The following is a 144,179-nucleotide window of genomic DNA, read 5'->3' as shown; positions in this document are numbered from 1 at the left end:
AATGTTGTCTTTCAGAAACTCCAACAAATCCATCTTCTCCTGGTGTGGCAAGCGTATGCCAACTTGGAAGAACCTCTTAGGGTCATCCGCTATCAAAAACTTCTCTAAATCCTCATAAAGAGCCTCCTCTCCTGTCACCGCCCCAGGTGCATCCGAAGCTGTTAATTGCTATGAGTCTTTGATGATCAAAGCCGATGACTCGGCTTCTGTCTGATGAAGCACTGCAGCCGATATGCATTGTCTGGCCACCGATTGGCTGCCAAGGATCTCTTCAATATATTCCCCCGAGGGGAATTTAACCTTAACATGCAAGGTAGAGGAGATAACACCCAAAGCGTGCAGCTATGGCCTGGCAAGGATGGCTGTATATGGGGAATACGCGTCAACCACAATGAAATCCACCTCAACCGTTTCTGAGCCAGATTGAACGGGCAGATGAATCTGTCCCTTCGGTACAACGGCCTTTCCTTCAAAGCTTATAAGTGGCGAATCGTAAGGAGTAAGATCCTCCAGCTTCAACCTTAGCCCCTTAAATAAATCAGGGTACATAATATCTGCACCGCTGCCCTGATCAATCATCACCCTCTTTACGTCGTAATTCCCTATCCTAAGAGTGACCACAAGAGCATCGTCATGGGGTTGGATGGTACCAACCTTATCCTCCTCTGAAAATCCCAAGATGGGTAAATTCACCTTCAACCTCTTCGGCCTGCAGCCTGCCTCTTCGGCCTGAGAATGTAAAACTGCCATCACCCTGGTGGGACCTGAGCCGGTCCTGCCAGGTGCAGCAAAGATAACGTTAATTGTTCCCAATGCCGCCGAGATGAATTATTCTTCTGATTATTTGAGCCGGATTGATGGCCCTGCCCGTTAGGTTGATAAAGGTGCTGCTTCAGTTTTCCTTCACCGACAAGCTGCTCCAAGTGGTTCCAAAGGGTCCGATAGTTCTCGGTAGTATGGCCCACGTCCTGATGGTACTGACAAAAGAGGTTCTGATTCCTCTTCGCGGGGTCTCCCGCCATCTTACTAGGCCACCTGAAGAAAGGCTCCTTACGAACTTTCTCCAGTAATTGGTGTACTGGTTCTCAGAACATAGTATTCACGGTTTGAGGGGCTGCCGAGCCGGACTGCCCGATGTAATCTCTTCTCGGCTTGCTGTTGTGGTATCTGTCCGACCTGAAATCCCTTCTCTCCTGCGGGATAACCTTCTCCTTACCCTTTCCTTGCTGTTGGTTTTCCTCTACCCTTTTGTATTCGTCAATGCGATCCATGAGGCGACGTACGCTGCGGACGGGCTTTTTGGTCAAGGACTTCCTCAAGTCGTGATCAGTAGGAAGGCCTACCTTAAAGGTATTGAGCGCCACCTCATCAAAATCACCATCTATCTCGTTAAACATCTCCCAGTACCGGTAGGAGTATGCTTTCAACGTCTCTCCTTACCTTATGGCCATGGATAACAGTGAGTCTAATGGTCGAGGCACTCTGCTACATGTGATAAACCGCAACGCAAATGCTCTAGTAAGCTCCCCAAACGAACCTACAGACCCCGATTTAAGGCCGTTGAACCACCTCATAGCAACAGGTCCCAAGCTAGAGGGGAAAACTTTACACATTAGGGTCTCATTATGAGAGTGCACCGCCATCCTCTGGTTAAAGTGACTCACGTGCTCCACCGGATCAGTCCGGCCATTGTAGATGGTAAAGGTGGGCTGGGTGAACCTCTTGGGGAGCCTCCCCTTCTCAATCCTTCGTGAGAATGGCGATTTGGAGAGTTGGTGCAACGCCCGACTCATAGCATCGTTCCCCAAGCCCCTGGAAGAGAGCTTCTTGTGCCTGCGAGCTGGCGGGTCGTCCTCCTCACAAGAGGACGTTGCGTTGGGGGGCGACCATGACCTCGAGCTGTAACTACTTCCCCGGACCTCCACTGAAGAAGGATTAGATGAGGACGGCGAATACTTGCGTTTGACGCGGCGCAGTTTCCTTTTCAAATGATCAATCTCCTTCTGCATGGCCTTAGCACCATCCTCGTGGGTGGTGCTGCCCCCGCCATGATTACGGCTTACCCTAGGGTATTCCGTATGAACGCTTCCCTCTCGATCACTTCGACGCTCAAAAAGATCCTCAGGTTGTGATCCTTGAGACTCTGCATGGTGTGAGCCTAGGCCTGCCATAGTATCCCAGCTCCTTCCAGACTAGATCCCCACAGACGACGCTAATTGTAAGTGCACAATTGCGCCCGGACCCAAAGACGATTATGGGCTCAGGCCCAATAAGCCTTAAACAATGAAATTTGTAGAGTGTGGGTTTGAAATCTAATTTGGAGATACTGGGAACTTGATAACAGGCTAAGGTGTGAAGATACTTGTAAATAGTAGATGATAATTGCAAAGGGACCTCCTCAGACATAAGCCGAGGACCACTTCTGTATTATTTCTCTTTCTTTCTTAAAGGTTACAATTCTTAATTTCTTTCTTGGTAGCTGGCCAATCCCCCCTTTTCTTTGGCCTCTACCCCTCTTTAAATACTTCTTCTCTTGGTACTTTATCCACGTGTTGCCCAAATCCTTCCTTGTCCAGAAGGTTCCCTTCTACTGTTCAGGGGTCACTTCCCCATTAATGCGGCCTGGGAGGTGGTTGCAGGGTCTTTAATGTGGAGGTAGCAACCTTTTCCTAAGATATTTTTCTACCACCGGCGCCTCTAGAGGGTACAGGGATCCCTCCTTTAACCAACAATCTTTCTGGAACTCTGTCTTGATCATTCTAGCGAGACTCCCAGTCCTCCTGGGTCTATCCGAGGAGAAACTCATCCTCGGATGTATCCTCAGACCCTCAGCGCATGGGCCGATTTGTAGTTTTAACAGGCCTTTTATCAAGAACAGGTTGGCCCTCCTTGTTAGAGCCCAAAGGCCCAAAAATGCCTACTCGGGTCCCTTTACTCCCCACAATTTACACTTTCTCCAACCTTTCTCCTTCTCTTTACCTTTTCATCTACCCAAACATTCTACCTTGATATTACTCTTCCTCTTTCCTTTTATCTTCCTTTATTTTGTTTCTTTTTATTATCATCCTCCTAGTATAAATTTGTCATTCACTCTTTCATTCTTTACATAATTTTCTCTCACACAAAAAAGTGGTTATTTCCTACTCTTTCTCCCTCAATTTTTTGGTGGATTTTTATTTTTATTTTTCTTGCATCTCTATTTTAGCTTGATAAAGTTTTGCATTATTTAGAACTCTATTTTGGTTGATGGGATTTAGTTTTTTTTTTTAATTTATTTTTTTATGACTTTGATTGTTAAATATTATTTGGATAAGTTAGTGTTTATTGTTAGTGTTTATTGTTTTGGATAAGTTAAATATTATCATATTGCATTATAAATAATTAAAAATAGTATATAAGAATGTATTATTATTATATTACATAGAATTATTTGGATAAGTTAGTGTTTATTGTTTTGTATTTTTTTTTCTCATATCATTTTATTTAACATTTAAATTCAGCCACATCCCCCATATATATCATTAAATTATTTATATTTCCACACCTTTTTTATTTTAAAAAATTTAAAATATAGTATTTTGCCTAAATTAAATAAATAGAGCTTTCCACATTAAGTGGAGCAATGCTTGGGAAACACTCATTCTCACACCCAATACATCAAAGAAAGAATGAAATACAAAACAAATCAAGTTAGAAACACTAAATTAAAAAAAAAAAAAACTAATAATGCATATTTTATGTCATAGAATCATCATCAAATTTTGGAAAACGATAGGTTGCCAATGGAGAGAGAGAGAGAGAGATGGTATAAAAAAAAACAATACAAAGTAATAAAGAGTAGATAAAGAAAAAAAAACCAAACGTCAATTAGTAATCGTTGATTGGAAAATAAAGAGGTTGTATGGAGAAGTAAAAAAAAAAAAAATATAGAAATTACTATGTGGAGAACATTAAAAACTTTATAGTATAGTAACATAAACCGTTAAATTCACTTAAAAAATTAAATCAACAATTAAATACAATCATAGACTAAATTTAAATTTAAAACTAATCAAACTCTAACTACAGAAACCATATTAATCATAACTAAAAAAGAGATGTTCTTTGATAGTAGTATAAATTACATAAGAAATAAAGTTAGAAAATTTAAAAATCTATTTTTTTGACATTTCATTTAACCTTATTTATAATATATATATATATATATATATATATATATATATATATATATAATTTTCATACACTATTATTTTCGAAAATCTAATGAACAATGATACCTCTCATTTATCGTCTTTATTATGCAAATCATCAGTTAGTAAATATATGATAATGGTAAGAAGCGTTACAAATGAGATTACTAAAAGAAAATATATATATATATATATAATTAATTAATTAGCCACTATCATAATTTATTTAAACCCACCACATGAATTGAATATTATATTACAGAACATCCTTTCCAAATAACGTTACTGTGCAAATGATTTCGTTAGTTGGCTGGGTTTGGAAAGTATGTGGGAAACTAACAACTCGAGTTTTAGAAACTCGAGATTTAATTGAAACTCGAGTTTTTAAAACTCGAGTTGTCGTGTTTGTTCTTCGATTACGTGGACAAAGTTTCCACCTGGAGGAATTTAGCCACGTAGAAATCGAGTTTATAAGACTCGAAATATGTATTAAAAATCGAGATTGTAAAACTCGAGTTATTGGGTTTGTCGGAATTTAGCCACGTAGAAATCGAGTTTATAAGACTCGAAATCCACACAATTTTCCCCCACTTTACCTTTCAAACGCGTAACTGAAACACTCTCAATCTCTCAACTCTCAGTACTCTCAATCTCTCAACTCTCAGTCTCTCAACTCTCAGTACTCTCAGTACTCTCAATCTCTCAACTCTCAGTCTCTCAACTCTCAGTACTCTCAATCTCTCAACTCTCAGTCTCTCAAACGCTCTCTCTCAATCTGTCACTTTGAAACGCTCTTTCTCCTCTTTCAGAACCCTCTCTCTCTCGCTTCTCGAGACTTTGCTACACCGACCGCCGCTACACCGACCGCCGGTCCGCCGTAACACCGCCGGTAAGCCTCTCTCCCTTCTCTCCATTTCATGGTATCCACCTATCCAAAACCATCGTTGCCGGCCCGGCAACCCAACTTCAACTTCTTGCGGCAAGTAACATTCTTTTTCCCCTCTCCTTTAGTTCTTGTTGGTTCCATTTGCTAGTCTTCTTCTATGCTTATGGGTTGTCATCCGTATTCTTGCTTTATTTGGACATAAAATGCAAGAATTTGTATGGGTTTGGTAGTAGGTGTCTGTTTTAAGTTAGTTCAAATGTTGATTTTTATTGCATGGAAGCTGTTTGTGAAATTGTCTCTTACAAGCTTTGAAACTAATTGGGTGTATCTATGAAGTTGGTCCAGATGGTTTCATTAATTTTAACTATCAGTTTGTGTGTAGTTAAAATTTTGAAAGCTATATTGATATGCTTTCTAGTGTGAATGAATGGTACTGACTGTTTTGAGTCATTTTTCTAGTAAAAAAGAAAAGGAAAATTTTTTCTTAATTGTTTGCTACATTCTGAGTTCATAATATATTCTTTTATCTTTAGGTTGACATACGACCATTTGCAATATGCAAAATGGGGCGTAGAAATGCATTACTTGGAATCTTCCACTTCAAGGCCTAATTTTCCCGCCTTAATCATTAATAAGGAGAAGTTGAGCATATTTGACTAAACACAAATATAAGACGATTTGAAAACACAATAAATCATTTGGTAATGGACATAATGATTATATCTATTGCACAAGGATACTGAAATGCGAAAAGGTATTTATGTATTTTTAGTTTTATGTATAAGCTGTGTCTTAACGGACTTTTAATAATATTTTTTTTTTCTCTACTTATGGACTTCATATAAGCAAAAAGATATTTTGGGATCAGGAGTCTTTTTTTTTTTTTTTGTTAAGTTACGAGGGTCTTGAACCCTCCACCTAGCACTTACAAGGGAAGGAGGTGCCAATTGAGCTAGAGCTCATTGGCGGGATCATAGTAGTTAATGTGAAATAGAATTGAACATTTAAATTTTGTATCTTGGCATGTGAGTGGGTTAATTGATACATCCTTAAATCATTCCATAATAATGCCGTAGTTTATAGAGACTCTATGGATAGCTTGCCATTTGCACAGCAAGTTAGATTGACATGATAGTTACCGTTCGCAGTTTTTTTCATTCTAATTTATTTCACTGTCTTAATGTTTCAATGTCTATGATGCCCTTGTTTCCATCTTTGGTTTTGATGACTATGACCATCCTCAATATGTAGATTATGCTTTTTTGGTTGGCATATGTACATTATGTGCTTTGACAAGGCCGTTCTTAATATTACTGAAAATAATAATGAAGATGAATTTTGGTTGCTTACTTGCTTATAGTCTTGAAATTTGTTAAACTTAAGATAATTTAATTTTTAAAGTGAAATAACCAGTATTGATTCAATTAGATGGTAAGGTGAAGATCTCTTGCATCTGGACCAATTCATTACTGTTTTGTTCTTCTCTATATTATGTTGCATCAGTTTCAAATTTTTTATTTTATAAATTAAAATCAAACTTGGAACTTAGAGATGCTTTGATATCCTAAATCACAAGTTCTATTCTCCTACTGTATAGAGATTTAATGGCATTGGTCATATGCCAAAAATAAATTCAGTAGATGCCAACCAAATACAAAATAGCAGCAATAAGATGTCTGAAAAACATAATGAAATATACAATTACTACACGGCTAAACACCCTAAACCATGTAATATTATTTTTAATTCGACTACAATTGGGTTAGATCTCGCTAATTTACATCGATCACAATGTGAACATCCCTTTATTTAAAGCTATTAACATTTTTCCACTAATAATTTATTTCTTATTAATAACCCTGTCATAACCTTGTCATAAGGGACAGTCACAATTTAGTCTTCCTACCAATCTTGATCGGATTTATATTTGAATTAATAGGTGTGAGAAATTAGGTCTAGTTTTAAGAGGCCCCGCAATTTTTTTGAAGTCATTGTTTGTAGTTTTTGGTTGAAGATTCTATATCCTTAAAAGAAATACCTTAGTGAGATAAATTTTGGGTTTTTGAGTATCTTATTTTGCGGGGAAGTGTAGTAGCAATATTCATACTTGCTATGTAGGTCATTGGTTTGGGGACGAGAACTAGTTCATTAGCTAATGAAAAAGTAAATGTAAAAAATTGGTTAGATTTGTCAGTTCAACTGCCAAATTTGTTCACATTTATGCAGTATGTGTTGGTTTAGACCGGTTTAGAATTAGATCCCGGTAAAGGCTACCATTTTTCAAACTCGATTGACATTAAATTGTTCTTTGAAACTTTAGTTTCAGCCATCAAATAATCATGGCTTAAAGATTCACTTGGACAAATCACTTTAATGTCAAGCTTTATTTGATATGAAGCAGCTTTCACTACGCACCATGTGGTCTCACTCCACATTACTACCCAAGTAGGTTGATATAAGTAGTAAGCAGATTTATTGCTTCCCTAAAAAAAAATTTCTTGTCGATCCGGAAATTTGTTTTGCCATGTCTATTAGTAGATAGATTCACTCATTAGCATCACTTTGACCTGTCCCGAGAATTTCGGTTAGTGTTTTGTTTCTCTTTCCCTTTAGTAACTAGACCGAGTGATATACACTACATGTGCACCTTATGACCATCCGTCCTCCTACCATCCCCATTTCCCTTAGTAAGTATGAGAAGCTTATTATGTAGAATTTGATGGTGGTCTCGATTTGTTTGGAAAATGGGTCATGAACTGACAATATTTACATACCGTTAAAATACTATTTTACTTGGAATGCCTTTTATTAAAAATGTTTCGGGGGATAGAAAGTGGTTTTTGGTCGGCACTAGACAAGCTTCTCTCGCTTAAGATCAAAATTTTCCACCTAATTATCATTCTTTGGACACCCTCTTCAAATAACTTATTACCATTAGAATTCAATCACTTGAAGCATCTTAGTATCTTTTTAATTATTGTAGGAGGCATCAAATAATGTTACCTTAGAGTTATTTATGAAGACTTAATTCTGTGGAATATTGTTGCACTCTTTGCGGTATGGAGCCCGGGATCGATGAGGAGCCGAGATTGTGCGCCCGGTCCGAAGATCCTTCATTGTTGACGCGACAACGAAATCATCGATCGAGAGGACATTTGGAATGGCGAGGTGAAATATCTAGTTTTAACAACTCGCTTTAATTTTTACGTTGTCTTTGACTTTTAGCAAGTTCTTTGAAAGTTGTATATCTAATTCTAACGACCGCTATAATTTTTATCCATTTTACAGACTCGGGCTCACTTACATGCCGTGGTCGCGCTAAGGAGATGGCAAAGATAACGATGCAAGATAATCGGGTGATTGATATTATCAAGTTGGTGGGGTTAGAAGGATTGTTTAGGGTCCCTTCCGGAGAGATAGATCATTGCCTAATATCGGCCCTAGTTGAGCGATGGCGGCCGGAGACTCATACGTTCCATCTTCCACATGGTGAGATGTCAATCACCCTAGAAGATGTGGAGGTCATTTTTGGACTTCCTATAGACGGTGAGGTCTTGGTTGGGCCGACTACTGTGGTGGATGGGAATTGGAGGCAACTGTGCGTGGAGTTGCTTGGTTTTGGCGTTCGGAGAATGACAACAAAACTTTGGTGGGGCAAAGAATTCTCATTAGTCGCCTTGTTGAGCGCATTGCGCAGCCACCGCCTCATGATGCAACGGAGGAGCAAGTACATCGGTATGCCCGGTGCTCTATTTTTGCGCTACTAGGGGATAAGATTTTCATGGACAAGTCGGGAGATAGGGTGCATCTGATGTTCTTGGAGTTCCTGCGGAACCTTCATGATCCGCCAAAGTATAGTTGGGGTAGTGGTTGCCTGGCATGGTTGTATAGGGAGTTGTGCCGGGCGAGTGATAAAGAGGCATCGCAGATTGGTGGGGCGTTGCAATTGGTTCAGTATTGGGCATGGGCGAGGTTGCCATTCTTGTGCCCGAGGATAGAGCCTCCACCTGGATGCGATTATGGCCCATGGCCAAAAGCTCCACTTGCATTTAAGTAAGTATTTTCCTGATACTTAGTGTGTGTTATGCAATGTACTATTCTTAGTAACTAAGTGGTAATATCTTATGTTATTCGATCGTAACTGTAGGTGGGTGCGGGTGCCAAGCCCGAAGAGTAGGCCATCCGGCACGGCGTTGATCTATTATCGTGAGCAATTAGTTAGAATGCAGCCGGACCAGGTAATAGTATACAAAATTTCTGTAGACGTTATGTTAATTTTCCTTAAGAATATGTTGAAATCATTGCTTTAACATATCTTCTATTTTAATTTTTGTTTTTCCCTTTATCTATGTATTCTCCTTCGTTTCACATTTTAAGATGCTATGATAATTGTATTTTGTTTCTACTGTAGATTATATGGCAGCCATATGAGGCGGACTTCGGCCACCTTCCCGACTTCGCGTCGCAGGAGGGATACGTGGACGGCAAGGGTGCCACCGGTGTGTTTTTGCATAGTAGAGACACACCACCCGCATCGTGTCCTTCGACGGTTTGGGTTGGCGCAAGAGCGGCCCGACCATGTTGTGTACGATGATAGATCGCATAGAATAGACTTACGTGGGAAGGTGGAAAAGAATTGGAGGGAGGAGCATGGACCGTATATCCTTACATGGGATACGAGACAACAACGAGTTTGCCATGCACCTCCTCGCATTGGTGAGATGCCTCGCAATCATGATTATTACCGCCGGTACCGTTCGGTCACTCGAAAGTATGTCGACCGCAACAGCGCTAAATTAGATATAACGGTAATGTGTTAAATTAGATTTTATTGCCTACTTTGTTTTTTCTTCGGTAGAATCAATTGATTTCTTTTTTCAAAGAAATCCGGTTTGATCCGACCGACCTCCAATTAAAAAGACTTTCTATTACATATAGTATTCTAATAACACTTTTTGTTCTTAGTTGAGTATTTGAGTAGATCAAATCTGATTGTACCGGTTATTTCTCCGTTTTAGATTGAAAGCCATTTAGCACTCGTTGGAGATGCTTCCCGTAGGCGGCCGAGCACACAACCATGTTCGACGTGTCCTAAATAATGTGGCCGGGCTTGGTGGTGGTCTTGCAGCAAATGGGCAGGCAAACAATGGGCATGAGACCGAGTCAACGGCTATTGCAACCCCAAGCACAAACCCGGCACCCCGAAGTACATCGACCCGTGGTCAAGGTGCTACCGCAAGCCCAAGCACAAGTGCGGCTAGGGGCCGTGGTCGGCCTGCTACGGCAAGCCCAAGCACAAGTGCAGGTAGGGGCCGTGGTCGGCGTGCAACAACCCCTCGGGTTGTAACTAGTCCCGAGGTACCCTGCACCCATCCCACACGCATCTCCTCCACCGAGGTTCCTCCACCCATCCCGGATGCATCTCCTCAACTCGAGGTCCCTTCACCCACCCCTCCTTCGCAGCCTAGTTTTGATCTTGGTTTTGATTTTCATATGACCCCTCCTACGCACCCTGAGACACCCTCATACCCACCCACCAGCTCCAATGCACCCACTTTGCCCATGACAATGATCCCCACTCCTAGCTATACAGAGCATCATTACCCACCTACCTCGTCCTCATCCGACCCTTTAGGGCCTCCGGTTGGGATTGACACCGATGTACCGGACGAGCATCCCCCTCGGCAGCCCCTCACCCCCACGAGGTAGACCACAACGTACTAGAAGAGCACCCACTTGTGGGACTCGGTGGACACAAAATAGGACACAAAGGCGGCTCTATGGTATGATAACATTACCAACAATGTAATGATATATCTTGTGGTTCACTTTATTCTTATCATTACACCGAATATTGATTGTATGCATCTAATGTCTTTGCAAAGCACGATGATGAGCCTAAGGATGATGCCCCACAGCCTCCTCCCCCGCGCCCAAACATTACATAAGGGTTAAAAAACGCAAAATTGGTGAATCTTGAAAAAGAAGCAATACCTGCAATGTGGTGGATGTGGATGTGGATAATGTGAGGCAATGAGTTACGGAAAAATTTAATTCCAAGCTTGGCTGCTTTTTAATTCATTTTTGCCACATGCTTTTTAGGAATTTTTTGATTTCTTTACTTGTTGAATTGTTTGTGATAGTGCTTCTAAATCACCTTTTATCTGTGATATAGGTTGTTCTTGTTGCTTCCATTGTAGGCAAGTCTCGGGAAAGGTGAGTTTTTACTTGTTACTTACATTTAACACTTTCTTTTTTTACTTGTCATTATGGGAGTAACTATGTAAGTTAGCCCAAAAGAAGAGTGATTAGGATTCGAATGTTTTAAAAGCATTCTTAAGTGGACAAGTAACCAGTAACTATTTAAGGTATTTAAATGTCCTTTATTGTCACAGAATTTGCACAAGTAACCATATCCTTCTTGATCTCTCAAAAACAAAAATTCATTCTTTATATTAATGTAACTATTAAATGATCCTGGAAATATATATAGACACATTGTGGAGCATGTTGAGATTCATGAGTTGCCGTTGGATTTTCATGCGGTGGTGAAGTATTTGAGATTCTTGAGGATGATAAGTGCCTTCCAGAAGAACAAGTCCAAGCAATTGCAAAGCAGTTGGTAATTTGATCCCATGATTATTGCATCTGACTTAATTGATTGTTTTCTTTTCCAGTCTTTGGTTTACTATTATGTTCAACTTGGGTATTTCTTATTTCAATTGAAACTTTATTTTGTGGAATTTACAGGTGAGAGCGTTGCACTACTTGCACTCAAACCGTATCATCCATCGTGATATGAAGCCACAAAACATTCTCATTGGTGCTTGGGTCCGTGGTTAAGGTTGAGCGGTCAGATAACATCACTACATGTTTAAGAGCATCTATTTATTAAATCTCGTTAACCGAATGCATAGAAGGTTGATTATGGAAAAACAATGTTTAGAAGGTTTATAATCTGTTTAAAATTTTCAAATTTTGTCTATTTTTTGAATTTAGAGAACCTTACTAGGTTTGACTGAATAAATTACCATCGTGTCTCTCGTGTTCTTTGTTTGGATTGGCTTCACTAAATCAAAATTTAACTAATTGATTGTATGTATTTTTTTTCTTCGGTCCAATACTCCAATTACATTGCTATTTTTTTTTCCCGTAGCTTTTGCACGATACCGAATTGTATTATACTAATATCTAGGTATTGTCAAAACTTAGAGGCCGCACGTGTAACTTGCCAATAAATGAAAAATATCTTCGATTTGATTACCTATGTACTAATTTGTTGGTTCTTTCCATCCATGGGGTGGGATATTGCTATGTCTATTTGTAGGCTATTATTTTTCATTGGTTTTATCTCTTTACTCTCTTGAGACTGTTATTACATATTGATTCTTTCACCAAAGATTTGGTCTGATGATTTGATATCGTGTCCTGCTTTGTATTAAATGTTTAATTCTTGTAATTTCTTGTGGTTGTTCATGGCTTATAAATTTTTCATTTATCACAGCTTTGTGATTTTGGGTTTGCACGTGCAATGTCCACGAATACCGTTGTTTTGAGATCCATAAAAGGTTTGTCCAATCTTCGCATTAAATTTCTGGTTACCTTTCTATTTTGTGAACTTTTATTGAGATGCTATGATATCCTTGAGGAATTAAGGTGTTCTAATACAACTTCTATCTATATTATTCAGGCACTCCACTGTATATGGCTCCGGAACTGGTACGGGAACAGCCTTACAACCACACGGCTGATTTATGGTCCCTTGGAGTTATTCTGTATGTTAAATCTCATTGATTGTACTTTGGAATTTTCTAATTTGATTGATTGCTTGCATTCTATTCTTTATTTTAGTTTACTTCGAGTTTTGACTCATTTAGTTGCACTTGGGCTGGAAAAGGGGTATGAAGCACCCTTATTTTGTGTTGCATTGACCAAAAGGAAACACATTTAATCACACACGGGCTTTGGGCTCAAGTAAACACCTTTTTTTTTTTGATAAGTAGGGTTCAAGTAAACACCTATAACATGGAACAAGGTGACCAAATGAGTCCCTTGTCGGCTTTCATCATATTTTCAAATTTAAACTTTATGTTGATTTATTATTTAGGGGATTTTGCATGACACCCTATTTTTTTCCTTTTGTTTTTTTCTTTAAAATATGAATTTTAGTCCAATAACTAATAAATATGTAACATATTAAATTCTGGATTGTTCAATCTTCATAAGATACTCAACATTTCTTTTCATTAAATTTATTACTTTCCGTCCAGGCATAGGCTTTGGTTGTGGATACAATTGTAGACCTTAATGCGTGGACCGCAAATAGAGACTAATGACACCACTTTCTTCTTTTGCCTGCCAAAGAGAGCCTCTTTACTCTATTTAATGATAGGAAAATTTTATTCAAAACAGAATATTTTGGCTAAGAAATTGAAGAATTGCAATCGAAGCTTTATAGTGTCTAATTTGCTCATTCTTTAGGATCCTCATTCACCGGTTCGCTTACAAGCTCTATGCCAAAAGACTCTTTTTGATTGGTCTAGGTGTTGGGGCTCCTTGAATTGTTCTTCTATCATTGAGTTTCTTTCTTCTCTTAGAATTGCACCTTAAGTTTTCTTCCTTGTTATTGTTTGTTGCTTTTTCTTGTGTTCACCATCATGAACACCTTGTATTTGCTTTCTTCTATTATTCATCTAGATTAATATTATTCTTAATACCTATTAAAAAAAAAAAAGAAAGGAAAGAATGGTCATTATAAATTTAAGTGCTGAATTGGGAATAATCTATTTTAAGTTGCATGGTGGATTGTTCCAATGCCGTAGAAGGACACCGTTGATAGTTTTTTGCTTAGACATTGATGTCGTTGCAAAGTCCACAGTAGAGTAGTTTTGTGTTCCCCAAGCCCATTGTTTACTTTTACTCTAGCATACTTTGAAGTCTTCCTTTTATAGACATCCTTAAATTTCATTCTTTGGCAGTAATTATTATTATTATTATTATTATTATCTCTGATTCATTTGGAATTTCATCTTGATTATAGATCTTATGTGAAAATCCCTATTATTGACTTATTTGAATATAGAAAATTTATATTGCTCTATAAAAGAGCATGTTGCCTTTCCCAGAAAAATAAAAAATAAGTATAACATTGACTAATCTCAAATTTAACAATTACCTGCTTCAGTATTTATAGCATTATCTCTTCCTTTTCCCTTCATGTTCTTCTTGAATTGAAACTATTTTGTCATGGACACTACAGGTACGAATTGTTTGTTGGACAGCCCCCATTTTATACAAATTCTGTTTATGCACTCATCCGGCATATTGTTAAGGTACATTTGCTCAAACATCATGTGAGTTTGTTGTTAGTTTAGATTTGTTATGCTGTATAAAGGTACAAGCTAATGTTCAATGCCGTATTCCAGGATCCAGTTAAATATCCAGACAATATGAGTCAAAATTTCAAAAGCTTTTTGAGGGGTTTGCTTAATAAGGTTGTTTTATGGTTCAAGTGAATGAACTCTTGATTAATAGTTTTTAACTCCCATTGATGTCAAAGTTCTAAGATGATTTTTCAATTCATGAAAAACAGGTACCACAAAACCGACTAACTTGGCCCACTCTTCTTGAGCACCCCTTTGTTCAAGAAACTTCAGATGAAGTGGATGCTAGGGTAATGATACATCACATTAACATTTCCTTTAAATATTAGAATCTAATATAGTAGTATAAAGCCAGTCTTATTATAATCTGGCAAAGACTATTTTGGTAACCCCTTTTTGAAAAATTTAATTTTGTTTGTTTGTTTGTAATTCAATTATGTTTTTTGTGAAAGTTCTCGATCCCATCTTGGTGGCCAGTGGCATTCATTATTTTCTGCAATTGCTTTCTCGTTGTTAAGCTTAGAATCCATATCCCTCATTCTCCTTAGATCTATATATGTCAAATGATATTTTACATGCTTGGCTTTATGTGATGGAATTGCCAATGAGCTCTGGCTTATCAATAAAAAGTTCTTGGACTTATGTTATGGAATTCTTTTTATTGAACTTGTTTGCCGTTATTTTAATTTTTCTCGAATTCAATTCATAATATGATCAAGAACAACAACAACAATAGCAACCAAGCCTTAGGTCCAAAATCTTGGTCCGGCTATGGATCGACTAGTCGTGGTTGGTTGTCACATGTATTTTCTTATGCCATAACACTTGCCCACTTTTCTTTATATTCGAGGTCCGATGTGCATTGCTAGTAGTGGATGCCTCATTGCGTATTTGTAGTGTGGACCTATTCATAATAGAGTGACTGCGTTTTACAAAGTGGTTGTCAACGTACCACCGTACTCCTTTTTTGGGACTTGGTAACGACCGTGTTCAAATATTTGTCACTAAGTAAAAGCACATGTGGAGTTCAAATTGGCAAATGCCGTGTTATGTTTATTACAAATTCATTATTAGTGATGTGTATTTGATTGGCTTATAGTGTGGTGTAAATTTTGCGGGTTGTCTCCTCTTATTGAGCAAATAGTGTTCAAAGAAATTTTGAATCGAAAAATACAAGAAGTGTGGGTAGCAATGCACTATGAAAGCAACAATGGATATGGGAAGGGGTGTACTACTACCCACACCTATTTGGTGGTTTGATGCTCACGGCGGCCTTACTTGGCTTGTCCACCGGCTATTTTACTGGTCTTGGTGTTCCACAATTGCCCTTTTTGTGGTCGATCTCGGGATTTTCCCCAAGAAGAAAAATGGGAAGAAGCGCATTCGGGTTTACATGGATGGGTGCTTTGATCTCATGCATTACGGCCACGCCAATGCATTGAGGCAAGCCAAGGCTTTGGGGGATGAGTTGGTTGTGGGTGTTGTGAGTGATGAGGAGATCGTTGCCAATAAGGGTCCACCTGTTTTATCAATGGAAGAAAGGTCCGTATATGCATGCATTTCTTTCTTTTCCATTTTAGTTTGGTTTATAACTCTAAGTTAACCAAGAATTTATGTGGATCGTTATCCAGGTTGGCCCTTGTTAGTGGGTTGAAATGGGTGGATGAAGTAATAGCCAATGCTTCTTATGAGATTACAGAGAAATTTATGAACACTCTCTTTAATGAGCATAAGATTGACTACATTATACATGGTGATGATCCTTGCCTCGCTTCCCGATGGAACCGATGCTTATGCCTTGGCAAAGAAAGCCGGCCGCTACAAGCGTATTAAACGCACCGAAGGTGTCTCTAGCACGTACATTGTAGGTACTATGAATCTCTTGATCAATCTCGAATTCTTTTTTGATGAAATTATTATTGTATTGGAGGAAAAAAAGGGTCACTTGAGTTAGGCCTGTTTGATTATAACTATACCTCTTCTATACTTTTCACATTAAACTCATTGTACTTTTTTTTTTTCCCCGAGTCTCTCGCATATATGATCTGGATGTAGGTAGAATACTCTCATATGTGAGGGTTCCGAAGTTTCTCGGGATCATAATGGTTCTTTGTGTGGAGAACCTCATACAGAAAGTCAATCTAAGGGTTCCCACGTATCACAATTTCTACCGACTTCCCGACGGATTGTGCAGTTCTCAAATGGCAAGGTATTGTTCATTTGGGTTATTCTCATGCAAAGACTGTCATGTATGGCTACCTTTTTCTCATGAAAAAAAAGAAAAAGAAAGAGAGAGAAGGAAAGTAGGATTATGTTTTGAAATGTTGCATGCTAATTAATCTATCTTCTATACCTATATATCCCCTTCACTAATTTTTCTCGCCACATATCTAATTACTTAGACTGATGTTTTTGGGGTCCGTGCTCGGGTAAAATGAGACACAACTATATAACTCTATTTTAACAATTTTGTAGAGCAATCTGAATATATTAAAAATAGGGAGTTCATTGAAGAGATTTGTACTTAATTCATCAAAAATAAATAAATGAAGAGAATTGTATGTATGCAATAAAAATGAATGACCCATGAGAATGAGTGCTTTGTATTAAATCAATGACTAATGGCTCTTTAGTGGTCAATAACACATTGTTATTTTTCTATGTGGATTCAGTATGTTGTTATCATCAGCTTGTCCTAATATGAGAACAGAGGGTTGAGAGGTTAAATTTCCCCCTCCCTTTGTCTGGATTTTTTTCCCCTGAAATATGATATGTTTTCTATTTGTTAGGGACCTGCCCCAAATGCTCGTGTTGTGTACATTGATGGGGCATTTGATCTCTTTCATGCTGGGCATGTTGAGGTAAATTTCTCATGTATACTCTTGCTAGCATCTTTTTGTTTCATTTTGATTTTAGGTGACTATATATTCCTTTTCTGTCAATTACATCAACTTAATATTTAATTGGATTTTTTTCATGGGTATAGTGTCTTGGCAATAAATTTATTTTGGTAAGTTACAAATGCACCTGATGGGAGTTATAAATTTATCTTGGTAATACCTGTGTACCTTTCTAGAATAGATGAAATTGAACATACGGCATTTGATAGATAAGACACAAGACATCTGAAATGTAATGTCTTATCTAGTTATGGATAAGACATTTGCTAGAAAAGGGAACATGTTGACTACTAAGTTGTTGATTGGTATTTATCTGAAATGTAATACTTGTGTACCTTTCTAGAGTAGATGAACCTGAACACATAATGTTGTAATTGCACGCACAACTTTAGAAACTTTGCAACATCTAAACTGGACCATAATGTTGATACGGACACACAAACACACGTAAAGACATGCTTATCGATGGTTTTTATATATGCTACATATTTAGATGTCATATCTACTTAGTGAATTGAAGTTGCTCTTGCAACCGTTAGTGCAATATGTCTGATAGTGCATGGCATTGGGGCCCATTGTTGTGCTATTTTCTACTTTGGATTTTTTATTTTTTATTTCTTAGCTATCTTTTATTTAAAGTTCATTGGCTGAATAACTAACGTTCCCCATAATTTTCCGTTCCTTTATAATTTTCACAATGATCATGCATGGTCTACACTGATGCTTTGTCACCAATACTTGTGTCATGTGTCTACTAGATTACATCTAACCATGTCCTGCAAAGTTTTCATGAAACTCATAATTTTTTGTTTTTAGTAGTATGTAAAAGTTTAATCATTGATTGGTCTTGACTACGTCCACAATGGGACATGGAGCTTCAATAACTAAATACTTGTTCTAAATAGTTCTTTGGACTAACTTAGATGGCCATTCTGGTTTATAAAATTTAAACCCTTTTAGTTTTTCTTTGTGTGACTCGACTAAAATAAGTGTTAGGAGCTCAATCTCTACTAATAACTAATAAGTTACTTTGGAACCGCTTTAACTCCAGGAACAACCCCGGCATAGTTTGGCATCCAATTCCAATGAGACTAGGTTCATGAGATGGCTCGTAAAGGATGATAGATAGAGTAATGTGGAATTTGGTGCTTGAATTGTGCTTGTATATGGGTGTGTTTTTGGCAAGAAAGATTCCTTTCATGTGGTCTAGGACTAATTTGTACCTGGCTATACTTTGAGAGTCAAGATTCGTATGCCGCCGGTATCTCTTGTGAAATGATTGTTGTAGCATGGGATATCTATTCTTTTCCTCTTGTTAAATATTTTGTATCATCTCGAGTTGTATTTTCTTGGCATGAGCAGATTACAACTTTCAATATCTCATTGGTTGTGCATGGAACAATGGCCGAGAGTAACCCCTTGCCGATCGTAAGTTGGGTTTTTATTTTTTTATTTTCCCGTTTATATTTTTACCGAGTTATGGATAGTGATGATCTTGTATTCCTTAGGGTGAAAATGATCCATACAAGGTTCCCAAGAGCATGGGAATTTTCCGGTTGCTTGCAAGCCCCAAAAATATAACCACTAGCTCGGTAGCCCAAAGGATAATGGCCAATCATGAGGCTTTCTTGGTATTCCTTGTTCTTTTGCTGCATCTCTGTATTCAAAATTTCTTTAAATTTGAGCATCCCATCCGAAATACAAACCAGCAATTTATACATGTTTTGTGTTTGCAAGTTTCATTTATAAAAAGAAATGTTGTTTATGGTTTTGTATCTTATTTTCAATGCGTAAACGCAATGCAAAGAAGGCCGAGAGTGAGAAGAAATACTATGCTCGGAAAAAGTATGTCTCGGGAGACTAGTACTAACATAGATATGAGCGGGAAGCCTAGTTTGGTACAGTTCATCGTCTACCTTTGTCCTCCCATAGAGATGCCTGTTGTTCAATACGTAGAGGAGCCCATACTTTGTTCTTGAAGGATAGGAGAAAGGAATATCATATGAGAATACATGCAGCAGAGACACGGTAGAATTATATTTCTTCAAATTTTGATGTTACTCATTGTAGGATTATAGGGATTCAAATTCTAAATTTATATGCCAATCCGATCATTACCTAGTCATATTTGTAAACATTGAACTCAACTAGTTGTTTAACAATTATTTTTTTATGGCATTTGATTTTGTGGTGGGTGTTATTTATTTTTACAAACAAGTTAAACCGGATGTTTCGCTTGTCTCACCGAGAGATTTATTAGATCATTGAGTGCCTTAAATCAAGTCAGACTCGCTTGCCTAAAAGCTAAAAGCCGTTTGCTAGGCTTTTCCTCTTTTACTTTTCCTTAGAGTGAGGACTGTTTTAGGACATGATTGAAAGCGAAATATTTTTAAGAATTTGGCTCCATCTTATGTACTCAACCTTTAATATTCTCGTTATTTATACCTCTCGCATATAAAAGGCATTGGGATGGTTTAGACTTTAGACTCATTTTGTCACATATCATCATTGTGATGGTCCGATTACCTTGTAGCATACTTGTTTAAGGCATGATTGAAGGCTAGATATATTCAAATAACTTGGCTTCATCTCGATGATTCTGATGTACTCTTTTAGTTACATCTATTCTATGTGAGGCCGGCTTCTAAGAGGCATTACACCCATTACCGTTATACCTAATATTGTCTCGCATAAAAAAGGCTTTGGTTTTTAAAATGATACTAATTTTGCCAATTATCATTACTATTTACTATGAATGGTCTATCGTACTAGACCCAAGCCAAATTTTCTAATTATATTTGCCTAGTCAAAAATACTGGACAAAATTGTGATTGGTAGAATAGAAAATCCCGATCCTTGACCGATTCGCTTTCTTCTCATCTTGTTTTCAACTATGGAGAACGCTAAATGGGCGACGAGCGATCGACGGTCAAAAAGCACCAAGAACATATCCGAAGAAGGATTTAACGTTCGGTCCATCACTTACAAGGCACAATATATTCCTTACAACCACTCTGAATTTAAGTAAAAATTATCATATGTCGGCAGAGTCACATAGCACCCCATAAATATCAAAGACTAAAAATTGAAGTGTTACACGATCAAACACCAAACTCTAAAGCTTATGGAAACTGGATCAAATGATTCAAGACTAGACGTCATTGCGTAAAGGATTAAATTTAAATTATTTAATGGAGTAAAGCTGAAAATATCCATGCCCTTACCCCACTTTCCAATCTTTACTTAACGAAATGGCAATAATTATTTTGTATCCATCTTCCCTCTCACAATGTGTCAACATAAAGACCCCATATATCCCTCCATAATGTATAGACCCCACACCGATTAGCACCGTCACACACTAGTTGTGGGACCTAGATCTGTCCATAATTTATAAAGCCTACACCCACACGCTAATTAGAGGAACTTTATCTAAATGAATTAGCTTCGTATTCGATTACCGGTGGATCACCGATCCCATAAGAAAATGCAAAACCATTCTTGCAATTAAAACACATGAATTTCTACATTGATTGCACATTATAGCACTATTTTTTTTTCTTTTCTTTTTACAAGGAGTTCTCATACAAATGCCCAAGTTGATTGTTGAAGGACATTCTCAATTTCTTATCCCCTTAACTACTACATGGCTACTAGCTCGGCAGCCTCCACTCTCCATTACAACAACAAAAATTTCAAAATGGAGATGCACCCTAGAAATACAAAATGCAATTTCTTAAATTATCATCGAAACCATGTAATGGGAGTGGAAGTGTTCTCGAGGAAACCGTGGCATCATGCGGTGTTGTTGCTGCCACCGATGTAACCCCTCACTTCCGTGCATTTCACCACACACATTTACATTTGGGTGCACTTGCCCTAATCCCGCATTGTGACTTCACCACATGTGACTTCTTGAGGTAAACAAAATATCACTTAATGGACCATTCTAAGCATTATCATGTGTTTCATGATGACTTACCTCTATAGGTAGGAGCTATTGGGATGCTTCTATGTTTTGGTTTCATTTTTCTGTTACAGCTGGTTTATGATCATATTGGTTTATTATTATTTTTTAAATGTCTAAAATTAAACAGGGTTCAGGCCTTGATCTTGTCACCAACAAGAGAATTGGCATCTCGGACGAGAGAAGGTGATATTGGCAATGGGTAATTTCATAAGTATTAAAGTACATGCATGCATTGGAGGCAAGAGTGTGGGTGATGATATCGAAAGCTAGAATTAGGCCATCGAGGTGGTGTACGGAACTCCGGGCGAGTTTGTGACATGATCAAAAGGAGAACACTGAAAACTACACACATCAAATTGTTAATTGTTGTAAGTTTATGTTTTGTGATCCCTAACCTTACTCTTTTAACTCTCCTCTCTCTCTCAGATGTGCAAAATGCCTATGAATGTTGCTGATCTAATATAAGTTTTGCTGGCCGTCTTGTGTGTTGATGCATCACGGTTGTGCGGTTTAGACCATAATTTTCACCAAGCACTTATAATTCTTGCAAACACTAATACAAGTACACCTTTTCATAACATACCAACAACGTACGGCGGGGAAAAAATGAGCAAGTAGACATCAACAACAACAACAACAACAACACTAATACAAGTAGGTTCACAAAACGTGTAGACATCAACAACAACGTTGAATGTTCGTAGGTAGAAATTTTTGGAAGTCATCATTGCTTGAATCGAGAAGTCCGAAATGTCACTTTCATCATCTAACGCGGTAATTTCATTAATAGACTTCATGGCTCGCTCTTGCGCCTTCCCCTTTAGATGCTTCCTAGCTTTTTGGACTGCATGAAAACGGTCTAGCCGCCTTTGCATTTGATTGTTCTCTTGTTCAAGGCGAGCAAGTATGTTGGCAGGTTCATCTCTAGGTAACTCGGCTGAGCGTACCTTAGGAACTCGTAACCCGTGCCATCGACAATACACCTCCAACTCACACCTCTTCTCGTATAGGGTTGACCATGGTGGTTCTGCTACGGTGAACTCCATTGCGGTGGTATCTGTACTTAGTTTTGTAGGTTTGCCGACCATGATGTGGCCAACGCTTCCAAGACTCTCGTACGTGTATATTGGCATATTAACGAAATCTCTCTTCTTTCCAACCCATTTCCCTCCATAGTGGTCTGTGTATGTTTGTAGTTGTTGATCTGCGGAACTTGTGATGATTCATTTATTGAAGTAGATTGAAACTTGTTTCTACGTGTACGAGATGATGTTGAGGCGTTGCGACTCATAGCTTACTCAACCTACAAAGTTAGTGGTGTAGGAATAAGAAAAGAATTGTGGTACATTTATAACCTCATTCCACTTGTGTATTCAATAATAAAATTTAATATATTCGGGCTTGTCATGTCAATACAGCTGGAAAACCACTACACGAATTTTTTGTTCAAATGTTCCCAATGTCACGGTGAGATTCTCTTATTAGGCGGTAGTTGCGGTGTCTTGCCATGACTATTCAGTGAACGGTATTCATGTGAAGAGTATTTAGCATGCTTGTGTTTCATCTGACATGAACTTGACAAGACAATACCGAGTTGTGTTAAATGCATCATAAACTTTTCGGGGGTCTTCGCATCCTTGAAAACGGTGCATTGCAAAATGATGCGGATACGTGTATTGACGTGAGTGTGAATGATATGACTAGATAGGGTTCAACGGTGCCGAGCTATTGAGCGGCACATGTAGCACTATGAATATCGGTATAGCAATGGTGGACGGTGACCCCCAAACTCGAGAATTCGTTTTAATAAATTTAGATTTTGAATAAGGCCTCCCAACCTAACCTTGTTGTCTCCAATTACATATGTAAGTACACAAAGATGGATCTTCCTTACCAAAATGGAACAAAGTGGACTGAATGGACCAAATTAGGCCAAATCAGACCAAATTAGACCAAATCAGACCAAATCAGACCAAATAATTAGACCAAATTATCCAAATCAGACCAAATTAGGCCAAATCAGACCAAATTAGACCAAATCAGACCAAATTAGACCAAATCAGACCAAATCAGACCAAATAATTAGACCAAATTATCCAAATCAGACCAAATCAGACCAAATAATTAGACCAAATCAATGTTCCTATCCCAGACCAAATCAGACCAAGTAAGACCAAATTAGACCAAATAAGACCAAATCAGACCAAATAAGACCAAATCAGACCAAATCAGACCAAGTAAGACCAAATTAGACCAAATAATCAGACCAAATCAGACCAAATAATCAGACCAAATAATTAGACCAAATCAATGTTCCTATCCCAGACCAAATCAGACCAAGTAAGACCAAATTAGACCAAATTAGACCAAATAAGACCAAATCAGACCAAATCAGACCAAATCAGACCAAGTAAGACCAAATTAGACCAAAATAGACCAAATCAGACCAAATTAGACCAAATGGACCGATTTTATTTTCCATTACTCGTAACCAAAGAAACTCGAGTTTTAGAGACTCGAGTTCCACTGGGCAAATTTTTTTTCCCCAACTGCTCTGTTTCAGGCAGAGAGGCAGAGGGCCATGCCCTGTTTCACAAAATTTTGCCCAGTGGAACTCGAGTTTCTAAAACTCGATTTTCACTGGGCAAATATTTTTCCCCAGCATCATGCTCTGTTTCAGGCAGAGAGGCAGAGGGCCATGCCCTGTTTCACAAAATTTTGCCCAGTGGAACTCGAGTTTCTAAAACTCGATTTTCACTGGGCAAATATTTTTCCCCGGCATCATGCTCGTTTCGGGCGAGAGGCGAGAGCCATGCCTGTTTCACAAAATTTTGCCCGAGTGGAACTCGAGTTTCTAAAACTCGATTTTCACTGGGCAAATATTTTTCCCCCGGCATCATGCTCGTTTCAGCGAGGCAGAGAGCCATGCCTGTTTCACAAAATTTTGCCCGAAGGAACTCGAGTTTTTAAAACTCGATTTTCACTGGGCAAATATTTTTCCCAAGGAACTCGAGTGTCTAAAACTCGATTTTTACTGGGCAAATTTTTTTTTTCCCAGCAGAAAATGCTCTGTTTCAGGCATTGTTTTACAATGTAAATGCACTCAAATCACAACAAAAGTCATTCTCAATATATCACCATTCTAAACATGTCCAACCACACTTAATTTGCAATTCTAACCATACTACTCAAATCACAATCTTCATAGAGGTACATTGGATAGAGAATTACAAGTACATTCAACAACAATCAAAAAGTTCACATAGAGCCAATACAACGTCGTCCATGGAAGGATGCCTGAAAAACGTAGAGTATTTACGTTAGGAGACAAGATAGTAAACATCGAATGAACAACAATTATTTAACCGATGCATAAATTTTTGCCAACCTACCTAGTGTGGAACATGGCCGCTTGTGGAAGCACCGCGGGACTGCGGACATTTTCTGCGGTTATGCCCGGAAGCATGACACAGTCCACATGTCTGCTTCGGTTGACTCTCTATCAAATCTGCGTCCTCCCTCCGCCATCCCGGTTCTTGATCCTTATTCCTCACTCCATCCATCTCATTTCTTATTCGTGACTTCACCGGTCGACCTTTGGCCCGCAACAATGCCGGATTAGGCAACCACTTTGGCCCCATGGGATCCCTCCATAATGACTGTGACTTAGGAACCACAAATCCATGCTCATAAGTGCTAAGGGCATGGTTCAAACCATAACATGGGTGAATATACGTGGTCGAATCAATATGTAAATAGTCACATACTCTAATTGCATGTGAACACGGGATCCCTATATTTTGCCATTTCCCACAACTGCATGTTTTTTCCCCTAACCGAACTTCGTAACTGTGGTTTCCCCCTCCTGCGCTAGACACGTTGAGTTGGGTAACTACTTGAAATATCAGCTCTTCATTGCTAAATGGCTTGAGATAGTGTTTCTCAGATTTACGCTTATTTCCATCCCACGTGGATAAGGCATATTCACTCCATTTCTTACCCTCTGACAACTCATAATGGTATTCTTTGCGCCGGTCGTGGAAATATTGAACAAGTTTGCTCCAAGTGAACTCAACCAACGCGGCAATAGGAAGGCCCCGTGCACCTTTCAGCACACCATTGAAACACTCTGATATATTGGTTGTCATTGCTCCAAAACGTCTCCCACCATCGTATGACTGGGTCCACATGTCCACATCCTCGCTCATTAGGTATGTGTATGGAAGATAATCTTGATTCTTTTCCTTACCATCCCTCCCCGTCACCTTCTTCTTCTTCCTAATGGCCTCAATTTCCACCTGCTTAATGGAGTCCATTATGGTAGCAAATTTAACTACCTGACTAGCATATCCCGCTTTCAACGCCGCTGACTTTAGAGTCGAGTTCTGAAAATGGGTGTTGAAGTTGCTAGCAACATGTCGAAGACAATATCTATGAAATACCTTTGCTTTTCCATCATCCCTTCTAGGCCAGTTTGCAATGGCGTTTTTGATACCGAGATGTCGGTCAGAAATTATGCAAATGCCGTCGTCAGGTATCGAGGTGGCCAATCGTTTCTACGAGGCATCGTAAAAACCACCTCCAACTGGACCCTGACTCACAATCCACAACAGCAAAGGCGAGAGGGAATACCTTGTTGTTAGCATTGGTTGCCATTGCGACCAACAACTTTCCCTGATATTTACCATACAGATGGGTCCCATCAATACTGATAACCGGCTTGCAATATTTGAATCCTGATATGCATGGACCGAAAGACCAAAACACATAATGCAACAATACGGTGTGATCTTCATCGGTGGGTGTGACACGATAGCAAAACTGGGTAGTCGGGTCCTGATCAATATACGCCATTAGAAACTTTTGCAGCCTTTGGTAAGATTCTTCCCAATCTCCAAACATAAGCGCAATCGCCTTTTGTTTCGCATCCCATACCTTGTAGTAAGAAGGCTTATGGCCATTATATTTCGCCTCTATCAGAGATCTGAGATGCTTAATTTGAGTGGTGTGATCCTCAAGTAACTTGTTATGCATTTCTGCTGCAATAAAATTACAACTCATCATTCTACCATCATTTCGCACCCCAGTCGGTAAACACGTGTGAGGACCCACATACACGGTGACCATCCATAGATTTTGGAGCTCGGGCTTCATAACTGCGTAGACATACCACTTGCACGACTCATGCACGCATTTCGCACAAAAATTTTTCCTCGTCGACCTAGTGATCTTAAAGTTTTTGTTTTCCTTGAGGGCACAAATTGTTAATACGCGCTTCACCTCCACTTTACTCGCAAAAGTCAACCCTTTGCACAAATTCATCCCCTCTCTCCAAGTAGACACAAATGGCATCTCAATATGCGAAGGATCAACCATATTTTCCCAAGTATTTGCGAGAGAATGACAACGCAGGAGGTGCGTAGGCGGGGATTGTGTTTGTAATGTTTTGGACACTAATAACATTGTCCGCATCCGGTTCACCGCCGTCCAATGTCTCATCGTCATCAATGTCCCTCTCAAAGTCCCCAAAGTCCCGAAAGTCCCCTCTCTCAATCATGTCTTCATAGTCATCTTTATCGGCAAAATCTTCACCGTTAATGGCAAGATTCTCATCAACATAGTCGTCATCATCATCATCATCATCATCGTCATCATCATTGTTAACGACAGTAGTCTCATCCACATAGTCGTCGTGGTCATCATAATCGTCATCATCATTGTTAACGGCGGTAGTCTCATCAACATAGTCGTCGTCGTCATCATCATCATCATCTCCATCGGCATGAACATCATCATCCTCTACATGTGTAGAATACTCATATTGAGCATCCGGAAGCGCAACTTGTAAGCTTCTAGTTGTTTGTTGGATATCCTCTTGCCATCCTGCACGAGGCTCCAACTGTATGTACAACTCAATATTACTTACTTCAGCTATACTCTCCAACTTGTCAAACATGATCTTCACATGTTTGTCTTTTTCTATCAGCATATACTTGTAATTAATCCGGTGCTTCATGATTTCATTTGGCATACGATAAGTAATTTGCATGTTGTACGCATCAGGATTCTTACCCAACTCTTCCATGACAAGTATCTTCAATTCATCAAGGGTTTTCAACCTACGATCAACTTCGGCATAATAGGTTTTCATACCCGGCCCCTCAAATGGCAATCCCTTGTTGGCATTGGGATTCTTAAGCGGACCACCATGGTATATGATTATAAGAATATCAGGCATTGTGAACCTGTTCAAGTCAAGTCCTATGTTAGTTAAATCACATAGTCGTAAAGTGAGGGAAAAAAGTAATGCAATCTTACCAATGAACATATTCAAGTCGTAAAGTGAGTGCCCATTAATATCTAAAGGCCAAGACGTAAACCTTCTAATCCTAGTGGATGGAGAGACGGAATTATCTATTACTCCATTGTGTGGTGACCTATAATGCCTAAAAGGGTTCTGAAAGAACTAGGTGGGTAGAGGAGCATGATTACATACCCATTCACTACATTCATTCACTACCCATTTCATACCCAAACCAATGATAAATAAAGTCAAAGAAATTTGTAAAATCATGATAAAAATAAAAACCTAGAAATGATGAATAAAATTTTGATAATTACATACTCATTCCCATTCATTACATTCATTCACTACCCATTTCATACCCAAACTAATGATAAATAAAGTCAAAGAAATTTGTAAGATCATGATCAAAATAAAATGATGAATAAAATTTTGATAACAAAAACTATACAAATAAATACTCAAAAAATTAACACTAACAAAACAAAGTTCTATAATTCACAATATTGATAAATTAACTAAGTTATGTTAACTATATACAAAATAAATGGTAAAACTCTTTAACCCACACCCATAGACAACATACCCAACTATAATGACAATCAAATTATGCAAACCCTTACCTTAGATATGAATTTGCTGAGAGGGAAGAGTAGTGAGAGTGGAGAATGTGGTTTTGTGAGAGTGAGTGGTGTGAGAGAGTTATGGGTGAGTGAGTTAGTGAGGGTGAGTGAGTGAGAGAGTTAGTGAGGCTGAGATTTTAGGTTTTCTCTGTGTGTTGAGGAGTGAGAGTGGAGAATGTGAGAGAGTTAAATGCCACGGGCTGAGTTTTAAATAAACATGCCCAGAGGAAATCGAGTCTATAAGACTCGAGTTACTACATAAAACTCGAGTCTCTAAGACTCGAGTTATATGCGTATAAACTACATCATTTATAATAAGATATATAATTAAACTCGAGATTATAAAACTCGAGTTTAGGTAGACTTAAAACTCGAGTTTATAAAACTCGAGATCTAGGTGGCATTTTTCCACCTCAGCAAGCCCAAAGCGAGCATAAAGCGAGTTTTTGAAACTCGATTTATTATGTAAATCTCGAGTTTCAAAAACTCGAGTTGCTATTTTCCTACATAGTTTCAAACTATGCCTAACTTACTATATTCATGCATCCACATGCCTAATCTGCACATTCCCCCTATATTACACAAGTTTGGACTAGAATGACAGACCAAAAATCTTTTAATTCAATGACATTGTCCAATTTCTTTAAGAAAATCAAGGCTCCAATTTCTTTGTCCAAATTATTGTAACAATTATTAAATAAATAAATATTAAAAAAAGAAAGAAAGAGGGGCTAGAGCCTAGAGGACATGACCGGTTAAAACAACACTATATTCAAGGCCCACTTGCTGCAGAAATGGGCTGCGTCATACTCTTCTCTAGGGGCCCAACTAAAACTGCACTGAGAGAATCTCTGGTAATAACTGTAGCAACTATTCATTGAAGGAATGACTAATGGGAAAATCAATTTTCTTTCTTTTTCAATAGCAAAGGAAGGTAATAAACAGAGGCATAAAAGAATGGTTCAGAAAATGTTTTCTTAATATATGGTTAATACCAGCAATCTGCTATATAATAAACCATATTAGAAATGTGCAATTCATTACATTCTATGATCAGAAACAAACAAAAAAAATAAAACTACAACGAAAATATTTTGAATGCAGGTTGTTTTCTGCACAAAACTTTTGCTTCCACGCAACATTCACGTACAGATGGTTGATTCACTGCTTGTGTTTGAGATGTAATACCTTGAACATGATCTTCAGAAGAGTGTTTTCTATGAGATTCGTGTCAAACTCACCTGCAAAATATGGAAACGGGAAATGGGAAAACAGATAAACACCCAATCTTTTTCTTGTTCACAGTCAATGGTGTGGTCTCGTTACTCTCGTAATGAGAAATACAATGAACTAATGAAGTTAGATAAAATCTATGACGTTAAAAGCTTTACTATCTTTACGAGGGTTCCTCTTCATCTTGAATTTCTTGTGGCATTTGGATCTACATAAACCAAATATATCTGCAGAAAGTTCTTGAGTGTGTGCGCACTTTATACTTGAATTTACAGGATTTTTTTTTTTTTCCTTACTGCTTATTCGATAAAGATTTTAGCTGAAATCTATGATGTTAAAAGCTTATTCAAACAGAAAATTGAGAGAATTTAATCTCTGTATATTGATGAGAGTTTAATCTCTGTATACTAATCTGTAAAACTTCTAAAATTTAAACTAGCCGTTAGAAAATGAAAACAGAAATAACTAACTGATTTACATTTTTTTTTTTGTTTGATGAGACTGATTTACAACTTTAATCTAATCACCTAATAACGCGTGGATCAAACTACTAAAAAACACGTGAATGTCTCGTGCTCCGTTACTAAACTCTCTTATAACTCTGTCGTTTAGTAGCTTGCATGACCTGTAGTTTACGCAGCAATTGAGGCAAGCTGCATCTTGAGCTCTTCCTCTTAACATATGAAATTCCTTGGTTGCATTAGTTGATTTTCATTTTTTTAGTCTTAAAATTACCTAGATCTACAAAAATTGTCATTGGAAGTGTGCAATTTTATGCATTTAAAGTTACTTTTGAGATGGGCTTATTATTTGATTTATTAGTATTTTGCTATCTTGAAATTGAGCTACTGGTCTATTTACATCTACATTGTGCTCTTCCTTTTCGATTTTAGTGTTATTAGTTGCGGACCTATGTGTTGCGCATGATATTTTTTTAGGGTGATCTCTTTAAATCTATTTTGTTGCAATTTAGATTAATTTAATAAAGAGTAATGTATTTCATAATCATATTTTCATTTATTATAGAAACAATTATAAAAGTAAAATATATATATATATATAATTTATGTTGTACAAAAAGTAAGTTAGCAAATATATTCATTTTTTAATATCATAAAAAAAGTATATAGAATTTGGAAATTATTCTTTTAGTTTTAAACAAATTTTCTCAAACCCAATTTTTTCTACCTACAATTCAAAATACTGAAAACGTATATAAAAAATTAATAAAATTTAACAAAACTACAATTCAAAATAAAACAAAAAGGGAAAAAATAAATATCACATCAAAGTCAAACTCCAAATATGTAAAATATATAAAATGTGATGCAATCAAGTAAATTATTCAATGCATAATCAAATTCAAAATTTTTAATGAGGCCTTGAAGTCATGCAATAGAAATATGTGACTGATCCCAAGCAAAAGTGTCGATTGTAGCTTTAGCATGATAATTGTAAAATAATACTTTTTATTATTTTATTAGGTAGTTTATATTATTTTATTGTGTTGTATGTAAAAATAAAAACTGAAATGTAGAGTGAGTTGATAAAATAGTGTTTAAGGATGTTGGAGTGTGAACATCTTCAATCTCTTTCAACATCAGAGGGATCTCACCAGGGTCTTACTTCTCTCACTTGTTTGGAAATCAGGAAATGCCGTAATTTTGTGTCCTTTATGGAAATCAAGAAATGCAGTAATTTTGTGCCCTTTCCCAGCAAAGGACTTTGCGCCCCAAATTTAAGAAAGATTGAAGTCTCTGATTGCGAAAACTTGAAGTCACTGCCTGAAACGATGCACACCCTCCTCCCATCTCTTATGACTTTGAGATTGGTTAGGTGTCCAGAACTTGAATCAGTTGCTAATGGCAGTTTTCCCTCCAACTTACAAATACTTGAAATCTGCTACTGTAACAAATTTTTTCCTTGTTACATGCAGTGGAGTTTACAGAGTCTTCATTCTCTCAAAGAATTCATTATTGCCTATCAAGGCAATAAAGTGGATTCCTTTCCGGATGAGGCATTGTTGCCCCCTTCTCTTATCCGATTCTCCATCTTAACTTTTCAAAATCTGAAATTACTGAACGGTAAGGGACTTCAACACCTCAGCTCGCTCCAAGAGTTGTCGATTAATAGGTGTAACAATCTCGTGAGCTTACCAGAAGAGGGTTGGCCAGCCTCACTTTCTTTTCTATATATTGACAATTGCTGTAAGCTGAAACCATGGTGTCAGAAAGATAAGAAGGATTGGTCCAACATTGAACACATCCACAACATAATGATTGACGACGTAGTGATTTCACAAGCCAGAAGCTAATAAGCGCTTTTCCCCAGGTACTTGTTCTGCATTAGTTTTAAATTTATTCTCTTTATTGCTCAATTTGTTTATTCTAATGCACCATCACAACCAGCATTGTAATTTTGTTTGTTATCAGTTATTACCAAGAATCCATATTGAAAGAAATTGCTTTTTCTATTATTTTATTTTAAATTTTAAATGGAGATTGCTGCCCTTTATCAAAATCAAGCTTGCATTTAGTTCAGGAAGCATAAATTAAAATCTCAGATAAATTTTTTTAAATAACTCATATTGTGTATTTTTCAAAAGATTATTTTTCTATTCATCAAAGCTTGGTAACTCGTAGCCATAAAATAGTGTCATCAATATTTTAAAATCTTTTGTACCAAATTATTTATGAGAAGCTTGAAAAAAAATGATAATACAATTAATGAAAACGGACAAATAAAAATGACTTCATTTTGGAAAAATTCAATTTCCCATAAAGAACATATATATATATATATATAAATAAATAAAAAAAGGCCTACAAACACACAGCTAACTCAAACTAGCAATCAACCCTGTTTTACACATAGAGAGGAAAAAAAGAAGAATTTTTCTTCAATTTATTTTATTGAAGTTTTAACCAATGGCTATTGTAGCTATTGGATTTTTACATGATAATGTTTTGTGGTAGAAATATTAAAATTGGGTTTTATGATAATTTATTTAGGCTACATCCTTTACGTTTATAAAGATATCACATGGCTTAACTCTGCATACCACATTTTTAGTTTTAGTTTTGGTTGGTTTATTTATTTATTTTAAAATAAAATAAAATTATAGGAAAACTTCAAAACATCCAGAAAGAGGTTTAGAAAAAAAAATTGTGGTTTAAATCAAATTGTTGAAGTTAAAATATTTTTGGTTTATTTAGTAAGAGATGTTAAATGCTTTTCTACCTGAGGCCTTGGAGAGAGATGAAAAAAAGAAGCACTAGATCATGCTAATTAACAAAAAAAAATTAGTGACCTACACGATTTTCACATGGCGGTAAATGCTCATTTCCTTGCCTTTCTTTTGCAGGGTCACTATCTGTTGTCAATGACAAGTGCCTCACACACTTTGCCGTCAATTTTATGCCACTGCTAGTTGCTGATCCTTTAGCATCGTGTATGAACTCTTATATGTCTTTGAGTCATATACAGTTCATCCTTGTTTTAACCCCACCAAAAAAAAAAACTTACTCTCATTCTTTCTGGAGTTGCTTTGGCTTCATTATACATTCACTGCATTTCTACTTTGGACTTTTGAAGTACAAGACAAAGACCTTTAAAGAATGATTAACCCAAGGTGGGACAGTTTTACCAGCATATGTATTTGATGATTAAAAAAATTGTTTTATAAATTTTAGACTAATATAAGTAAATATTGGGATTTGACTTGGGCAATATGGTGTGCTATTTAACCTCAGGTGGACACTGAGGCAGTTGAAAGCTATGCTGCTTCAATAACTTCCTACATTTTAGTTGAAACACACTGCTTGTGTGTGGAGAGGGACTTGCTCAGGCTATGTCTTTGAGATTTCAAAACTTGTGGTGAATTGGAATATGTAAAGTCCTCTCCAGAGGACAGGATGCTGCTTTTGGTTATTTCTTCTCTTCCTAACTTGAGAGAGCTTAAAAGGTTCAGCACTTGACTACTCTTGCTGTCCTCCCCAGTTGGAGCTGTCAAACTCCCTCTCTTACTGCCATAAATTTTATTGCCCTATGGTGAGGCATTGCAGCCAGATTGCTCAGGTGCCTGTTCAATTACAAATCAAGGCCAAATTCAAGGCACTCTCATGTCATTACCAGCAATTACTAATACACATTTTAAAGCCAAAGATGCTCTGTGACTGTGGTTGTTAGGTTTGTTCAATTGAGTTGTTTTTCTTGGTATAAACTTCAGACCTATAATGATAAATGATTTTTAAAACTTTGTCAACTCTTCCGCAGGTTTGCAGATGCAAATGCACAAAATATTGATGCATCTGACAATATTATATGGGACAATTCCCATCTCATTTAAACGATGAATGGAAAAATTATAAACCTGTTTGAGATCTGAGGGGGTTGCTACCATCCAAATGAACCTCCTGCAATCAAAACTTCCAAACAGCTATTTATGTCCAATGAGTTGATGTCTTCTGCCAACATGTTCTGTTTATTCAAGTTTGGACTGCCATATGAAGAGCATTGAAGGTAATGGTGCCTCTTAGCTCCAATTTCATCTCATGAGTTTGTGACACCTTGACAACCAGATCATTTTCCACGTGAGTTTTCTCGGACGCATTTGAAATATTCCTAAAATTTATAACTTGATTTGTTTGTACTTTTGCAATGCTATTCAGTATTCTTCTTGCTTCCAGCAATTTTGTGTTCTTGTCTATATTTGTTGCAACGCAAATTATATACTCATTAAATTAATTTTTTGTCTTTGTACTTGTAAGTCCTTCATTGACAAAATTATACCAAAGAATGAAGGGAAAACAGTGGCACAAGATACATCCCTTGCATACATGCAGATGATAAAGTCATTATATGAACTAAAATTCCAATTTGAACCAAGCCACCATTTTACAGTTAGGTACTTCATTCTACTCGACCAGTTTCAGTTTGATTTTATTTATATCTATTTTTGAATTTATCTTTTGATAAATATATCTCAAAATATGTTTGAAGGATTAGCTGAAGAATGCCATCAATAAGATGGGATTTGCCTATTTCCCTTTATTGAGCATTGTTAAGTATTGTCCTTTCTTGAAGGAATGGTGCCATAAGAAGATGTGAAAACAAGGGTAAATTTTTCATTTTTACAGCAAGTGAATCAATAATGAAGGGATCATATGAGCTGAAAGTGTAAACTGAGTCCCCATCCGCTGTTTTCTTCATTCACATCTCAACATTTTAATATTACAGTTAGGTATATCCTTTTCTACAGAAACCAGCTAGTTGTCAAATTGATTTAGTACCTTTTTTACTGGATAATCAAATTTTGATTGGTGTTAATTCTGACAAAGCAAAAGGCTTTCCTGCTTGCTTCCTTCTCAGGACCTCTTGCTCTAATACCATATTAAATTACATATTTTCCCAAAATCTGAAGTTATTGGAATATGGTAAATTTAATCATTTAACCACATAATCCTAACAAATTCCTCATTGTGTTCTTCTGCAGGGGAATTTCTTTTTGTCAATAACATTTTCCTCACAATCAGGGGGAGGTCTGCAATTCTTCAGGTTTGTTCAGTTGACAAGTGCTTCTATTAGATTCCCATTGCACTGTGCTCAATTCCTCATTGTGTTCTTTTGTGGGGGAATTTCTTCTTGTCAATAACATTTGCCTCACAATCTGAGTCAAATTTGTGTGACTAGTTGCTTAAGATTTCTAAAATTCTCAAGTAGTTGCAATTCACCATTAAAATTAAAATTGAAAAAAATAATGAAAACCTATTCTTGAGGTATCTGTATTGAAGAGTCCTTTGCTCACCAATGTATTTGTTGACTAACAGATATTTTTTGAGGTTTGAGTAAACTATGCTTTGTAGCGTATAATCTCTTGTAGACATTGTGGCAGTTTGAAGCAACTTTGTTTGGGTACCTTCTTACCATAGACATGTTTTTCATGGCAGACAACTACTTGATCTAACAACTCTGGTCTGTGTTACATAATCTTTCCTTTCCTTTTCTTTTAATGTTGTTGTTTGTTTCTTTTCTTTTTCTTTTTTTAAATTTTTTTTAGGAGAATAGGAATGGCTTACAAGGGAGAAAATTGAACAAGGAATAAGAACTCAAAAATGTTTCAAAAAATAGAAAAAAAAAATGTTTTCTAAAAGACAATCTCCCCCCCCCCCCCCTAAAAAATCTGTTTCCTTATGAAATAACAAGAATATGTACTAATACTTGTGTATTAGTACATATTTTTCTACTGCCTATGTTTTTAGATATTTAATCATGCCTTTTATTTTTTTTCTCAACTCCTTTCTTGGCCTGCGTTTTTTCTGGATACACTGGAATTTTCCAGATGCTGAATATTTGGCTTTTGTCTTTAGTACTCAAGTAACCTAAATCATATTTCTATAAGAAATTTCAAGTGAGCTTTCATCTTCCATATTCATTGGGAAATATAAGGAATGATGTAAATATGTAATTGCGGTGGACAGCTAGATACTAATTAAATAAATACAATCATTGGTTACTTATTTCTTTAGATAGTATGCTAGTGAAGGATAAAACCTTGTTCATTATTTATTATCTTTTCCAATTTTTGTTTTGTTAGAAGAATCTCCTTTTATTGACCTTTCCCAAGAAGAGCATTGAACTGGTGCATTTATATAGGAAGTGCAATGGTTTTGCAGATGAGATTTGAAACTTATAATTTTAAAGCTGTCCTTTGCAACAATGATTGTGGCAGATGGAGTCTAGGTAAGCGTTTCCCAGGATTGCTGATATCTATCACGTATGGATTGACAGCCTTCACAAAATGAAGTTAATGTGCAACAATTTAATTTGGCACCCAGAGAACTTCAAACAATTTATGGTGTGTTCCACTTTTTTAGGCAATGTTTTGGCTTTCTCAGCTCACTACCAGCAGTTTCAGCTAAATTAAAACTAAATTAGAACAAAGAATAATGTTTATCTGAGAATGCTGGTAGTGAGCTGACAAAGCCACTACCAGCATTATTTTCAAGGATGCTACATCATTCTAGATGTTTTCCAGTTGACATGTATTTCTTTGCATGTTCTTCAAGGGGTTCTTCCAACAATAATATCTTGTAAATAGCTCCGTGAGATTCAAGCTTGTGATTTTCAAAATTATCACCTTGCTTTTAGATTCGGAGGTGGCTGCAGCGAACCAACTAAATCTTCCTTTGCAACCAAGACTTCTGGTAAGTATTCTAAAGAGCTGTACTTCCCCCTTTTTATTTTTCTTTTTTTCCCAAGAATTCTAGCAGAATTTTCCTAAGCTCTATTGTTGCTGGAATTAGGAGGTAGGCTCTGAGAGCATGTATTGTTTGCTTTTGTTTGAGATTGGACTTCCCAAGAGCAATGGAAAAAGTGACTACAGTTGGTCCTCAGTTTCAGCTTTGAAATTTGATTAAAGGAAAGCATTTCCTTTAGGCAAATTGAGTATGAACCATAATATTGAATTTTACAACTTGATTATTTTATAATTCTGTTCCTTTTTGCACATGGTTATTGAACTAATTTATACTTTATAGGACTCGTCATTTGCTCAGTGAGAGAATTGAGGTTGGGAAATTTGGGAGAAAGAGTACCTTTGAATAAATATTAACAGTGGCAGCATTTCAAAGCTCACCAGGTACTCCATCCTCGTTACCACTAAACTTGTTTGATATGAAAATCTTATAACCAACAAGACTAACCCTGCATTTATGCATTTCCATGTTTCAAATCATTTGAATCCTTGTTTTTCCCCTTCAAAAATATTTAAAAATTATAAGCATCATATCAAGTTTTTGGTAGTCTGTCACTAAAACTTTTCCTTACCATCACCATCCTTCTATTTCTTTAACTTTTACTTTGTTTATGCACACATGAAAAAGGCCAATGTTCTGGCTTTTTCAGCTCACCACCAGCAAATGCCCTCTTTGGCTTTGGATGGGTTTGGTGTCTTATTCACAGACCACTAGAAGTTTTTTGTTCAAGCAATCCAGTAATATAACATTGCAAGAGATTGTAGAAACAAATCTATCTGACTTCAGGTTAGTCCTATGTGCCATCCTCTAATTTTCTTAGAGATGCATACAAGTGCAATTTTGTTGTCGAATTTTCAAGGCCAGAGCAGTAGTTCCAATGAGAACTATGCGGGCTTGCAAGTCATGGAATGCATAAAATCCATACAAATGGATCATGCAACTAAATGGGGTTAGCTCATTTGCTTCAAACCATTGCTCTGGTTTGTCATTGTCTAACAAATAGAGAAGCATTTATGAGCAATTCCTTCATTCCTAAAAGAATTTCTTCTTCTGTTTTACTAGCCAATATTTTGGTGCTTGATAATGCCAAGTTATATCCCATTGAATACTTATCAAAACAATTATATCCCACTAAACATAATTCTTTTTTTTATTTATTTTCAACATTTGACTGTAAAAATCCACCATCCAGAATGGATTTATCACAAGCAGAAAATGATGCATTTCAGAAAATGAAACGGTGGATTTTATTTTACTTATTTAATTAAAGTGGGGTCAGGGAATAAAATTCAGTATATTTCATGTGCCTCAGTTTAAATCCAATTTACATAATCAGATGCAACAAACACACCTGCAAGTGGATATGGGCTTAATAAGATACACTCTTCAAGATTTTGGAATTGGTGGTGAACTTGAAGATGTGAAGTCCTGAGGACAGGTTTCTACTTTTGGTTTTCATCTTTCTAACTCCAGACAGCTCAAAGGATCACAAATCACTACTCTAGCTGTGGTTGCTATTGTCACCAGTAGGAGCTACTGAACTCTCTGTTTTACATCAAGAATATTATATAGTTCTATGTTGAGACAATGTTGCCTAAAAGAGAGGAAAAACTGGTTGCTGTGCCATTCTTGAGGCACTCATGTCAATACCAGTATTATGTGATCTCCAACTGGAAGAAGGTGCTATGTGATTGCAGGTTCGTTCAATTGATTGATTTAGTTATTTTCACCAAGTTAAAAGTAGATTAGTAAATGAGCTTTATAGATGTTCAATCAATTTATGTTTCTTAATATAAGCTTTGGACTTCTATCGACAATCAAGTGATTATTGTTAAAATCTTTGCAAACTCTTCCACAGATTTTGAGACGCGATATGTGCAACATGTTTAAGGCTTCTACAAATGGTATACTGGCAATTGGGTCACATAATTCTATTTAGTGCCTGGTTGAAGATCTGTGATGGTTGCTACAAGCCACGTTTACTACCCGCAGTAAAAAAGTCCAAAGAGCGAAATTTGCATCAAATGAGTTGCAATGATGAATGTCCTGTTAACATGTTCTGTTTACTTCATTTCAAGTTTAAACCTCCCTTTGCTCAGTTATACTATGAAAGAGCATGGCGCCCCAAAACTCCAATTTTCAGCACCTATATTTGGTTGAAAAAAAATTTCTGTAGGCAATTTGTATGATATCATTTGTGATTGTGACACGTCTAGAACTTTTTCATTTTCCGTGAGTTTCTAGGATGTCTTCCAAATATATTTTCCTGAATTTGTCTTCCTTTGTTACTTCTTCAATGCTATCAAGTATTCACCTTATTTTTAGCAATTTTGTTTTCTCTTAAGAATTCTATATATTGTGCCCATCTTTGATAATTTTGGCATCTGTCTTGTTTGTTAGTTTCGTGGGCTTTGTATGGTGTTCGATCCAGCCTAGGAGCATAGTTGTCAAAATCGCGATCCGGATCGTAAAATCGCACGATTTTACGATCCCACCTCACCAAAAAGTTTAAAATCGTAGCAGGATCGCAAAAATGTTAGGATCGTAGGTAGGATCGTGTAGGATCATATAGGATCGTAGGATCGTATGGGATCCTACCGATCCTACCATTTGGCTTGAATTTTTTTTTTTTTTTTTTTAAGTGGGATTCATTTGAGTAAACCTATTCCCACAAGCCCAAAGGGTTTTAGAAGCCCAATAATAAATTGAAGTCCTAAATTTACCCCTATGTCAACATAAAATCTCAAAAAAAACCTATAGTATAAGTTTAACGTTTTCAAAAACAAAACCTAAACTATTTAGAAACACAAAACTCCAGCACGTACCTCTGTCCCGCGCCTCCTCAGCCCTTTGTCAAAAACCCAGCACCTCTCAGCCCTGTTAATGGTGATCCATCACTGCCTTTAAGCTTTCTTAACTTAACTTTAATGTTTAAAAAATAAATAAAAAAACCCAGTCAAAAACCCAGCACCTCAATCCTACGCCTCCTCACTCCTCTGTCAAAAACCCAACACCTCTCAATCCTCTCAATGATGTTGGCATGAGCCATCGCTGCCTTTAAGCTTTTTGGTAATTTGTTTTGGTAGTTAGTACTTAGTAGTTTATCATTTATGTGTACTTTGATAGTTTGATTCCATATTGTTGTGTTGTGTATATGATTTTGACAAAGCTTTTAGGGTTTTTATTTTTCTATTTTGTTAACTAAATTAAGTCAAATTTAAAAAATTATGAAATAGGATCTTCATTATTTAATTAGCTAGTTAACCTTAGATTGAAAATTCTCTTTTGGATTACATATTGTAAAATTGTTGTTAGCTAGGTTTTATATGCTAACTAGCCTAACTTATTTTGGATTTGGAACTTAGAATTTGGAAAACATTTTCCATATGTGTAGATAATATTTTGGGTACTTAGTTGCTAATTAAACACGTACTGAACTTTTTAGATACATTATGTCAAAAGTTAAATATATTTTGCTTCGTTAGAATGACATAAGAACGATGTAGTGCGTGCAAATTACATTTTATGATGCAAAATTTTTTTTTTAAATGGATGAATTCATATTTTAAGTGATTATATAACATACAAAGTCACTATCAATAGGTTTTTTGCTTAAAATTTGAAAATAAGTAGGATCTTACGATCCACGATCCAATCCTACGATCTCCGATCCTACCTACCTTCCACGATCCTACGTAGGATCCCGATTTTGACAACCTTGCCTAGGAGGGCTAATTTTTCCTTAGAAATTGATACAAGTTCAAGATTTGAAAATACTAAGCGATTTAAAGGCATCACTTTATGGAAGTGCCAAATTTGCTTAGTCAATTGAATTTCAATACAAAATGTTTTGGAGATCGTAGTGAGATCAAAACAATTTCAACTTCAATTTTCCACAAATTGATATGACAAAGGAGCATGAATTCTTCAATTTTGGTTTCAAGTGAGAGACATTTAGGTATTTCTTCTCAAATAAAATAATGTAAGACATCTATATCTGGCAAACAAGTTCGAATTAAAAACTTTGACTAAAACAGTTGTTCTTGATAGACCAAATATGTATTGACTCTTTGTGATGAATTAACTAATTAATTAGCCAAGTTAATTAATTAATCTGATTAACATGCAATAAGCGTGGTAGCACAAACAGATCACCAACTAAATTAATATGCAGCGGAAAATAAAATTGACACAGTGATTTGTTTATGAATGGGAAAAACCTATAGGGCAAAAACCCCACCGAGTGATTTTAAGGTCACCACTCCCGAGAATCCACTATTATCATAACAAGCGGTTACAAGTAAAGGAATCCCAGTACCTTATACCAACCTACAGTCGAATCCTTATCCCAATATCCAATTGGACTTGTTCTGTAGTGACAATCTCTCCTTTTAATGCATGGTTCCCAGTACGTGACTAACCAATTGATTCACAGATCCAAGTACGTGACTAACCACCAACTTAAGAAGGATGTTGGCTGCAAAGTTCTTCAATTCATCAACACGATGAAGATCATGAAGCTCCTTGATTACAAAACCCTACGGTGTACAAACGCAACAGCTTTTTGAAGAAAAAGATAAACTAGGTCTCCGATCACAATATGCTTGTGAAAAACTTTTGCATCAAGTTGTACTCACTTGCACCAGCTATGACGGCCCTTGAAGCAATTCTTATATATGTTTAGGGTTGTGAGAAAAGAAAGCCTAAACATGTATACACAGATTTGAGTGAAATCAAAACTGAAAATCTGATTTTCATAAATATCAATAGATAGGGTATCTATTAAGCAACTGTCGAGCATTGGGTTAGGCTGCCTTTTAAACCTCGATAAATGCCATCTGTTGAGCTAGCTGTTGAGCTTTATAATCCAGCACTTCTTCACTTGATTCTTGAACAGATTTGGCTGGGTTTAACACTTGGACTTGAAACCTTGTTCCTTGAAGCATTAAACACATCCTAGATCTATCCAATTACAAGTAAAATGCATTTTGTCAAAAGATTAGCTAATTCTATATTAACATATGTTCCTAACATGATTCACATATATCCTAACAGTTCCTATGACCCTTTCCTAGATCTATGATAAACCAGGTCCATCCAGAATGATCCATATTTTTGTTTACATAAAAAGAAACTTTAACATACTTTCTATCCTCTTTTTCATATTTCTTTTAATACCAATAGTTTTATTTTTATAAGTCATAGATTATAAGTGGAAATACATAATTCCAATAACTTATCATCTAATAATTGATTGTAATAGTCTTTTAGTCTAATAATTTCACAAAAGAAGAAAAAGAAAATGCGTATATATGCAACATTAAATAAAGTAAAATGGCTTATAAACTAAGTATGCTTTTGGATTAATTTTTTGTTGAAAGTAAGCAAAATTGTAGTTATACTAAAAAAAAAAACCCTGTACATAAGCAAATATTGTAAAAAAAGTTGAAAGAAAAGACTAATCGAAACTCATATAATATATATAGTTTTAGGTATAAAATATAACTTGTTCGATAAAGTGAAAAAAGAGTAAATAAAAAAAAAACTTACGAGAAAACTACCTAATGTTAGTAGTGGATTCAATACTAAAAACATTAATATTTGAGAATTGCTCATCAAGTTGATGAGTAATGTCATAATTATTTTCATTTACAATATGGAAAATTTGATACAACTATAATATACTGATGAAGCACAAGCTCGTCAATCACAGTGAGTGCGTCCAGATGAAGTCGAACCTTAACTTCCGCTGTGGTGGAACCGATGAAGTTTCTCCTCTAATATGGTCACCGGTGTGGTGTCTACCACAACGCCTCTAATCCCAAAGTTATGATAAGGAAAGAAATAAACAATATAGTAAAAATAGCAAGTAGTTTTTCTCAGTGTGTCTACCTCTTTTTGGAGCTTGTGAGGAGCTTATATTTGTTTTTCACAATCCCTAGCCGTTGTGGTAATTATTGGGGCTTTAATGCCTCTTGCTCTGTAATGTGGACTTCAATAGGTGTTCAAAGGTCTGTACAGCTTTTTGGTAACCGTTTGGGATATTATTGCCTATATTAAAAGGTTTGGGTATCTTTGTCACTGATGTGGGCACCTGAGGCAAGCTCGTCTCAGGGACTGGCCTCGTCTACAACGCTGATTTCGTCTGTGGGAGTCAAATTCGTTAGTCCCATCATATACAAATATATGGTGAAAATAAGTCCAAAAAAATTAAGTTTAAAATCAAGTACGGGTTTGCACTAGAGGAGTTAGGTCAAAATCAAATACAGAAACTTATCAAACTAAACCAGTTGCTATTTCCATATCCTATTTTTTCAATTGGGTTTGGACAGAGTAACAAGTTCAGGTAGGGACAGCAAAAATTTACTGGCCCAAAATGGCAACGGAACAATGGCATATGCCGTGAAAGTAATCTCATACTATCTCCTCAATTTTGATTTCTTAGTGTTTGCTAACTAAAAGTAACACAAAAATTGTAAAACCGCACTTGGAAATTTTTTGAACGCCAAAAGCCCATTCACATGAATCGTATATGGCATTTTTTTTACCAACATTTTCAATCCCATACCCGAGCTTATTTTGGTTTAACTCGGGGAAAAAAAATATTTCGGTAGATAAGCAACCCCAATAGAAAATTTGGGTCTAGCATACCTAGAGCCTAGAAACTCCAAGAGTCGAACCTCCACTTAAAAAACAACTAATATCTCCGTGTCAAGCTCATTTTAGTTCTTCTTTTTAAAATTTTTTTTTTTTTAAAAAAAGCTCATTTTAATAAATTTCCCATATCCTCAACTTATTCTCTTTTTTATTCATTTTTTATCCTTTAACTTATTCAAAAACTTTAATTATTCATAAACTGATTATATATCAAGCCCAATTGAAGTTGCAATTTACCAAACAGGGATCTTAATCACATTTTTTTTCAAGACCTTTCTATTTGATAGACTTAAAACACCCAATTTGAGATAATAGTAACTGAACAAATCCCAAATTTCTTACCTAAACTGAATCTTATATTCAGTTCTATAATTAATCAGAATCTTATCATTATTCACCATATTGAAGGTTCATACACGTCAATTCAGGGCCTCAAGTTCACATTATTAACATATTATCTTTTTTTTAAGATAAGTAAATATGTATCTTTCGATTACAACATGAGGAAAATTAATGACAACAACAACAATTATAACTTGAGTTTAGTCTTGCATATAGACTCAACTGTCTGAGGAGTAATAAAAACAGATATATTACAATTGTTATAAACAGTGGCATGGAACTTGAAGATGTTTAACACCATCACTTTCCCAGGCAACACCGCTGTTGAAGTCAAATTCAAGCTCCCACCAGCAAAATCAGATAATAAATGGGGATTGATTAGCAATTTACCAGCCTTAAGCTCCACAGAAGTTGTAATGTTAAGCTTGTGACGTGCAGGCACATATCTTTGCTCAATTGTAGCTTCACCCACAACTTCCCCATGATAAGTAACATAAGATGTGGTGTTTTTGTACTTGAAGCTTCCATAGTTTGGGTTCTCAATTGCAATAACAGTGCCTAATGACAGTGTGACATTAGGTGTTAAGGCTGAGAAGTCAATGTTTTTTATGCCTTCAGGGTAGAGGGAAATTTTGGGGTCTTTAGGCTTGAAGATAGTAAAGAACAAGGTCATGATAACAATGACAATAATAACAAAGAAAATTGCCGTTACAGCACAGCATAGTTTGTGACTTCTACCGGAAGGTTTGCCATTAGCCATGTTCTCAGGTTAACGATAGGCTTTAAGAGATTCTTCCCAAGAGGAATTCTATAAATTAAGATACTACTAACATATTATTTTATGAAAAGTGAATAGCAAATATAATGTGAAAAATCCCAAAATAGTACAAACACAACCCGAGCCTCAAAGTTCTTTCAATTCACACCATTACAGTGAAATTCAACGGAACTATGATCAAAACAAGAAAGAAAGAAAAGGGTTGATAAACATGCATGTGGGGTGGTTCGATTTGTCATAAAGTATTCAAAATCAAGGTCGTTCACTTTCGGTGGAGCCGATATTTATTAGCAATAATTCTGACCAAACAGTGGCCCCGGTGACTTACTTCGGTTTATGAGCCACACAACATCGATCACTAGCTCAGAAAAGGTCGTTGACGCCAAGTCCACACTCGTTTGAATTTTGGTTTGAACAATCCAGGAAAAAGGGGGCGAGTCTCTGTTTTTGTTTTTCAAAAGGGCTGGTGTGAATGAGACAACTTTTAGATAAAAGTGTTGCCAGTGGATGAAAGTGTGGTGACTTGTGGGGTCTATCCCTTGTGAGGGAGAAGAAACATGTATCGGTAACAGGGTGAATTTTTTCGGTGGTGTGGGCTGGTTTCAGTGCAAACTACAAAGAAAAAGAGAGAGACAGATATTTAGAGAGGAGATAATTCAAATCCATGTGATTTAATAAAGAACAAGTTCAACTGCTTCTATGGACCAAAATAATTTATAATTTCCCATTGCAGGTGATAATTGCAAGGTATAATTTACAACCTAATTGAAAACAAACTTATGTTAAAGATTCATGGAGTTAATATTGTTGCCAATACTTGCCATAGATAATACATTCCAATTGAATAATTAATATATAACATATATAAACACTACTTAACCAAAAAAAATTGAAGTCTATGAGTTTGAACTCAACTATACTATATTAACCACTCACTTTTTTTATTTATTTATTTAATGTGAGTTTACTGGCAGACATATATCCAACATTAATAAACAAAATAAAATTGTGTCAAAATCCAAGATTGCAAATTGTTATTTATTAAAGGCCTAATTCTCTCTCTCTAAAATCCAAGCACTAATTAGATGATTATGCTGAGAAAGCATGTAAATCTTCATATTGAAATTTATAGGGAAGAGGGAGATATATGTGAAAGAAGAGATCAAGAGAACGATGCAAAAGAAATTATCATGATATCTCATCTATGGAACAATTTTTTTGTTATTTTCTTCTTATTCGTATATAGAAACAATATTACATAAAAATATTATAAACAATATGATTTATGTTTTACTATCCTAAGAAGGATCCTATATTTGATGTCTTGGATGGTAAATATTCATTCAATAATTTTGTTTCCTTTAAAAAAGAAAAAAGAAAAAGAGTGTTGTTTTTCACTCTGTGATGAGACAAGTCACGTATTAACCAAAAAAAGAAGAAGAAGAAGGAAATGAATGCAATTAAGTTAACTTTTATCAAAAAGAAAAAAGTTAACTTTATCAGATCTCATATTCAACCGAATGGCATCCCTAAAAGCACCAGGTCCTGATGCCATCCCTATTCTATCAACACTTTTGGGGGATTATAAACAGAGAGGTAACTTCCACAATACTAGCTTGGTTGAATTCAGGTAAATTTCCTTACCTAATAAAACATACTTTTGTCACCTTAATTCCAAAAATGAAGAATCATGTTTCGGTCTCTCAATATCGCCCTATTAGTCTATGTAATGTATTGTACAAGATCTTTTCAAAAGTCCTTGCAAACTAATTAAAAAAATTCATGCCAGATCTTATAACTGAGCATCAATCTGCTTTTGCAAAGAATAGGCTAATTTAAAATAATGTTTTAGTTGCTTTTGAGACCTTGCATTGTATGAAAAATCACAATTCAAGATAAACAGGTTTTATGGCACTAAAACTAGACATGAGCAACGTGTACGATAGGGTGGAATGGAATTATCTTCAGAAACTAATGGAAGAAATGGGATTCTGCTCAAGGTGGATCGGTTTGATTATGGAGAGTGTTCGTACAGTCTCATACCCAATTCTGGTGAATAGTGATCCAAAGGAGTTAATAAACCCAACAAGAGGCATAAGACAAGGCGACCCACTCTCTCTATTCCTTTTCCTATTATGTACGAAAGGATTTCATGGCTTAATCAAAAGAGCTGCAAGGGCAAAGGAGATCAACGGCTTCTCAATATGCAAAAGAGGCCCCAAACTAACCCACTTATTTTTTGCAAATAACAGCTTGCTTTTTTGTAAGGCAAATTCTCAAGAATGTGGAAACGTGCTCAAAATATTGGCGGAATATGAAGAGGTGTCGGGGCAAAAAATAAATAAAGATAAAACTTCTCTTTTCTTTAGCAAGTCCACAAAAGATGATGTTAAAGAGGAGATTAAAAATGTGTTGGGGGTGAATGAAATAAAGTCTTATGAGAGGTATTTGGGGCTGCCATAATTGGTGGGAGGGATAAAAAAGCAAGCTTTAATTATATTAAGGAGAGAGTGTGGAGAAAATTACAAGGGTGGAAGGGGAAGCTCCTTTCGCAAGCCGGTAGAGAAGTCCTAATCAAAGCAATTGCTCAAGTCATTCCAACTTATGCCATGGGTTGTTTCAAATTACCCTTGAGCCTTTGCCATGAAATTGAAGCAATGGCAAAAAATTTCTTTTGTGAGCAACGAGGTGATAAATGAAAAATACATTGGACTAAATGGTCGGAGTTGACGAAACCAAAAATAGAAGGAGGATTGGGTTTTCGAGATCTTGCTCTTTTCAATGACTCTCTCCTTGCCAAGCAAGCATGACGGCTCTTACACAATGAAGGTACTCTTTTTTACAGAATTTTTAAGGTGAGATTTTTTTCTCCATTGTTCATTCATGGAAGCAAAAGAATCGGCAACCGGTTCCTATGCTTGGAAAAACATTTTGAAGGGGAGAAAGGTGTTACAATTGGAAGCTAGATTCAGGGTGGGTAATGGAAAGAGCATCAAAATCTGGCAGCATCATTGGCTGCCCATAAAGCATCCTCCATTGATTTCATTCCCAATCATTGAATCTATGGAAGACGCCACTGTGGACTGCCTCATTGGCAACAATTCGGGTAAATGGGATGCTGAAATGCTTAAGGGTGTGCTCATACCAGCTGAAGCGGAACTTACTCAACGGATACCATTGCCTCGTTGCCAAACAAAAGATGTTTTGTATTGGCCATTCACTGCTGATGGACAATACAATTGCAAGTCCGGATACAAGTTTCTAAAGGATTTGGAGGAAAACTCAAAGGATGGCACTTACTCGGAGATGGACAAGAAATTTTGGAAGAGCATTTGGTCCCTGGAAGTTCCAAACAAATATAAAACTCTGCTGTGGCGTGCGTGTAGGAACTCACTTCCAACTAAGCAAAACCTGGTACGGAGAACAATCCTACAAAATTCCAGTTGTGACCGTTGCTCCTTACAAGCAGAGGATACCTTGCATGCTTTGTGGAGTTGCACGAGTTTGAATGAGGTGTGGGAAGGTGATAGATGGAATTTCCGTTCAAGGATTCATTTTGCCGACTTCAAAGAGTTGTGCAGCTGGATTCTTGATAACAGGAAGCCATCAGACTTGTTTGCTATTTAGGTGTAGAGCATATGGAACTAACTCAATAAACTCAGGCTGAATCACTCTTGCTACCTTACCAAAGAGCTGCAAAAGATGACAGAGGAGAGCTAGAATGAGATTCGTAGAAGCAACCTCAGGCTTAACCGTTTCAACTCAAGCTCAACGCATCAGACTTTGTGGACTGCTCTTGCACTTGACAGCTACAAGATCAATTACGATGGAGCGCTTTCAATTGCAGACAACAAATCTGGGATTGGCATTGTTGTACGGGACTGTCATGGAGAGCTTATTGCTTCACTTATTCAACAGCTGAACCAGGCTTACCAGCCCATGGAAGTTGAGGCAATGGTAGCTAGTAAGGCTGTGGAGTTTGGCAGTGAGTTGGGTCTTCATAGAGCCATAATTAAGGGTGACTCGAAAGTGGTTGTAAAGGCCCTAACATGCAAGCAATTCGGGTTGGCTCCTTTCGCCCATTTGATAAATAATGTGTCGTTATTTTCCAGTTTATATTCACAATTGTCATACTCTCATATAAAGAGAGATGGTAATAAAGTTGCTCACAGTTTAGCTACGCTAGCTTTGACAACACAAAGTTGTATGGTGTGGATGGAGGATGTTCCATCTTGCACTCTACCTTTTGTTCAGGCTGATTTGGCCGCTCTATAGTCAATTTCAATAAAAGTCTTCCTTCTCAAAAAAAGATCTCTTATTCAACCATCATAAATTTTACCAGTTGAGTTAATTAGAATCCACGATTGATTTTGACATTTAACTGTATATGTATGAACCATTCAGTCCCCCAGCCATTCAAATCAAAGCATCAGTTTTGGTAAGATGGGCTATTTCTTCCTCCTCTTCATTTTGACCTTCTTTTCCACTTTTAAAGGACATTCAAACCTCTATTATTCACCAAATAAAAGAACTTGATTTGGACTAGTTGACTAGCTTTAGAAATAAAGACCGTTCTCTAGAAAATTCATCAAAAGCTTATATGCGTGTCCCACGAGTGGCACACATTCAAAGAAGTGAAAAATGGCAGAGACCCCCTGAATTGTAATACTGTAATGGAGAAAGTGAACGTTGAGATTGGGTTTAAATTCTTGACTATACATGCGTGATATGTTATATATATGTCGTTTTACTTATGTCTTTGATGATAAATGTAAAGCTACAGGTTGTTTAACAGAAGTTATTAGTTTGTTGCAATTCAGTTTTTACTTTATACTTCTTCTTCTTTTTTTAATGAAAAAAGGGTCTCCGTTGTAGATTCATCATGAACCCCACATCACGTGATTGCAATGGATAATACCACATATACCACACAAGCTTTGTTGAAACTATCGCTCTAACTGCTCTTCTCTGGGACTCCTACCATCAAACCATGTCCGGTGTTCTTCACAAGTTTCTGTAACCAGATTAACTGTATAATATTGTCCAGTCTCCATTGAGATTTCTTGGCCTAATCAGTGTATCCTCCTGGGCTTGTTCAAATGAGAATCATTAATGATGTGGTTTATGACTTGCTTTGCTGCATAAAGACAAGGGCAAGTGAGTTCTAGAATAACCTCTCCTTTCATTAGTCTGCTGCTCTTCTTTGAATGCTATTTTTTAAGCTATCCTGTGCAATCGGTTATGCTTTTGAAAACATTTTGTAATAAATTATCTCATGCACATATTTAATACTTATTATATTATTTTGGGAATCAACTTCAATTATATAATATGTCATTAGAAATATTTTGCAAGAAATTATGTTATACTTATGACTTATGTTTAGTAATTATAAATATATGTTATAATATTTTGAGAATTAATTTCAATTATATGACATCTCATTAGAAAGAGATAAAATTCAAATTAGTAAAATTAATATAGTTATGAATATGAGCTCATTATGCAAGTAAATTGAAAAATATTTAATCATTTTCACTAAATTAAACATTCAATTTTTGTGTGTTACAATTAGCTCAACATGTAGTCTCTTAAAATTAATGTTTTAGTTTGATGATAAAGAGCAATTATTATGGTAAACATCGTAAATTGAAATTCTATGGTCACTATATTCTCAACGCATGTTATTAAACTTGATTTGTAGAATGTTATATTCCAAACAAATTGTTTTTTATATAATTCTTTTAAAAATAACTATGAAAATTTAATGTAAGTTCAAGTTACATCTTTTTTACACCACAGGTTTCTAAAAGATCTAACCATTAGAAAAATAACTCTAAATATTTATTGTTTTCCACCTCATCTACAAAATAAATAGCATTTTTTTTCTCTCCTTGTTAATTGCTTTCCATCTACAATTTTATTGCAATTTTACAAATTAACAAGGAAACCACTTCTCTTTCTCTAGTATCCTTGTTAAAAAAATAAAAAATAAAAAAGCAAAAACTTGTTGCGCACACTTCTACTCACGAGAAAGCAAATAAAATTGCACTACTTAAAAATAAATAAACACTACGGCGACTGCAACACTAATTGTTCATAGGCATTCAACAGCAACAGAGAACTTCCCCAGGGCCACATCCCCTATCCCACATTATATCAATTGGGTTCAGCTTTAAAATTATCAATTACAGTCCAAGAAAAAATTTATGTGTGGATGGTTAGATCTATAATTAGAACTTCCCCATGCCAAACGTCACCGATGCTCTGTAACATATCTTGGATAAAAATGACTCCATAAAGTGGTACAATAAAATGTCTGTGGTTCACGTTTTGGAGAGTGAAGGAATTAGTGATCTCACTTTTATAAATCTCATCAAGTTCCTAACATTCATGTTCTTGATGATTTTCAAGTTTTTCCATTATTTTGTCATCTCATTATCTCTTTTGTCAATCCCTCCATCTCCCTCCTTATAACATCTCCAACTTTATTTTCAGTTTCATCTTCAGCTCTTGCTGCAAAGTATAATCCCAGCCTCTCTGGAATTGTTGAATTTAATTTTACTTCGAACTTCACTTCTTGTCAAATTTTCATTGCATCTGTAATTAGTGGTTTCCTTTAGATGATCTTGTCCTTCCATTCAAATGAATTATAGCTTCAAAGATACTGAATCTTACGGGACAATTCCAAGATGCCATTTGCTTTTGAAATCAGTTTTTTTTTTTCTTTATTTTATTCGCAATTTTTCATCCTCTAGAAAACTTAAACCAAAAAAAAATTAGAACAAAAATAATACTAGAAGTGAACACAGCAGAGTCATTCTCCGCTAGTAGAATGAAAATGGTGAACTGGTGGTTTACTCAGCACATACAAAGTCCTCTTTTTTCTTTTTTTATGTTGCACAACATGATATTATTGTCAATGTTCACTTTCTTCTAGTCCTATCTCAAAACATGAGCTGCAATGCAAGGCATATTATAAAGAGAGAGAAAAAATTGCAGAGAGAGAGACACTGCTGAAAGAAAGTTATATCGTTCTTAGACTTAATCTGTTATACGGCATGCCGTTGAGAGATTGGTTTTGACCGTTTAAGTTCTTGGCTGTACTGCGTGATATGTTACATGTCGTTTTACTCAAGTTTTTAATGATAAAAGCAAAGCTACAGGTCGTTGAGCAGTTAGTTTCCCAATGCTCATTTCATCTCTATCTGAAACTTTTATGCATTTATATTCCTGTTCTTTGTTTTTCCATTTAAGTTCATTGCTCTGCCCAAAAAACACTACATTATTGATTAATTGAATGTCTCTTAATTTCCACTTTCAATCAAATTGTTTTATGTTCCTATCCCATTTCTAGTCAAATGTTTCTGGACATGAGATTATATTTACTTTATCCCATTTCCACCAAAATTCCAAACACGTTAAAAATTACAATAATCCATTTACAAAGCCTGCTTGTCCATAATGCTTGATTGTGATTGGTTTTAAAAAGGAAAATTTATAAGATCCAAAACAAACAAAAAAAAATTGCTAGGCAAACGTTTACAGGAGGTAAAATGCAGTAGGACATTCTTAAATTCTTCTTTTTTTCCCCATTTAATTTTGTACATAAACTTTGATAGTATAGCAAATGGACTCCTTACGTTAAAAATTCAACAATTTGCTAATGGAAACTAATGTGGTAGCCCATAATTTTAAAAAACTCATGCCAAATTTTTTATATTGAGCTAAAATAGCAATATAGCTCGATAATATTATTTAAAAACAAGTAAAAAAAGCATTCGGCCTTAGATCAAAGCCCAAAATTTTAGTAAAAAATTCAATTTAAACCATATGTGGGTATTACGATATATACGAGACACACACACACATGCATATATCATAGGATTCATAAGCAATTTTGATATGTTTTGCGATACAAAATTTTTTTTGTATCATAGTATTGCCTACGTACGATGCTGAAAACTACCAAAGATATAGACATAAACCATCCAAGTCAAGTTACTTTAATTCTCTGTTCTCTTTCTTTTAGTCTCTCTCTTACTTCAGCATTGTCTCTCTGCATTATTTTATTTTCTTCATTCTATTTCACATCAACTTGAAGATTTTTAAATAAGCATTTGAAATTTTCTCTCCTAAACATATATTAAAATTTAATATTGACCCAAAAAAAAAGGAGCATCCTTGTAGATCGTGTGATTAGACTAGTCATGTATGAACAAGGAAAAAGGAAAAGAGAGCACTTATGTTAAGGTGGTTGATTTTGACATTTGACTGTACAAAGCATCAGTTTAGTAAGATGGGCTATTTATTCACCAATTGTACTAGTTGGCTAGGTTGGAAAAAAAAACTATGTCGTGTAGAAAATTCATCTAAAGTTAATATGCGTGTCCCACAAAGTGGCATACATATTCAAAGAAAAATGTCAGGAGATCCCCTGAATTGTAATACTGTGATGGAGAAAGTGAAAATTGAGATTAGGTATAAATTCTTGACTATAAATGCGTGATATGTTATATGTCGTTTTACGTGTGTCTTTTAATGATAAAAGCAAAGCTACAGGTCGTTTAACTGAAGTTTGTTAAATAGACGTTAAGGCTTTTAGTTTGTTGCTGTTCAGTTTTTACTTTGGCGCCAACCTCTGTTTCCTATTATATAATTAGTTCTGTAAGCTTGTAGTTAAGCAGAATCATTTTGCTCAATATGAAAGTTTCCTAGTTTGAGCACTTTGACTTCTTTGTTTTTTCAAGTTATTGACTTTTAGAAGGGAAGCAAAGCATAAATGATAAACCATAGGAATATGCTAAAGCTACTAAATTTAGTGGCATGTGTGTAACACGTGTGTGGCTGGGTATGTTCAATCCACTCTTGATATCTTTGTTAAATATATAAAGTTCCAATCTTGATAAAGGTCAAAGTCTGTTGTTGTCCATATTCAATGTATCTAGTTTCTAGTCCTAATTGGTGTACAAGCAATACAAGAAATTGGGTTTATTGTAGTTCAAGTATTTTTAGTATAGGATTTATTTAGCATAACAACTAACAAGGACTTTTCGCTATGGACTTTTCTGCTTTGTCTCTCTACATTATTTTATTTTCTTCTTCATATATTCACATATTATGAAAACCTTTTCTAATAATCTATATATATATATATATATATATATATATATATATATATATTAATAGGTAAAACTTAAAAAAAATCAAATTAAATTCTATAATTGAAGTCCAATTTTTCATCATGTGTCTTAAATTATTTATTTTTAGAGAGTTTTATTTTTTAATTTTTTTAAAAAATCCAAACAATAGATTAGTGGAAAACTTACAGCTTAGAAAATAAGGTAATATCTTACTTTTCAATAAATCGAAAAAGGAAAAAGAATATTGGTAATGACTATATATGTTAAATAATTATTCTAATAAAAAGAAAAATTCAAATTCAATATAGTGTATATTCTATACTTTATAAGAATACCTTTCTATTAGCTGAAAAGATAAATATTTTTTTCCTAAAAGCAGAGTCTATCTATGAACACACAAAAAATAAAAAAAGACCATCAGCAACAACAATAATTACACAATATTCCTAAATTTGTCTACCTCCTCATATGTATAGGCATTAAAAAAATTCGGGCAAATTACAGACACTGCCTCTGTGGCATACCCTTAACATAGAGCTTCTCTATGTTTTATTTTGCAACTCTTACCTTCATTGTGGTTTGCTTTATAAGGAATTTACCACCCTTATAATTTGTTTTATGAAGTATTTTCGCTATCTTTAACAAAATTTGATGAAGTTGCAATTGCCAACAACATCCATCAGGAAAACAACACCCATCGCGAACGAAGTAAAGAATAAAATTGTTCTACCATAAAGTTTACGCCTTGAGAAATGCACTAATCCAATGCAAACAATTTAGACCCCAAATTTTACGGCTAATGTCAATTTTTATACTAATTAAAATTAAACCCAGTTGTTTACATAATTTGTCAATTAACATTAGCATGCATGGATAAACATAAAATATTCTTGTAGTGTGCTTTCATCATATAACCATTGCTAGTTACTCGTAATATGCTATTACTTTGTACATAGCCTAAGGCCAAATTGTTGTAATGTACAGTAAATTAACTTTGATGGCAGTGATATTTATTATATCATATTTGAGAAGTATTTTTCTCATTTTAGGACTGATGAATTTAAATATCTAATTTTGGCACATATTGTGTGATTTGATTTATATTATACAAATCACACACGCATCCACGCATACTTTTTAAAGCCAGCAGTCTTGTTCAATTGGAAGCATCCTCCTCCTAACTTATTGAAGACTTTTGACACAAAGCAATTCTATAAATACCCATTTGGTTAACGAGTATTTCATTCCCACTTTTGTCTGAAATCAGGAAAAGAAGCAAAGTACACAGCATTCAAGGAGAAGGAATAACATTATTAAAAATGGCTGCTGAAGCTCCCACAATTCCTCTTCTTACTCCTTACAAACTGGGCAGGTTCAATCTATCCCATAGGTATACAATACACCTTTCAAAATTATTATTATTATTATTATTATTATTATTTTTTTAGTATGATCTGAATTGTCAAAATGTGTGATGGGTTCTGGTTTTTCTTTAATCTTCTTGGGTTGAAATCATGTTATGGGTATTTTTTTTTGTTTGACTTTCAGTTGCCAAAAAAAAAAAAGGAAGAAGAAAGAAAAAGTTTTTTGTGACAAATCACAGTTGGGACAATGAATTTATCTGCCATAATGTATCATTGTTATCGTTATACTAGGAAGCACCAACACAGATATAAGTACGACATGGTGATACAACAATTTCTAAAAAATTAGAACAGTCAAGAATATGTATTTTAATTAATTATTAAATATATTATTATTCTTATTACTTTTTATGTGTTGTTAAACATTTATTTTTCATATTTTTTATATTTTTTTATAACAAAATCCAAAAACCAAAATATACCCCAGCCGTGTCCTGTCATATTTGTGAAAAAACAAAAAAGGCTGGGATATGCATGTAGTCGTGTTCCAGAGATGTCTGCATGATCCAATACGTGTTGGCCACTGACACAGCAACTCAAATGAAGTGCCTATGCTTCCTAGGCGTTATATACATAGGTTGTTTTGTTTACAAAGGTTTTAATAAATCCTAGTTGATTATCATATTGTAAACACTCTTGCGCTATTTGATCATTTTCTTATCGGTTCCCATCTGTGTTTGTTTCATGTTTAACCAAGAAATAAAACATTTTTCTAATAATTCTCTATATTAATCTGCTAAAACTCTGAGACTTAATTAATTTTGCAAATGTTAAGATTTATGAATTTAGTTAGAACTGTATTTGCTGTCTTGCTGAGCTACTCATTTCACGAGTTGTCAGTGATGATTTTTTCCTTGATCTCAAAAGGGACAATCACGCTGTCATTTGGTTTGTCCAAAATTTGTAAATCATCTCTATTGTGTAAATTGGTTTTAGATTTGCAGATTAGGGTATCTGATAGCCATGGCAATCAGGAGTCTGTGTGTTTTCAGAACCTCTAAGTAATGTATTTGTAGCTTCATCATGAGAGTGCTTACATTTATTTACAGTTTCTGTGATTATATAATATATAAATCTGTAGTTATAAAATCATTTCTCAACAAATTAGGGTCAAACTGTTTTTGGGCTGGGGAGGGGGGATGAGATCCTTCCATTTATCGGTGTTATGTTAATACCTATGACTACACATTCTGTATGATGAAAAGCAATCCAGTTTTGTTCCCTCCTCTATATCCGACCACAGTACCAAAGTCATTCTTGAAATGCTCCATGTTATCATTTGATGATCTTGGATCTACATGTGATTAAAAGAATTAATCACCTTATTCTGTACATAAAAATTAATCAAAGTAATTGGTCCAACTTTTTACTTTTTCATCATTCATCTGTGATATCCCTTCCATTTACATGGTTGATTTTGTTTCTTACTTATCTTTTCTGGAATTTTCTTGAAGAAAAACATGGCCATGCTAGTATTACACAAGCCACGGGCAGCAAATAGAAAATATACAGTACTCATTGGATTGTACTCAAGGGTGTTTATACTAGACAACTGAGAAGTCCAAACTTCCTTTTGGATTTGGATCTGCCAAAAAAAAAAAACTATAATTCTCCAGATAATTTTCACCTTCATTTATGATAGTGATACTTCTCTTACAAAAGAAATGACTTTAATAGCAGAGGTCAACTGCTGCATTCAGTTTCAGTTTGGTCAGCTTGTACAGGGTTGGACCTGGAGTGGAAGTGACCTGACCAATTTAACTTGCTGTAGAATAAGATTGGGCTAGGCTTGGATACTATAAAAGTTGAATGTCATGAAGCATCCTATAGGTCCTTCAACTATGACAATATCTCCATTCATAACTAATTTGTTATGCACTTGAAAATACTTAGTTTCAAATTCAGTGCCTACGGTTTTTTTATTTTTATTTATTTATTTTTTTTTTATTCTTGTGCCTTTCTTTTTAACCTGTCTATGTCATAAACTTACATTTTTCCAACACCTACAAAGCTGCAGCAAAGAGCACTTAGTTTAGGCTTTTTTTTTTTCTTTTTTTTTTTTAAAGAAGATGGACACTTAATTTAGAACTGTTTTCAAACATAAAACTAAATAATTCTAATGAGAGCATTTTCAAAAGTAACAAGTATATATATTTTTTTTGGAGTATGGACTTGAGGTTTCCCTCCCCCGCTCCAATACTGCATTTTGTGAAATATATCCTCAATACACTACAATATGGTTGTAATTTACTGATGAACAAACTCTTAAGGAAAAGAATTTGGGGATCATATCAAACATTCTCTGTCTCTGTCTCTGTCTCTGTTAGTCTTTCTCAATTAAGTATTTATTTTTTTACTCACAAGGACAAGCATTATAATATATGTAGAGTTTCTCTGATTTGGTGTTTTTCTTTAACTTCTCAAACCTTAATTATTGTTTTATATTTTAGTAATCCATAGGAGAAGTTGTGAAGCTGTCCTTAATTGGAATCATTTGTTACTTACCTTTTGTATTTCTTAGTATCTATTATAACATATAGAAAGGGGCTTAATCATATTATTCTTCCCGACTTTGCTACAGCTTATAAATTTTTGATTCTTATAGGGTACTACTTTCTTAAGTTGGAAAGATTACTTACTTGATTTACTTAATTTATCATTTAATTTGTATTTTCAGAGTTGTTATGGCACCATTGACGAGAGTGAGATCTTATGGCAATGTTTCTCAGCCACATGCTATCTTATATTATTCTCAGAGAGCCTCCAAAGGTGGTCTACTAATAGCTGAAGCCACTGGAGTTTCTGACACTGCTCAAGGGTAATATTACAAATAATAGTTTGCCAATTTCTTACCATGTTTCACAGTGAATGAAAATTTCCATTTTGAGGGTTCCCTTTCTTGCCTCGAAAATTTTATGACTTGTTAGGTTTCTTTGCTATTGTAAAGGTATCCAAACACACCCGGTATATGGACAAAAGAGCAAGTTGAAGCATGGAAACCCATCATAGATGCTGTTCATGCCAAAGGTGGAATTTTCTTTTGTCAAATTTGGCATGTGGGGAGGGTTTCAAATCAAGGTATATCTTTGACTAAGACCACCTTTATATCTTCTCTTCTAATATTACAAAAACTTTATGCTAAATAAGTCATAATTTGCAAATGAGTAGTTTTGGGTTCTCTATTACATATTGTGGTACCAAACTATTGATTGTTGTTGATCCTGAAGGAAGTATTGCATGTAAAACTATTTAGTAGAGAATCAAAATTAGATGGAAGTTTTGATTAACTTCTAAAATAACATGCGTGGGTGTTCTAGAATGCTATTCCCTGCATAATGAGTGACACATTTAAAGAAAAAGAAACTTACTTTTTGAGGAAGAGAATCACATTTGAAAAGTGATGATCATCGTTGGACTAATGGAGTAAGAGAAATTTATGTAATAATATAATTATTTAGAAAAAAACATTGATCTATCATTGTGGTGTTGTTATTTTTTGCATTATCCTCTGTACTATATGCGGATTTGTTATCACAAGGGGCTTTTATGATGATCATTGCCTCAGCGGAGGGGGCATCTTCTATTATAAGTCTGATATGTTAAATGTCATTTTGTTGTCTGCAGGTTTTCAGCCAAATGGTCAAGCTCCAATTTCTTCCACTAACAAGCCTTTAACCCCTCAAGCTAATGGAACTGACAATCCAGAGTTCACTCTTCCAAGGCGACTAAGGACAGAGGAAATTCCTCAAATTGTCAATGATTTTAGACTTGCTGCAAGGAATGCTATTGAAGCTGGTAAGTTTTTTGATGTTTTAATGATTTTGTGAGAGTTCAACAGAGTGAAGAAATTTAATTTGAGACAGAAAAATTTAAGATCCATGGGGCTTATGGTTACCTTTGTTATTATACAGTCCCTTAATTAAAAATGTCATCATTTGTCTTATACACAGGTTTTGATGGAGTTGAGATCCATGGGGCTCATGGTTACCTAATTGACCAATTTATGAAGGATCAAGTGAATGATCGAACAGATCAATATGGTGGGTCCCTCAAAAATCGTTGTCGGTTTGGTTTGGAAATAGTTGAAGCTATTGCTAATGAGATAGGAGCAGACAGGGTTGGAATAAGGCTATCTCCTTTTGCAGACTATATGGAATCTGGAGACTCAAATCCAGAAGCTTTGGGCCTTTACATGGCTGAATCCTTAAACAAATATGGGATTCTTTATTGCCATATGGTTGAGCCAAGAATGAAGACAGCTGTAGAAAAGAGTGAAAGTCCCCATAGTCTTCTACCAATGAGAAAGGCTTTCAAGGGTCACTTTTTTGTTGCTGGGGGTTATGATAGGGAAGATGGGAACAAAGCTATTGCTGAAAACCGTGCGGATCTTGTTGTTTATGGTCGTCTGTTTTTAGCCAATCCTGATTTGCCTAAGAGATTTAAGCTCAATGCTCCTCTCAACAAGTACAACAGAGACACATTCTACATCTCTAATCCTACTCTTGGATACATTGATTATCCATTCCTTGAAGACACTGCTTAGGTTTCCAAAGGATAAAAGGGAAACTGAACTGTTTAAAAGCATTGCTCTTTGTAATTTCAAAGTGGTTATTGTCTTCTAGTGATTATATTGTTGGTGCTGATCTACATCTGTGCCTGACTAATCATAATTTTGAAGCAAAATTTGGCTTTTACAAGCAATGATTCTTTACTTAAATTGTCAACCATGCGTATACGTTTTTACCTTCAGCTTTAGGCACAAAGGACTCAGTCTCTATATTTAAGGAATGTAGCCTAATCTTCTCACTTTCATTCATAATATAATGACTAAATTTCAAGTTTGCAGTCAACCTGCTGTTTATCTTTCTGAGTTCAAGACTGGTTGCAAACAAAATATATGACATTAAGCACAAAGGCAAACAGAGTTTTATCTGTTCACTTCCATTCGGTTCCTTAAAACTCTAGTTAACACAGAAACATATTTCAATGGCCAAAGATTCATGTCTAACAGAAAACATCACGATATTACAAATGCACCACATTGGAGGCCTGAATAATGTTTCTGTGCAATTAGTGGACAACAGGAAAATTGGAAATTCTCAGCTAAATAACCAAAGCATAACCTTCTCTTGTAAAATGGCATTATACAGGGGTTGTTTGACGAAAAATAACCTATTCAAATAATGACTTGACAATATGTATTAGAAATTCCTTTTTCCACTCAATTTATTGGCAACCATGCAGAATTTAAGAAAAGTTATTTGTGATTGACAAATGGTATCATAAGGTGAGCCCCAATGTTTAAATTTGAAAAGCAAAGAACATCAAGAGGATTATCTCTAGATTGAAGAGAATCTATTGCTGACATGATAACATGGTTTTAGTAGTCCGTAATGGGTTCTCCTTATTCTCTTTACTAGATGAAAAAATGAATATACTGTGCCAAGATCAATCAAAGCTACCGCCAGTGTTGGTAACATCTACAGGAAGTTAGGAACCAATACATCAAAATCACTAACACACCATTCTGCAGTCACTCCTGCGCGGCTAACATATATCTCTGTACCAACATCGATTGAGGACCATACATGCCTTGCTGGTTAAGTTCCTGGATCTTGTGCAATGGTAATATGGTTCCCATTAGTGCCCTATAATTATATTGTCCCTCTTGAAGCAAAGGGACAAACTTAGCTGAACTAATCAAGTTAGACTAAACTAAGAAAGTTCACTATTATGAATTAGGGATGAAATTGCTCTAATGGGTTCAGGTCCTTCAGGATGCTAGGAGTGGGTCTAGATAAATGAAAAAACCAATGCAAAACTATGATATATTTCGATTGCATCCAATCTAAAGATTGAAAGCTGCATAGAGTTAGGGCAAGAATTTTTGGACAAAGATGTTGCACCTCAAAGATAGCATATAGAAACTAACCATTTCTGGTAAGGAATTACAATTAGTTGAATTGTCTATGCATAGAAGTTGATGATTAAAATTTCAAAATGCTCCTAGATGCATAGCACAGAAGCATACATTTACCATGACACATGAACTAGGCATGTAGCCAAATTTTGAGTCCACATTTGCAAAACATTCCTTTGTGTGTGTATGTGTGATTTCAACTAGGATTCTATAACCACTTTGAAAGCTCGGATTTGTGTTAAAAACACAAGAGCTGTTTAGATCCCAAATTAAAAATTATGGCTTGATTGATTTTACTCTAACTTAAACTAAGTGTGGAATAGAGTAAATGCGAGCGAACAAACAATACAGCTACTCTAAGCCATATTCATTAAAATACAACTATAAAATGAAAGCTAAAAGAGTAGGGAAAAGAGTAGGGAAGAGAGATACAAACACAAGATAACACGCCAACGTGTTATCAAAGAGAAAACCTAAAAATTCGGTGAAAAACCTCTTCACCGCCCTCCAAGCGGTAATTGATCCGCTAGAGAATAAAGCTGGAGTACACGAATAACAAAAGACCCTCCAAGCCTAATCTACCCAATTTACTTGAGCCCTCCAAGCTCCTGCTACCAATGGACTTCACGGAGTCACGTCTTCTCTAGCTTTTCGAATTCCGCAATACGTCCGATTGCATCCGTCAAGCCTCACTGGTTTCTTTTGGCAAATCTCCAAAGTTTCCCAAGCTCCAAAACACTCCCTACACTTTGAAAGGGTGTGAATTGTGTTTGGGTTTAAATTTCCTCTCAAGGTATGACAATAGAAGAGGGAAGGAGAAGAGGCTACAATGATTTCTTACTAAGGATGGGTAGCTCTCTCTCTAAAAGATGGGTGTGTGTCTTGTTGAAAACCTATCTAGGATTTTTCTCTCTAAATGGCCTCCAAAAATAAAAATAAAATTTTTTTTTGTGACAAATCCCAGTTGGGATAATGAATTTATCTCTCATTGTGTATCACTGTCATCTTTAAATACAAAGATTTCAAGAAATCCTAGTTTATAATAATACATATCGTTATCATAATGTAACACATCACTCTTGGCTCTTGCCCTATTTTTGCATTTCTTGTCAGTTCACATCTGTGCTTGTTTTGTGTTTGACCAAGAAATGTGCTATTCTGCTGATTTTGCTAATGTTAAGATTGGATGTACGTATTAGCTGACTTGCTGAACTACTCATATTTCCCTTGATCTCAAAAGGGACAATCACGCTATCATTTGGTTATCCAAAATTTTGTAATTCATCCATATCGAGTAAATTAGTGTAAAATTTGCAAGTTAAGGTATCTGATAGTCAAAATCGTAGCTGACTAGCTTAATATTTAAAAAGTTAGTTGCGCATTCGTCTTCAATTTAACATCTTTATATTAAAGAGACAAAGAACATTGTTAAACAGAAATAATTAACTTATCAATAACAATTAATCTTATTGACTTTAGATTTTTTATATTCTTGTTATTTATTTATTTATACTTATTTTAGCTTTTTTTGTTTTTGGCGCTGCACTGCTCCACAATCCACACTGTAATTAAATTATGGATAAGGATTTCTACACAATAAGGATTTCTTCACACTTGCGTACAGGAATTGCTACAAACAAGGTTAGGTGGCAACAATTCATGGTGACACTTGTCCTAATATAATGTGAAACGCACATGATCAGTTTTAGTTTGTATTGTCCGTTAAGCATCTTCAATAGATTAGCTAAATCTATTTTTTGGAGAGCAAATCCCAAAAATCAGCTCCAACAGATTCTCCAAATGCAAAACTTTTCCAAATATTTTTTGAAGTTGCTATAGTGGTTCTCTTAATCTAGCGAACACTGTAGCAACTCCAAATAAATTTTTCTACTTAAAAAAATTATACAACTCATTAAAAAACAATTCTTTCTCTCTCCTCTCACAATGGCTACAAACACAACAATCCTTGCTCTTAAACATTTCTAAGCTCAAGCATAATTAAAATACAAACTCAAAAATACAATTTTAAAATTAATCAAATCATAACAATAAAAGCAAAAAACGAAGAAGACAGAAGCTATCTGACCCATCTGAGCTATGTTGGGGAGGAAGACGTGCAGCGCGAAGTGGAAGGTGTGACTTGACACAGTGAACACTAGTTAAGAAAAAGGAGAGAGAGAGAGAGAGAGAGAGAGAGAGAGAGAGAGAGCTGGAAAGAGTGATCCAGAATCAAGTATTAAAAGAAAAAGAAATAGGAGTGGGCATACGTGTGTGGTAGAGAAAAAACAAGAGAAAAAGAAGAAAAAAATGGATGAAATTAAGGAAGGAAAAAATAATATAAAGAATGATAGTTAAGAAATGCTATCACCGTATTTTCACAATAAATCTTAAATACTTTGTAATAGATTGTTATCAGCTAATATTGGCGAGTAAAAAAATAATTTCAGTATTGGGTTCAAATTAGAATTAATAATAACTTTTCACATAAAATTTTGTTGTGATTCTTGTGAAAGTATTATAAAGAATATTGTGAATAAACATAGAAAAAATGAAAGAAGATTAAAAAAAAAATGATTGAAGGAATAATATTTACATGTGGAGAAAAAAATTTAAAAAAAAAATCTCTAAAAGTCAAACACGCATATCCGTTATCTCTCCCTCACCCTCTCTTAAACCATCACTCTCTCTCTCTTCTCTCTTCTCTCTTCTCTCTTCTCTCTTCCTCATTTTTTTTTTTTCCTCTCATCAGAGACCACAGTCACCTAAACCCATAAAAAAAAAAAAATCTTGCTGTCAATCCCTCCTAAAACCGAAGATCCAACATGCAACAAGGAATCCTCCGAAAATTTAGATCAGATCTGTGCACAGTGAGGATTTTGGCTCCAAGAAAAGTGGACACATAAGTTAGACTCTTCGCAGAGACCCTTCTTCAGTCTAAGTGTCTGTCTCTGTCTCCTCTAATGGATTGGGCTACCGACGAACGAGATCGGCATGGAATTCTGGCCTGGAAGATCCGTTTTGAGGAAGACAAATAATCCAAATCTGATCGGTAAACTTGTCCGGTTGGACAACAGTTCATGAGGTTCGAAGAGCAAAACTGTTTTTCCTGTTTTTGAAACCATGTTACTCAATTGTCATCACTTACAACATGCTGGCTCACAATGTATGCTGGACTCTGGTGACCGGTAATCAAATGTTTATTTATTTATTTTTTATTTACTCTGGAAGAATTTTTATTTATATTTTTTATATCTTGGTTTTAATTTTGAATGCTTGTCTAGTTTTATTTTATTTAATCTTTTGAATGCTTGTCTAAAAATTATTATCCACTATTGCACTTCAATTGATATAATATATGCTTAACAATATATGAAATATAAATACTTATTGGTATTTGGTATATAAAAAATATAAATAAAATAGTTAATAAGCTCCCCGATGTGTGGTAACCTAAGTTTTTTAATGAATACTATTTCATCCTTGTACCTAAAGCTCTCATAAATCTCTTTTAGAATTATTACCTGAAAGTCTTTGTAATTTTTCCATTAACAGGTTAGTTAGCGAGTTTCCAGTACGGCTTCCACCGGTTCTGCAGGCCGAGCTTCTTCATCATCATCATTCACCTCGATTCAAATATGATGTTTTTTTAAGTTTTTATAGCAAGGACACCCGTAATAATTTTACAGATCACCTATATTCTGAGTTGATAGGCAATTTCATTAAGGCTATAGGGATGAAGAAGGAATTGTGCGTGGAACATTCATCGCTCCAAAGCTCACGAAAGCCATAAAAGAATCCAAGTTCGCAATTGTCGTTCTTTTAAAAAACTATGCTTACTCAAAATGGTGCTTGAATGAACTTGCCCAGATTGTTGCATGCATAGAAGAGACGGGTCTAAAAGTTATACCCATCTTTTATCATGTGGATCCCTCTAATGTAAGGCAGCAAGATGGAACTTTTGCTTTAGCCTTTGCTAAACGTGAAGAGGACTCCAGATTTAAGAGTGAGAAGATACAAACGTGGAAAGAGAGTTTGAAACGCGTGAGCCATATTGTTGGGTTTGCTGTAGAAGATTGCACGTAAGTCTGCATTTTCTGCTCTGAATAGATGTGTGTTTGGTTTTTTACTTTTTGTCTCAGTTTAGTTTTTTTTTTTTTTCTTTTGTAAATATAAAATTGAATTTTAGCTTTTATTTTTAGAAATAACTTAGTTTTCAGGGTTTTGTCACGCATTGAAAATAAAAGAAGTTATCAAAAATTATATCTTTTGATAAATTTCAAGCAAATAAGGTACGTACCTTAGACAGTTACTTTCTTCAAGTTATCTATAATTATCACACTACAGTAATACTTGGCTGATTCAACATGAAATTATTATTGTTAATTTTTTAATGTTTCAAATCAAATTGAGTATCGGACACTTTTTTGTTGTTGATGATTTTATAGTTACAACTAGGGGATTCAATGTCACCCAATTAACAATGGCAAAGGTAAGGGGGTTGGGGGGCCATGACCCCTGGCTTTTCAAAGTATCTTTGGTAGATCTATTGAGCTAATCTTTACACAAAAAAAAAAAAAAAAATCATATACTTTTTTATGTTTTGACAAAAACACATTTTACACTTTGTAACTTTGAAGAATTATGATTTTAATCCATATAAGTTCAAAAATTGTAATTTTATTCCATTAAAACCATGTCTTTAAGTTATAGGCTTTTCTTGACTATTTTACACACTATATTTATTGCACAAGACTACAAACAAATAAACCCCAAGTGGGCCATTTTCTTGGCATAATCATCCTAGGAGTATTTTTCCTTAAAACATTTTCGTAGTAATTGATATTATTATATAGTGTTGGAGCATTTTAATATTAATTAATTAAAATGAATAAATATTACAACATAAATGTGAAGATGTGGGAGTTAATATAGAAGATGAAAAGTTAATGAAAATGTTTAATCCTACGTTGAAAAAAAGAGAGACTATTTTATTTTTTTTAATTGTGGTAATTGATAGACTAATATGAATTGACTCAAATATTAGGCTAGATACATGCACAAGGGGGAGGTGAAGGGAGGAGGTGTCAAATAGGGCCGGTCCTAGACATTTTGGGGCCTAAGGCGGGAACTAAAAATTGGGCCTTTTTTATACCTATATATTAATTAAATTAATGTTTATTTATTATTTTTATATTATAATATATATATATATATATATATATTTTTTTTTTGAGAATCAATATTTTACATTTAAAATTTATTTTTCTTACCTTTTGAGATGCAAATTGACTAATTAAATTTTTGTATTCAAATTTTTGTATTATAATATATGTCATTATTATTTTCATTTTCTTCTATTTGAACATCATCATGGTGAACTTGTTCATTTGTGACATTTTCATGATTATTTTCATTTTCTTCTAAATTATTTTGAAGTCCATTATCAAGATTTGTTGTATTGCAAAATTGAACATCATTATTATCTTGCAATTGTATCATTTCATTATCTTCTAACTATTTTTGGTGAATTTCTTGCTCATTTGTGATATTTTCATCTAAATTTTGTGTTATATTTTGTTTATTACTAATAACAAATTTATCCATTATCCTTTTTGAGACTCAATTAATTTTTCATCTTTTTTTAAGTTTTTCATATCCAGATGTATATTTTCTAGTAGACATTTCTAATCAAACAATATATTTATAAAAACTGAAATAAAAAAATAACTTTTAAGTGTAGAGCAAATAAGAAATGAAACCTGATTTATATAGAAAGTATTGCTGTAGTTTTACCGAACAATAACAAGTTTTTAGTAATCTCTGCATAAATAAAGATTTATTTAATATATTACCACTAACTAATATATATATATATATAATCTCAACCTGATTTATATAAACACAAGATTAAATTTTTTTTTTTAAAGCACAAACATAACAAAAATTTAAGCACAACTATAATATTAAACTTATTAATTTATAATATTCACCAACAAAAAAAACACAAAACAAATCCTATCTATAACCCAAAAAAAAAGAAAAAAAGAGACTGAATCAGAGTCATTACAAATAGTCAAATACGGCAGAATCATTAGATAAAAAGGGCTGAATCATTATAAAAAAACAAAAACTTGAAGGCCCAAACCGGACCCCAAATCGAAATATTTATACTTAATAATTTATACCTGAAGGCTGAAGATCAGAAGATGAAGTGAACGGGAACGGCTGTACTGATGAGGGAGGCGGAGAGCAGAGCAGCTTCAGAGAGGCGCCGAGGCGGACTGTACTGATGAGGGAGGCGCCGTCGCACCGAGGCGGAGGCGGTCCAGTCTTGCTACCTTGCTTCATTCAGTTGCTTGAGCTGTTGCCTGTTGAGCTTGAGCAGATGAGAAGTGATTTAAGTGAAGTAGTGAACAGTGGAGTGAAGAATCAGAGAGAATGAGAGAGGTAAAATTTGTAGGGTTTGAATTGTTTTATTTGTTTTGGATTTGTGATTGTTTGATGGTTAATCTCTTATATTGAATTTGTAGTGAACAATGCTTTTGGTGAACTTTTTTAAATGCATATTTAAGATGTCATTAGATATTAATTAGAATGAAAAATCAATTGAATTCAACCAAACTTTGGCCAGTAAAGAAAAAAAAAAAATGGTGCCTGTGCATTTGCAGAGGTTACCAATTAGTTAGTCATAACAAGTAAACAGCATATGAATAAGTAAACTAGAAAGATATCAAATGTCAACAAACATTAATCTATCCAAAAGGCTAAAAACTCGATTTCAGATAAGAATACAAATGGCAATATATAAGACAAGAAAATGTTTATTTTTGTTCAAAGTCAAACTCCCAACTTATGGGAAAATGCAGCATTTTTACACTGTTGGTAATTTTTGTGGGTTCGGGCTTGCCTCCTCGCTATCAAGCATCCTAAGTTATCCCACCATTCTCTTTGCTTCCTTTTATTGTTCTTCATGTTTATTCCTTTTGGCTGCTTACTAAATATAGCAAGAAACCTTGAGTTATTTTCATCTCTTATGCCTATCACTGCCTCGTCAAAATTATTTTCCTTTGTTACAGATCTGAATCAACAGATATCCAGCGTATCAGTGGAGACATAAAGCATGAATTGTATGGTAAATTCTCTACTTTTACTAAGGAACTTGTTGGATTAGTTGGAATGGAATCGTGTGCAGAGGAAATGATGGAGTTATTAGGCCTTTGTTGTAGTTCATCTTCTATAGTTTTTAGTGCAACTCCACTACGAAGTTTCTAAGATGCTACATCAATTAATCTTGAAATGAGATTTGATTTTATCACAACATTAATGTTTTGAAAATCATTGTCTATGACCATTTTGTAATCTATTTAAATTATTAATCGCATGATGAAATCCAATCCACTTATTTCTCTGAGAACTTTGTGAAGTTTCCCTAAGAACTTGAAAGGATCATAATTCACAATTATCATACGACACAATCACCATTTATAAAAAGACCAACTTTTATTGTATGGATATGGTATATGATATGAACAATATTTAGTAAATTTAACAAAGTATCACTTATCATAAAGAATGTTTAAGGCACCAACATATGAACAATATATTCCCTGTTTTTTTACGGCTTGCTTCCCTTATAAGTCTATAATTGATTTTATCAAAAAAAAAGTCTATACTTAATCAAACAACGAAGTGAATGTGCTTAGTATTGCTTTCCTTTTTACATAAAGGTGGAACATAAAAAATGGGTTAGAATATTTTGAATAAAAATCTTCTGTCCTACTTATTTTTATTACTTCAGAGTTTAGTCTTCTAATCCCCTTCGCATTCTTCTTTCATCTCAAATGGTTTGCTTTGATTCTCTGCTCTGTTTCCTTATCAGCACAAGGATACTGATCAAGAGTTATAGAAGAGTTAGAGAGATAAATTGCTTTGTCATCTTTAATTTCTTTTCTTATGGCAGCACCATTGGATGGGCCTTTATGGAAGCAAAGCTTGGAGAAGTATTTGGGGTGTTGCATGACACAATGTGGGAAGCAAAGTCCTCGCGTTCAAATCCTTTTTTAAAAACTTTGAATTCAGTCTAGATCTTTTAGCACCTGTGGTTGAAGAGATAAAAGAAAAACTTGATTGCCCAGAACAGGAAACGCAGAGCTTGATTTACAAAATGAAGGATGTCAAAGCAGCTCATTGACATTTGCTCAGATATCGGAGATTTGAACAACTTTTACCTCATTTACACCAACAAACTAAGAGAGTTGGATGAGGCCATTGTGAGGTTCTGTAAGGTTCATATGAATGCACAGAACAGAGGGGATATTTTGCAGATTCTGGATCAGTGGAAACCTACTCAACAGGAAAAGAAGTCGCCCATCATGAAGATAGGTAGGTTGTTGTGCTCAGTTCCTAGACACCCCGATTTTACTGTTGGGTTGGATGTGCCTTTGAAAGTGTTGAAAACTCAGCTGTTGAAGGAGAAGAAGCAGCAACTTCTATCGACTGCTCCTGGCGGATGCGGGAAGACTGCATCAGTGACAATGCTCCGTCATGACAAGGAAATTATAGGTATTTGGTTTTTTGTTTTTGTTTGTTTTTTTTGTTGTGTGTCAATTTAATTTATAACTGGAAAGTGTTTCCATATTCTTAAGTTGAAAAGAAAGACTAGTCTGTTAAAGATTTATAACTGACCCCAAACTTTTAGAACTAAGGTTTGATTGTTGTTATTGTCACATTTTCTTCAATTTATTTGTAGTGTTAGTAGGTGGATCCTTTACAGTAAAAGTAATCCATTCAGTATTACCACAAACAAAATACATAGAGAAGTCATTCATTGCTGAATCTTAAATTGAAATATTGCTTGAGCAACATATATACATGACTGTAATTGGAATGAACGGAATTACATTCACACATGAAGATTCAAATTTCTGCAAGTTAAATTAAACTACGAAATAAATATGTCTCATTATTTTGTTTTAGCCCTTTCAACAATAGTAACAGTATTATTGGCACATTTTGTCCTTCGGAACTACTGCCTTAGAAGAGTAGTAACTAGTAACAAAGAATATGTAAACTAAAAAAATACTCATTACTTAAGAATTGTTGTTGTTTCTCGAAAAACTGTTTATTATTATTTTTTTCTCCTTTGTAATCTTTGCTGCGATTGGGATTATGTATTCACTTCATTCGACTTTACCTATTATCTATGTTCTCTGTTTACAGTTTTATAACAAATGAAATGTGCCTCAGTGGCAACTTTCTAACTAGATTGCTTTTGGATAGGCAAATTTAAGGACAAATTTTTTTTTTTGTCCCCGTTTCTAAAATTCTCAACCTGATGGTCATTGTGCAAAGACTATTTCATCATATATGTGGTCAGGAGCCTGAGTTCCAAAGTGATGAAGATGCAATCTACCAGCTGCAGGAACTGTTGACAAAAATTGGATCCAGTCCTATATTATTGATCTTGGATGATGTTTGGTCTGGATCAGAATTCCGTCTTGAAGAGTTTAAGTTTGATATGCCAAAATACAATATTCTGGTGACCTCAAGAACTATATTTCCCGAATTTAGCTTTACATATAACTTAAAATCGTTAAATGATGAAGATGCAATGACTCTGCTTCGTCACTCAGCATCTCTGCAAGATGGGAATTCTAGAATTCCAGTTGAAATTATTGAAAAGGTGCTTTATCAATCTGTGATATATATATATATATATATATATATGGACGAAATTTGATTAATTTGATTTATACTTTTTGCCATTGGGTGAGGTATGCATTAATGTATATGCATATGGATGAAGAAATACATTCTAGTTTTGTTCTTGATATACCATTTGAACCTGCCAAAATCATGCTTTTCATAATTATACTTACATTCAAGCTTGCTTGTTTTGTTTTGAACCAATTGGCCCCGAAATCCTACAAAGCTTTGTTTTCATATTTCAAAGTATTCACGTGGTTTGAATAGATATAACATTGGCTTATATTACCCATGGCCTCCTAACTATAACTGATTTAATTCAGTTCCTTATATTGCAGATAGTGAGAAGCTATGGGAGGTTCCCACTGGCCCTCAAAGTGAGTGGAAAATCACTCAAAGAGAAGCCTGTGGAGGTTTGGCGCAGTAGAGCTAGGAAATGGTCTAATGGTCATTCTATTCTCATGTCAAGTCCTGATCTGCTTCAATGTCTTCAAAAAAGCCTAGAATTTTTGGATGATGAGGTCATTTTGGAAGAGTGTTTTATGGATCTAGCTTCATTTCCTGAAGGCCATGGGTTACTTTTCCTGCCCTAATTGATATGTGGGTTGAATTACATGAGCTAGATGAACATGGCAATGATGCCATTGACAATTTACATGAACTCACCTCCTGGAATCGGGCTACTCTAGTGAGGACAAGGTGTGGTGACTTTATTTTATGGTCTGATATTCTTGTAGTGTGGTTTCTTCAGGTTTGGCTTTGGTCAACTTATTATAGTAATATGTTGTAGCTCTCTACACAGCTCAAGGCCCTAAGGTAGAAATTACTGTAATGTTATAAGTCATAATCAACTTCTGATGTCAATAATATTTTGTTATAATTATAAGCTTACTTGAGATTGAAAATTTTTGAATCTTTTCTAACTTCTAACTTATGCCCATTCACCAGGAAAGAATCGAAAGATGCAAGTGAGAACAACAATTATTATACTTGTTATAATGAAGACTTTGTCACACAACATGATCCTCTTAGAGAGCTAGCTATTCATGAGAGCAGCCGGGGGCTAATCAGACAAAGGAAACGATTGATTATGGACATAAATAAAAACACTCTACCGTAGTGGTGTACGAAACAGGATCAGCACCTCTTCAATGCCCGCCTATTATCTATCTCAACTGGTTGGTTCATTTTGCTTCTATCGCACACGCATAAATGCACACACATGCATGAATGCATACAGGTGTGAGCACTCACATGTGCGCATGTGCAAAGATTTATATATGTAATATACCAAATATTGAGTGCCCTCTCACATCATATAAAATTCTTTTTGCAGATGAATTATTCTTGTCAAGTTGGTGCAACATTCAAGCACCCAAAGTTGAGGTTCTAATTCTGAACTTTCAGACACAGAATTACAGCTTACCTGATTGCATGTTTAAAATGGATAAACTCAAGGTGTTGATGATAACTAATTATGGTTACTTTCCTGCCGAATTAAGAATTTTTCAACTACTCAAGTCTCTACCCAATTTAAAAACAATCAGATTGGAGAAGGTTTCTATCCCTTCCCTTTGCAAGGCCCCTATATTGTTGAAGAGTTTGAAGAAAATATCCTTATTTATGTGTAATATTGGTCAAGCTTTTTAGAATTTTACTATCCAAGTTTCAGATGCATTGCCACATCTAATCTTTATATTACTAAAAACTGAAGTGTAGTATTTATTGTTGTTACACTCCAGTTGAGTCATGTCATCATCCATGTCATCTTTTTATTTTTTAATTTATTACCTTTTTAAAAAGAATGCAGAATATATGATGACTTTACATATTCTCATGACTTTACACATTCTAAATAGTCTTAATTCTTTTGCTTTGCTACATATTCTCGTGACTTTACAATATATCATGACTTTACATATTCTCATGACTTTTTTTGCATTAAATTATGCTCCTATTACTCAAACCTTCTTTTTTAAAAAAAAAAAAAAACCCAACTATCCATTGAATGTTTTCCTATTTTTCAACTTCCTCAATTTATTTTTTTGATAGAATATGTAGAATCCTTTCCATAATGACTGAGTGCAACCCACTCATCTTCCCCTTTTACTCCATTAATCCCAACCGGCTAACTATTTTAATTCTCAATTAAACATCCTCCTTGGTCTCTCTCTCCATCAAACAAAGGGATAACATCACCCCCCTTTTCCACCACCTTATTAAATCCATTTTAACCTCAATTCAGCACTACTACAATTCTTTGATCTCAACTCCTATTCTCTCTTTATTGATTGATTTTCTTTATATATTGCAGTTGCCTCCTCTCAACTTCTGCAGAAGCTGCGGAAACACCATTGAACTCGGTAATGCTACGGTCTTTTGGCTCTTCTTCAATCAACCAGGTAACCAATTTGTCTCTCCTAATTTTTGTCTCATGCTCTCTCCATCTAATTTAATCTATTGAGAAAACTAGAGAACTAGACAATGCAAAAACAAGAGACATTGAAAAAAAGATCAATCTTTAGACCTGATTTTTTGTCAATTATTTTTCTCCTTTTTGTCAATAAAAACATTTTAGTTGTCACCCATTCGCTTTTTTATCCCATGTGGAATGTCGATAATTTTTTTTTGGTTATTTTTGCATGACATATACTTGATGAAATTTCTCTTTAAATGTGTGGTAGTAGGTAATCAATGTGGAGAATACTTTTGAACACTATTTCTAAACTTGGGCACCTTATTCTCCTTTGAGCTTCAAATGTTTTTGTGGCATGTAATGGTTGGGAGAAGTTTCTTAAGTCTATGTCCATAAATGCCATCTACATATTGCATGAATTACAGCTCCTTACGGTGAGGGTTTGATTTTAATATTTTTTTTTCTCTATTTTATTTTATTTTATTGGTCACATTTGCATATGCCCACTTTTTTTTGTAGGATTTGGCTTACCTCTCATTTTGTTTTAAATACACAATAACAAGTAATTGCAAGAATAAGATTGAAGGGGAAAAAGATCTGCTTTGTTAGTAGTAGAAATAAGATGTTCGATGTGGGTATGTGGGTTTGCAACGTTCGATAGTTGTAAAACTATATTTTACACTTTTGTATAATTTTATAGTTGACTTGAAAAGCTAAAAAACTATAAAAGTTTCTAATTATAAAAATAAAAAAATGACCAAACTATAAATTTTTATTTTTTATTTTTATGAATTGCAAGAATTTATTGAAAAAAAAAAAACACACACACAACAAGGGGACAATTGCCAACATCAAAAGAACCAAAAAATTTGATTTGAAGCAACCAATGTTCCTTTTAAACTAATATATAAATGTTTTATTGTTGGAAACAATCAAGCTCAATCAGTTATTGAAGCTTGCGAATTCTTGTTGGTACTTATTATTATTTCAATTATCCTTATATCTAACCCCTTAGATAAATTTTGAGGGTTCAAGACTTCAAGTGATATCCTACCAGTAATGACATCCTTTGTGGTATCTTATTATTTACTTAAATATTTCATATATGCAATGCTTATTTTATTTAACATTTTTGAATTAATATTTTGTTTTTCATTTTCCCATTTTAGTGTCTGTGCAAGTTTCAAAATTGCGTAACTTCTATTATAACATTTAGCACCAACTAAAGCGCTACACCACATAAGCTTCTCAATAAGGTTTTGAAATCCGGACAGTTCAGTGAACCATAAAAGGGAGAGGTTCAAGGCTTTTGAGGTTAAACCGAGGTCGAACCGTAATGACGTTATAATTAATCTAATAATTATTTAAAATATAAATAAACATATTAAATTAGTAAAAAATTGAAAAATTGGCTATAATAGTTCAAAAAAATATAGAGATTTATCTTTCAAATGTTTTATATATATATATATATATATTATTTTTATATATATTATAACTTTCATAAAGAAAATAAGAAATATTAAATTCTAACCAAACATAAATAATTTTTGTTAAGGTATAATATTATACTCTTTTTATAGGAGCTTGTCTAAATTATTTTAAATCATTTCCACACCCATTTGATAACCCAATAATTTGCCATGCCCAACAGCCCAAGCCCATTTGACTAGAATAATTTATGAAAACTTTTAAAATAACAAAAAAAAAAAAAAAAAGTTAGAAGAGTTGCCGGCCAAACCATTAAAATATTTGATTAAATAAAGAACAAAACAAAATAGCATTTTCAAAAGAGAGTGGTTGACAACTTGACAGCAAGTATCTAGTGGGTGACAGCAAAGCAAGTTGTCCATCACGCAGAGAAGAGTCACTAGACCAGAAGACTCTAGAGTGCAAAGGCAAAAGCAAAACGTAGAGAGAGAAAAAAATGCAGAAAGAGCAATCAGAAAAAGTGCAAAGAGAAAAATGCAGAAACAGTCAGCGAAAACCATGATAAAGAGATCGAGCTAGTGAGAGTGAGAAGAAGAATAAAAAGATATGGTGGTGTGATCTAAAGGTCTGAGGTTGCAGAATGAAGATTCAACAATGGCTAAGCTTGTAAGTACCCAAAAAAGAAGAAAAAAAAAAGCTTTGAACTGAACTCACGAGAACCGTCCATAGTTTTCAAACTCGGGAGGTTCAACCGCGGTTTGCACGGTTCACTAACTTTTGTATATATGCCGGTTTTTGGAGTTAAAAAACCGTTTTGATGGATAGTTTTTGGTTAACTCGGTCGGATTGTACGGTCCGGTCCAGGTTTCAAAACCATGCTTCTCAATAGTATTGATTTCTATGATTAAGTCATTGGTATTTGTAATGCAAGCCTAAGTGGAGAATAAACTTTGAGATTCCATACCTATATACAACACATGGAGCAAGAGGTTGAATTTATCTATACAAAGTTTTGAATAATAATGTATAAAATAGTTTTGCATAACCACTCTACAATCATTGTAGTTTGTATATGCCAATGTCAGGAAAATTAAAGAGAAAACTCACATGGTTGACAGTGATTAAGGCATGTTTGGTAACGTTGTTCTAGTAATGTTGTTTATATTTTTTAGAAACTGAAAACTAAAAACTATTATTTAAGTGCATGTACCAAACAGACTACTATTCCTTAATTAATTCCTCTTGGTTGAACATGTACACTCTCTAGAAAAAAAATATCTTGATCTCAATGTTGAGGGCAATCTACTAGAATTCTCTATCATATGTTACCTTTTAAAGATCTTATCAGCTGTATAGATGGTACTTTTGTTTTATGAGACAAGATCAACAAAATGGTGGTTTTATATGATTATATTTAGATGACTTTACAATGCCATGATGGATGGGTTGGTCATATTTTACCATATAATGCAAGTAATCATGTAATTCATTTATGAATTTAAAGGGCAATATATTGTGGGATTTTTTCATATGTTGTAATTTAAAACACAATTTCAAATAACACATATTGACTTTCTAAATATATACATTCTATATTATATTAATTCAATAATATTCCAATAAAAAGTAATTATATCAAATTTTCCTACGCGTTGCGCGGGTCTGCAACTAGTGGAGATAAACATCGACTGTTGCACTGATCTGGTTGAATTGCTTGCAGTGTTGTGTGATGTTATCTGCCTTAAAAAACTCAGCATCACCAATTATCATCAATTGTCTGCACATCCTAATGGAATTGTAAAGCTAGTGAATTTAGTAGTGCTCAGGCTTGGGTCCTGTACTGATTTATTAGAGTTGCTAGAGTCAATAAGAAGCCTCCATAAGTTGTGCATTCTTGACATATTTGATTGCCTAAGCATTAGACACTTGCCAAAAGACATTGGTGAATTATGTAATTTGAAGAGCTCCACATGAAACGGTGCATGAGCTTGTGTAAAGAGGGCCAAGTTTTGGGAGCCTATCAAGGAAGTTCTTACCAATATAGAGGTCAAGGTGGCTAAAGAAGAGACCAACTTGACTTGGCTTCTCAAACCATAATTTCTGAGAATTGTTTCTTTTTGGAAAATTTTGTAGGCTTTGTCAACTTATTATCATTATCTTCTACTCTTTGTTTCTTTTTTCTTACATATCGGTCAAATTGAGCACATGAAAAAATATGTATCAATAGAAAATATGATTGTTTTAAATCCTAGAATTATGTAGATTTTTGTGTTTCCTTAATTTTATGATTTTATTTTTTGGGAAGAAAATATTGGTTTCATATCTAAAGTTTGTTTGAAATCAGACTAACATGATAGAAAATCAACAGAAAATAATTTTTTTTTTAATAATTTAAGAACCATACAAAAACTAATAGTTTATAAGAACAAAAATTAAAATATCTTGCAAACTTTAATAATGAGGCAAACGCTGTTACTTTGTGCTGGTCTTTGTTTTAAATTTTTTATTCTTTGACCACCCATTGGTTCTTTCTTGGTCAAGAACAAGCTCTTTTCTATACTATTTTCTGCCTAATCTGAATTTCAACAGTCATTCGTCTAAATTCATATCATATGAAAATAGATGATACATCTAGTGGCGGCTTTAGGAATTTTTTCCAAGGTGTTCTTCAAGAAGCATAAATTACACAATTTAATAAAAATAAATATTTATATATATTGACGACAACAACAACAATAATAAAAAAATACGCAAAAAATACATAAAGTTTTACAACATAAAGCTTGTGGAGTTTTTTTTTTTTTGAGAAACACACACACACATATAGGGAAAGGGGATGAGATAAGAGAATACACTCACACGCCAACACCAAAACTACATGCGGTAGTTAGTATCGCGGTGCAAGTGATAAATCCTTTCTCAATATCACACCTTACTGATGTGGGATAACTCAACAACACTGAGTATCTTTTTTTTTAGAAATACACACACACACACATATATAAAGGAAGAGGATGAGATAAGGGAATACACTCACATGCTTGTGGAGTTCAGTTGTGTTTATTGTTAGTGTTGCTGAACAGGGATGGACGGCGATAGCTGGGGAGAGAAAGTGAGTTTCTTATTTCCTTTTAGCCTTTAGGTTTGATTTAGTTTTAGTTTAAATTGTTTAATGACTTGTGAACCTGCGAGGCACTGAGGCAGCGAGGATTTTTTTTTAATATTTATTGAATTAAAAACGTAATCGTGTTGGTGTTGGAGTAGTGATAGTCTAAGTCTGAAATGAGATTGATCTTGTACTGGGCTTTTCTATTGGCATTTGGTTTGGACCATGTTAGTGGTTTTATTATAATTTTTTTTCCTAGATTTTCATTTAGTTTTTTTTTTTTTTTTTGTGGTTTTTTCCATGGTTTTAAAAATCAGTACGGTAAAAGAACCGGAAAAGGAACTGGTTACTGGTTTTTTGGTTGGACTGAGATTCGACCGATGGTCGAATCTGTGATGTCATAAATAATATAATTAATAAAATTTTAAATTATATAAATAAAAATATAATAAGTTTATTACTAATAATATGATAGAAAAATATAAAAACATAATATTTAGTGACACTTTTCCTGTAAATTTAATCAAATTTCCTTAGAATGGACAATCACCTGTTTAATTATAATCATAAAAATAAAAATTTTATTATATATATAATGAATTAATTGATGTTATATAAAAATTATGTAACTTTTTAAGATAATTCACTTAATTAACTAAAACTACTATTTTTTTAATCAAAATTATCAAAAAATGAAAAAAAAAAAGTAGTTGTACAATAAAAAAAGCTAAATTTACGTAACTTTGACCATTAGTTGTATAATATATATTATAATGTTTTTGAGGAAAAGTAGTCGTACAATGACAGTGTGTCAGGTAAAACAAAAATGAAAAGTAAAGCCGTAGTATAGGCTTAAAAGAATATAAAAGCATGTGATTCTTTTTGCTTAAAAGACCCTAATATATTGTTAAGTTGTTTAAATTATGGACCAAAATTTATATTTATTGGCATAAAAAAAATTCAGGGTGTTCTCAAATTTTTTTTTTAAAGATAGATAAATATAAAATTTTAAATTATTATGTATAAAAAATTTTTTCTTTCTCAGGGTGGTTCATATTAAGAAAAATATTTATAATTTTTTTTGGCTATACATATTAATTTACCGCCTTAAGAAGCTTTATATAAAAAAAAATCTTTTATGTCTCAAAGATTTATCTTTTTTTTTTTTTTTTTTTAAGTAGAACAACTGATGACATGACAAATCTAACAATATTTTCATAATTTTTGAGGTCATAAATTATACCGTATATATTATAAAAATATTTTTTTAATTAAAAATAAAATTAGTGGTGATCTCATATAAAAATAATATACTAAAATCTAAACACAATCTATATTCTCAAAAAATTTGTTTTAAAAAATTATGAAATTAATTGTGGACGTAAAGTGGTGCCGATGATTGGAGCAGAATACTTGATTAAATAAGAGGTAGTATACCATGCATCCAATATATGTTATATTTTCTCTTTTTTTTTTTTTTTTTTTTTGGATAGGGCCAAAGGTTCACATTGGTAACCAAATTTTCTTGAGGGTTCAATGTATGTGGTGCGGACCCATCCCCATCCACAGCCACGTATTTCCAAACGTCAGCACAGACATCATTATGAATACCATTTTAAAGCAAACATCATTGTCCAATTGGAACCATCCTGCTAGCTTATTGTGAGACGTTGTCTTTTTTTTTTTTTTTTGGGACACAAATCTATAAATACCCATTTCATTCCCACTTTTGTCTGAAATCAGGAACAGAAGCAAAGTATTAGCATTCAACAGGAAAGAATATAATAGAATCATTGAAAATGGCTGCTGAAGCTCCCACCATTCCTCTTCTTACTCCTTACAAACTGGGCAAGTTCAACCTTTCCCATAGGTGTAAGTGCACAATTACACCTGGACCCAAAGACAACTACGGGTTCAGGCCCAATGAGCCTTAGACAATAAAATTTGTAGAGCGTGGGCTTGTAACCTAGATTAGAAGTGCTGAAAACTTAATAACGGGCTAAGAGTTACAAACACATGAAAATAACAAAAGATAACTGAAAAAAAAGGCCTCCTCGGACGTAAGCCGAGAACCACTTCTGTATTATTGATATTTTTTCCTTAGAAGTTACAACTCTTAGTTTCTTTTCTTTTTTTGCTCCCCCCCCCCCCCTTCTCTGGCCTCCACCCCCCTTAAATACTTCATTCCTTGATACTTTTTGGACAATGACTAGAAGTTTCAGCCCTACCGTTCAGGGGTCACTTCTCCATTAATGCGGCCAGGGAGGTAGGTGCAGAGCCTTTAATGCGGAGGTGGCAGCCTTTGCACTTGATATTTTCTTTAACACTGGTGCATCTAGAAGGTTCAGGGTGTCCCCTTTTAACCATTAGTCTTTCGAGAGTTGCCTTGACCTTCATAATGAAGTCTTGAGTTTTCTTGACTCTGTCCGAGGAGAAGCTCGCTCTCGGCTGTACCCTCGGATCCTCGGCGTATGGGCCAATTTGAAGAGTTTTATTCTAGAGTAGGTTGACCCTCCATGCTACAGTCCAAAGGCCCATATGCCCATTCAGGTCCTTTTACTCCCCACAATAGCCCCTCAAAACTCTATTTTTAATCATCCGAGGAGAAAAATAGGGTTTTGATCCAACGAAAACTCTCCCCACACATTCTGTAAATAACTACACGTGTGAAGATCGTTTGCGTTCTAGAGGATGCCACTTGGCGGTTTTATTTTCAAAAACGCGCACATTTATTACCGTAAGTTATACCTTGTCCCCCACGTTCAATGGTGAGATGAGCATCTAACGGTTCTTGTTACTCCATGAAAATTTGGGCGGGACAAATACAATTTCGAGGTCGCTTCCCGCACGTCGTGATGCTTCGGGAACCTGCGCCTTCATTTATTTCTCCAGAGGCTAATCCCATCAAAACATCAACAATCACCTTTTGTCTGCAGAAATCCGTGGAAATTTGCACAACTTGAAATTTGTAAGTTCTCATTTCTTTTCTCTGAACCCTTTCTCCTTGGACCCTGTCCTCGGCTCCCCTTATAACAGTTCTCCCTCTTAGAACATAGTTTTTCGTTCCTTTTCGATGGGAAAGTTTAAATGTCTAGTTGATACCACCGCTGGGATGGAAGGCTTTAGAGCCAAGTATCGTATTCCCAGCGACGTAGGTTTAGAATATTGCCCGGCGGAAGCCGTGGCCGGTTCTAGGAAGGCTGGAGAGGTTATCATCCCAATGGTAGCCTTCGTAGAAGGTGGGATGACCCTCCCAATGAAGCCTGTAACCAGGGAGTACCTCCGCAACCACCGGTTGTGTCCCGATCAGTGCGCCCCAAACGTTTTTAGAGTTTTGGGTAGCGTCGACGCTCTAAACGAGCAAATGGGTCTGAACCTCACCTAGCATGATGTCGTCTTCATGTACGAATGCCACAAACTCACTGGAGTAGGTTACTACATCAAATCCCGCTCCAGCGTAGTTAGGTTGATCTCATGTTTGCCCAAGTCCAATAAAGGCATGAAGGATGACTACCTCATCGTCTCTGGCAATTGGCACGACGGCCCCCACTGCCCAGTTGAGTGGGGAGTTCCAGGTGCGACACCTTAGGATTTAACTTCCCATCCCATAACTCCCTAAATCATCTAGGAATGTTCATTTGCATTTACTCAAGCGTACACCTTTACTTTATTATATGTTCTGCGCCTCTGACCATGTTTGTTTATTTGGATATTTTTTTTTGCAGATAAGCAAAACGTGCGCCCGCGCTTAAGCCACTGCAACGTTGCAGACTTGAATAGAGTGCTACGCTCCGAGGTGTTCGTTAGCAGAGACCTACAACTTAAAGCGGCCCACTTGATTTCGGGGTACGATCCCGTCTCCTCGGACTTCCAGGAGATCGAGAACGCCATAATCGCGGGTGACCGAAGGCGTAGGAGAATTAACGTAGCTAGACCCCACTTTTTGGCCGACCACGACATTCCTGACGCCCCATATACAGTGTTGTGCACACAGCCCATAGCGGTAGTTCCCCTCGCTGTGCACTCTCAGGCTATTGATGTCCCAGAGGAGCGAGTGTCTTCTTCGAACACGTTGGACGAGGAGATAGAACAATTCCAATTCAAGGACTCCCCACGACCTCGCGGAAACCCGTTCGTTGTTCTTTCCGACGAGGAAGAAGAAGCAGCCGAAGCCTCTGGGATAGAAGGTCTAGTGATAGCACGTCCAGACGACAGCTTCATTGAAGAAAAGATGGACGAGCTAAAGGACCTTATGACCGCAAGAGGCGCACGAGTGGCGAAGAAGGGGACACGGGGGTCCCAGGTTCCCCCGGCTTTACCACTACCTCCTCCTCCTCCAACCGACCCTAAGCCTCTAGCCGAAGATCCAAAGAAGAAAAGGAAAGCGGAGGCCGAGGGGGCTGGAGGAGAAAAACAAAAGAAAATGAAACAGCCCGCGCCGGCCCAGCAGCAGAAGTTGGACAAGGGCAAAGGGCGCGCCCGCTCGGTTGAAAGCGGGGAGATCAGAGATGTGGCCGAGGTGCGCCGAGCACCAGCTACCTGGTCTCCTGACTTGAGACTGGACGGCGCACCCATTACCTGCCACTCCAGCATTAGGGCAGTTCAACAAGGCCACGCCCACCACTTAGCCGAGGTGCTGGAGCGTCCTCTTCTGCTGCCCAAGGACATGGAAACCTTGGAGAAAATAAGCCAGCCGCAGCTGTTCCTCTCGTTAAAAAGGGGTTTAGCTCTGGTAAGTTCCACCTTGCCCTCGTACCTTATATTTAATTGTAAATACTTTAGCATATTTATCCTCTTAACATTTTTGCAGTCCATCCAAGAAGTTTTCGCGGCTGAGAAGTTCGTGGAGGATTCTTGAAAGCGCGCTGGGATGGAGCAAGAACTAAGGCAAGAGGCAGAAAAATCCTTAAGCCAGGCCCTAGCTGAGAATGGGAAGCTCACATCAAGGTTGGCCGATCTAAAAAGAGAGAGAGATGGTGACAAGGCCAGCCTAAAGACGATGGAGACCCAAGTGGAGGGACAGCGTAAGCTCCTTCGTCAAAAGGATGACGAGCTCACCCAAGTCCAACAGGCACGCTCTGAGGATAAGCCGGGGTGGAGTATCTATTTATGATACCCATGTCACCACAATATTGCCTAAAGGCCTTGTTGTCAAATTGAACGCCATTGTCTGAGATAAGTGTGTGTGGTATACCAAATCTAGTGACAATATTTTTCCAGACAAACTTCTTGGAATCAACATCTCTGATATTTGCTAAGGGCTCGGCCTCGACCCATTTAGTGAAATAGTCTGTTCCCACAAGAAGCCATCTTTTGTTTCTTGCAGCTCTCGAAAATGGCCCCACTATGTCCAATCCCCACTGGGCAAAAGGCCAAGGACTGGAGAGAGGGTTAAGAACCCCACCAAGTTGATGAATATTAGGGGCGAACCTCTGGCATTGATCACATTTTCTGGCATAATCCTGAGCCTCTCTCTGCATATTGGGCCACCAATAACCCTGAGTCAGAGCTCTATGGGCTAAGGACCTTCCCCCAGTGTGGCTTCCACAAATCCCCTCATGCAGTTCCTCCAGTAATGCTTCCGTTGATTCAGGGTGCACACACAACAAGTATGGTCCTAAGAAGGATCGTTTGTACAGCTTCTGGTTCTCGGACAACCAAAAATGTGGCGCCTTTCAACGTATCTTTTCTGCTTCAGATTTGTCCTCAAGAAGGATATCATTCTTAAGAAAAGACATAACTGGGTCGATCCAACTAGGTCCAGGCCTTATCAGATGAATGTGAACTGTGCTGACAACGGTAAGAGTTGGCTCCAACAAATCCTCCACGAGGATAACCTTGGGCAAGTCCTGAGCCGAGGACATCGCCAACGTAGCCAAAGAATCTGCATGGGTGTTTGCACTCCTAGAAATATGAGCTAAGATGAAGGAGTCAAATTCAACTTGCTGACGCTTGACCTGGGCCAAATATTCCTGCATTCTGGGGTCTCTAGCCTCCACGGTCCCCATAACTTGGCCGACCACTAACTGAGAGTCCGAGAACACATGGATTTCCTTTCCACCCATCCTACGTACCATCTGCATACCTACCAAGACTGCTTCATATTCAGCCTCATTGTTAGTAGCCGAGAATGCCAATCTCAAATATTTTTCGAAGACAATTCCCTCAGGGGACATTAGAACAAGTCCAACACTAGACCCTCTCTGATTAGCAGCCCCATCCACATGCACTTTCCAAGTCGAAGGCACTGCGGCCGTGATCACTCCAACTGATTTTCCATCCATGTGTGCTTCTTTTAGAGTTTCTTCTAGCAATGGTTCAGTAAACTCTGCCACCAAGTCAGCGAGGACCTGACCCTTCACCGAGGTGCGAGGCTTGTATTTAACGTCAAAAGCCCCTAAAATGGTTCCCCACTTTGCCACCCTACCAGAGTAATCGGCGCTGCGTAACACCGCCTTGAGAGGCAATTGGGTCAGAACCACCACGGTGTGAGACTGAAAATAATGAGGAAGCTTGCGCGTGGCGTGAACTATGGCCAGAAGTGCTTTCTCCAAGAGCAGATAGCGCACCTCGGCCTCATTCAAAGACTTACTAACATAGTAGACCGGTCTTTGCACCCCGCTTTCGTTCCTTATAAGGACCAAGCTGACCGCGTGGACGGCCACTGCCAGATAAGCAAACAAGACCTCATCCGCCTCGGGGCGAGACAAGATGGGTGGCCGAGAAAGATATTGCTTGAGCTGCTGGAAAGCTAACACGCAGTCCTCGGTCCATTGAAAGCCTTTCCATTTATTCAACAATTGGAAGAAAGGACGGCATCGGTCAGCTGACCGAGAGATAAACCTATTCAATGCAGCAATCATTCCGGTCAATTTCTAGATCTCTTTTGGGTTCCGAGGCGGCTGCAAATCCTGAATAGCCTTGACCTGCGCTAGGTTCACCTCTATGCCTCTGTGAGTAATCATGTACCCCAAAAACTTTCTGGACCCCAAGCCAAAAGAGCACTTTGAGGCGTTAAGGCGCAACTTGTACTTTCTTAGCACCTGGAAGGTGTCGGCTAGATCTTTAACGTGTGAAGGTATTGTTTTGCTCTTCACCACCATATCATCTACGTACACCTCAATAGTCTTCCCTAGTTGCTGTTCAAACATTCTGGTTATCATTCTTTGGTAGGTAGCCTCAGCATTCTTCAACCCGAATGGCATGACCTTATAGTGGTAGTTACCTGTTGGAGTAATGAAAGCAGTCTTCTCTTGATCCTCCAATGCTAATGGAATCTGATGGTAACCCTGGAAAGCATCCAAAAAACTCATTCAAGGATGTCCGACAGTGGCATCCACCAGTTGGTCAATACGCGGCATTGGGAACGAGTCCTTGGGGCAGGTTTTGTTCAAATCTGTGAATTCCACACATACTCTCCACGTTCCATTCTTCTTTTTAACAACCGTATGCGCCAACCATTCGGAGTAGAAAACTTCTTTAATAGCCCCAGCCCTCTTAAGTTTGAGCACCTCTTCCTTTACAGCCTCGGAATGTTCTTTGGAAGAATGCCGAGGTGGCTGCCTTCTCGGAACAATGGCAGTGTTGACATTCAAACGATGGCAAATGAAGCTCGGATCTACACCTGGGGCCTCATACGGATCTCACGCAAAAACATCAATATTGTCCTTCAGAAATTCCAACAACTCCATCTTCTCCTGGTGTGGCAAACGTATGTCGATTTGGAAGAACCTCTCTGGATTATCGGCTATCAAAAATTTCTCTAACTCCTCACAATGAGCCTCCTCTCCTGTCATCATTCCAGATGCATCAGGAGCTGTTAACTGCTATAAGTCTTTGGTGATTGAAGCCGAAGACTCGGCTTCCGTCTGGTGCAGCACTGCAGCCGATATGCATTGCCTGGCCACCGATTGGCTGCCGAGGATTTCTTCAACACATTCCCCCGAGGGGAACTTAACCTTAACATGCAAGGTAGAGGAGACAGCTCCAAGAGCGTGCAGCCATGGCCTGGCGAGGATGGCTGTATATGGAGAGTACGCGTCAACCACAATGAAATCCACCTCAACCGTTTCTGAGCCGGATTGAACGGGCAAACAGATCTGTCCCTTCGGCATAACGGCTCTCCCTTCGAAACTTATAAGTGGCGAGTCATAAGGAGTAAGATCTTCCAGCTTCAATCTTAACCCCTTAAATAGATTAGGGTACGAAATATATACGCCGCTACCTTGATCTATCATCACCCTCCTCACATCATAATTTCCTATCCTCAGCGTAACTACAAGAGCATCGTCATGGGGTTGGATAGTCCCTACCTTATCCTCATCGGAAAATCCCAAAACGGGCAAATTTACCATCACCCTGGTGGGAGCCGAGCCGGTCCTGCCAGGTGCAGCAAAAATAACATTAATTGTTCCTAACGCCGGCCGAGATGAATTATTCCTCTGATTGTTTGAGCCAGATTGACTGCCCTGCCCGCTAGGTTGGCACAAGTGCTGCTTCAGTTTTCCTTCACTGACAAGCTGCTCTAGGTGGTTCCAAAGTGTCCGACAATTCTTGGTAGTGTGGCCCACATCCTGATGGTATTGGCAGAAGAGGTTCTGATTCCTCTTCACAGGATCTCCCGCCATCTTACCAGGCCATTTGAAGAAGGGTTCCTTACGAACTTTCTCCAGCAACTGATGTACTGGTTCTCGGAACACAGTGTTCACGGCCTGAGGTGCTGCCGGGCCGAACTGCCCAACGTAATCTCTCCTCGGCTTGTTATTGTGGTACCTGTCCGACCTGAAATCCCTTCTCTCCTGAGGGATAACCTTCTCCTTACCCTTTCCTTGCTGTTGGTCCTCCTCCACTCTCTTGTACTCGTCAATACGGTCCATGAGGCGACGTACGCTACGGACGGGCTTTTTAGTCAAAGACTTTCTCAGGTCGTGATCAGTAGGAAGACCTACCTTAAAGGTATTGAGCGCCACCTCATCAAAGTCGCCATCTATTTCATTAAACATCTCCCAGTAACGGTCGGAGTATGCTTTCAACATCTCCCCTTCCCTCATGGTCATGGATAACAGCGAATCCAATGGCCGAGGTACTCTGCTACACGTAATGAACCGCGAAGCGAATGCTCTAGTAAGCTCCCCAAACGAACCTATAGACCCCGATTTAAGGCCGTTGAACCACCTCATAGCAACAGGTCCCAAGCTAGAGGGGAAAACTTTACACATCAGGGTCTCGTTGTGAGAGTGCACCGCCATCCTTTGGTTGAAATGACTCACGTGCTCCACCGGATCAGTCCGGCCATTGTAGATGGTAAAGGTGAGTTGAGTAAACCTCCTGGGGAGCCTCCCCTTCTCAATCCTCCGTGAAAACGGAGATTTGGAGAGTTGGTGCAACGCCCGACTCATAGCATCGTTCCCTAAGCCCCTGGAAGGAACCTTCTTGCGTCTGCGAGCTGGCTGGTCATCCTCCTCTCCAGAGGACACTGCACTGGGGGGTGAGCATGATCTTGAGCTGTAGCTACCTCCCCGTACCTCCTCTAAGGAAGGATTAGATGAGGATGGTGAAGACCTGTGTCTGGCGCGGCGTAACTTTCTCTTCAAACGATTAATCTCCTTCTGCATGGCTTTAGCTCCATCCTCATGGGTGGTGCTACCCCCACCATGAGTATGGCTAGCCCCGGGGTATTCTGTATGGACGCTTCCCTCACGATCCCTTCGACGCTCAAGACGCTCGAAAAGATCCTCCGGCTGTGATCCCTGTGACTCTGCATGGTGAGAATCCAAGCCTGCCATAGTATCCCAACTCCTTCTAGACTAGATTCGCCACAGACGGCGCCAATTGTAAGTGCACAATTGCACCTGGACCCAAAGACAACTACGGGCTCAAGCCCAATGAGCCTTAGACAATAAAATTTGTAGAGCGTGGGCTTGTAACCTAGATTAGAAGTGCTGAAAACTTAATACGGGCTAAGAGTTACAAACACATGAAAATAACAAAAGATAACTGAAAAAAAGGCCTCCTCGGACGTAAGCCGAGGACCACTTCTGTATTATTGATATTTCTTCCTTAGAAGTTACAACTCTTAGTTTCTTTTCTTTTTTTGCTCCCCCCCCCCTTCTTTGGCCTCCACCCCCTTTAAATACTTCCTTCTCTGGTACTTTTTGGACAGTGACTAGAAGTTTCAGCCCTACCGTTCAGGGGTCACTTCCCCATTAATGCGGCCAGGGAGGTAGGTGCAGAGCCTTTAATGCGGAGGTGGCAGCCTTTGCACTTGATATTTTCTTTAACACTGGTGCATCTAGAAGGTTCAGGGTGTCCCCTTTTAACCATTAGTCTTTCGAGAGTTGCCTTGACCTTCATAATGAAGTCTTGAGTTTTCTTGACTCTGTCCGAGGAAAAGCTCGCTCTCGGCTGTACCCTCGGATCCTCGGCGTATGGGCCAATTTGTAGAGTTTAATTCTGGAGTAGGTCGGCCCTCTATGCTACAGTCCAAAGGCCTATATGCCCATTCAGGTCCTTTTACTCCCCACAATAGGTATACCAATACACCTTGCAAAGTTATTTTATTTTATTTTTTTATGTTTTTGTTGTTTAGTATGATCTGAATTGTTAATATGTGTGATGGGTTTTGATTTTTTTTTTTTTTTGCCTTTTTTTAATGAAATCACGTTATTTGTTTTTTTTTTTTGGTTTGACTTTGGTTTTGCCTAAAAAAAAATAAAAGGTATTTGTGATTGTGACATATCCCAGTTGGGATAATGAATTGTTTTGTTTAAAAAAGTTTCAACTTTCAAGAAATCATAGATAATTATTTAGTGCGCTAAGCACTGGTTTCCACAAAATAACTAATTTTACCGTCTCACAAACTACTTTATTTATCATACCATATTATTTTATAATACACTCAACATCTCAACTTTTATATTCCTATACAACACATTAAAATAATATATCTACGTAATACTAACGAGTGCTCTTAGGGTATTGGTTAACAATCCATTTTAGGACACTACTTTTATAGGAAATGAAAAAAGCTGTTAAAACATTAATTATTTTTTTTCTTTTCCCATAAAAACTTTCTTTAAATAGATTATTAACCAATGCCCTAAGAATATTCGTTAACATTTCTCTAAAATATATAACCCAAAACAATAAAAAAATAGTATTTTAATTTTGTGGTGAGTTAGGGAGAGAGAGAAAGAGAAGATGTTTTTGAGGTGAATGAATAAAAAATATTACTTTAATTTTGCAAGTGAGCTACAATACCATTGTAAATTTAGGATAGTATTGTAGTATAATTGCAAAAAAATTTTATAATTGCAAGAACGGGTAATGGGATATTATTGTGCTTTGATGCTAAAATATAGCATATTATAGCATATGCAAGATCGGGTATTGATGCTCCAAAATTTTGGCATTTGGCACACCAAACTCCAAAAAACCTCTCACAACAAATGTTCTAAATGCTGAAAAATTTAGCATTGATGTGCAGTACAATTTCATATTTGGAACTGTATGGGCACAAAAAACATATTTTGGTATTTTTTTTATTCCAATATCTCTCTCCCATGTCACATCCTAAGTCCTCTCTTCCTTTCTTTCTCTATACCTCTCTCTTTGTCACATGGGGCCACAATAAAATATATTTGTTTTGTTAATTTTTTAATATAGATAAGGTTTGTTTTAAATTATTTTAATGTGATGTATCTTAAAATAAAAGATGTGGTTTAGAGTGTTTTGTAAAATGGTATGTTAAAATAGATAAAATAACTTTTTAATGTGTCAAATGCTAAATTTTTTTGAAGAGTTGATGCTAGTAGTCTAGTACTAACACTCTTGCCCTTTCGCTTAAAAAAAAAAAAAACTCTTGACCTTTTGAGCATTTTCTTGTCAGTTCACATCTGTGTTTGTTTTGTGTTTAACCAAGAAATGACACATTTTTTCAAGAATTCTCTATATTAATCTACTAAAAGTTTGAGACTTTGCTAATTTTTGATAATGATAAGATTGATGAATTTTGTTGGAACTGCATTAACTGTCTTGCTGAGCTCTACTCATTTGGTTTACCTGGATTTTGTATATCATCTCTATCGTGTAAATTGGTTTTAGATTTGCAGATTAAGGTATCTGATCACCTTGGCTGTCAGGATTCTTTGTGTTGTCATAACCTCTAAGTAATGTATTTGTAGCTTCATCGTGAGCGTGCTGAAATTTATTTACAGTTTCTTTAATTATGTAAGATATCAATCTATAGTTATGAAATCATTTCTCAACAATTTTGGTCTGACTTTTTCGGGCTGGGGAGGGGAGATGAGACCCTTCAATTTATCAGTGTTATGTTGATACCTATGACTGCACATTCTGTATGATGAAAAGCAATCCAGTTTGGCTCCCTCATCTATATCCTGCCATAGTACCCAAGTCATTTTTCAAATGCAGTATGTTATCATTTGATGATCTTGAACCTACATGTGATTAACAGAACTAATTCACCCTACTCTGTGCATAAAAATTCATCAAATTAATTGTTCCAAGTTTTTACATGCTTCATTTTGTTTCTTACTTACCTTTTCTGGTATTTTCTGTTAGTAAAACGTGGCCATGCATGTATTGCACAAGCCACTGGCCCCTCACCAGCAAATTTACAGTACTCATGGGATTGTACTCAAGGGTGTTTAAACTAGACAACTAGGAAGTACAAACTTCCTTTTGGATCTGCCAAAATATGATTTTCTACCTTAGAAAAGCAGTGACTGATTCTATTGAAATAAGAAATATCAGAGGTCAACTGCTGCATTCGGTTTGGTCTGCTAGTACAGGGGTTGGACCTGAAGTGGAAGCCATTTGACCAATTTAACTTATTGTACACTAAGTCTAGGCTAGGTTTGGATACTATAAGAGTTGAAATGTCATAAGCAGTCACTTTTGAAGTCCATTCTGCACAAATATATACTTGCCTTCTTTCGAAAATGCTCTCATTATAATTGTTAAGTTTTATGTTTGAAAACAGTCCTAAACTAAGTGCCACTTTTTTTTTTTTTTTGCAACCAAAAAAGAAAAAAAAAAAAAAACTTACTGCGCTGCAGCTTTGTAGGTGTTGGAAAAAGGTAAGCTTATGATATAACCATAGGTTGAAAAGAGAGTTACACGAATTAAAAACAAACGTAGGACAAACTCTAAAGGAAAAAAAGAAATTGTAGATCAAGTCAAACATTCTGTCTGTGTCTCTGTCACTCTTTCTCAGTTAGGTTTTTATTTGTTTACCTACAAGGAAAAGCATTATATTATATGCAGAGTTTTTCTGATTTTGTGTTCTTTTTCAGCTTCTCAAACCTTATTTAAAGGTTTATATATTAGCAATCCACAGGTGAAGTTGTGAAGCTGTCCTTATCTCTACCATAATCATTCAAAAATGAATTGTTTGATTTGGTTTCATTTGTAACTTTCTTTTTTTATTTTATTTTTTGGTATCTAGTATAACATATAGAAAAGGGCTTAATCATATTATTCTTTCTGACTTTGCTACAGGAAATATATATTTGATTCTTATAGGGTACTACTTTCTTCAATTAGAAAGATTTCTCACTTGATTTACTCAATTTATCATTTAATTTGTATTTTCAGAGTTGTTTTGGCACCGTTGGCCAGACAGAGATCTTATGGCAATGTTCCTCAGCCACATGCTATCTTATATTATTCTCAAAGAACCACCAAAGGTGGTCTACTGATAGCTGAAGCCACTGGAGTTTCTGACACTGCTAATGGGTAATCAATTTCTTACCATGTTTCACACTGAAAGACAATCTCCATTTTGAGGGTTCCCTTTCTTGCCTTAAAATTTTTATGACTTCTTAGGTTTCTTTGCTATTGTGAAGGCATCCAGACAAACCTGGTATATGGACAAAAGAGCAAGTTGAAGCCTGGAAACCCATCGTAGATGCTGTTCATGCCAAAGGAGGAGTTTTCTTTTGTCAAATTTGGCATGTGGGGAGGGTTTCAAATCAAGGTTTGTCTTTGACTAAGACCACCTTTATATCTTCTCTTCTAATATTACTTGTTGACAATTAAACTTTTGTAATGGATGGAGAGAGTTGAATGTTTTGTAATATGCTAAACTACAAAGACTATATGGTAAATGATTCATGAATTGAGTAGATTTGGGTTTTCTATACCACATTGTGCTACTTAACTATTGATTGTTGTTGATCCTGAAGGAAGTATTGCATGTGAACCTATTTGGTAGAGAATCAAATTGGATGGAGGTTTTGATTAACTGCTGAAATAACCATGCGTTGGTGCTATAGAATCTAGAAAGCACCAACAAGGCTACAGGGGTGCCGCACCCGCGTCTAATGCAACCTGACGCGGGGTGCGGTGGGCAACGTCATTGCCCGCGCATCGGTGCTGCGTCGGAATTTTTTTTTGGTTTCTGAATATGCCTCGATTCACGCCAACTAATTCGCGCTGATTCGGATTGGATCATATTGGCCGGCTGAAACCGACTGATTCAAGCCGAAATTGGCTTTGAATCATGCCGAAATTCAAGTAAAAACTATTAAAAAAAAAAAGAGTGCAAAACGCACCGTTTGAACTTGAACATCTTCTTTTTTTTTCTTTTTTTTTTTTATAAAAAAAAGCCTAAAATCTCTCATTCTCTTCTCACCAATGTTATCGATACCGTACCGTACCGGCCAGTAGATACCGTACCTACCAGTGCACCGATACAAGTACACCCCTCATTTCGTACCGAAAAAAATACCGGCCGTACCGGTTGAAACACGAAGTGTTTTTTTTTTTTTTGTGTGTGTAATTGTGGCAGTTTTTTAAGGGCAGGATGGTAATTTTCAAATCCTAGTTCTAACCCTATACACTACCCAAGCCGTAGCCCTCATTCTTTCTTCTCCCTCACTCTCACATTCTCACTCTCTCTATTCTACAACAAAAATCCCAGCTCTCTCATCAGTACTCTCACACCATTACTTCATTCACGCATTGAGGTATATAAGTTTTCTACCTATGTTTTAATCAAAATATAAGTTTGCTGCCCGAGTGTTTGAAATTTCTCTTTCCATGTTGCAATTAGAATCTATGTTGGTGGAGTCACTTAATGCATAATATTGAATATTGGTGGAGTCACTTGATATATGCTCCAGAATTATTTAAAATATATATGTTGGTGGAGTCACATAATATTAAATATTGGTGGAGTCACTTGATATTGGTGTGTGTGTGTGTGTGTGTGTGTATTAAATATATAAAAAAGTGGTAAATCCGAAATGATACACCGGTATTGACCGGTACTCGAAATATATCGTACCGGTGGCTAAACCGAAATAGCCTTCGGTACGGTATTGACTTCCTTGCATTCTCGCTGCCTCCTTGCCTCTCTGCTTTTTGCCTTCCTCCCTGTATTATAATTTTCAAACATCTTGAAATGTTTTAGTTTCAAACTTGTGGGTTGTATTTAATTTATGTACATCATGTTTCAGTTATTATCTACTATTACTCTTAAATTTGGTATATGTTTATATAATATGAAAAAGTATGCTTAGCAATATATAGAAAATATAAATAAAAATATTTTTAATAATTTTTTAATCATTGCACTTGCACCCTACTTTTTCAAAATTTTTCGAGTCTCACGCCCGCACCCAAATCTAGAAATGCTCCCGTGCTTCATAGTGTAGAATGCTATTCCCTACATAATGAGTATCACATTTGAAAAAGAAACATACTTTTTGAGGAAGAGCATTAATTGGATTGACTCTCATTTTGGAGAAAGTTAAATTAACAAAAGTGTTGATCATTGTTGGATTGAGGGAGTAAAGGAAATTTAGGCAACAATCTAATTATTTAGTAAAACTATTGATCTATCATTGTAGTGATGTTATTTTTTGCATTATCTTCTCTACTATTGTACAATTGTGATTTACAACTATGTTTTTGTTGGCTTTTATTCCGTATTGAATTTGATTGTATTTTCTTCAATCATTTCCCTATATTTATATGGGATTTAATGTAAGAGTTGAGTGCGAGAGTTTGGTGAAGAAATGCTCAAGACGGTGAAGTTCATGACTGACTCGCTAGTGGACAACCCGCAAAAGGCTACGTGAGAAGCACATGTTGGAAGCTGAAAGGTCTTATGCCAGGCTGCATTTCGCAGGTCACTTCCCGACTCAGGCCAAGTCGCGAGTGACCTGCGAAACTCTCGACCTGAAGCTTTTTGAAAAGTGTTTTTCTCATTACTTTAACAACACTATATAAGCCCTCACTACCAACGAAATTGTAAGGAGTCTTTTCAAGAAAACTTTAAGAGAGAAACCCTAACAATACACTTGAGTGTTAAAGATTGTAAACCCACAATCATGTACACACATTCTCTTAGTTTTCCTCTACTCCTACTTCTCCAATTACAAATCCTTAAGAGGTTCTTAGCTTAAACATTTACCTTACCCACTCAGAGAGTTGAGAGAAGTTTTGGTGCCTACAGGAAGCATTGGAAGGAGCCATTGATTGGTGGATGCAACTTTAAGTTTATTGCGAGATCTAGATAACTAGTGAAGGCATAGCTCGATGAAGCTCATTGGTAGCTGGAACTTGGAGGGTTCAAGTACATTGAGTAGATTAGGCTTGGAAAGTTTCTTTTTGATATTTGTGTACTCCAACTTTATTCACTAATGGATCATTTCGACTTGGAGAGTAGCGGAGAGGTTTTCACCGAGTACTTTAGTTTCCTCTTCGATAACACGTTTCGGTGTTATCTTGTTTTTGCATTTCTCTTCCCTTATTCTTTAAGCTTTACATTTATCGTTCATTGTATATGCTTGTGTCTTAGAGAGTTGTTCCGGTTAATTGCATCTTGATTACTCTTATTCCGCACTTAGTTTAGTAGGTTAAAAGCAATTAAGCCGTAGTTTAAAATTGGGGTCTAAACAAGCTATAGTGTTTTCACACTATTTGAGCTTTCAAATATAAATGGTTTTTTTTTTTTAATTATAGGGGGGCTTTTATGATGATCATTGCCTCAGTGGAAGGGGCATCTTCTATTATAAGTCTGATATGTTAATGTCATTTTGTTTTTAGGATGCGAATAAGGTGACACCCACTGCTTTTAACAAAATCGAATCACTGTGTTTAGTTGGACAAAAAGCTAATGTTGTTGCCATTTCAGCTAAAGAGGCTGTTTTACACCATTTTAGTAGAAAAGGCCAGAGTGCTGGTTACATGCCACTTTTCAAAAGAATGGTTCTTTCAATTGGTTGGTCTTTCAAAATCTTCATAGTTTGTTTTAGATATACAGACACCACTTGCTCTGAATCAGTTGTCAAAATCATTATTGAGTCCTATATCTATGGTAGTCACAGACAGCCAACCACCACTTTTTGGAGTGTTAGACAGCCCTAAGATCATGAGCTTTCCTTTTTATTCTTCTTTTTAATGGAATAAGATCTTGAAATTTCCTTTTTTGGAGTGGAATATATATGGCCCATCCTTACCGTACAATCATGTGAAACACAAAATGGAGCTATTATGCCTTTATGATTCAAAAGAAGTATTGATTTTGTCTCTTTTTTTTTTTTTGTGGTTTTCAAATCAATGAAGGTCTTGTCAATTACTTCTTTAGATAATTTTTTTAAAATAAAAATTAAATCTTTGTGAAGAAACATCGTTTTCAAAGTAATTTAACGGATCATAATTGGATATTTATTTTTCTCTATATTCTTGTCTACAGGTTTTCAGCCAAATGGTCAAGCTCCAATTTCTTCCACTGATAGGCCTTTGACCCCTCAAATTCAAGCTAATGGAATTGATGTTGCAGACTTCACTCCTCCAAGGCGGCTAAGCATAGAGGAAATTCCTCAAATTGTAAATGATTTTAGACTTGCTGCAAGGAATGCTATTGAAGCTGGTAAGTTCTTTTCATGTGTTTATATAAGATAAATGATATTTGATTAGTCAAACGTACAAGGGAGTGAAGAAATGTACTTTGTACTTGATGAAAGAAAACTAAAAGAACAATGGTGCTCATGGTTAACTTTGTTATTACATAGTACCTTCATTAAAATGTCATTATTTGTCTTATACACAGGCTTTGATGGAGTAGAGATCCATGGGGCTCATGGTTTCCTAATTGACCAGTTTATGAAGGATCAAGTGAATGATCGAACAGATCAATATGGTGGATCCCTTGAAAATCGTTGTCGGTTTGCTCTGGAAATAGTTGAAGCTGTTTCTAATGAGATAGGAGCAGACAGGGTTGGAATAAGGCTATCTCCTTTTGCAGACTATATGGAATCTGGAGACTCTAATCCAGAAGCTTTGGGCCTTTACATGGCTGAATCCTTAAACAAATATGAGATTCTTTATTGCCACATTGCCACATGGTTGAGCCAAGAATGAAGACAGTTGGAGAAAAGAGTGAAAGTCCCCATAGTCTTGTGCCAATGAGAAAGGCTTTTAAGGGTAGCTTTTTGGTTGCTGGGAAGGTTGCAGGGAAGATGGGAACAAAGCTATTGCTGAAAACCGTGCAGATCTTGTTGTTTATGGTCGTTTGTTTTTAGCCAATCCCGATTTGCCTAAGAGATTTAAGCTCAATGCTCCTCTCAACAAGTACAACAGAGACACATTCTACATCTCTGACCCTGTCCTTGGATACACTAATTATCCATCCCTTGAAGACATTGCTTAGGTTTTCAAGGAGAAGAGTGAAAATAAATTTTCCAAAAACATTGCCCTATGTAATTCCTTTCTTGCTTTTAGTGTTTTCATTGTACAGTACAAGTGCAACAAAAAGATTTGATAGATCTAAATAATTTTGAAGTGGTTATTCTCTTCTAGTGATAATATTGTTGGGGCTAATCTGCTTCTGTGCCAGACCAATCATGATTTTGAAGCATAATTTGGCCATTACAAGCAATGATTCTTTACTTAAATTGACAAATATGTGTATAGGATTTTGCTTTCAGCTTTATCTACAATGGACTCAGTCTCCTTTACTTTTTGGCATACATAAGGTTTGCATTGAACCATTATAAGTGGCTACTCAATTACTAGTGATATTATCCATATTTAGGGCATTTAGGCTTATTTTCTCACTTCCATTCATAATAAAGTGACTAAATTTCAAGCTAGCTATCAACTGTATCCTTCTAAGCTAAAGACCGGTTGTGTACAAAATATGTGACATTTAGCACAAAAACAAGTGTAGTTTACAAATGGAATTATACGCACACACATGATTAGCAAATAGCATTTCCTCAATTTCTTGGTATTATGATTCTAGTGTCCCACATGGATTAAGTATAAGCTTAACCATGTGTTTATAAGCTCTTGAGCACCCTCCCCTTGCAAGTAGGTTTTCAAGGGTGAGTTCTACCCATGAATTTGCAACATTTGGTATCAAAGCCAACCACCACATCGAGTAATCGGACGCAATCAATACTATAACTAAGGGAAACCTAGAGGCTAGATACCACCACATCGAGTAATCGGACGCAATCAATACTATAACTAAGGGAAACCTAGAGGCTAGATTAAAATAACTAAGGGCTACCACTGGGTCAGTGTTGTTTCCCATTAGTGCCCTATAACTATATTATCCATCTTGAAGCAGAGGAATTATAATTAGTTGAATTTTCTGTGCATAGAAGTACATGATAAAAATTTTGAACCCTCCTAGATGCATAGCACACAAAATCCATTTACTATGAACATGAACTTAGCATTTAGCCAAATTTTATGTCCACATTCGTGTATCATTCCTTTGTGTGTGTATGTGTAAGTGTGAATTCAACCAGGATTCCATAACAAATTTGATAATGGCTAAGTCAATAAAAATAACAAAATTACCTGATAGAAGTATAACCGACTAGCTAGAGAGAGCACCCACATCAAGCACCCAAGTCCTAGAGTCTCCAACCCATCCATCTCCTTGCTTTTCAGGATATCCATGCACAGTCCGTTCAGGATGTGGCAGAATTTGCACCAGTTCTTGTGCCTGTGGATTGCTATATGGATCACAGATATCATATGGTTTCTCCAGATAATTGGCATTTCCTAGGCTGCAGTAGAGATGATGAGTAGAATACGGAAACTGAGATGTCTCATTTCTGTATATTTGGCCTATAACTTGATATGACTTGTGTGTTGATATGTAGTGTGTTTGTTTCTTAACTGGTTTCCAAAGATCTTGGATATAGAATCTTTGGTTTCTTTTCTTTTGTCATATTGGAGGTTTGAGTTAGTTTGCAAAGCAAAGCTATGGCATCATTGGTTGGAGGGGCTGCTCTGGCGGCAGTGTTTGGAGAGGTATTTAATGTGTTGCATGACACAGTTAAGTGTGTTGGAAGCGATGCCCTTATGTACAAGCCAATTCTTAAAAGCCTCCAATTCAATCTAAATCTTTTAGCACCAGTGGTTGAAGAAATAAGACAATTAAACAAAAAGCTTGATCACCCAGAAGGGGAAACAAAGAGCTTGAAAGAAGATATGAGGAAGGCGCGGGAGCTCATGGGCAATTTGGGCCCCCAAGAGTGGGACTACCCTTTACAAGCCTACTACGGGAGACAACTTACAGAGTTGAACGAGGCCATTGTGATGTTCTTCCAGGTTCATATGCAAGAACAGAAGGGATATTTTGCAGATTTTGGAGCAGTTGAAATCCCTTTCGCTGTCACCCATCTTGAAGATTGGTTAGTTGTCGTGCTCAGTTACTGGACCCTCGGATTTTACTGTTGGTATGGATGAACCTTTGAAGGTCTTAAAGACTAAGCTGCTTGAGGAGAAGAAGCAGCGGCTTCTACTGACTGCTCCTGGAGGATGCGGAAAGACCATATTGGTGAAAATGCTTGGTCATGACCAGGAAATTAAAGGTATTTGATCTCTCTCTCTCTTATTCTTATTCTTTTTTTGTGTTTTTATGTTTGTGTGTATGATTTATAGTGCTAGTGTGTGGATCTTAGTAAACTGTTAGGAACTACCTAAAACAAATACATATACAAGTTTTTAAAAAATGTTAAAACAAGAATTACAATGCTGTGTTATGTATTTATACATCAAGAACAGGGTTACAAAACTTATTAACTGACTGTATTAGCCATTATACTGTATTAACCGAAGGGTGATGTTTATTTCACAACACTTGAAGTCACAATTTCAGTGCAATAAGTGTGTACATTCGTGTGAAATAAGCAGTGTATTCTAGTATTTACCCTTAACGAAAATAACCGACTCCACTACTGAAATCTAAGAACCAATGTGTCCTGCTCTGCTGGTGGTATTATGAGATGCACATGTATAAACATTACACAGAATACATAGAACGACTTGCAGTAAAATACTTGATAGTCTTAAGCTACAATCATTTATATCACAACCAGCAAAATCAAATTTCTTAAAATCAAATGGTTCATCAGTTGAAATCTTGACAAATTTTATTGTTGAACCTTAAATTGAACTATTGCTTGAAATTTGAATATCATATGCATGACTATAATGGGAATAAATGGGATTGCAATGCATTCACACATGAAGATTTGAATTTCTGTAAGTGAAATTAAAATACAGTTTGAAACAAATTTATGTCTTACTAGGATTTGGTAAGATATGATAGGCCTTTACTAATTATGTTCATTATTTTTTTAGCCCTTTTAAGAGTCTAGCACTGCTTTTGGCCCATTTTATCCTTCGGATTTATTGCCTTAGAAGAGTAGTAACAAAGAAAATGTAAGATATATAATTTCTTAATAATTGTTGTTGTTTCTCAAAACTGTTTTTTTTTTTGCTCACCTCTTAATCTTTGCTGTGATTGAAATTGTGTGTAATTCAATTCATCAGACCGCCATTATTATCTATGTTTTCAGTTTAAAATGTTATGAGAAATGAAATATGCTTTCTAACTAGATTGTTTTTGGGTAGGCAAATTTAGGGGCAATATTTTTTTTGTCCCCTTTTCTAAAACTTTCAACCTAATGGACATTGCGCGAAGACTATATGTCTATATCAATGTATAAGTGGTCAAGTGCCCCAGTTCCAAAGTGATGAAGATGCAATCAACCAGCTACGAGAAAACCCAAATTGGATCAAATCCTATATTATTGATCTTGGATGATGTCTGGTCTGGATCAGAATTCTGTCTTGAGAAGCTTAAGTTTGATATGCCAAATTACAATATTCTGGTGACCTCAAGAACTACACTTCCGGGATATAGCTTTACATATAACTTAAAACCATTAAATGATGAAGATGCAACGACTCTGCTACGTCACTCAGCATCACTGCAAGATGGGAGTTCTCACATTTCAGTTGAAGTTATCAAAAAAGTGCTTTGTAAATGTGATACATACGGATGCAATGTGCTCAATTTTATTTACACTTTTTGCCATTGGGTAAAGTAAGTACTTATGTTATGCATATGAATGAAGAAATACATTCTAGTTTTGGTGTGGATTAGTACATATATAATATCATATGTATTGGCCAAAATCATGCTTTCAAACTAATACTTAGAATTGAACTTGCTTGCCAAAGGCCTTGTTACTGAATTGGCACCTCCCCATATACAAAGTGCTATACAAAGTGCTTAGAGGTCTAGAGGAGAAAGGGTTTGAGCTGCAGAGTTAGCAACAAGTTATAATTATACTCAACGAGATTATATTTTTTTCTACTCAATTTAATAATAATAATAATAATAATAATAATAATAATAATAATAATAAATTGTCCAACCCGACCCATATGGGTTGAGTTGGGTTGGGTTAGATTTATGTGATGGGTTGGTTGGGTTGAATTTTTTTTGACCTACCATGGTAGGTTGGGTCAAAAAATTCCCTCAACCCGACCCAACCCGACCTATGCACACCCCATTGCTAATATGAATACTCATCAAAGATTTTTTCTAATCCCTTAACTTGGTATTATTATGAACCAAACTTGACATTAAGTATATCAAAGAACAATTTGCACATCTTTAAATTGGATCAAGTATAAATTATAGATGCTCATTACAAGTTTCTTCCTTTTCTTTCAAGGGTAGATAACAATAAAATTGCATATTGCAACTATATACATTATAACTTAGATTGTTCAAACACATACATTCATCCATCACAAAACTGATCAAAATTGAACTCAAAACTCTTCAACATCAATATCAACAGAAGTCCCGTGTTTCTTATAACAAATTTCTTCCATTAACTCTATGTCAACCTCATCATGCTTATCAATTAACTCTTCAAAATTGCTTCATAAATCTATGGTATTGTCTCTTCATCGCCTACAATGTTTTTCAATGAGCTCTATCCTGCAACCAAACCATTTGAATAGAATTAAATTGTAATTACTCAAGACAAAAAATAAAACATGAGTAAATACAAAAAATAAAAATAAAAATAAAAAACTTTTTGGATGAGAACAAATAAGATTATTGAAAGAAAGCTATTATCCATTTATCCTAATGTAGATAGTATACTCTATAATAACAATTCATAATCCTCAATATTGCACATAATCCCATGGGCTAAAAATGTATCTTAATTTGTATCAAGATACTCTGGTGACATCCTAACATAACCTTGAGGGATTGAGGTTCCAACTACAATTTGGTGGACAACCCAAAAAATACTTGGACCAAAGGCCAAGAGTTGCAAATATGATATTTCAAAATTTCCAGTAGCTTAGCTTGAATTCCACAAGCTATAAGGCTTAGATTTGAAGCACTAAACAATAAATATAATGAAAGCTGAAAAAGAGAAGAAGATATAGATCTGAAATTTTATTTCCATGTGAAACAACATAACTCTTAGTTACACCACATTTGAATAAATTCCTTAAGCACTTTGTCTTGAGTTAATTGGTATTTAACTTGAAAAAACTAAAAATGAGTTTAAACCACCATAACATTCAAGCGAGGAAAAAATACCAACAAGAATTAAAAGAGGAAAAAAGACTATTGAGGCAATGCTCAATAAATCACATAAGGCAATGACAAAAGAATTACAAATGGTGGACCCAAAGATATTGATGCTTGAAGGTTGCATCTAGTTATTCACCATAAGATAGATGTGTAGTTCAGATTGTTTATCATCTCATTAGACAAATTTAAAAGGCCATAAGAGATACCAAATAGGTCTTTTTGTATTCTGCCATTTGGCTATTCACCATAAAACAAATATGTAGTTCAGATCGTGTAACAACTCAACTAATAAACAAAGAAAAAGCTTTATTTCTCTACCGATGAAACTGCAACATACTAACCACTTTTAATCTAATCTAAAAGAACAATGAAATAAAATAAAATAAACCTTTTACTGTATTATTAGTGCAGCAATCTTCACTGAAGCATTTTATCAAACATGTATAATTCAATTTTTTAAAAAATAACAAATCACATCTCTATAAACCGAAAAAATAAATTTTAAAAAATAGAGAGAGAAGACCTTCTTGCAACGTCAGTTGTTGGAAGCGTGAGAAAACTTCCAGCGTCGGAAGTTAGAATTTGGAAACAATGAGAAGAAGAGACGGTTTTGGGCATTTTTCGATGAGACAAAGGTCAGTCTCGTAGGAACTGGTAATGTTTAGTGGTGTATCTCTATCTCCGGCAGCGATGCTAAGCAGTGACTATCAAGCTTTGGAGTTACGAGAGAGAGAACATGGAGGTGCAAGGGGTTGGTGTGTGCTATTGTGCTAGAGACAAATAGAGAAAGAAGGAGAAGATAATCTTTTGATTTTACAAAAGTGTAAAGCGTGTTAAAGGGGTGGGAGTTTGAAAATTTCAAGGGTATTTCTGTACTTTTTATTTAAGTGAGCTAAGGGGCTGTTTGGTTTTTTTTTTATTACTCATCACTCATCACTCAATTTTCGTCACTCATCATTTATCACTCATCACTCAATTTTCGTCACTCATCACTCATCATTTATCACTCATCACTTAAAATATCCAACTCCCCAAAACTAGCATGTTTGACACATTATTTCCAACTTCTTTTAACTCAAAACTTGGTACTTACTGTGGGACCCATACCTGAGCACCATGTCAGGCATTCCTGTTAGCCTACCTGTCTCACACCATTTCATCCTTTCATATCACTCACTTTTCATTTCCTTTTCCCTTCAGCCCTGTTACTTTCCTAAAACCAGAGACTTCAAAACCCCATTCATGGACTCTCCAATCTTCACCAATCCCAACCCCACCTCCTCTTCAGTACTCCTTTTCCTTAGCTCGAAATTACTCGGTGAAGAATAAATTCGGGGAAGACGCTGCACCGGCCGAGGTCGATGCGACGGTCTTAAAAGCCTAAGCTCGAGCGCGGCCCCTCGCCATGGACGAAAAAAGACCCCACCTTTCCTATCCTTTCTCTCCGGCAGCGCCAATCTCCACCTTTTAAAAAACCAAACAACACCGATCTCCACCTTAACGGGTGTGAGAGTCCTTTTTTTTTTGAAACGGTATCCAAGCCCGAGCTTTAAACAAGGACCCTAGACCCTCTAGTTGTAGTTTGAAGGGACTGGGCTTTGTCTACTGCGGCTAAATAGGCCGTTTACTGACCAAGAGATGCACATGGCAAGAATCCTGCAATACACATACACTAGCAAACGAGAATATATGTATCGATCAACAAGAAAGACAGCAAATGCAGATAAACGTAATGAAGAAAACACAAAATAATTGCTCGGGGTTCTCAAATTAGTAGGAAATATTCCATTAGTTTTCTTAGTTGTTGATTACAATGAGCTCACTAAGACTTAATACAAGGTTCAAATAAGCTCAAAAATTACAGGCTTAGATGGCCCGTTAGGCCTCTAAGACTTGCAAGATTTGAATCATTTTGAATCCAAGCATGTGCTATAGTGGCTGTTTTCTGGGATATCGAGAGATATTTACCTGTTTTTCTTTGAGTTTCACAGAGCTTTTTCTTGATGATTCTATACGATTTCTCTCCTTTCTAATGCCCCTTTGACGTTGGCTGCTTCTTCCTATTATAGTGTCACATTAGGGTTCCGGGGTACCATTGATTCTTCCCCCTTGGCTCCTTTGGTACTAGAACCAACTGTTTGTCTCAGCCCTTCTGTCAACTGATCCCTTCCATATTTTCCTTAGTTCTCTTCTTTTGGTGTTTTTTCCTTCAAAAGTGTTTTGCTGAACTTCTGTTTTGAGGTGCCTTTGGGGGAGCCGAACCTTTAACTTTGCTCTTTTTCCAATCCTTTCTTTCTCTGTCTTCTCTTTTCGGGCTTATCTCCTTTTAGTCACCCCTTCCCTTTTGTCATTTTTTCCAGTAAGTAGAGTTTTCTTCTGCCAATTTGAAGGTTTCCCCAGCCCTTTCCTTTTGTGGATCTCTTTTTCTGGGTTCCTCGAGGCACCGGCTTCTTACTCCTAAGTCGTTGCTCTCCAAGTCTTCAGGCTTTGTGCTGCACTACTGGGTGCTTCAAGAAGGGCCCATCTGTTTCTCATTCTTGGTGCCTTTTGATCCCTCTTTGAGCTGTCCTAATCTCCCTTTAGTCGTGTCGCACACCCAGAGACCCCAGGCAGCTCCCGACGTCCTAGCCCAGCTGGCTTTTTTTGTCTTTCTTTGGTTTTTTTTTTGATTAGGCTGACTTCTTTTTCCCTTTGTTTTATGGGCTCTAAGCCTTGCCTTTTCACGAATCCAGGGCCCTAGACTCATCATCCTTCTTTCATTTTTAAGCCCGATTTTCTTTTCTGCTCCCCATAGGTTGGCCTGATGTGCCATTTGTTTGAGCCTTTTATCATGATTTTTTAAACCTCAACAACAGGTCCAATCAACACCGATCTCCACCTCACCGAGTCCAAACAGTGCCGATCTCCACCTCACTAGGTCCAATTAGCACCGATCTCCACCTCACTGGGTCCAATCAGTGCCGATCTCCACCCCTCTTCTCTGCCCCTTTCCTCTCTTTCATTTCTTACTTCTGGGTTTTGTTTGTGTTTGGAGAAGAAATTTTTAGATGGAAACAGAGTGATAAGTGATGAAAACTGAAAATCCAAACAGTCCCTAAGTATCCTGACCTGCCATTTTTATACAGTTGTCAAGTTTTAATTGGACCATGAAACACCAACTAGATGCTACTTGGTATTCCAGAAACAATATATACTTTCTCAATAATAATAGTAGAATCATTAAAATTGGCTGCTGAAGTTTCCACCATTCCTCTTCTTACTCCTTACAAGCTGGGCAAGTTCAGGAGCCGTTTGGTAACGTTGTTCTAGTAATGTTATTTGTATTTTTTAGAAATACGTGTGGGTGAAAAAATGTATAAAAATGCGTGTAATATTGTTTAAAAATTGAAAACATGTGTTTAAACACATGTACCAAACAGCCCTTGAATCTTTGCCTGCCATAGGTGAATACAATACACCTTGCAAAATTCTTTTTTGTATATATATTTTTTCTTGTATGATCTGAATTGTCAATGTATGTGATGTCTTTTTTTTTTTGTTTTTTTGTTTGCCTTTGATTTCGCAAAAAAATTAAATAAAGGGTGTATGTGACAAAGGTCTCAAGAAACCCTATAGTTTATAATAATGTTTTCATAATGTAACACACCTGCCTTATTTTTGCATTTCTTGTCTGTTCACATCAATGTTTGTTTCGTGTTTGACTAAGAAATGACAATGTTTTTCAAGAATTCTCTATGTTATTCTGCTGAAGATCTAAGACCTTGCTAATTACGCTAATGTTAAGATTGATGAACAAAACAACACGTATTAGCTGACTTGCTGAACTAATCATTTCATGGGTTGTCAGTGATGAGTTTTTCCCTCGATCTCAAAAGGCACAATGAAGCTGTAATTTACTTTATCCGAAATTTGTAATTCATCGGTATTGAGTAAGTTGTTGTTAGATTTGTAGATTAAGGTAATTGATAGTCAAATTATTACGGACTCGCTGAATATTTAATAAAGTTAGTTAAGCATTTGTCTTTAGTTTAATACTTTTATATTAAAGAGACAGAACATTGTTAGACAAAAATAATTAACTTAACAAAAAGAATTAATCTTTAATTAATATTAGTGAAAATTGACTTTGAATTTTTTTTTTCTATAGTATTCTTTTTTACCTAGCAAGTAGCAATAACCATATTTAATATGAGCAGCAATATTACCACCGCGCACTTTGGGTGCGGTGGTCACTCTACAAGTATAAATGCCTGTGAGATGTGGGGGGTAAGGGCCGAGGTTCAAGTCTCCAAGAGAGAACTTCATATACATATATATTTAGATTAAGTTAGAGTAGAAATTCTATCTTGTATAAAAAATAAAAAAAAAAACAACAATATTTAGTATTCTCTTAACAAAAAAATGATACCAATTTATTATTATTTTTTTGGAGGGTGATACCAATTTATTTTATATATATATAACCTAAAAGTATCAATTCAAGAAAGTGGGATATATATAAAATAATTAATTTAATTTAATTTAATTATATAAAATAATGATCTTAATTTTCACTGCTCATTCATTTTCTCTGACCAATCCCACCACTGCCATATCTTTAGATTCAATTCTTTATTTTTCTTTCTAGTTTCTTCTATCTCACGTGATTTGGGATGGGGTTGGATTCGGCGTCTACATTTTGCGTTGCGTTTTCAGCTTTTTTTTTTTTTTTTTTTGCCACAGTTGTTGACCAAGTCTTCCGTGAACAGTGCACCCGTGCACTATTTACGGACCCACAAATTTTACTTTTCAGCAACTTTTTCATTAAAAATAGGTCCCGCAGTACTATTCACATATTTTAAAATTATTTTACTACAGTGTTTTCAGTTTTCAATTTTTAACAATAAGTTCTATCCAAACACACCATGATCTTCTACTTCCCCTATTTTCATCTTTCTATTTTAATTCCCATCTGTCACTAAACCTCATCACAACCGTATATTCAAACCGCCATCACAACTATACTCTCCTACTCAGAGAGTCAAAATACTCTCATCTTATTGCTAAACTCTGATGCTCTCATCTTCTCTCTCTCTCTCTCTCTCTCTAAGCTTTGTTCAAGACAGGTATAGGGGCAAAATGATAAGGCAATTTATAATTTTTCAAATTATTTACGATATTTTCAAAATGGTCCTCAAGTGGCTCTGCCACTGTTACTCGTCCCAACACCAAGCAAGATCTTTTAGCATTATTTTCTGCAATCCTCTTTGTAAAATAATTTTATGTTTTCCACTAGTTTTGTAGGAGCATCTTCTTCTTCATCATCATCATCATCCTTAACACTTGGATTGAAACATGATGTTTTTTTTAAGTTTTTATGGCAAGGAAAACCCGTCGTCTTTTACGGATCATCTATTTGCTGCGTTGGAAGGCAATTACATTGAGGTCTTTAGGGATGAAGAAGGACTCAGGTGAGGAACATTCATCGCTTTAGGGCTCACGAAAGCAATAAAAGAATCCAAGATCGCAATTGACGTTCTCTTAAAAAACTATGCCTCCTCAACATGGTGCTTGAGTGAACTTGCCCAGATTATTGCATGCATAAAAGAGACGGGTATAAAAGTTATACCCGTGTTTTATCACGTGGATCCCTCTAATGTAAGCGGCAGAATGGAAATTTTGCAATAGCCTTTGCTAAACATAAAAAGGACTCCAAAGTTAAAAGAGTGAGAAGATACAAACGTGGAAAAATGCTTTGAAATGCGTGGGCGGTATTGCTGGGTATGTTTTACAAGACAGCATGTAAGCCTTCCTTTTCTGCTTTGAATAGCTGTTTGTTTGGATTTTTTATTTTTGTCTCAGTTAGTTTTTTTTTTTCTTTTCTTTTGCAAATATAAAATTGAATCCTAGCTTTTATTTTTTTATTTTTTTTGAAATAACTCAGTTTTCAGGGTTTTATCACAAATTTAGAATAAAAGAAGTTACAAAAAATTATATCTTTTGATAAATTCTAAGCAAATATGGTACCAACCTTGGATAGTCACTTTCTTCCAATTATCTGTAATTATCAGACTAATACAGCTAATAGACTTTTTTTTACATGTTTTTAGGATTCCTAATCAATATAGATCATGCTATCTATAAGTGTTAGATTAATTAAATATCAGTATTATATTTTTATGTTTATACGTGTAATTTATATTACTCTTAAATCTGTGAAATTTAATTCATGAAAATATATGAAATCTTTATCATTAAATTAACAATGCTTTTAGTGAAATTTTTTAAATACTAATTTAAGATGTCATTAAATATTAATTAGAATGAAAAATCAAATGAATTCAACCAAACTTTGGCCAGTAAATAAAGAGATGGTGCCTCTGCATTTGCACAGGTTACCAATTAGTTAGTCATAACTCATAACAAGCAAACAACATATGAATAAGTAAACTAGAAAGATATCAAATGTCAACAAACAATAATCTATCCAAAAGGCTAAAAACTCAATTTCAGATAAGAATACAAATGGCTATAAGACAAGAAAAGGTTATTTTTGCTCAAGTTAAACTCCCAACTTATGGGAAAATGCAGCATTTTTACATTGGGGGTAATTTTAGTGGGTTCGGGCCTGCCTCCTCACCATCAAACACCCTAAGTTTCCCACCATTCTATTTGCTTCCTTTTATTGTTCTTCATGTTTATTCCTTTTGGCTGCTGACTAAATATATATAGTAAGAAACCTTGAGTTATTTTTATCTCTTACGCCTGTCACTGGCTGCCTCTTCAAAATTATCTTCCTTTGTTACAGATCTGAATCAACAGTTATCCAGAGTATCTGTGGAGAAGTATGTCATGAATTATGTGGTAAATTCTCTACTTTTACCAAGGAACTTGTTGGACTAGTTGGAATGGAATTGTGTGTGGAGGAAATGACAGAATTATTAGGCATTTGTTGTAGTACATCTTCTATAGTTTTTAGTGTACCTCCACCATAAAGCTCTTAAAATACTATCAATTAATTTAGAAATGAGATTTGATTTTATCACGACATCAATGTTTTGAAAATCAATGATTATGACCATTTTTTAATCTATTTAAATTATTAATCACATGATAAAATCCAATCTACTTATTGCGAAATGAATGGATAGAATTTTAAGAATTTCATGAAGTTTCCCTAAAATCTTTAGAAGATCATAATTCACAATTAGCATATGACACAATGACCATGTATAAGACCGACCTTTTAGCATATAGTATATTATACTAACTATATTTAGTATATTTCATAAAGCATCACTTATCCTAAAGAACTTTTTAAGGCACCAACATATGAACAATATATTCCCTATGTTTTACAACTTGCTTCCCTTTTAAGTCTATACTTGATTGTTCCTCAAAAAAAAAAAAAAAAGATCTATACTTGATTTAAAAAATAAAATAAGTCTATACTTAATAAAACAAGGAAGTCAATATGCTTAGTATTTCTTTCATTCTTACATAAAGTGGAACATAGAAAGTAGGATAGAATATTTTGAATAAAAATCTTCTGTCCTACTTATATTTATTAGTTAAGAGTATAGTCTTCTATTCTTCTTTGCATTTTTCTTTTTTCTCAGATGGTTGCTTTGATTCTCTGCTCCGTTTCCTTATCAGCACAAGTGTACTGATTAAGAGATATAGAAGAGTTAGAGATCTAAATTACTTTGTCATCTTTGATTTCTTTTCTAATGGCAGCACCATTTGTAGGAGGGGCCTCTCTGGAAGCGACGCTTGAAGAAGTATTGGAGGTGTTGCATGACAGTGTTAATAATGTGGGAGGCAAAGTCCTCATGGTCAAATCCTTTTCTAAAAAACTTGATTGCCCAGAACAGGGAACACTGAGCTTGAAGATGGGTAGGTTGTCGTGCTCAGTTCCTAGACCCCCAGATTTTACTGTTGGGCTGGATGTGCCTTTGAAAGTGTTGAAAACTCAGCTGTTGAAGGAGAAGAAGCATCAGCTTCTACTGATTGCTCCTGGCGGATGCGGGAAGACTGCATTGGTGAAAAGGCTTGGTCATGACCAAGAAATTAAAGGTATTTGATTTTTTTGTTGTGTGTGTCTAATTTAATTTATAACTGGCAAGTGTTTCCATATTTTTAAGTTGAAATGAAAGACTAGTCTGCTAAAGATTTAAAACTGACCCCAAACTTTTAGAACTACTGCTTGGTTGTTGTTATTGTTACATTTTCTTCAATTTATTTAGTGTTAGTAGGTGGATCCTTACAGTAAAAGTAAACTGTTAGGTACTACCGCAAACAAAATACATAGAGAAGCAATTCATTGCTGAATATTAAATTGAACTATTGCTTGAGCACCATATACATGACTGTAATTGGAATGAACGGAATTGCATTCACACATGAAGATTCAAATTTCTGCAAGTTAAATTAAACTACAGTTTGAAATAAATGTCTCATTATTTTGTTTTAGCCCTTTCAACAATAGGAGCAGTATCTTTGGCACATTTCGTCCTTCGGAACTACTGCCTTAGAAGAGTAGTAACTAGTATCAAAGAATATGTAAACTAAAAAAAATACTGACTACATAAGAATTGTTGTTGTTTCTCAAAAAACTTTTTATTAATTTATTTATTTTTGCTCCTTTTTAATCTTTGCTGTGATTGGGATTATGTATTCACTTCATTTGACTTTACCATTATTATCTATGTTTTCTGTTTACAGTTTTATAGCAAATGAAATGTGCCTTGGTGGCAACTTTCTAACTAGATTGCTTTTGGATAGGCAAATTTAAGGACAATATATTTTTTTGTCCCCGTTTCTAAAAGTCTAAACCGATGGTCATTGCGCAAAGACTATTTCATAGTATATGTGATCGGGAGCCTGAGTTCCAAAGTGATGAAGATGCAATTAACCAGCTGCAGGTACTGTTGACACAAATGGGATCCAGTCCTATATTATTGATCTTGGATGATGTCTGCTCTGGATCAGGATTCCATCTTGAGAAGTTTAAGTTTGACATCCCAAAGTACAATATTCTGGTGACCTCAATAACTACATTACCAAAATTTAGCTTTAAATATAACTTAAAACCATTAAATGATGAAGATGCAATGACTCTGCTTCGTCACTCAGCATCTCTGCAAGATGGGAGTTCTCACATTCCAGATGAAGTTATCAAAAAGGTGCTTTATCAATCTGTGATATATATATATAAATGAAATGTTCTTAATTTTATTTATAGTTTTCACCATTTGGTATGGTATGCATTAATGTATATGCATATGAATGAAGAAATACATTCTAGTTTCGATCTTGAATAGTACATATGTAATACCGTATGTACCTGCCAAAATCATGCTTTCATACTTATACTTACATTTGAGCTTGCTTGTTTTGTTTTGAACCATAGAACTGATTTTATTCAGTTTCTTATATTGCAGATAGTGAGAGGCTGTGGGGGGCTCCCACTAGCCCTCGAAGTGAATGGCAAATCACTCTATGGGAAGCCTGTGGAGGCTTGGCGCAGTAGAGCTAGGAAATGGTCAAATGGTCATTCTATTTTCAGTTCTAGTTCTGATCTGCTTCATTGTCTTCAGAAAAGCCTAGAATTTTCGGATGATAATGACATTTTGAAAGAGTGTTTTATGGATCTAGGTTCATTTGCTGAAAGCCAAAGGATTGATGTTCCTTCCCTAATTGATATACGGGAAGTATTACATGAACTAGATGAAGATGGCAATGATGCCATTGCCTATTTATTTGAACTTGCCACCCGGAATCTGGCTACTCTAGTGATGACAAGGTACGGTGACTTTATTTTATTGTCTGATATTCTTGTAGTGTGCTTTCTTGGGGTTTAGCTTTGGCCAGCTTATTCTTGTAATATGTTATAGCTCCCTACACGGCTCATGGTCCTAAGGTACAAGTTATTGTAATGTTATAAGACATAATCAACTTCTGATGTCAATAATATTTTATTATAATTATAAGCTTACTTGAGATTGAAAATTTTGAGCCTTTTTCTAGCTTCTAATTTATGCCCATTCACCAGGAAAGAATCAAAAGATGCAAGTGAGAACAACAATATGTGTGTATATATATATATATATATAAGATTCCAAATATTGAGTGCCCTCTCACATCGTATAGAATTCTTTTTGCAGATGAATTATTCTTGTCAAGTTGGTGCAACATTCAAGCCCCCAAAGTTGAGGTTCTAATTCTGAACTTTCAGACACGGAATTACAGCTTACCTGATTTCATGTTTAAAATGGATAAACTCAAGGTTTTGATGATAAATAATTATGGTTACTTTCCTGCCGAATTAAGAAATTTTCAACTACTCAAGTCTCTACCCAATTTAAAGACAATTAAATTGGAGAAGGTTTCTATCCCTTCCCTTTGCAAGGCCCCTGTATTGTTGAAGAGTTTGAAGAAAATATCCTTATTTATGTGTAAAATTGGTCAAGCTTTTCAGAATTTTACTATCCAAGTCTCAGATGCATTGCCAAATCTAATGGAGATAAACATCGACTATTGCAATGATTTAGTTGAATTGCCTGCAGTGTTGTGTGATGTTATTTGCCTTAAAAAACTCAGCATCACCAATTGTCATCAACTGTCTGCACTTCCTAATGGAATTGGAAAGCTAGTGAATTTAGAAGTGCTCAAAGCTTGGGTCCTGTACCGATTTATCAAAGTTGCCAGAGTCAATAAGAAGCTTCCATAAGTTGTGCATTCTTGACATATCCGATTGCCTAGGCATTAGACACTTGCCAAAAGATATTGGTGAGTAATGTAATTTAAAAGAGCTCCACATGAAAGGGTGCTTGAGCTTGCGTAAAGGGTTGCTACCATCAACTACAAATCTTGAGCAATTGAAGCTTGTGATATGTGATGAAGAGAGGGCCAAGTTCCGGGAGCCTATCAAGGAAGTTCTCACCAATCTAGAGCTCAAGGTGGCTGAAAAAGATATCAACTTGACTTGGCTTCTCAAACCACGGTTTCTGAGAATTGTTTCTTTTTCGAAAATTTTGTAGGCTTTGTCAATTTATTATTATTATCTTCCGCTCTTTGTTTCTTTTTCCTTACATTTCGGTCATATTGGACACATGAAAAAATATATATCAATAGAAAATATGATTGTTGTAAATCCTAGAATTATGTAGATTTTTGTGTTGCCTTAATTTTATGGTTTTTTTTTGGGACGAAAATATTGGTTTCATATAATCAACGGAAAGTAAAAATGTTTTACTTTAGGTACCATAACAAAAATTAAAAGTTTGTATATTATAAGAAAAAAAATTAAAATTCCATGCAAACTTTAATAATGAGACAAACGTTGTTGCTTTGTGGTGGCCTTTGTTTTAAATTTTATATTCTTTGACCCATTGGATTTTTCTTGGTCAAGAACAAGAAGCTCTTTTCTATATTATTTCCTGTCTAATCTCAATTTTGACAACCATTCGTACGTCTAAATTCATAATCATATGTTTCTTGGTGCTGATATCAAGAAAAATTGGTGCCCCATCCATGTCATTGGATTCCATTGTACATACATACATAATGAGTTTTTTTTTTTTAAATATTTTTTTTTGTCGTTCTCATAAGTCATAATGCTAAATTAATGAGTTGCCTTCTTGAGCAAAATTAAAAGAGTGTTTATGGACTTAATAAATAAAAAATCAGTTGCCATTAACAAGGGTAAAAATAAAATGTTGGGTTCTCAATTTTTCAATGGGTCAACTAGTTATGGAGACAAACGCTGTTACTTTGTGGTGGCCTTTGTTTTAAATTTTATATTCTTTGACCCATTGGATTTTTCTTGGTCAAGAACAAGAAGCTCTTTTCTATATTATTTCCTGTCTAATCTCAATTTTGACAACCATTCGTACGTCTAAATTCATAATCATATGTTTCTTGGTGCTGATATCAAGAAAAATTGGTGCCCCATCCATGTCATTGGATTCCATTGTACATACATACATAATGAGTTTTTTTTTTTTTAATATTTTTTTTTGTCGTTCTCATAAGTCATAATGCTAAATTAATGAGTTGCCTTCTTGAGCAAAATTAAAAGAGTGTTTATGGACTTAATAAATAAAAAATCAGTTGCCATTAACAAGGGTAAAAATAAAATGTTGGGTTCTCAATTTTTCAATTGGTTTCATCACTTACATATGGGTCAACTAGTTATGGAAAAGAAAAAAATATTTATGTACCATAAGATGACACCCTCAAGCATGTGAAATCAAATATGAATTTCAGTGTGTCCGTAGAAATTTTCAAATTAAAAAGGCAAGTGTGGTCTTCTAAAACCACAATTACTCTATCCAATATGGGGAATCCCATGGAAAAAATGTCAAAATAATAATAATAATAATAAATAAATAAATAAACAAGTGAGAATTATATTGAAGACCATACACGCCTTGCTAGTTCTGTTCCTGGATCCTGTGCAATGGTAATATGGTGTAGAATATGGCTTGAATTAGGAGTTCGACTCCTTGTCGGATTTGGATAAGGAAGGAATTTTATTCCTTTTGGGTTACTGTTGTTTGAAGTTATCAAGCTTTATTAAAAGTCTTGGTACAATAGTTCATCAAACAAAGGGTACACTTGACTATGTACACACTGATGTATGGGAGCCTGTTAAGGTTGCTTCTTTTGGAGGTAGGAATCATGATGTTAATTTTGGTGGTGACTTGGTGATCAAGCCTTTGCACAAGTTCAAGTGTTTCCTGGACTTGTTTGGTATTTGCAATTTGAATTAGCCCATAGGGGCTTTGGTGGTGGCGACGAAGAAGTTTCGTTTGTGGTGATATGCACTTTATTTTGGACTCTTATTTGGATTTGGCACCATCTTTGGGTGCATTTGGCATCCATTGGCGCATTTGGAAGTAATTTTGGATGATTTGCACTTTTTTCTGGTTAGGCTCTAATTTGATTGAGTGCTTTGCATTTTGTGGTTTGGGAGATGTCTTGTCAACGTGGAGACTTGTTAAAGATTTGTATTTGGTGGTCTACACATGTTGTTTGTGAGGCTTGATGGAATTCAAGCCAATGTGAAGATTTGTAGAATATGGCTTGAATTAGGAGTTCGATTCCTTGTTGGATTTGGATAAGGAAGGAATTTTATTCCTTTTGGGTTACTTTTGTTTGAAGTTATCAAGATTTATTAAAAGTCTTGTGCACCACTTGATTTTGAGTTCTATTTGGAATAGGAGTGATTCTCATTTTTGTGTGTGGAAAAGAAGTCTAGTTCTTCTTAGTTTTGGAATATACTGGCCGACTCAAGTCTCTTATATAAGCATATGTTGCTACGGAAAATTAGAGAGAAAAAAAGAGTAGTGTGGGTGTGAGAAGAAAATACAGTGGGAATAGAGTGTGTAGGTGTGAGAAAAAGAGGCTCTCCTTGGTTTAGTTATTTGATATTTGTGGGTTGCAATTTGGAATAGTGAGAGAGGTTTGTTGCTGCTTGGTTCTGCAAATTTGCTCTCTCTTGGTACATTGCAACCTTTAGATTTGCTTAGTGGCTCTCTCTTTGGTTTGTGCATAATTCACATTTGGTATTTGGTATTTGTATTTGATATTTGTGAACTTTTGGTTCTTTGTTTTGTATTTGTGAGAGAGAGTTATTTGGGTGTATTTGGGATTTGGGTTTGTGAGAGTGCCTCTACACCAATTTATACTATCTCAAATTTGTTATAGTGAAATTTGTTCGTCGTCACCCGTAGATATAGGCTATTGCTGAACCACGTAAATCTTGGTGTTTTGTGTCTATTTTCTTTTGGAGTAATTTTCTTTGTTCCTATTGTTAGTTTGAAGATCTTTTACAAGCCTAAAATATTTTCACAATCAATCTTAGTAATTTGAGCTTCTGCTATTTTACAACATATGGTTCCCATTAGTGCCCTATAATTATATTTTCCATCTTGAAGCAGAGGGACAAACTCAGCTGCACTAATCAAGTTAGATTAAACTAAGAAAGTTCACAATTGTGAATCAGGGAAGAAATTGCTCTAATGGGTTCAGGTCCTTCAGGATGCTATGAAAAATCCAATGCAAGCCTATGATATTTTTCTACCAATTCTTCTTTTTTTCATCAAAGCTCATCCTAATCTCCGTCAAGATTACTGCCTTAGCCCTGTCCTATCATCTCTTTAATGGAGTTCGTCATTTATTGATGGATTTTTCGGGGAGTCCCTCCTCAAAGATAACATATAGAAACATACCATTAGTGATAAGGAATTTCAATTAGTTGAATTGTGAATGCATAGAAGTAGATGACAAAAATTTAAATGCTCCTAAATGCATTTACTATGAACATGAAGCATGTAGCCAAATTTTATTAGTGCACATTTGCATAACATTCCTTTTTGAGTGTGTGTGATTTCAACCAGGATTCTATAACAAATATAATAAAACAACATAATTACCTGGTAGAAGTATAACCGACTAGAGAGAGCGCCCACATCGATAAGCCAAGTCCTAGATATCCATGCACATTCCATTCAGGATGTGGCAGATATGGAGGCTGCTGAGCAGCTCATTATTATTGAGAACAAAAATCAACGGAAAGTATAATGTTTTTAATAATTTATGGACCATAACAAAAATTAATAGTTTATAAAAACGAAAAAGTAAAATTTCATGCAAACTTTAATAACGAGAACAACGCTGTTACTTTGTGCTGGTCTTTGTTTTTAATTTTTTTTTTTTATTCTTTGATCCGTTGGTTTTTTGTTGGTCAAGAACAAGAAGCTCTTTTCTATATTATTACCTTTTACCTGTCTTATCTGAATTTCAACAACCTTACGTCTATAAGGCTCTCTCTCTCTCTCTCTCTCTCTCTCTCTCTCTCTCTCTCTATATATATATATATATATATATATATATATGTATGTATGTATATATATGTCTCCCTGATTTAAGATGACACTTGTCAATACGAGCCAGCCCCTACCATCCATCATGAAGTCTCTTTGTCTTGATCTTGGTAATTAATTACCAATCTAAAGCCCCGTCTGTTTGAAGTGAAAATAGGGAAGATGAAAAACTAAGGGAGGAAAATAGGTATTTTTCACTGTTCGTTTGGAAAGAAAAGAAAATGAGGATGGAAAACCAGGAGGAAAATTTTTCTCTCAGGCCCACAAAAATTTTCCTCCCAAATTGGGAGGAAAATGGCGGGGAGAGAACATTAGGATGGGGGCTTTTACTAAAAAGCCTCCAACCTACCTGACGTGTTTTTTTTTTTTTTTTCAACATTACTGAGAACTTTTTTTTTTTTTTTTCTTTTCTTTTTTTTTTCAACGTTACTGTCTGAAAGTTTTTTTTTTTTCAACATCTAAACGTTTTTTTTTTCAACATTTGAACTTTTTTTTTCAACATCTTACATATTATGTAATAAGGGTATAATAGTCAATTTATATAAATTACATTTTCCATCCTCCCACTTTTCCACCCCTCCAACCGAACATACAAGAGAGAAAACTAAATACTTTCCATCCTCTCACAATTTTCCATCCTCCCACTTTTCCACTCCTTCAACCGAACAGACCCTAAGCTCACATGCCCATGGAGAGGTTGTGGATTATCTTTGTAAAGGACAGAGAGTGAAGAAAGAGCTTCGTTACCATTCCACTTTCAAAGAAATCTTTTTGTTTTTCATCGTGTATTCTTAAATCTTTCAACCAGAGACTAATCATTGTTCACGACGGGTGGGCCCTAATAGGGTAAATCGCTAGCCCAGAGAGTTTTTTTAAAGTGCAAGTACCCGGACTCGAATTGGGGAGCACACCCAGTTAAACTTGAGACAAGCACTTTGAGACCAAGTGCCCAACCATTTGGCCAACCCACCTGGGTTGATAAGGCTCTATATTCATAATCATATGTTTCTTGGTGCTTATATCAACAAAAATTGGTGCTCCATCCACATCATTGGAGTCCATTGTACATATATATATATATATATATATATATATATATATATATATATATATATATATATATATATATATATAATGAGATTTATTTTTCGTTTTCATAAATAATAATACTTAACTAAATATTTTTTTTAGTTGCCTTTCTTGAGCAAAATAAAAAAATCCGGCTAGGGACACAATGTTACATATATTCACCACAACCCCATCGTGACACAAATGAAAGAGAGTGTGGATCCCATAAATAAAATGTGGAAAATGGGTAGTAAATCTGTGTCCACGTACTACATAATAAAACCTAAAAAGAGTTATCTTATCATAATAGTTGTGAAAAAAAATTGTGGTCTTAATTAAGACCACAATTTTTTTTGTCACTTTTATATAAGTCGACCAATTTTTCTTGAGAGATGCTACGACCACAACATTTTTATAATATTTTCACAATAAATCACAAGTGGTTAGTTCTTATTAGTTCAAATTTGAACCTAATACAAAGATTACAGGCCCGTTTAGTTTAAAATTTATCCTTACTCAATTTTCATCACTCATCACTTAAAATACCTCAATTTTCCAAACCCACTGTTTGTCACCTTAACTCATACCAGTTTTCCACTTTCAAAACCATGGGACCCACACACACTGACATAACCCAATGTTGCTACTGTTACTACCCGCGTCTTTAACCAAAAAAAAAAATCTTCCTCCCTTACTTCTCCCATCCTCTCACCTTTCATTTCTCTGACTCTGCCTCTTTTCTACCAAATTTTTTTGTCTATCTCTCTTTCTCTGTCTCTCCCCTCTTCAATCTATATTTGATTTTTTTTCTCTTCTTTGTTTCTTTCTTAGCTATTTTTGGTTGGTTTGAATCGGTGGTTATTGGGTTTAAAATGGTGGGTTGTTTCAGTGGTTGCTAGGTTCGGATTGGTGATGGTGGGTTGATCGGGTTTTTGGGGTTGGGTTACGGCGGAGATCGGTTGGTGTTTCGGTGGTGTGGATCGGGTTATGGGTCATGGCGTGGCTTGAATTGGTTGGGGTTAAGTTACGGTGGAGATTGGGTTTGAGATTGGGTTCAAATTAACTGTCAAGAGATTGGTTTAGTTTCTACGGCAAATACAGGCAACATCAACATCATAGCCTAATTTTTTAGTGAGAGAGTTGTCTTATGCCTTGGCACATATGAAGACTTTGCCGTCTCCACGCGGCAAGGATGCGCATTCTCACTAGTCAACCCAGGTTCGATCCATAGTCATAGATTTTTTTTAATTAATTTTTTCTCTCCTTATTACCAAAACTACGCCGTTTTGGGTTTGCTTTATAACTCCAACCCTATTTTTCAGCACTTGTCTCTCACTTCAACAACAACCGTTCTCACCTTTCCTTCTCCAGTCATTCTCTTCCTCCCCATCCCTCTCCAGTCATTTGTTCTGAAACTCTCTTTGTAGATTTTCCACAAACAAGCTTGTTAGTAAGTTTCCAATGGCTTCCACTAGCTCTGAAAGACCCTCTTCATCATGTTCAATATCTAGACTGCATTACGATGTTTTTATCAGTTTTCGGGGTGAAGACACCCGCTATGACTTTACAAACCATTTATATACGGCATTGTTAGGGGCAGGCATTTTTGCATTTAGAGACGGTGAAAATCTCCAACGAGGAGAAACCATTGATTCAGAGCTCACAAAGGCAATAGAAGGGTTCCAGTATGCAATCGTTGTTTTATCAGAAAATTATGTTAGTTCCAAGTAGTGTTTGGATGAACTTGTCAAAATTGTTGAATGCATAACTTACAGGGGACAAATAGTGTTGCCGGTCTTTTACCATGTAGATCCCTCTGATGTACGCAACCACACTGGGCCATTTGCAATTAATATTGCTCATGGACCCAGCGTCAACGATGAGAGGATACAGAAGTGGAGGGATGCCTTGAGACTAGTGGGCCATTTAGCCGGATGGCATCTAAACCAAAGGTAACATCTTACTTTGCTTTAACGTGTGAGAAAGTAACATATATGTTGGATTCTTAATTAAAATTTTTTTTCTTCAGATTTTTAACATCGTAAAATTTTGTTTAGATACTATATATTGTGAAAGTAACATAGTGTGTACTCTTTCCTTCACCTCCCCAATCAAGACCATAATTTGTCTCTCACAATATATATATATATATATATATATATTTTTTTTTTTTTTTTTCTAGTTTGTATATATAAACTGCTATCATTCCTCAAATTTTGGGACCTTCTCATAATACACATCTTTAGAGCTGACCCTGACTTGTAGGCTCACATGCTTTGGTGAGAGACTGACTTGTAGACACTATAGCTTAGAGATTTCGTTGGCTGCTATCAATTTTATTTTATTTTTTAAAAAGAACCCTTATAAATTTAGCTAACAATCAATGTGTTGATACTTGGTATTACATTAATAACATAATAATAAATGAATAGAAATTACTAAAACTACGATTTTCAATTTTAATTCTAAAAAATCTATACATTGAGATTTTAATTAATGTGTTTGGTATTACATTAACAAAATAATAAACACATTTTCTAGTTTTGCATTTAAAAGTTGGTGCATGAGATTTATATGGTAAAAATTGTAGTAATTAATCTAGCATCATTTTGAGGATTTTTTTTTTGTCTTCTCTGCAGTTCTGAATCAAACGTCATCCAGGAAATTGTTAATTAACGAGTAAATCTTTTCATGGAGACAACTTCCTAAATATTTCCAGAGATCTTGTTGGAATGGAATCCAGTGGGAAGGAAATGATGGATTTAGTAAATAAAAGGTTGAAAGATGTTCTCTTTATTGGGATTTGGGGGGTTGGTGGGGTGGGAAAGACAACTTTGGCGGAAATTATTTATTGCAAAATTTCTCAAGGTTTTTATGACAAAAGCTTTATTTATTTTAAGCATGATACAGAAACTGGAAATCTAGTTTCTTATCAAAATGAAGTTCTTAAGCACATTTTCAAAAGAGAATTCGATATAACATGTATTTATAAGGGAAAGCAGATTATAAAGAAAATGCTCTGTGGTAGAAAGGTTCTTATTGCTCTTGATAATGTGTCTGAAAAAGGCCAACTAGATGCAATTGTGGGGAGCCATGATTGGTTTGGTCAAGGGAGTATAATCATTATAACAAGTGAAGACAAACAGTTGTTGGTTACACATGATGTGGATGATATATATGAGGTAAAGCCACTAGATAATTCTAAAGCGTTGGAGCTCTTTAGTTGGAATGCCTTTAAGCAAGCCCATCCTGAAAATGATTTTGTGGATTTGTCAAATGATTTTGTGAAGCATGCTCAAGGCCTTTCTTTAGCTCTTGAATGTTTTGGTTCCTTCTTGCATAACAAAGAAATAGATGTATGGAAAAGTTACTTGTGTGAACTAGAGGAAAATTCTGAAGGAGAAATTTTGACTAAACTTGAAATTATTTATAAGAGAATATTGGACAGGAATGTGAAAGAATTATTTTTGGACATTGCATTTTTCTTCAAGGGAATGGACAAAAATCGAGTTGCAAATATTCTAAATGATCCTAGTTATCTTGCAAACCTAGCATTTCTACCGAACAATTCTCTCATTACTATTTTTCAAGGAAAATTATAGATGCATGATTTGCTACAAGCAATGGGTAGGGCAATGGTTCGTCATGAAGCACTACACAAGCCTGGAAGACGAAGTAGGTTGTGGAAGTATGAGGATATCTTTCTATTTTGAGGAATAATACTGTAAGTGCATTAATATATATACACATAAGCTTAGGGAAGCATACATTTCTATAATTTTCCAAATTTCCTACACTAATTTCGTTTTTGATGGTAACTAGGGAACAAAATATGTTAAAGGCCTGATGCTAAACTCCCCTCCATGTAAAGAAGACTTGAATGCCAATGCCTTCTCAAAGATGAAAAAACTAGAGTTGATTAAGATCTGCAGTGCAGTCCGTTTTTGGGGCCTTAATGATCTTTCTAATCAATTACGAATGATGGAATGGCATGATTATCCATTGAAATCCATGCCAATAAGTTTTCAACCATACAATCTTGTTGAACTTACTATGCCTAATAACCAGATTGAGCAACTACCAGAAGGATTTAATGTAAGATTGTTACTAATGCGATTTTATTATTATTATTATTATTATTATTAAAACTACTACTGTAAATTAGACTAAGTTATTATATTCTCAATTATTCGTATTTATTTTTTGTTTTATCACAGAATTTGAACCTGCTAAGAGTTATGGACCTTAGTTACTCTCAAAACTTAATCAAGACTCTTGATTTCAGTGGATTTCAAAATCTTAGGAGTTTGACTTTTCAAGGTTGTACAAGACTGTATAATGTTCATCTATCAGTTGGAGCTCTCAAAAATCTTACTTTGTTAAAATTTAAAAGATTGTGAAAGTCTTAAGAACCTTCCACACGAGATCAAATTAGAATCCCTTGAAGTCCTCATTCTATCAGGCTGTTCAAGACTCAAGACGCTTCCAGATATTTGAGAAAATATGACACACTTGTCAAAGCTTTATTTGGACAGGACTGCCATAAAAGAACTACCATCATCAATCAAACATCTAGCTGGCCTGACCATATTGAATCTTAAAGATTGCAAGTATCTCTCGAGTTTTCCTAATGCCATTTGTGCTTTGACATCTCTTGAAATCCTTACTCTGTCTGGATGTAGGGTTCAACCACCAAAATCATGCCATTTACCCGGGCTCTCCCTTGCTTTATGGACATACAGATTTTTCCATGCTCAACGTCCTGAACCAGAGCCCGCCAACCTGCTGTTACCCGAGTTATTCACAGGATTAAGGTCTTTAAAATCTCTTGATCTAAGTGATTGCAATCTATCAGATGGAGCACTCCCTGATCTTAGTTGCTTATCCTCACTGCAGTCTCTGAATCTGAGCAAAAACAATTTCACACGATTGCCTGATGCCATTTCACAACTTTCTATGCTTAAACTTCTTTGCTTGGATAATTGTGGCAAGCTTCAATCGTTGTCATGTCTTTCATCAAGTACGAAGTATGTAATGGCACGAGGATGTGCTTCATTGGAAAATTATTCAAATAACTCTGTTGTCTGGACTTCGGGTGAAGCAGGATTGACTTTTATTAATTGCCTTTGCTTTCTTGAGGATGAAGAAGGCAAAATCACCGAGGGTTTTTTGCTGGACAGTTTGCTCGAGAATGGAGGCAAAATAACTGAGAATTCTTTGCCAGATATACACTTCCAGCCATTGTGGCAAAGTTACATGGAGGTTTTTCTCTCACAAACATGCATGCATTCAAAGCATCTTCTTACTTCTTTTTTTTTTTTTTTTTTTGAATTTGAACATCTTTTTACTTTTGCATTAATATTTTACAGGATCATATCCGTGAAAGTGAAGAATTTTATAGCGTGTTAAATCAAATTCAAATTCCAACGTGGTTCGACTATCAGAATCGTGGGTCCTATGTTTCAATCCCGCTACATCAGTATGATTCTAATTGGACAGGAATTGCCCTATGTGTTGATATTAAAGTCCAAAAAAATTTGAGCGAGGTTTCTCCTGGTGATCCTACAGATTTTCATGAGTTTTATTTGGAAATGCACGGTGGTCTTGAAGATTTTCCACGAAACTATAAGTTCCCTAGACACAAAATTCATGTTGGCTCATTTGGAATTTGGCTATATATTTCGCATGCGAAGTTAGGAGTACTATTACATGGATGTGATGATATTAGGCCATTCATTAAAACCAACAGCCCAGATATTGAGATTAAAGGGTGTGGTGCACGTATACTCCATGAGCGAGATTTGGTACAATTTGTACAAATCTTAAGCCAACAAATTTTTGGGAATGGGAGATTTTTGGCGGGCTCATGAGGCTCCCCTCTCACAACAAGAATGAGCTGCCCCGGCCTCTCTCTGATGACCTCAGTAGAAATCGTGAAGTTTTCGTGAAATATCATATGGGCAAGCCCAAAACCGTGATGACGAGGTGGAATCCGGTTCAATCCAATGCTATTGTAGGTGCCTGCAATTCATCTCTAAACACCATATTTTTGTCACTTTTTTCTGTCACGGTATACAACTTTTTGGTGTCTATTTTTTTTAAAGGGTCTAAAATGTTTTCACACAATAATCACAATTAAATTTTTTTTTTTAATCTTTAAACGATAGGATCAAATAAGGAAAATAATGTTTCAAAGTTTTTCCTTTTTGTTATTAAAAGGAAAAACTATATGTACCTGGGGAAAGGAGGATTTGAACTCTAGAGATATTTGAAAGTGCAATATGTAATTTTAGATAAGAAGAATGACCTAATCTTATTTTTTTCTGATAAAAATAAATAAATAAATAAATCTGTAGCTGATTTAAGACTTAGTTTGTTAGCATCTCCTTTTGAACTTCTGTTTGCAGGAGCTTTCCCCAAACTTTTATTAATTAAGCGTATTTCTAAACCATGAATGTGCAATCATTTCCTCACTTTTGTATTTAAAACGATGGCTAGTGAGTGGAACCAAGAAGTAAAAAGATTCTCTCTTTACTTTTTTGATGAAAAATTTGGAACTTTATTAAGAAAAAGATAAATTCATTACATCATGATAACCTATGATGAATTCGTAACTTTTTTGTTTTATTCTCTTATTTTCGTCTATTTGTTGGGAATCCCAAATTTGATGACCTATGATGTTAGATACTTAAGTGTGTTGGATGTTAGATACTCAATCAGCTATGGTTCTTGACATTACATCATGGCTATCGGAATCATGTTTATTTATTTCTTTCTTTTTCTATTATGGTGTGTACTTACTTCTCTGCTAACAAAAAAAGTGTGTAATTACTTCTGTTCTTTTTAGACTTTGCTTTTTTTTCCCCAAGTACCTTATTTTAATGTACACACATGGCTCTCCAGATGCAACAAAAATTTTCAAAGGGATTGACAATCAATAAGGCAGAAAAAATCTCTCCCCAAAAAAAAAAAAAAAAAAAAAAAAACAAAGAAAGAAAAATAACAAAAATAAACCTAGGAATCAGTAGATGACACAAGAATCACGTATAAGAGAACTAATTTTTATCATAAAGTATATGATATGAAAAAATTTGGTGTTTTTTTATAGTAAATCTCCATATATCCCTCCTCAAAAAAAAAAAAAAAAAATCCATATATCATATAGTATATTTAAGACACCGACATATGAACAATATATTTAGTAGCTTTAGCACGGTCCTATGGTTTATACTTTGCTTCCCTTCTAAGTCAATATTTAAAAAGATTCTCCCCCAAAAAAAAAAAACTAATTTTTAGCATACAGTATATGATATGAGAACATTTTGTGTTTTTTATTTATTTTTTTATAGTAAGTCACCATTTATCATATAGAATATTTGAGGCACCAACATATGAACAATATATTTAGTAGCTTTAACATGGTCCTATGTTTATTTCCTGCTTCTCTTCTAAGTCAATATTTACTCCCAAAAAAGAAGAAGAAAAAGAAGAAAGAAAGTCATTATTTAAAAAAAAAATGAAGTCAATGTGCTCAAACTTGGAAACTTCCAGGTTCGTGGCATGAAATTATATGCGCAATTGCAGATAGAAGTGTAAATCTATCACTTCAGAGTTTAGTCTTTTATTCTAAAAAAAAAAAAAAAAAAAACTTTAGCATCTTCTTAAGGTATATACTTTATACCTTCCTTCTAAGTCTACTCAAAAACACAAAGAAGTCAATGCGTTCAAACTGGGAAACTTCCAGGTTCGTGGCATGAAACTTTTATTCCAAAAAAAAAAAAAAAAAAAACTTTAGCATCTTCTTAAGGTTTATACTTTATTCCTTCTAAGTCTCTACTCAAAAACACAAAGAAGTAAATGTGTTCAAACTGGGAAACTTCCAGGTTCGTGGCATGAAACTTGTATTCCAAAAAAAAAGAAAAAAAGAAAAAGAACAACTTTAGCATCTTCTTACGTGATATTTGGTATAAGATAATGTTTTAAGATTTTCATGTTTGGTTGTAAATCACACTAAATAATCAGATGCCAAGGGAATTTGGATTCCTCCCTTAAACCCCCTCTAAGTAGGAATGTGAATTCCTTTTAAAACAAGTGGAAATCCAGATTCTCAAATTTTAAGAAAATCGTTTTTTTTTTATAAATTGACAATTTTAATCATTTTTCATATCATATAAGCAATTAAGATAAAATATAAAGCAAATTATTAAGGATTAAACTCTTTTAAAAATTATTATTAAGAATAAAAGCATTTGAGAATTTAAATAGTTATTTTTGTATTGTACTTGTTATTTTGAAATGTTAGACTATAATTTTAACGAATTTATCATAATTAATAGTTTATGTTTGATTTTTCATTATTTATTTAGTGGAAGATTTTTTTTTTTTTTTAAAAAGACTTGGTAGTTAACATTAAAATCTAAGAATAGAATAGAAAAAATAAATAATTCATTTAAAATTCCTAAGAATAAACAAAAAATTATCATCTCACATCCCTTAAGAATTTTAAGAGATTCCCAATAAAACCAAACTAAAAATAGCTACATTCCTAAGAATCTGAATGCAAAGAGTAATGTGGATTCTTCCATACCAACACTACAAAAAAGATAGCTATTTGCGACAAAACTTTTTCGACGATTACAAAAAGCCATTGTAAAAACTAGCTTTTTCGACGGCAAGTCTCTTCCATCGACAATGACTCGTCAAATATCAACACATTTGTGATGGCAAAATGAGTCTGTCGTAGATGCCTATTATTTTTGTCGAAAATGTGATTTTTTTTGGAGGGAAATGTTCCCGCCTTACTTTTTACGACGGTATAAAAATGTTTGTCGCTAGTAAGGTATTATTTATGATGACTAAACAAAAAACCGTCGGAACTATTAACACTTGTGATGGCTTTGGTACATCGAAAATACAAAATATATATTTTTTATGGTGTTAGTATTTGTGACAAACAATCTTCCATCATAAATATAAAAGAGAGTATTATTTACGACGACAGAATAAACACCGTCAGCACTATTAACACTTGTGACGGCCTTTGTGCATCGAAAATACAAAAAATATATTTTTTATGGTGTTATTATTTGTGACAAACATGATTCCATCGTAAATATAAAAAAAAAATGTATTAGTGACAGACATGAAGCCATTGAAAATGCTAAATTATTTTGGAGGGAAAATTCCCCCCTTACTTTTCACATTTGTGACGCACATTTATTCATCGCAATTTTTTTTTTAATTGAGATTGTATTTATGACGCAATTTTTTTTTTTTAATTGAGATTGTATTTATGACAAACATGCTAACTGTCATAAATAGTTAATTTGCTTTGAAAGAAAGAAGGTATACTTTATAATTTGGCAGCAAATTTATTTTTCTTTACCGCGACCCCCTCCCTCCTACACCCACCCCTCTCAAAATTTTGAATTTGGCAGCAAAAAATTTAAAATTCAAATCATCACCAAAAAAAAAATTATACTTTAAAATTTTATAATTGACCCTTATAAATTTGTCGAAAAAAAAATTCAAAAAATAAAATAAAGTTGGTACAACAATGGGAACAAACCCATCTTCTCAACAAAAAAAAAAAAAAAAAAAAAAGGTAAAGTTAAAAAGCCCAAAAATATAGGAAATTCCTTTTAGGTAAACATATCCCTAATTACCAAAAAAAAAAAAAAAAAGCCCAAACCTTTCTTCCTCAACAAATCCCTAATTCTCAGTACAAAAACCAAAAACTAGAAAAATAAAAAACACAACGTTGTCTTACAATTACTCCCTTGTGTCGTTAGTATCTTTGCTTATCTCTACATCATCGTTCTCCATACTTGCTGAAATCCAATTACGTTGTTGAGCCACTGGTATATATCACTTACTCTCTCTCACTCTCTTTGTTTGCACTTTAGTTTTTTGTACAGTTTTAAGTTATACTGCACTGCACGAATTAAATGAATCCACTGAGTAAATATACAGTGATGGTTGGGTGTTGAGTCAAAAAGCTAACAAATGAATGGCTGAAATTTTTTTTATTAAAAAAAATATTTGAATGAATGATTGGTGCTTGTGTATTGATTTGGTGGATATATAATAATATAATATTAGTTAGTGTACCGTTTGAACCATTCTTTGTCTGTGAAACTGCAGGGAGACTTGATGAATATATAGTACTATTGACCACTTTTCAATAAGTATTTGTTGAAGTTTTAATAATAGTATTTGTGTTGTGGATATATAATAATATATGTGCACCATTAAAAGTAAATTTAGCCTTCTTTTTTTTTTTTTTGCGCTAAACTTTAGCAATTTGTTAAGAAAATTTTGCAGCTTCTCTCTATGCTTAAAGCACAAAGTATAGAAAAAGATTAAGGGGGTGTTTGGTAGAATAGTTTGAAAAATGTTGTTTGTAGTTTTTTTAAAAAAATGTGGATGAAAAAGTGTGTAAAAATATGCGTGATGTTGTTTAAAATGTAAAAATGTGAGTTTGAAATGGGTACCAAACAGGCCCTAAAGTACTGAACATAGAAAAATATGCAGTAATAATGCTGAAGTAGGGGACTTGATGAAAAAGAAAAACTCTTTTGCACTTGGGCTTTGAGTTCTGACATGCCACCATGAAAAAGAAAAAAAAAAAAAAAAAGAAATAATTCTTGTTTTTCCCGTAAGGCCATGTGCCTACTGTAATTGGACTTATCACCTTAAAAGATCATAATGGTGGCAGGTGATAAGGGAAAAAAAATGGTATCTATAGAAGCTTTAGGTGATTTGATTTAGATAATATATATTGTCATGTGTCTAGTTTTTGTCCTTATCTCAAAAGTGATGGCAGGTGGCAAAAAGTAAAGTGTGTGTGTGGGTATATATATATATATGTTTTGAATATGTGGATTTTTTGTGTGAGTTAATAATGAAGAAATTATTTGTTTCTTTTAGCAGTCTCTCTTTTGATCGGGTACTGTTATTAGTGCATGTTATTTATATATAATTATTCAATTAAATTAGTGGACCTTTAAAATTTAATTAAGTTTTTCATGTTAGTTGGTTTACAATATATTTAGATGTAGTGTTGTTAATTTAGTGCTTTTGTTTCTAACTTTTATAATAAGTTTATCTATCACAATTTAGCCAGGAATAATTGTTAATATTTATGTCATTTTTGAAGGGTGTAGATAAAATGCCGGTTGATAAATCTTGGATCAGTCTTTCTAGTAGGTCATGTGAGGAATATATAAATGGAGTAATATAATTTGTTGATTATGCATTTCAACGTGTCAAAGATGAAGATATGAAGATAAAATGTCCTTGTAATGATTGTAACAATAGATATAGAAGAACACGAGTTGAGGTTACAAGAGACCTCTTATGGAAAGGGATGAGGCGTGATTATACTAGATGGCATCTCCATGGAGAGGGAAATAGTGATGAGGATGAGGAAGGTAGTGATGAGGATGAGGATAATAGTAGTGATGATGAACAAAGTATTGATGATATCCATAATATGATACGGGATGCTTATTCTCATATGAGAGATGTTGAGGAAACAAGTGGGAGTGAATCGCAAGATCCAAATGAAGAAGCAAAGGAGTTTTATAGATTGGTTAAAGAGGCAGACCAACCACTTTATTTGGGATGTAAAAAGTATTCCAATTTGTCCTTTATTGTCAAATTAATGCACATAAAGTGCAAGAATTCATGGAGCAACAACTCATTCACAATTTTGCTGGAGCTATTGAATGATGCATTTCCAATGTGTAAAAAATTGCCCATATCCCACTATGGGGCAAAGAAGATTGTTAGTGATCTTGGTCTAAACTATGAAAAGATCGATGCATGCAAAAATGATTGTATGCTATATTACAAGGAGCATTCGGAAGCAGATAAGTGCTCAATTTGTCAAATCTCAAGATGGAAGTTAAATAGCAGAGGTGGTAAAAGGGATGCTAAAAAAGTCCCATGGAAGGTATTGCGATATTTTCCTCTTAAGCCGAGGCTACAAAGATTATTTATGTCATCAAAAACAGCGCCAGACATGAGATGGCACCATGAGAATCGTTCTAATGATGGTGTACTAAGGCATCCCGCAGACGCTGAGGCTTGGAAATCATTTGATCGAACACACGAGTCCTTTTCCTTAGATCCTCGCAATGTAAGGCTTGGGTTAGCTACCGATGGCTTTAATCCTTTTGAAAACATGAGTGTTAGCTATAGTTGTTGGCCTGTTGTCGTATTCCCTTACAACATTCCCCCTTGGATGTGTATGAAAGAGCCTTACCTATTCATGTCTCTACTTATTCCGGGCCAAAAGGGTCCTGGCAATGATATCGATGTATTTTTAAGGCCATTAATTGATGAGTTAAAAGAATTATGGGAAAAGGGTGCTGAAACCTATGATGCTTCACCATGTTAAAGTTTATACTTTATGCCTTCTAAGTCTATACTCAAAAACACAAAGAAGTCAATGTGTTCAAACTGGGAAACTTCCAGGTTCGTGGCATGAAATTACATGCACAATTGCAGATAAAAGTATAAATCTGTTACTTGGTTTAGTCTTTTATCTATAACCCTATGATTGTTTTACAGGGAAGAAGCATACATTCTTCTTTCATCTCTAATGGCTTTACTTTGATCCTCTGCTCCGTTTCCTTATCAGCGCAAGGTATCTGATCAGGAGAAACAGAAGAGATAGAGATCTAAATTGGTAACCAATAGTTTTTTTATTTTTAAGTATTTGGCCTATTCCTTGATAAGTTGATATGTAGTGTGTTTGTTTCTTAACTAGTTTCCAAAGATCTTTCATACAGAATCTTTGGTTTCTTTTCTTTTGTCATATTGGAGGTTTGAGTTAGTTTGCAAAGCAAAGCTATTATGAGAAACTGAATTTGTGATTAAAATGAAGAATCTATCATTTGATTGAAGTAATCTGTACATATATATACTCAAAGACCCAAAACAGAGCCTGTAACTAACTTAGCAAACTTCTGCACGTGTGAACACACGCTAACAAACACACGTGAGCCACTAACCTACCTTTAGTTATATACAAAAACCACAAGTAGTTTACAGACCAGTTCTAACTATGCTACATCTCTATTCTGTCGTTTAGATGTATCTGTGCATTTCTTGATTTTCTTCGACTGTGAACTACTAGATTCAGCTACTAAACAATCTTTTTTTGTGTGTGTGTGTTTGTGTTTCTCAAAAAGAAAAAAAAAATACTAAGCAATCATTCAACTCTTCAATCTTCATATTTGTTGCTCTGGTACTTGCTTTGGTACCATCAGAGTGTCTTGCTTGTTCTGATACATGCTGGTGCTGCCCTGGTGCACTATCTGCTGCACTATGTTGCAGCTTGAGCTGCACTAGTGTGGCAGTTGATGCACCTATTGCAGAACTGGTTTCAACATCATGCCTTTGACAGCTATGGCATCATTGGTAGGAGGGGCTGCTCTGGGGGGAGTGTTTGGAGAGGTATTTAATGTGTTGCATGACACAGTTAAGAGTATTGGAAGCAATGCCCTTAAGTTCGAGCCAAATCTTAAAAAACTCAAATTCAATCTAGATCTTATAGATCCAGTGGTTAAAGAGATAACACGATTAAACGAAATACTTGATCACCGAGAAGAGGAAACAAATAGCTTGATCGAATATATGAGGAAGGCCACGGAGCTCATTGGCAAGTTGGACAACCAAGAGTTGGACTACCCTTCACAAGCCTCTTTCGGGATAGAACTTGCAGAGTTGAATGAGTCCATTGTGACATTCTTTCAGCTTCATATCCCAGCTCTGAACAGAAGGGATATATTGCAGATTTTGGAGAAGCAGAATTTTCTTTGCAAGCGAATGGAGTCGCTAGCGATTAAAAGTGGGGCAACGTGTGTGGTTCCTCCACCCCCGGAATTTACTGTCGGGATGGATCTGCCTTTGATGGTGTTGAAGACGCAGCTGCTGAATGAGAAGAGGCAGCAGATTCTACTGACTGCCCCTGGAGGATGCGGAAAGACCACACTGGTGAAAATGCTTGGTCATGACCAGAAAATTAAAGGTATTTGATTTCTCTCTTCTTTTTTGTGTATGTAATATTTTAATGCATAATTGGAATGTGTTTGCGTATTCTTAAAGTTATTTATTGTGCTAGTATGTGGATCTTAGTAAACTGTTAGGTACTACCTAAAACAAAATACGTATAGAAGTTTGTTAAAATACTATATAAACAAGAGTGCTACACATTTTTTTTATTTTTTTTAAATCAGATGAGAAAGAAGTACAATGCTGTGTTATGTTTTTATACATCAAGAACAGGACTACGAAACTTATTAACAGAAAAAATATCCTAACTGATTCTATTAGCCATTGTATTGTATTAACCAAAATAATTGACTCCACTAGTGAATCTGAGACTCAATTTGTCTTGGTCTGCTGGTGGTTTAATGAGCATATGACACACTCATGCATTACGACTAGCAGTAAAATACTCAATAATCTTAAGGTACAATCGTTTATATCACAACTAGCAAACTCAAGCCTTCTTCGAATCAACTAATTTATTAGTTGAATTCTTAACAAAGTTTATTGTTGAATCTGAAATTGAACTATTGCTTGAAATTTATAAGCATTAGTTGCGGGTCCAACGCGTTGCACGTGATAACATTTTTAAGATGGTCTCATTATTTTTTTATTTTCAATTTTTACTAATTTAATAAATTGTAATGTAATTCATAATCATATTTTCCTTTATTATAGGAAGTAATATATATACACACACACACACATAATTTCTGTTGTATCAAAATCAAAGCAATACATTTTCCCTCAAGAATTCAAAGATAATTTAGTGAAGTATTAATTTTTTAATAAATTTTTTTTAATATTTTGTATATCATTAAAAAGTATTTATAATTTGGAAAATATTCTTTTAGTTTAAACAAACTTTTTCAAACCCAATTTTTTCTACCATACAATCAAAAACACCAAGAAACGTAAAAAATTAATAAAACTTAACAAAACTATAATTCAAAAATAAAAAACTAAGAAAAAAAGAAAGGGAAAAATGATTGTAACTCTTTCCTTTTAAAAAAACCAAGGGTACAATTCCAAAGGGGAAAAAAGTAGATAAGGTTTTTTTGAAAAAGAAGAAGTATTGTGTTAATTTTGTCATAATCTAATGTTACATCTAATCTAATAACATGTGAAAAATGAATAGATAAATAAATAATTTGAAGCACAAAATTGAATTTGTTTTCTTAAAAATCTCAAAGAATACACTAATAAGATAAGATAAATGAAGAACATTATAAAATATTCATAAATGCTTAAAGCAATTGCTCAAGCATCTAAGAACATCATATAAAAAAGCATAACAATCCATTACTAATTTTTTAAATAAAATATTTACAAACAGAGAAAATAAACTACACAAAGATTATTGTTTTCAAATACACTAATTGTTCTTAATTAGCTCGTCCAAACTATTTTGTTTTTTTTCAAATAAATTAAAACCTGAAAACAACACAAAATTGGACATATTATAATATGATTTTCCTCAAATAAGATCAACAACAAGCACCATTCATTAAAAGTATTTAGTGTTGTAAAGAAAATGATAAAAAAAATACTTGTATCAAGGAACACATGAATTAGTTAATAATATTCATCAATCTAAGGTAAAGATGCAAGAAAATAAAAAATTTCAACAATTTTTTTTTTTTAAAGTTGAGAGAGGAATATATATAGACAACATTTTTGTTTTGATTTTCTACTTATTTATTACTTAGTTATAACATCAAAATTAAAGTATATGAATATGTAAAGTTTAAACCGCCTAAAATGAATTTGTAAAGCAAATATTATTTTATATTTAATATTGTAAAAAAAAATTAGAGGTAAAAATATGTATGAAAAAGACTAATGGTGTGGTCAATGATGTAGCGGATAAGGTGACTTAATAGGAATGTAGCAACAATAAATATTACACTTCAGCTTTTATATACGAGTAATTGGAATAAATGGGATTGCAATGCATTCACACATGAAGATTTGAATTTCTGCAAGTGAAATTAAACTACGATTCATAAAAATTAAAAATAAAAATAAAGGTGAAATTAAACTACAGTTTGAAACAAATTAATGTCTCATTAGGTGAGATATGATACGCCTTTGCTAATTATGATCATTATTTTGTGTTAAGTGTTAAGCCTCTTGACAGTCATGAAGCACTGTTCTTGGAACATTTCATCCTCTGCATTTATTGCCTTAGAAGCGTAGTAACAAAGAAAATGTAACATACACACACCTCGTAATCTTTGCTGCGATTAAAATTGTGTAATAATTCACTCCATCTGCCCGCCATTATTATCCATGTTTTCAGTTTACAATGTTATAAGAAATGAAATGCGCCTCAATGGCAACTTTCTAACTGAATTGTTTTTGGGTAGGAAAATTTAAGGACAATATTTATTTTGTCCCCGTTTCTAAAAATTTCGACCTGAAGGCCATTGCGCAAAGACTATATCAATATATAAGTCATCAGGTGCCCGAGTTCCAAAGTGATGAAGATGCAATCAACCAGCTACGGGAAGGACTGACCAAAATTGGATCAAATCCTATATTATTGATCTTGGATGATGTTTGGTCTGGATCAGAATTCCGTCTTAAGAAATTTATGTTTGACATTCCAAATTACAACATTCTGGTGACCTCAAGAACTGCACTTCCAGGATTTAGCTATACATATTACTTAAATCCGTTAAATGATGACTATGCAACGATGCTGCTTCATCACTCAGCATCTCTGCAACATGAGAGTCCTAACATTCCAGTTGAAGCCATCAACAAGGTGCTTTGTCAATCTTTCATAAATATTCGGATGAAAAGTGCTTAATTTTATTTATACTTTTCACCATTGGTTAAGGTATGTATATGCATATGAATGAAGAAATATACTATCTGGTTTTGGTCTTTGATGAGTACATGATACCGTATGTACCCTATTCCCAACCAAAAATAAAAAATAAAACATGTCTTTGCCAAAATCATGCTTTCATACTTATACATACATTTGAGCTTGCTTGTTTTGTTTTGAACCAATTGTTCCCAAAACTTGAGTGCAAAAGGAGAAAAATAAGAAGGTCCTACTAGCCTTGTTTCATATTTCCAAACAATTCATGTGGTTTGAGTTACAATAGCATTGGCCAATATTGCCCCTGTAGCCTCTAAACTATGACTGATTTTATTTGGTTCCTTAAATTGCAGATAGTGAGAGGCTGTGGCGGGTTCCCACTGGCGCTCGAAGTGATTGGTAGATTACTCAATGAGAACCCCGTTGAGGCCTGGTGCAGTATAGCTGAGAATTGGTCTAATAGTCATTATATTTTCAATTCTAATTCTGATTTGCTTGATTGTCTTCGAAAAAGCCTAGAAATTTCAGATCATGATGTCATCTTCAAAGAATGTTTCATGGATCTAGGTTCATTTCCTCAAGGCCAATGGATCCCTGTGGCTGCCCTTATTGATATGTGGGTAGAATTACATAAACTAGATGAAGTTGGCAACGATGCCATTTACAAGTTACATAAAATCTCCACCCGGAATCTGGCTAATCTTGTGAGGAAAAGGTATACTGACTCTTTATTTCTATGGTCTGATATTCTTGTAGCCTCTTTCTTCATGTAACCATTGCTAGTTGCTAGATATAATTAGTAATAACTCTGTACACAGCCTTAGGCACAAATTATTGTAATGTCCTATAAGTTATAGCTTAACTTCTTATGACAATAACATTTTATCATAGATTATTAGAGATATACTTTTTACATTTGAAAAGAAATTTTTAATTTTTTATGAACCATTTAAAGAAATAATTTGAACCTTTTCCAACTTATAATTTTTGCCCAATCACCAGGAAAGATGCAGGTAAGATCAACAAATATTACAATGAAGACTATGTCACACAACATGATCTTCTTAGAGAGCTAGCTATATTTGAAAGCTGCCAGGGGCCAGAAAGACAAAGGCAAAGATTGATTATGGACATAAGTGGAAACACTCTACCAAGTTGGTGCACAGAACAGGATCAGCAACCCATCGATGCCCGCTTGTTATCAATCTCAACTGGTTTGTTCATGTTTCCCTCTATCACACATGCATAAACACGCAAGCACACATACATGTTGAGTGCCCTCTCACATCGTATATAATACTTTTTGCAGATGAATCGTTCTCATCACCTCGATGCAACATTCAAGCACCCAAAGTTGAGGTTCTAGTTCTGAACTTCCAAACAAAGAATTACAGTTACAGCTTACCTGAGTTTGTGGATACAATGGATAATCTCAAGGTTTTGATCATCACTAATTATGGTTTCTTTCCTACTGAATTAAGAAATTTTCAACAACTCAATTCTCTACCCGATTTAAAGACAATCAGATTGGAGAAGGTTTCAATCCCTTCCCTTTTCAAGGCCCCTGTATTGTTGAAGAGTTTGAAGAAAATATCCTTGTTCATGTGTAATATTGGTCAGGCTTTTGGGAATTGTGCTATCAAAGTTTCAGATGCATTGCCAAATCTAATGGAGATAAACATTGACTATTGTAATGATCTTGTGGAATTGCCTGCGGTGTTGTGTGATGTTATCCTCTTGAAAACACTCATTATCACCAATTGTCATCAACTGTCTACACTTCCCAATGAGGTTGGAAAGCTAGTGAATTTAGAAGTGCTCAGGCTTAGGTCCTGTACTGATTTATCTGAGTTGCCAGAATCTATCACAGGCCTTAAAAACTTAAGACTTCTCGACATATCTGATTGCCTAAGCATTAGACACTTGCCAAAAGAGATTGGTGAGTTATGTAAATTAGAGGAGATCCACATGAAAGGGTGCTTGAGCTTGCGTAATGAGTTGCCACCATCAACTACAAATCTTGAGCAATTGAAGCTTGTGATATGTGATGAAGAGAGGGCTAAGTTTTGGGAGCCCATCAAGGAAGTTCTTACCAATCTAGAGGTCAAGGTTGCTGAAAAAGATATCAACTTGACTTGGCTTCTCAAACCATGATTTCTGAGAACTGTTTCTTTTTGGAAACTTTTGTAGGCTTTGTCAACTTATTATCATTATCTTCTACTCTTTGTTTCTTTTTCTTTACATTTCGGTCAGATTGAACGCATGAAAAAATATGTATCAGTAGAAAATATGATTGATTTAAATCCTAGAATTATGTAGATTTTTGTGTTTCCTTAATTTTATGATTTTATTTTTTGGGAACAAAATATTGGTTTCATATCTAAAGTTTGTTTGAAATCAGACAAACATGATAGAAAATCAACAGAAAGTAAAATTGTTTTTAATAATTTAAGGACCATACAAAAACTAAAAGTTTATAAGAACCAAAATTCAAATTCCATGCAAACTTTAATAATGAGACAAACGCCGTTACTTTGTGCTGGTCTTAAATTTTTTATTCTTTGACCGCCCGTTGGTTTTTTCTTGGTAAAGAACAAGAAGCTCTTTTCTATACTATTTTCTGCCTAATCTGAATTTGGACAGCCATTCGTCTAAGTTCATATCATTCAAAAACAGATGATCTATCCACATCATTGGAGTCCACTGTATATACATAATAATGAGGGTTTTTTTTTTTTTTTGTCGTTCTCATAAGTTATAATGAGTTGCCTTTCGTGATACAAATGGAAGAGAGTGTTAATGGACTTCCTCAATAAAAATAAAAATAAAAATCAGTTGAGTAAAAATAAAATGCTTGGTTCTCAATTTGTCAATTGGTTCATCACTTGCAAATGGGTGAACTAGTTAAGAAAAAGAAAATATATTTATGTACCATAAGATGACACTCTCAAGCATGTGAAATCAAATATAGATTTCACATAGAAATTTGAGTATTCCATAGAAATTTTCAAATTGAAAAGGCAAGTGTGGTCTTCTAAAACCACAATTACCCGATCCAATGCAGGGAATCCAATGAAAAAAAATGCCAAAACTAAAATAATAATAAATTAATTAACAAGTGAGAACTACATTTTTTTTTTTGTTGTTGATAGGAGTGAGAACTACATTTAGTAAGCCTAACATTGCCAAAGTGCTCAAAACAAAGAGACATAGAACACAAACTTGACTCAAAAAAATAGAGGACCGCCAATAAAATAGATAAAATAAACTAAAGTATTAAGCTTAAAGGTAGTAAGTTAAAAAATAATGATTCCAACCCATCCACCAACAATCACTAATTATAAATTTATAAGTTATCATTATGATATTAATTAATGGTGTCTGTGTGTATTAGTCATTTAAAAATGTCTTGGAAATATTCTCTCTTTATTCGATTGGTATTTTATAGATTTAGGGATTTTTTTATAAAAATATTTAATAGATCTAAGATTCATCGATCAGATTTGATAAATAATGATTTTTAAAGTGATGTTTTGGTTGATTGAGCTAATTTTTGTTGTTGTATAGGCTAGATGTTTTGTTGTTATTTGAACTAATTATGTTGTTTTTGTCGTTATTACTGTTGTTTTCTTATTATTTAAAGGGGAAAAAAATTATATTACAAGGGCAAAAATTAAATTTCTTTGGCCAAATTCTAAAAATCTCATAAGACATATGTCCCAAAAATTGCTTTTTTTTAAGTAGAACAATTAATGATATGACAAATTTAATAATATTTTCATAATTTTTGAGGTCATAAATTATGAGCAATATATTATAAAAATATTTTTTCTTTAAATAATAAATAAAATTAGTAGTAATCTCATATAAAAATAATATACTAAAATCTAAACAAAATCTATATTCTCAAAAAATTTATTTTAAAAAATTATGAAATTGGGCAATGGTCCACATTGGTGGCCAAATTTTTTTCGAGGCCCTCAATGTATGGTGTAGACCCATCCATAGCCACGTATTTCCAAACGTCACAGCAGACGTAAGGCACTGTGAAAAAAGTTCTGAATACCATTTTTAAGGCCAACATCATTGTCCAATCGGAACCATCCTGCTAGCTTAGTGGAGACTTGATTTTTTGGACACAAATCTTTAACGCTTTTTTCATTTCTATAAATACCCATTTGTGTAACAAGCATTTCATCCCCACTTTTGTCTGAAATCAGGAACAGAAGTAAAGTAACTAGATTTCAACAAGAAAGAATAGAATAGAATAGAATCGTTGAAAATGGCTGCAGAAGCTCCCACCATTCCTCTTCTTACTCCTTACAAACTGGGCAAGTTCAACCTTTCCCATAGGTATGCCAATACACCTTGCAAAGTACTTTCTTTTTTTGTTTTTGTTGTTTAATATGATCTGAATTGTTAATGTGTGTGATGGGTTTTGATTTTTTATTGTCTTTTTTTTTTTTTTTTTATATGAAATCATGTTTTGGGATTTTTTTTGTTTTGACTTTGGTTTTGCCTAAAAAAAGGTTTTTGAGAGTCTGTGACATATCCCAGTTGGGATAATGAATTGTTTTGCTTACAAAGGCTTCAACTTTCAAGAAATCGTAGTTGATTGTTTATATATGTCGTTTTCATTATGTAACACTCTTGCCCTTTTGAGCATTTTCTTGTCAGTTCACATCTCAACATTTATCTGCTAAAAGTGTGAGACTTTGCGAATTTTGCTAATGTTAAGATTGATGAATTTTGTTGGAACTGCATTAGCTGTCTTGCTGAGCTACTCATATCATGAGTTGTTAGTGATTATTTTTTTACTTGATCTCAAAAGGACAATCAAGCTGTCATTTGGTTTATCTGAATTTTGTAAATAATCTCTGTTGTGTAAATTGGTTTTAGATTTGCAGATTAAGGTATCTGATCACCTTGGATGTCAGGATTCTTTGTGATTTCTGAACCTCTAAGTAATGTATTTGTAGCTTCATCATGAGAGATTGAGAATGCTTAATTTTATTTACAGTTGCTTTGAATATATAAGATATCAATCTATAGTTATAGAACCATTTCTCAACAATTTTGGTCTGACTCTTTTGGGGCTGAGGGGGGGGGGGGGGGGGGATGAAATCTGCCTATTTATCAGTGTTATGTTGATCCTATGACCACATTCTGTATGATGAATTGCAATCCAGTTTGGCACCCTCATCTATATCCTGCCATAGTACCAAAGTCATTCTTCAAATGCTGTATGTTATCATTTGATGATCTTGAACCTACATGTGATTAACAGAACTAATTCACCCTATTCTGTGCATAAAAATTCATCAAATTAATTGTTCCAAGTTTTTACTTTTTCATCATTCATCCATAATATCCCCCCTCCATTTACATGCTTCATTTTGTTTCTTACTTGTCTTTTCTGTTATTTTCTTAAAGTAAAACGTGGCCATGCATGTAGTGCACAAGCCACTGGCCCCTCACCAGAAAATTTATAGTACTCATGGGATTGTACTCAAGGGTGTTTAAACTCAACAACTGGGAAGTCCAAACTTCCTTTTGGATCTGCCAAAATATGATTTTATACCTTAGAAAAGCAGTGACTGATTCTGTTGAAATAAGAAATATCTGAGGTCAATTGCTGCATTCAGTTTTGTCTGCTGGTACAGGGGTTGGACCTGGAGTGGAAGCGAATTGACCAATTTAACTTGTTGTGTACTAAGCCTAGGCTAGGTTTGGATACTATAAGAGTTTTTTTTTTTTTTGAGAAACAAACACACACACACACACACAAGGGAGAGGGAAAGGGGTTCTAATACAGAGTTGAAATGTCATAAGCAGTCACTTTTGAAGTCCATACTACACAAATATATACTTGCCTTCTTTCCAAAATGCTCTCATTAGAATTGTTAAGTTTTATGTTTGAAAACAGTCCTAAATTTAGTGCCACTCTTTTTTTTTTTCAAAAAAAAAAAAACTTAGTTCTCTTTGCTGCAGCTTATGATATAAACATAGGTTGAAAAGAGTGGTACGCGAATGAAAAACAACGCAGGCCCTGAACTTGAAACCAAGTAATTTCAAATTTCAAGTGCATGGCAAATTAGCCATGAATGATATAGAAATTGTCATGGTTGATGGACCTATAGGATCTTTGAGGTTCTCCTACCCCACTACAGTACTGCATTTTGCGAAATCTATGTTTAATAATTGACAATATGGTTGTACTTTAACAATGAACAAACTCCAAAGGAAAAAAAGGAAATTGTAGATCAAGTCAAACTTTCTTCGTCTTTGTCTTTGTCACTCTTTCTCATTTAGGTATTTATTTGTTTACTCACAAGGAAAAGCACTATATTATATGCAGAATTTTTCTGATTTTGCGTTTTTCTTCAGCTTCTAAGACCTTATTTAAAGGTTTATATTTTAGCAATCCACAGGTGAAGTTGTGAGGCTGTCCTTATCTCTGCCATAATCATTCAAAAATGAATTGTTTGATTTGGTTTCATTTGTTACTTGCCTTTTTTATTTTATTTTTTAGTATCTATTATAACATATAGAAAGGGGCTTAATCATATTATTCTTCCTGACTTTGCTACGGGAATTATATATTTGATTCTTATAAGGTACTACTTTCTTCAATTAGAAAGATTTCTTACTTGATTTACTCAATTTATCATTTAATTTGTATTTTCAGAGTTGTTTTGGCACCATTGACTAGACAGAGATCTTATGGCAATGTTCCTCAGCCACATGCTATCTTATATTATTCTCAGAGAACCTCCAAAGGTGGTCTACTGATAGCTGAAGCCACTGGAGTTTCTAACACTGCTCAAGGGTAATCAATTTCTTACCATGTTTCCCACTGAAATACAATCTCCATTTTGAGGGTTCCCTTCATTTTGAGGGTTCCCTTTCTTGCCTTGAAAATTTTTATGACTTCTTAGGTTTCTTTGCTATTGTAAAGGTATCCAGACACACCTGGTATATGGACAAAAGAGCAAGTTGAAGCCTGGAAACCCATCGTAGATGCTGTTCATGCCAAAGGTGGAGTTTTCTTTTGTCAAATTTGGCATGTGGGAAGGGTTTCAAATCAAGGTTTGTCTTTGACTGAGACCACCTTTATATCTTCTCTTCTAATATTGCTTGTTGACAATTGAACTTTTTTAATGGATGGAGAGAGTTGAATGTTTTGTAATATGCTAAATTACAAAGACTTTATGGCAAATGATTCATGAATTGAATAGATTTGTGTTTTCTATACCACATTGTGCTACTTAACTATTGATTTTTGTTGATCCCGAAGGAAGTATTGCATGTGAACCTATTTGGTAGAGAATCAAATTGGATGGAAGTTTTCATTGACTGCTGAAATAACTATGCATTGGTGTTATAGAATGCTATTCCTACATAATAAGTGTCACATTTGAAAAAGAAACATACTTTCTGAGGAAGATCATTAATTGGCTTGACTCTCATTTTAGAGAAAGTAAAATTAGCAAAAGTGATGATCATTATTGGATTGAGGGAGTATGGGAAATTTATGCAACAACATAATTTGAAAAATTATTGATTTATCAATGTAGTGGTGTTATTTTTTGCAGTATCTTCTCTACTAAAAATGGATTTTTTATTTCAAGGGGCCTTTTATGATGTTCATTGCATCAATGGATATGGCATCTTCTATTATAAGTCTGATATGTTAACATCATTATTTTTTTAGCATCTAATATATATGAAGAAGGTGACACCCTCTGCTTTAACAAAATCGAATCACTGTGGTTGGTTGGACAAAAAGCTAATGATGTTGCCATTTCAATAGAAAAAGTCCATAGTGGGTGGTTGCATGCCACTTTTTCAAAAGCATGGTTCTTTCAGTTGGTTGGTCTTTCAAAATCTTTGTAGTTTTGTTTTAGATATGCTGACACCACTTGCTCTAAATCAGTTGTCAAAATCATTATTAAGTCCTATATCTATGGTAGTCACAGACATTCAACCACCACTTTTTGGCATGTTAGACCGCCCTAAGATCATGAGCTTTCTTTTTCTTTTTCTTTTTTTAATGGAATAAGATCTTGAAATTTCCTTTTTTGGAGTGGAATATTTATACAATAATGTGAAACACATAATGGAGCTTTTATGCCTTCATGATCCAAAAGAAGTATTAACTTTGTCTCTCCTTTTTTTGTGGTTTTCAAATCAATGAAGGTCTTATCAATAACTTCTTTAGATATATATTTTTTAAATAACATTTAAATCCTTGTGAAGAAACATCTTTTTCTAAGTAATTTAATGGATCATAACTCTCATTTTCTAATTCTTTAAGTGGTGATGGATGATTTCTTTTTAAACTCATGTAATTTATTTGAATATTTATTTTTCTTTCATATTGTTGTCTACAGGTTTTCAACCAAATGGTCAAGCTCCAATTTCTTCCACTGACAGGCCTTTGACCCCTCAAATTCGAGCTAATGGAATTGACGTTGCAGAATTCACTCCTCCAAGGCGGCTAAGTATAGAGGAAATTCCTCAAATTGTCAATGATTTTAGACTTGCTGCAAGGAATGCTATTGAAGCTGGTAAGTTCTTTTCATGTGTTTATATAAGATAAAAGATATTTGGTTGGTCAAATGTACAAGGGAGTGAAGGAATGTACTTTGTATTTGATGAAAGAAAACTGAAAGAACATTGGGGCTCATGGTTTACCTTTGTTATTACATGGCCTTTCATTAAAATGTTATTATTTGTCTTATATACAGGCTTTGATGGAGTAGAGATCCATGGGGCTCATGGTTACCTAATTGACCAATTTATGAAGGATCAAGTGAATGATAGAACGGATCAATATGGTGGATCCCTCGAAAATCGTTGCCGGTTTGCTTTGGAAATAGTTGAAGCTGTTACTAATGAGATAGGGGCAGACAGGGTTGGAATAAGGCTTTCTCCTTTTGCAGACTATATGGAATCTGGAGACTCAGATCCAAAAGCTTTGGGCCTTTACATGGCTGAATCCTTAAACAAATATGGTATTCTTTACTGCCACATGGTTGAGCCAAGAATGAAGACAGTTGGAGAAAAATTTGACTGTCCCCATAGTCTAGTGCCAATGAGAAAGGCTTTTAAGGGTAACTTTTTTGTTGCTGGGGGTTATGACAGGGAAGATGGGAACAAAGCTATTGCTGAAAACCGTGCAGATCTTGTTGTTTATGGTCGTCTGTTTTTAGCCAATCCAGATTTGCCTAAGAGATTTAAGCTCAATGCTCCTCTCAACAAGTACAATAGAGACACATTCTACATCTCTGACCCTGTCCTTGGATACACTGATTATCCTTTCCTTGAAGACAATGCTTAGGTTTTCAAGGAGAAGAGTGAAAATAAATTGTCCAAAATCATTGCCCTACGTAATTTCTTTCTTCTTTTTAGTCTCCTCATTGTACTGAACAAGTGCAACAAAAAGATTGGATAGATCTAAATAATTTTGAAGTGGTTATTCTCTTCTAGTGATAATATTGTTGGTGCTGATCTACTTCAGAGCCAGATTAATCATGATTTTGAAGCATAATTTGACTATTACAAGCAATGATTCTTTACTTAGACAACTATGCGTATAGGATTTTGCCTTCAGCTTTAGCTACAATCTCCTTTACTTTTTGGCAAACATAAGGTCTGCATTGAAGCATTATAAATGGCTACTCAATTAATTGTGATATTATTCATATTTAGGGCACGTAGGCTTATTTTCTCACTTCCATTCATAATAAAGTGACAAAATTTTAAGCTAGCTGTC

The 144,179-nt window shown here is 35.2% G+C and overlaps 8 protein-coding genes, 3 long non-coding RNA genes and 4 pseudogenes across 15 annotated transcripts; 13 read left to right on the top strand and 2 right to left on the bottom strand.

Annotated features, from left to right (window-relative positions):
* Positions 1 to 12,607: 12,607 nt before the first annotated feature.
* Positions 12,608 to 15,603, top strand: LOC142619521 (serine/threonine-protein kinase TIO-like). The gene is made up of 6 exons (XM_075792646.1): positions 12,608 to 12,644; positions 12,767 to 12,851; positions 14,336 to 14,408; positions 14,502 to 14,570; positions 14,669 to 14,749; positions 15,559 to 15,603. The coding sequence occupies exons 1-6, from the start codon at positions 12,608 to 12,610 to the stop codon at positions 15,601 to 15,603; spliced, it is 390 nt and encodes a 129-aa protein (XP_075648761.1).
* A 47-nt stretch (positions 15,604 to 15,650) lies between these two features.
* Positions 15,651 to 17,434, top strand: LOC142621294 (ethanolamine-phosphate cytidylyltransferase-like; annotated as a pseudogene).
* Positions 17,435 to 24,437: 7,003 nt separating this feature from the next.
* LOC142618887 (uncharacterized) lies at positions 24,438 to 25,074 on the bottom strand. The gene is made up of 2 exons (XR_012841385.1): positions 24,722 to 25,074; positions 24,438 to 24,626 (listed from the first exon to the last, which is right to left on the bottom strand). It is a non-coding gene; the product is annotated as an uncharacterized LOC142618887 (long non-coding RNA).
* A 5,979-nt stretch (positions 25,075 to 31,053) lies between these two features.
* Positions 31,054 to 31,803, top strand: LOC142619520 (putative disease resistance protein At3g14460). Its single transcript, XM_075792645.1, has one exon. The coding sequence runs from the start codon at positions 31,054 to 31,056 to the stop codon at positions 31,801 to 31,803; it is 750 nt and encodes a 249-aa protein (XP_075648760.1).
* A 1,252-nt stretch (positions 31,804 to 33,055) lies between these two features.
* Positions 33,056 to 34,466, top strand: LOC142621150 (uncharacterized). The gene is made up of 4 exons (XR_012841716.1): positions 33,056 to 33,120; positions 33,242 to 33,677; positions 33,765 to 34,081; positions 34,259 to 34,466. It is a non-coding gene; the product is annotated as an uncharacterized LOC142621150 (long non-coding RNA).
* A 22-nt stretch (positions 34,467 to 34,488) lies between these two features.
* Positions 34,489 to 38,961, top strand: LOC142621149 (uncharacterized). 5 transcript variants are annotated; one of them, XR_012841715.1, is made up of 9 exons: positions 34,489 to 34,606; positions 35,024 to 35,045; positions 36,220 to 36,345; positions 36,639 to 36,694; positions 36,794 to 36,935; positions 37,028 to 37,128; positions 37,395 to 37,531; positions 38,082 to 38,442; positions 38,604 to 38,961. It is a non-coding gene; the product is annotated as an uncharacterized LOC142621149 (long non-coding RNA). The 5 variants fall into 5 exon arrangements; XR_012841713.1 differs by lacking the exon at positions 37,395 to 37,531 and having other exon boundaries at positions 36,836 to 36,935; XR_012841711.1 differs by lacking the exon at positions 37,395 to 37,531.
* Positions 38,962 to 43,931: 4,970 nt separating this feature from the next.
* LOC142619518 (late embryogenesis abundant protein At1g64065-like) lies at positions 43,932 to 44,504 on the bottom strand. Its single transcript, XM_075792641.1, has one exon. The coding sequence runs from the start codon at positions 44,502 to 44,504 to the stop codon at positions 43,932 to 43,934; it is 573 nt and encodes a 190-aa protein (XP_075648756.1).
* Positions 44,505 to 54,854: 10,350 nt separating this feature from the next.
* On the top strand, positions 54,855 to 59,911 carry LOC142619335 (12-oxophytodienoate reductase 2-like). The gene is made up of 5 exons (XM_075792399.1): positions 54,855 to 55,055; positions 57,767 to 57,907; positions 58,037 to 58,167; positions 58,714 to 58,884; positions 59,040 to 59,911. The coding sequence occupies exons 1-5, from the start codon at positions 54,985 to 54,987 to the stop codon at positions 59,630 to 59,632; spliced, it is 1,107 nt and encodes a 368-aa protein (XP_075648514.1). The 5' UTR covers positions 54,855 to 54,984; the 3' UTR covers positions 59,633 to 59,911.
* A 9,070-nt stretch (positions 59,912 to 68,981) lies between these two features.
* Positions 68,982 to 73,591, top strand: LOC142619331 (putative disease resistance protein At5g66900; annotated as a pseudogene).
* Positions 73,592 to 79,339: 5,748 nt separating this feature from the next.
* LOC142619332 (12-oxophytodienoate reductase 2-like) lies at positions 79,340 to 96,506 on the top strand (annotated as a pseudogene).
* A 1,414-nt stretch (positions 96,507 to 97,920) lies between these two features.
* Positions 97,921 to 114,327, top strand: LOC142619516 (uncharacterized; annotated as a pseudogene).
* Positions 114,328 to 118,971: 4,644 nt separating this feature from the next.
* Positions 118,972 to 121,112, top strand: LOC142619515 (disease resistance protein Roq1-like). The gene is made up of 3 exons (XM_075792640.1): positions 118,972 to 119,195; positions 119,286 to 119,462; positions 120,230 to 121,112. Exons 1-3 carry the CDS (start codon positions 118,972 to 118,974, stop codon positions 121,110 to 121,112), a joined length of 1,284 nt encoding a protein of 427 aa, XP_075648755.1.
* A 7,679-nt stretch (positions 121,113 to 128,791) lies between these two features.
* On the top strand, positions 128,792 to 129,913 carry LOC142619513 (uncharacterized). The gene has a single exon (XM_075792635.1). The coding sequence runs from the start codon at positions 128,792 to 128,794 to the stop codon at positions 129,911 to 129,913; it is 1,122 nt and encodes a 373-aa protein (XP_075648750.1).
* A 1,013-nt stretch (positions 129,914 to 130,926) lies between these two features.
* On the top strand, positions 130,927 to 136,738 carry LOC142619330 (putative disease resistance protein At5g66900). Its single transcript, XM_075792395.1, has 5 exons — positions 130,927 to 131,548; positions 133,938 to 134,338; positions 134,755 to 135,116; positions 135,404 to 135,615; positions 135,711 to 136,738. Exons 1-5 carry the CDS (start codon positions 130,927 to 130,929, stop codon positions 136,553 to 136,555), a joined length of 2,442 nt encoding a protein of 813 aa, XP_075648510.1. The 3' UTR covers positions 136,556 to 136,738.
* Positions 136,739 to 138,502: 1,764 nt separating this feature from the next.
* LOC142619333 (12-oxophytodienoate reductase 2-like) lies at positions 138,503 to 143,899 on the top strand. The gene is made up of 5 exons (XM_075792397.1): positions 138,503 to 138,754; positions 141,090 to 141,230; positions 141,360 to 141,490; positions 142,795 to 142,971; positions 143,152 to 143,899. Exons 1-5 carry the CDS (start codon positions 138,684 to 138,686, stop codon positions 143,742 to 143,744), a joined length of 1,113 nt encoding a protein of 370 aa, XP_075648512.1. The 5' UTR covers positions 138,503 to 138,683; the 3' UTR covers positions 143,745 to 143,899.
* Positions 143,900 to 144,179: the final 280 nt, after the last annotated feature.

This window comes from Castanea sativa, chromosome 12 (genome assembly GCF_040712315.1).
Source record: "Castanea sativa cultivar Marrone di Chiusa Pesio chromosome 12, ASM4071231v1".
Taxonomy (NCBI): Eukaryota; Viridiplantae; Streptophyta; class Magnoliopsida; order Fagales; family Fagaceae; genus Castanea; species Castanea sativa.
The sequence above is the reverse complement of the archived record's forward strand: the minus strand, read 5'-3'. Positions and strand labels throughout refer to the sequence as shown.

What these genes read in the sequence shown, in the direction of transcription:
- LOC142619521 (XM_075792646.1), top strand. Translation starts at nt 12,608, where the DNA reads ATGTCCACGAATACCGTTGTTTTGAGATCCATAAAAG. An exon ending in TGTTTTGAGATCCATAAAAG is followed by an intron (nt 12,645 to 12,766) that starts GTTTGTCCAATC and finishes TATATTATTCAG; the next exon opens with GCACTCCACTGTATATGGCT. An exon ending in CAGATGAAGTGGATGCTAGG is followed by an intron (nt 14,750 to 15,558) that starts GTAATGATACAT and finishes ATTGGCTTATAG; the next exon opens with TGTGGTGTAAATTTTGCGGG.
- LOC142619520 (XM_075792645.1), top strand. Translation starts at nt 31,054, where the DNA reads ATGTTGGAGTGTGAACATCTTCAATCTCTTTCAACATCAGAGGGATCT.
- LOC142619518 (XM_075792641.1), bottom strand. Translation starts at nt 44,504, where the DNA reads ATGGCTAATGGCAAACCTTCCGGTAGAAGTCACAAACTATGCTGTGCT.
- LOC142619335 (XM_075792399.1), top strand. Translation starts at nt 54,985, where the DNA reads ATGGCTGCTGAAGCTCCCACAATTCCTCTTCTTACTCCTTACAAACTG. An exon ending in GTTTCTGACACTGCTCAAGG is followed by an intron (nt 57,908 to 58,036) that starts GTAATATTACAA and finishes GCTATTGTAAAG; the next exon opens with GTATCCAAACACACCCGGTA. An exon ending in AAGGAATGCTATTGAAGCTG is followed by an intron (nt 58,885 to 59,039) that starts GTAAGTTTTTTG and finishes TCTTATACACAG; the next exon opens with GTTTTGATGGAGTTGAGATC.
- LOC142619515 (XM_075792640.1), top strand. Translation starts at nt 118,972, where the DNA reads ATGGCTTCCACTAGCTCTGAAAGACCCTCTTCATCATGTTCAATATCT. An exon ending in AAGGCAATAGAAGGGTTCCA is followed by an intron (nt 119,196 to 119,285) that starts GTATGCAATCGT and finishes CATAACTTACAG; the next exon opens with GGGACAAATAGTGTTGCCGG. An exon ending in GGATGGCATCTAAACCAAAG is followed by an intron (nt 119,463 to 120,229) that starts GTAACATCTTAC and finishes AAATATTTCCAG; the next exon opens with AGATCTTGTTGGAATGGAAT.
- LOC142619513 (XM_075792635.1), top strand. Translation starts at nt 128,792, where the DNA reads ATGAAGATAAAATGTCCTTGTAATGATTGTAACAATAGATATAGAAGA.
- LOC142619330 (XM_075792395.1), top strand. Translation starts at nt 130,927, where the DNA reads ATGGCATCATTGGTAGGAGGGGCTGCTCTGGGGGGAGTGTTTGGAGAG. An exon ending in CAGTTGAAGCCATCAACAAG is followed by an intron (nt 134,339 to 134,754) that starts GTGCTTTGTCAA and finishes CTTAAATTGCAG; the next exon opens with ATAGTGAGAGGCTGTGGCGG. An exon ending in GCTAATCTTGTGAGGAAAAG is followed by an intron (nt 135,117 to 135,403) that starts GTATACTGACTC and finishes CCCAATCACCAG; the next exon opens with GAAAGATGCAGGTAAGATCA.
- LOC142619333 (XM_075792397.1), top strand. Translation starts at nt 138,684, where the DNA reads ATGGCTGCAGAAGCTCCCACCATTCCTCTTCTTACTCCTTACAAACTG. An exon ending in AAGTTCAACCTTTCCCATAG is followed by an intron (nt 138,755 to 141,089) that starts GTATGCCAATAC and finishes TTGTATTTTCAG; the next exon opens with AGTTGTTTTGGCACCATTGA. An exon ending in GTTTCTAACACTGCTCAAGG is followed by an intron (nt 141,231 to 141,359) that starts GTAATCAATTTC and finishes GCTATTGTAAAG; the next exon opens with GTATCCAGACACACCTGGTA.